General features: G+C 35.1%; 12 protein-coding genes and 2 non-coding genes across 16 annotated transcripts; 8 read left to right on the top strand and 6 right to left on the bottom strand.

Annotated features, from left to right (window-relative positions):
- The first annotated feature begins 9,103 nt into the window (after positions 1-9,103).
- On the top strand, positions 9,104-9,794 carry LOC146137030 (uncharacterized). Its single transcript, XM_083395887.1, has one exon. The coding sequence runs from the start codon at positions 9,151-9,153 to the stop codon at positions 9,571-9,573; it is 423 nt and encodes a 140-aa protein (XP_083252013.1). The 5' UTR covers positions 9,104-9,150; the 3' UTR covers positions 9,574-9,794.
- Positions 9,795-10,912: 1,118 nt separating this feature from the next.
- Positions 10,913-17,328, bottom strand: LOC146137029 (retinol dehydrogenase 14-like). The gene is made up of 7 exons (XM_083395125.1): positions 17,116-17,328; positions 16,079-16,227; positions 15,242-15,374; positions 14,725-14,834; positions 14,046-14,214; positions 13,513-13,732; positions 10,913-11,786 (listed from the first exon to the last, which is right to left on the bottom strand). The coding sequence occupies exons 1-7, from the start codon at positions 17,129-17,131 to the stop codon at positions 11,642-11,644; spliced, it is 942 nt and encodes a 313-aa protein (XP_083251251.1). The 5' UTR covers positions 17,132-17,328; the 3' UTR covers positions 10,913-11,641.
- Positions 17,329-19,144: 1,816 nt separating this feature from the next.
- On the bottom strand, positions 19,145-21,358 carry LOC146137028 (chromatin accessibility complex protein 1-like). Its single transcript, XM_083395370.1, has 3 exons — positions 21,182-21,358; positions 20,364-20,484; positions 19,145-20,009 (listed from the first exon to the last, which is right to left on the bottom strand). The coding sequence occupies exons 1-3, from the start codon at positions 21,311-21,313 to the stop codon at positions 19,903-19,905; spliced, it is 360 nt and encodes a 119-aa protein (XP_083251496.1). The 5' UTR covers positions 21,314-21,358; the 3' UTR covers positions 19,145-19,902.
- A 78-nt stretch (positions 21,359-21,436) lies between these two features.
- LOC146137027 (transcriptional adapter 1-like) lies at positions 21,437-22,754 on the bottom strand. The gene has a single exon (XM_083395368.1). The coding sequence runs from the start codon at positions 22,700-22,702 to the stop codon at positions 21,746-21,748; it is 957 nt and encodes a 318-aa protein (XP_083251494.1). The 5' UTR covers positions 22,703-22,754; the 3' UTR covers positions 21,437-21,745.
- Positions 22,755-31,786: 9,032 nt separating this feature from the next.
- LOC146137026 (sialate O-acetylesterase-like) lies at positions 31,787-37,053 on the bottom strand. Its single transcript, XM_083395931.1, has 8 exons — positions 36,874-37,053; positions 36,323-36,657; positions 35,838-35,976; positions 34,838-35,012; positions 34,413-34,555; positions 33,962-34,095; positions 33,051-33,392; positions 31,787-32,462 (listed from the first exon to the last, which is right to left on the bottom strand). The coding sequence occupies exons 1-8, from the start codon at positions 36,923-36,925 to the stop codon at positions 32,211-32,213; spliced, it is 1,572 nt and encodes a 523-aa protein (XP_083252057.1). The 5' UTR covers positions 36,926-37,053; the 3' UTR covers positions 31,787-32,210.
- A 3,829-nt stretch (positions 37,054-40,882) lies between these two features.
- LOC146137025 (glycine amidinotransferase, mitochondrial-like) lies at positions 40,883-48,835 on the top strand. Its single transcript, XM_083395932.1, has 8 exons — positions 40,883-41,001; positions 41,527-41,722; positions 42,436-42,626; positions 43,401-43,538; positions 45,282-45,446; positions 47,334-47,397; positions 48,233-48,349; positions 48,684-48,835. The coding sequence occupies exons 2-8, from the start codon at positions 41,578-41,580 to the stop codon at positions 48,791-48,793; spliced, it is 930 nt and encodes a 309-aa protein (XP_083252058.1). The 5' UTR covers positions 40,883-41,001; positions 41,527-41,577; the 3' UTR covers positions 48,794-48,835.
- Positions 48,836-52,051: 3,216 nt separating this feature from the next.
- Positions 52,052-69,531, top strand: LOC146137024 (cell division cycle protein 27 homolog). Its single transcript, XM_083396321.1, has 19 exons — positions 52,052-52,173; positions 53,248-53,323; positions 53,833-53,980; positions 54,453-54,763; positions 55,297-55,421; positions 56,168-56,240; positions 56,735-56,811; positions 57,673-57,821; positions 59,611-59,725; positions 60,747-60,944; positions 61,487-61,571; positions 63,327-63,464; positions 64,041-64,213; positions 64,349-64,501; positions 65,247-65,455; positions 66,000-66,112; positions 67,295-67,503; positions 67,998-68,187; positions 69,434-69,531. The coding sequence occupies exons 1-19, from the start codon at positions 52,138-52,140 to the stop codon at positions 69,529-69,531; spliced, it is 2,676 nt and encodes an 891-aa protein (XP_083252447.1). The 5' UTR covers positions 52,052-52,137.
- Positions 69,532-72,207: 2,676 nt separating this feature from the next.
- LOC146137023 (cytochrome P450 2U1-like) lies at positions 72,208-79,091 on the bottom strand. Its single transcript, XM_083395654.1, has 7 exons — positions 79,047-79,091; positions 77,757-77,869; positions 76,271-76,386; positions 74,943-75,058; positions 73,793-73,937; positions 73,102-73,259; positions 72,208-72,528 (listed from the first exon to the last, which is right to left on the bottom strand). Exons 1-7 carry the CDS (start codon positions 79,074-79,076, stop codon positions 72,217-72,219), a joined length of 990 nt encoding a protein of 329 aa, XP_083251780.1. The 5' UTR covers positions 79,077-79,091; the 3' UTR covers positions 72,208-72,216.
- Positions 79,092-82,334: 3,243 nt separating this feature from the next.
- On the bottom strand, positions 82,335-93,245 carry LOC146137022 (transmembrane protein 272-like). 2 transcript variants are annotated; one of them, XM_083395727.1, is made up of 4 exons: positions 93,029-93,245; positions 85,193-85,252; positions 84,403-84,618; positions 82,335-82,987 (listed from the first exon to the last, which is right to left on the bottom strand). In XM_083395727.1, exons 1-4 carry the CDS (start codon positions 93,216-93,218, stop codon positions 82,734-82,736), a joined length of 720 nt encoding a protein of 239 aa, XP_083251853.1. In that variant the 5' UTR covers positions 93,219-93,245; the 3' UTR covers positions 82,335-82,733. The 2 variants fall into 2 exon arrangements, with proteins under 2 accessions (XP_083251853.1, XP_083251854.1); XM_083395728.1 differs by lacking the exons at positions 82,335-82,987; positions 84,403-84,618; positions 85,193-85,252 and adding exons at positions 89,584-90,109; positions 91,192-91,407.
- An 11,299-nt stretch (positions 93,246-104,544) lies between these two features.
- Positions 104,545-107,296, top strand: LOC146137021 (uncharacterized). The gene has a single exon (XM_083395525.1). The coding sequence runs from the start codon at positions 104,578-104,580 to the stop codon at positions 105,910-105,912; it is 1,335 nt and encodes a 444-aa protein (XP_083251651.1). The 5' UTR covers positions 104,545-104,577; the 3' UTR covers positions 105,913-107,296.
- Positions 107,297-111,622: 4,326 nt separating this feature from the next.
- On the top strand, positions 111,623-115,238 carry LOC146137020 (prostamide/prostaglandin F synthase-like). The gene is made up of 5 exons (XM_083396381.1): positions 111,623-111,908; positions 113,085-113,289; positions 113,361-113,552; positions 114,402-114,526; positions 115,037-115,238. Exons 1-5 carry the CDS (start codon positions 111,849-111,851, stop codon positions 115,061-115,063), a joined length of 609 nt encoding a protein of 202 aa, XP_083252507.1. The 5' UTR covers positions 111,623-111,848; the 3' UTR covers positions 115,064-115,238.
- Positions 115,239-118,741: 3,503 nt separating this feature from the next.
- Positions 118,742-128,242, top strand: LOC146137019 (cytochrome P450 2U1-like). Of its 2 annotated transcripts, XM_083396379.1 has the most exons (9): positions 118,742-118,842; positions 120,270-120,418; positions 120,925-121,027; positions 121,680-121,792; positions 123,830-123,945; positions 124,824-124,939; positions 125,777-125,921; positions 126,654-126,811; positions 127,588-128,242. In XM_083396379.1, the coding sequence occupies exons 3-9, from the start codon at positions 120,998-121,000 to the stop codon at positions 127,897-127,899; spliced, it is 990 nt and encodes a 329-aa protein (XP_083252505.1). In that variant the 5' UTR covers positions 118,742-118,842; positions 120,270-120,418; positions 120,925-120,997; the 3' UTR covers positions 127,900-128,242. The 2 variants fall into 2 exon arrangements, with proteins under 2 accessions (XP_083252505.1, XP_083252506.1); XM_083396380.1 differs by lacking the exons at positions 118,742-118,842; positions 124,824-124,939; positions 125,777-125,921; positions 126,654-126,811; positions 127,588-128,242 and adding an exon at positions 118,868-119,319 and having other exon boundaries at positions 123,830-124,801.
- Positions 128,243-128,415: 173 nt separating this feature from the next.
- On the top strand, positions 128,416-128,550 carry LOC146137018 (U4 spliceosomal RNA). The gene has a single exon (XR_014501643.1). It is a non-coding gene; the product is annotated as a U4 spliceosomal RNA (small nuclear RNA).
- A 209-nt stretch (positions 128,551-128,759) lies between these two features.
- Positions 128,760-128,874, top strand: LOC146137017 (U5 spliceosomal RNA). The gene has a single exon (XR_014501641.1). It is a non-coding gene; the product is annotated as a U5 spliceosomal RNA (small nuclear RNA).
- Positions 128,875-142,974: the final 14,100 nt, after the last annotated feature.

Raw genomic sequence — 142,974 nt, 5'->3', positions numbered from 1 at the left:
GTTTTTTTTTTAAAGTCTGATTGCTGGCTAGCTTAGGTTGCTTTAAGTAATGTGTAAAAATTTCAGATCGATATCTTGTTTACTTCCGGAGATATTACGCAAATGATTTCTAGCTGCGTACTTCCCTTTGGTGTCAGGGTCGGACTCGGGACTCAACGAAATCAAATTAAACATTTGACCGGAGTCGGACTTGGGTTTATTTTTTTAATATATTGTCTATAAAAAACGTGTACCACATTATAGACCATTCTAAAACTTGTGTTAAAGGGATCAAAACATTGACAAAACATTAAATGTTCTGTGCCAAAGTGTTATTTGTTGCTGCGCTGGCTGCCACTTTAATGGAAAGGGGAGTTAGTCAACGTTCGATTTGCACATTCTCGCCAAACAGAAGAAACGCAATACTTCACATTATCAGCGACACCACTAGGCTGGATCATCTAATGAAAAGGGTATAGTTTAAGTTTTGATAACAAATATTTTGTAGTATATTGCAAAGCTATTAACTCAAGATGATAAAAGCTCGTATCGAAACGTCTTAATAATTAAGATGATGTCGCACTACTCTTGGCTTTGAAATTTATTATCAAGCTACATTACAGATCCGTGCATTGTGTACCCAATATATTTTATACTTTTAACAAGTTTTAAAGACAAATATTTTTACACGGTTAATTTATACCTTTGAACAATCAAATTGTCTTAATGAATGTTCAATTTGTCACGTAGAATATAGACATCTTCATTTGTTAAATTTGACACTGCTTGCTTTATTTCAGTTGTTTCACGCAAATCCCCACTGTAGTTTCAACATACATGTTCCTGTAAGTATAACAAGCTTCTTGTATTTAAAAAGCAAGTAAGAAACACATTAGTTATAATAACAGCTAATAAACACAATAAACCTTACAGAAGTAGGTACCATTTTGAAGGTTTGGAATAACTCTTTATTCATTTTCAACAGAATAAGGCACTCATTCTAACTTCTCACTATGTTGAAAATGAATAAAGGGTTAGCGGTTTTCGAAACCTTCAAAATGGTGGTTACTTCTGTATGGGCTTTAATATTCTTACTACGTCTTACTAAAACCTCCAACCATTAGCTCTAAACATTGCTATAGCTATATTTCATTTAAAGTTAAGCAGTTAGCATATAGTAGCTTAAATATAGATATAGGAGTTTCATATGTTTGCCTATGTATTCCCTAAGCTCTTATATTTTAGAATCAAAAGTTGTTGGATGTGTCAGATGAGGGTTTGACGGATTTCATGATCTTAACAAGTAAGTATATCTTTTTCTCCCCTTAAAGTCCAGTACAAAATATATACTACTTGTACGTTATTACATTATTTGAGAATATAACCATTTACTATATAGTTAAATGATAATGAATTGCTCTATATTATGTATATACAAATTTATAAACAAAACTTTTCAGCTGACGCAATATTGGATGCGATTTTGCGCATACCAAAGAACTGTTATCAACAGCCAAATGCCTATCGATCATCAGCAATTTTAAACAAATTGCATGAAAAAGCTAAGCAGATCAAGTACCTTAAGATGGCAATTTTGAAGGTAGGTTTAGTAAATGGCGGTGTTTTAAACAAATCATTTTGAAATGACTCAAGTCCCAGTCAAGTCATAACTAGGGCAAGTCAATTTCAAGATAGGTCCTTGTCATAAAAATTAAGCGTTAATCTATTAAAATTGATAAACTAGTGCGACTATGAGCAGTAACTTAACTAAAAAATAACACATAACCCAACAATGCCAAGCAAATTGTTATATGTACAAAACTTACGACAAATAACTCAATTTTGTAATAAAAAAATGCCCAATGAAAATGCTTCGTTTTGACCAAAGTTATTGTCTAAAAAAATTGATTCAATCAAAGTCGTTTGAAAACAGTAAAAAAGTCAAGTCATTGACTGCGAAAACTCTTGTTACTTAAGTCAAGTCATTGACTTAATTAATTACAACACTGCTAAAATAGCTAACCGGAATGACTGAAACGTCAATATTTTCTTGCAATTTTGTCATTCATGTATCTTTTCGTCATTTATTTTAGTCCTTATTAAAAAGCAAACTTTTTTTTAAGTGTAAAGGACGGAGAATGGTATTGGCCCAATCGAAACATCACGTTTGTGCCCGGGATGCAACGAAATTTGTAAAACGTTTCGCAAGGCTCCAGCTCCACAACAGAGGTCGAACAAGAAAGCTAATAGAAGACCTAAGAAAAATGTTCTTTGCAAGGCCAATGGTATCGTGTAAGAGTGGCATTTAGTTTCCAGTAAATCGAATAGACGGCAAATGATGAAACTTAATTGTAACCAAGTTATTTGTTCAAATTACTAAAGTCAAGCCAAGTCATTTTGAAAACAGTGACTTAAGTGAACGTCAGGCATTGATTTAATGCAATGTATGGTTCCTTTTTATGGATCCTAGGCGTTGGTGTTTCTTTACGTTGCCTAGAGCAATCTATCAACGAAAAATGTGATTTTCCAAGTATGTGATTTCTTGTAAACAAGCCAATAAATAGAATCAGAAACCAAAATTTCTTGCGTTAATATATAGGTCTTAGGTTTTTGCATTACTGCAGACACTTTGTGTGCATCATTTGAACGCTTTTTGATCAAAAGCAAAAATTTCTATTAATTAAAATTGTTAAGTCTAATTTACTGCTGCAAGCGATTTTAATCTTCAGGTAAAAGTTACTTTGAAACTCAAAACAGCATTTTTACAGGCCTTGGGCTTTATGACAGACTTTAGACAACGTTTAAAGGAAGGAAAGTCCTTTTCTAAAGATAATGTAAATAAAGTCAAGTTGGTTTGTTATATAGGAAGGCGACCGTTTCAACGTTGAGCTTTAGTGTTTTATGTGAAGCTGATAAACTGTTACCTATATCATGGCTGCGGAGTCGGACTCGGGACTCGAGTAAGACCACGTAAAACTCTGACTCCGACGTGCGCATGCGTAGTACCAAATTTCACAGCTAAAATGGCCGCCAACTGTGATTGTAAAGGTGGAATAGCATATGGTGTATATTATCCAACTATTTAGTGAATGAATTAGACGACACCCCTATAAGTGGATTGCTGAATATCCGCGTTATTTTAGTTACGTAAATTGGCGGTATACACGCTGTAGAGTCCGGGACGGACTCGGGACTCGACGAAATCGCACACTTGACCGGAGTCAGACTCGGGTTTATTTTTTCGCCGCGACCCAAATACTGAGTCGACTTTGGCGGCTCAAAAATCTTTCTTAACTTTTTATAGGGGAGCAAAACATAAGACAAATTAGCACAAATAAGTTAAAATTTATTTAATATGAGACACGTATTGGTGGGCTTTCCGCAATGTGTGTTGGAGAAATCTTTCTCAGGACACAGGCTGTTGAGTCAGGGCCTGGCTCAGGATTCGACAAAATCGCACATTTGGTTGGAGTCGGACTCGGGTTATTTTTACCGACTCAGCAGCCCTTGGCGTATATTCTGTGCCAACCGACAACGTGCATTTATTTGCAACTGTCTGTGGTTAAAGGGCGGATTGCAAAACATACTTGTTATAGAGTAGACTCTTTCGAACTTTACGTTTGCATCGGCAAAACAAACATATGCCGACACGTTTTATCAGCTCCTCCCATCACCACAAACAGCAAGTTATACAATGACTTACATTTTAGGCGGTCAGATCCTATCGCTTTATCTCCTTTTTGATCAAACGTTTATATAAAAAAAATGAACCTAGCAATGTGCTCCCTTTAAACATAAAATGCTCTTTTAATTTGTTTTACGGAAACCATATAAACTTTACACTGTCTGAATAAATTTCTTTTTTAAACACTGTTTGGCAAAATAAGTTAAATAAAAATATAAAATTTTGGTATAAAACGTGCAAAATAATTTATAGTGACATGTAAAGTCGTCAAGCGTTGACTAACAAATAAAATATAAGATAATTGTAATAAATGATTTGACCACGAATTGGTTAAAATGCTGAGCTGTGATAAATACACGTTTCTCGAAAATTTATACTTAAGACACCCGGTGATGTCGAGCGAACTCGTGTGCAAATATGCAGCTGAAATGCAGTCCATAATCGCGCTTCTCGGGAAAAATTTGGTTTATATTCGCAAAACTTTTAATTTTAAGAAAAGGAGTTAAAAAAGCTTAACACTTTGCTTTGTGTACTGTTGAGAACACCTTAACCAATTTTTCGTCAAAAGTTATATTTTTAACCGCTTCTAATTTCATCAACTCCGTGCTTTGCTTAACCGCCATCAACCGCTTCTATTTACAAGTCAGTACGTAATATTTGTTAAATCTGAAATTTCAGCATTTCACTTTTAAATCGTTGCATAGTCTTTACGTTAGTTAAAATAGATAAAATGGTGAATCTTAATGGAATTGAAAATAATGGCAGGAAGTTTCTGCTTGTCGATCACTGATCGCTGGCGTTGTTAAAGAATTAAAACTCAAAGGTTATACTTGGTCAGCGTTAACTTTACGAAGTACGTATTTTACTGGCGCGATGGTTGGGGAAATATAATTGGGACTAAACAAAAATATATTAATTATATTATTAGTGTTTTTTATTTGGTGACACAGAAAACGAAAATGGTTAACCACAAAAAACCTTAGTTAAAAATAAGCTGAAGTGTGTCGATCATTAAGTCGTCCTATCCAAATGTTAATGGTTGGTGGGCTTTTAATCTCTCTCAATCTTGTTATTTCGAACAACATGACGGGCATTTGTGGAAAAGCTGTTACACAAAGAGCTCAATTGTGTTTAGAAAGATATAATCTTCGAACTTTCGACCTTCTTAGAAACATTTAGACACAGTTAAGCATCTCTTTGTGGCCTTCTCGGATAAACACAGAAATTTGTTTCATAAGAGTGGGGACAAAAATAGGAATCTAAAGTTGTGAATGAATCAGAGATTAAAGATGCATTTCGGGCAAAACGCATTCCTTCAAACTCGTTTTAAATAACTGACTTTGATTACGACAGGAACGTCTAAATGATATATGCCAGAAACATATATAATTCGATCGTAATGATTGGCAACCCAGCGGCTTATAAACTTGCAAAAACAGCGTGGACGGTTTCTTCCATTTACAGTCTTGGTCATTAACATGCCGCAACGCTAATTAAGTCGGTTTCGCCTTCCAGAGGCGCCCGCAGAAAATTTCCCAGGGGGGGCTATTAATATTTTCACAAAGTTTAACCTCACATACGATTTAAAATCAGTAGTATTTTATATATAAATTAATGTTACTTTAGAAGTTATACAAATTGCACTTAAAAACAATAGAAATAATCGCAGAAAAATTCCAAAGGTTTTGAAATTCCAGAGGGAGGCAATTAAGCTTTAATAATTGCTTTTTTCCAAAGATACCTGTTGCGGTGGCATTAAAATAAAGACATGCCAAAAAATTAACCATTTTCAGCAACAGATTCGCGAAAAGATTGCATCACTTATTACAAATGTCTTTATTTTTGTAAATTCTGTTTTCAAACGGAAGTTTAAGTCCATAATAGCTGCCATGTCAGCATCCTTTAGATTTTCGATAATAAAATTATATTGTGGCCCCGCAGGGCAAGATCTGTGCTAATTTTCCATTCCACGAAACTGGTATCTGCTAATCTCGCAAGTTGCGTTTTTACGGTCAGATGTTATCTCTACGCAAAACAGAAAGATTAGAAACTTGTATACCTTAGTGAAACCCTGTTTGGCATTTCGAAAATGTCATAGGAAATGTGCAAAGATTGCGCAACCCTGCATTGCGCACTTTGCAGCCTACAAGGCAATGGTTAGCCTACATAAGGAATTTTAAATTAAATTATTATCAAACGTTGCTTTCGGGCAAAAAAGTTTAAAGGTTTCAGCAAATAATTGTTGTAAGTTTCATTTATGTACGTAGGGCGCGATTATTATTGAAATTAAGGTAAAAATCAACCATTGACTAAAGCACAGGTTATATTGCTGACACCTTAATTACTGCTTTTCATTGCTTGCACGAACATTTTTAAATATAATGCATCGCAGTATCTTTACATAGTTTATTTGTGCAACGTAGCCTATATACATTATATATATATATATTATATACCAGTCCAGCATCGATAGGCCCACAGTAGCCTGAGTGTTTTAGTTGCATTATTCCGCACTATTTAGCATCTTCATTTGAGTTGTCCATTTACCATTTTCGACTTGCCACGCCTCCCAAGTTGCTTGGGTCATGAGTTTAAGTCAAATGACGTCAAAAATTTACGTCACAATACAAATAGACTTTTTGCTGATTTTGGTCAAAAAATGTGAAAGTAAAATTGGGGTCTTTATGCATTCAGTGCAAAAACGTTTTATTTTTATTTAAACGGTTTTCTTTGAAAAATTGATTAGGCTACTTCTTAAATATACACTTATATTTCAATTAGGCCTTTATGGACCCATTAAAACAGTATACGGACCCCTAAGGAGTCCATGGACCCCAGTTTAAGTACCCCTGGTCTAACCAATAAACAATTTATCAAAAATGTTGATCAATGACAAACAACAATTGCATAAGTTTGAACGATTAACTAAAATGTGTAACATTCTATTGTGTTGTTTAGTAAGCAAAAAAAGCATTGTTTGGAGAAAATTTTATTAATGGTAATTTTAGCAAAACAAAACGTTCGAAGCAGTAGTTGTTTCCAGTTGATTTTAAATTTTAATTAAGGTGATTTTAAGAAAATAATGTCAATTTGGATTTACCGGTAATTGGTATTAACTTAATCAAGCTGCATTTACGTCGACAAGCAACAATTTTGACGTGAACAAATACAATTTTTCGATTGTACGAGAAAATTAATCAATAACAGTTGTACACCCATTTTAAATGGACAATAAAATATAAATACTGTTTGCTTATAACTGAGTCAGATTAATTACATTCGTTTCTCATTAAACTAACGTGCCCATACCGACAAGTAGGCTCTATACGCCAGACTAAAGTTAAAAAACACAGTATCAGGAGCCGTAAAACACATCTATTTGTTCGAAATATCATTTCATTCTTCTAATAAGAGTAGGCCTAGTTCTAAGTAACCCTCAGTCTAGTCGTAAGATAAGATTTGAACTTAATTACCTGTATTATGCGGTGTAGGCCTACCGGTACTTTAAATGTCTTATCTTTTTTTCTTAAAACCTGATTCAATCAGGAATTACCCATAGCATTGCCTAATCAACTGGAATATGAAATCTTTTCCCATGATAAATTGGGAAAACATTATAAGACCTACAAGGCAAGAATATCTAAGGCAGAAAAATCTATAACACCATAGCATTAAACCAGCGACACAATAAAGTCAATAGTAGCTTTATATCCACGACAGCACAAGATCTAAATCGTCTGAATAATACCCTGTCGAAAACAGTCTCAAAGTCTTGTGGCTGGAGTGATATTTTACCAATTGTATGATGCAATGTTGCGATACAGAGCCGTTTCTAATGATGAGGCTACCATCTATTTATTCAAGAATCTAGATTATAACGCCTAGCTAACAGTAAAAAGTTGAATAAGTAAGAACGTGTTAGCTTTATGCAAATAGGAATTATTTTTAGCGTTATAACCTGAAACTGTGGCCAACATTTTTTTGTTTCAAATACGAGATTCAGTAAAGGTAGTCGGACCGTTTGACTCTTCCGGTTCAGGTTCGGTTCGGGTTCAAGGATTTTCTCAGAATATCGGTTTAGTTCCGTTTTCGGTTCGGATCAATTCAAAAGTTCCGGTTCAACTTCGATTCAACTAAATTTAGTAAAAAAAACGGTTTATAAGGTTCCTGTTCGGATACAATATGAGTTGCGGTAAACCAATGATACTAGTATCATTGGGTAAACCTAAAAATGTGGGTCAATAAAAGTAAAAAAAACATGCTCGGTGAAGGATAATAATTGGTTTAGTCTCGGTTCGGCTCCTCGAAATCTTACAAAAAGAGTTCCAGGTTTGGGTTCGACGCCCTAAGATTTACTTTAAAATTATACGAAATAATCCATTTTTAAGCTCTGAATTGTTTGAAAAAATACATTTTTATACGTAAAATCAAATATATTGTAATCCATTCTGTATATTGTGTATATATTTATATTAAATTGTTTTATTTTATCTGAGGCATAACTAGCTCTCTCTTTCGAATCAAACTTAATACCAATTATCATTCCTTAAAAAAATAAATCCATAAAAATCAAATAGGGGAAGTTTTCCCGCCTAGCATATTATGCTTAGTTACGAGCAACAACAACAACAAATAATTTTTAGAAAGTTGGGAAAAGTTTTGATACAGTAGGAGTTTTATTTAGCAGAAAAGTTTTGGATGTTAAATCAAAACCACGTTTCGGCGCTGGTCTAGAAAACAAAATTTAAGTTAGGGTGCGAGTTAGTTTTTAGGTGTGGATGGGTCAAGTATTATTATATTCATTATTTAATAATAATACTTGACCCACCCTAACCCAAATAATGTGCGTTGTGATAGGATTCTAGACCAGCGCCGAAAAAAACAATAATTTTGTGTCCTGGGGTTTTAGACTTTTGGGGTGTGGGTTCGCGATTCAGGTTGGTCAAGTATTCTGATAATATATTTTCTCTCATATTTATTTCCCATGTAATTTTAATTTTAACAACTCATCTCATTAACTGTAAAAAAAGGTGGGATTCTTGAAAAATGCCAAACTTTGTTTACTTGGACGTTTAAGGTTTCGCAAGATACATTACAGTAAAGCTAGAAGTTTTGTTTCTAATAGAATGAAATTTATCTGCCTCGACTTTTATTCCACGTGATCCTGTTAGATAATTACGTATTTTTTTGTATCTACTGTACAAATTGTTTAATAAATTATTTGGCCCTGGTCTATAATCCTAACGACGCACATTATTTGGGTTAGGGTGGATCAAATATTATTATTAAATAATGAATACTTGACCCACCCAAACCCATCAAACGCTAACTCGCACCCTAACCCAAATATTGTGCGTTGGTTTAATAATTGTGGTACGATTCTATACCAGCGCCAATTATTGATATACCCTACTACACTTTTGTTTGTAGAAGGTAAAATTCGCATACTGTGATTTAACACTAAAGCTACATTTCTTGTAAACACAATGGAAGGACAAACTAATTTCATTGATCAATCAGAAACAAACGCAACAACGAGACTAAAACCTGAAGGAATGGTAAACTCTTCAGGCGATGCTCAACAGCAACTGAATTTAGATGAATCAAAGCCAATACAGCTGCAAGAAGAGGTAATGGCCAAGGTTCAGAATATTATGGAAGACTTGCAGCTGAAACGCGAGACCGATAAACAACTAGTGGAAGAATTTCGAGTGAGAATGTCGTCAATGGTGAATCAGGTCTGTGACGGACTCGAACAACGACTGGTCGTCCAATATGAGGAGACAAACCAAAAGCTGGAAACCAAACTCCACTGTTTAAATGAAATATTGGAACGGGTTTGTGGACTTGAAGGCGAAATGATTGAATTCCGAAATGCGATTGGAGTTTTGTTTCAGGATGTTGCATAGAAATTACTTCTAAAGGACAATTAAAAAGAACTGATTTATAAATAAATTTGACAGGTTATTACATGCAGTTTTCGAAATAAATTAACCTATTCTGTTGTAAAAGGTTTGGCTGCTGTCAGGCAAGAAGCATATCAGTGTTCTTATGACCAATATTTTTTGTTGTTTATGAAATTGCAGTTTTTATTTTTATATTTTTTATCTTTGTTTTATTTTTTTCTTAGTTTTTGTTTGGCAAATAAAAGTTATATATATTGTATGTGTATTCTTTATTTAGACAATACTCAATGAAAAGCATTCATTGTTTTTAAAACAAATATAATGCTCCATACAGTTATATCTATACATAAAAACATATGTGCAAGAAATATTTTTAGTGGAAGAACGACAAAAAACTTAATTAATTACAAACAAATCCTGAAAAATTTAATACTAATTACTGACATTAGATAAGAAAGAATAAATATGTCAACACAATAATAATAACAGAAGTTGCCAGAGATCTAAAGGTCACAAAGAAAATTTTATTCAATATAGATTGATATAGGTGTTCTTAAATACAGTACTTCATTGAAGTTTCAGATTGGCACCAACAACAGTAATTAATAAGACAGATTACCATCTGGTGCCTGATATACTAAAAGGCGATTATGTAGCATGTCATAATTAGATTGACTATTTAAACCAGGGAGAACCTTCCCAGGCAACTTTTTTAAGCCATTATATGGTGTATTACACCTTTAAAACAAGTGCGTGTTTTGGCTGGGCAGTGGGCACATACTTTATATGTGGTTTATATGAAGCCTTGCAGCTGTGGAGTCATTGGCCCCCATTACATAAACTTTTAATAATTATAGTCTATATAGATCAATATTTCTTAACTGCGACTCCAAGAGCCACATTCGGCTCTCAACTATCATTTTAGAGGCTTCGATTATAAAAGTGTGTTTGAGAGAAAAATTTTGTTTTGTGAGGCAACGTTATTACGTAACTGACATCATCCCATAGAATTTGCAATGGCCCTTCTTCAAACCAAAAATTTGGATCCCCTATTGATATAGATGAAAACCAATATAGTGAGCACAAGCAATGTGTAATTAATTTGTGTGCCTAATTTGTCATTTCACCTAAATTGGGGTTTAGCTAATAAACACAATTTTTTGCGCATTTAGGATTTAGCCATGGTATTTTTCATAGTGTCTCACCAATTTGTAATCAAGAAATACTGAGTTTATTTTAGATGATACTCATTTATTGCCTAAGTGAGAAGTAAGACACACAGGTAGATGCATGCAAGTTATATATTTGGAAAAATCAAAGATTGTAAATATGTTCAGCATGAAATACGGTTGCAATATAAAATATGAATATTACTATTGAGCTATCCAATTTTCTTTTAGGTAAAAAGTATAGTAAACAGCTTGTCATTTGAGTGGTAACAATACCAACCAACAGATAAAATAATGTGTATATACAAGTTATACATAAACGAATGTTAGACTTTAATATTGTTAGCATTAAACATACTGCAAATGTAAATGTCATTATCTTTAAAGGTGGAGGTGAATCATAATAATAAACAAATATTGACAAGTTACATATTTTCTTAGTTAAATACAACTATATCAAACAAGAAACAATCGAATAAATACATTATATGCCCAATATAATTTATGTATCGGCTAAGCAAATTTGCTATATGTCTACAAAACAAAACATTTGCTATTAAAATACTATAGTAGCAAAACAAAGTTAAAACACTTTTTGTTTATGAACAACATAGATATAAAAATAAGGAAATCATATCTTCAGAATGTAATAATGTTCTGTGCTTAACGCATTTATATGTAACATTTAAACACATGTTAAGCCACAGCAAAACAAAAAAAAAATTTTAAGCAGGATAATGATGAATTAAGCTATGTATGAAAAATATTATATTCAAATTTAGACAATATTTAGGAAGCTGGGAGTATAACAAGAAACACAACACTTAATCGGTATTGATTTAATAATAACACTGACTTGTTATTTGCAATATATCCTTATTAGGCTTTAATAAATCAACAATTTAAAGAACTGGAGCTGAATCCTGTTCTTTGTCTGCATCTTTTTCCAGAGCTCTTTGGCACAATTCCTCTGAAATTTGCCACAACTTTTTTCCATTCTCGGCATTTGAAGCTTTGGGTAAAACCTCTTCTTCAGCACAGTCACTTCTGTGTTGGCAAAATAAACAATGTTTTTCTCAGAGCCTTTATTTTGTTAATTTTCTTGGATGTTGGTATTGCTTCGTTTTTTATCATATCAGCATAACAAGAACAATTATAGTAAATGGCAGTAAAATATATATACACACACAAATCAGGAAGAAAAACTGAGAATGTATATGCACAAGATAAAAAATTAAACTTGAAAAGCGAATTGAGATAACCAGGGCTGCAGAGTTGCAATTGAGTAAGGCCACATAAAACTTTGCGCATGCTATTAAATGCACAAGTTCAAATCCTTCTATTGGTCACACTCCCAAGTTCAAGATAACTATTTATTCAAAATAATTTACAATATAAAATAATCTACAATTTAAAATAATTTACAAATTTAAACTAAACACTCTTTAAACCTATTGAAGCACTTCAAAGTTTATTTTTCTCGGCATGACTTGTTATAATCCATAACTTTAAAGATAGTGGCTCTATAATAATACGTATAAATACATTTCATTTTCTTGGTACAAATATTTACGTATTTTTTTAAAGAATTATGACACCAAAATTGCATAAAACAAACTTTTGCAAAAAAGCAAAACCAAGCCATACTATTCAACAGTGTTGTAAACAAGTCATTTTGAAATAACTTAAGTCCAAGTCAAGTCTTTTGTAAAAATAACAAGTCAAGTCCCAGTCCAAGTCGTTATGAGAGCAAGTGAATTTCAAGTCATGTCATTGACATAAAAGTAAATTGTTAAAACTATTAAAATTGGTAAACTCGTCCGATTACAAGCAAAAATTTAACTAAAAAAACACACAAACACAATATACAGCAATAAGAGTGTTTTATGTGCAAAGCTTGAGATAAATTTAAATGAAAAACACTTAATTTACTCCCAAGTTATTTGACAAAAGGACAGAAGTCCAAGTCAAGTCATTTGTCCAAAACACTTAAGTCAAGTCAAGTCATTTTGGTCAAAGGACTTAAGTCAAGTCAAGTCATTTGAAAACAGTGACTTAAGTGCACTTAAGTCAAGTCAATGACTTAAGTCATTACAACACTGCTATTCAATTACTTGCAGCACACATATTAGAAACCCAGTACTTTATTCACACGCAATCGAAAATTATTGCAAGAGAAAGGCAAGTGAGCAACTTCAAAATGGCCACAAAGTCACAAAACTCACAGTAACTTACACACCACCACACTGCTTCTATTTTTTTTTAATGATATTTCCAATTGTAGAAGTCTGACGTTGCCAATGTTACCATCAGCAAATAGAACAAAAAAAACAAACTAGATGATTGTTAGATTAGTGCTCTTCAACCGGTGTGTACAATGCACAAAAATATGCAGGGAGTGAATCAGTACGAAAAGGTATACAAGAGGGCATCACAAACTTTTAATGAACCATTAATATTTGACTTTCAGGATATAAGAAAAAAATGTAGGTTTAGTACTCACAAGCAGGCTGAAGCCATAATCGAACTCTCATTGACAGTTTTTTAAAACTTCAGCAGCTACGCTCAGTTTAATTAACATGATTATATAGATTTGCATATATTTCATATCTCTTTTTACCTCAGTTTACCTTTTAAGTAAACAGGGTGCATGCGTTCGTCACAACAATTATAAGGGTTCACCAAACCAAAACAGGTTGAAGAGCACTGTGTTAGATATCAGACAAAAAAATAACGCGAACATTCTTGTTTAAATCTTAGATCTAGAGTAAACCTGAAATATTTTCCGGTAACTCCTTCCAGTTGTGGTGAAACTGCACAGTGGATAGAAGCCTGTGCCCCTCGCGCTGGAGTCTTAAAAAGTGCCAGAGCAATGGGAAATGTCACTGACATTACGGCGCGTCTGTACAGTGGCACATGTGGGCCTCGCATGTGCCTTCCGAGGTTCGATTTCACCATTCCAGGATGCAGTGCATTGCATGTGACACCAGTACCTACACAACATGCGTAATGCAAACACAATGGACCCAAGTTTGTAACAAGTTGGACATGTTAAACCTAAAATGTTTTATTATATATCAACAGAGCAAATGTAAGTTGATATTGTAACTACTTCAGAATTTAATACTATTGAAAATACACCTGCTTATTTCTAACAATGCACAAAAATATATCAGGAAAGGCTATTTTTTTAAAACTTGGTGCCTTCCTAACAAAAAAAGCATTACACAAAGCACCCTTTATTTAGAATAGGTGACCCAAATAATATAATAAAATACACTTAAAATATAATTGTAAATTTGATACCGTCAAGTCTTCTACTGAGCTCCTGGGCAAATAAGGTATTTGCAAGTTTGCTGTCAAAATAAACAGGAAATGGCTGGTAGTCTTTCTCATTCATCAAGTCATCCCATTTCATGGTTCCTCGCTTGTAGCCCGACGATGACACCACAACTATTCGACTTGGAGCACTTTTCTTCAATGAAAATATTTAAAAAATGTTGCAGATTTTACTAAGTAGAAATATTTGGTCTTAAATTGCTAGATTTTAAGTTATATATTTTATTTACCTAACATAAAAGTTAAGTCTATATCAGTGATTTCCAAACTTTTTTGGCCCTCGGCACACTAAACAAACTTAACTATTTCGCACAATTTTGACAGAATAACAATAGAGTAATCTCACAATAGCTCTTAACACATGACAAACTATATGTAGATGTCTCAAATTTATTAATTCGTAATGAATACTGCGTATTTAAGTCTAAAGTGCTTGCTTGTATGCCTTTTAGTTAACACAGTTTGGGAATCACTGGGCTATATATTAGATATCTGTTTTAATGTGGAAAATAAGGACTTTAAGTATTAGCCCAGTACTTCTGCAACGTTGTAAAACTCCATTTTTTTATGTTTGAAAGTAACTCAAATTTAAGTGATAAAATGAAATTAGTTTTTTAACAGGAAATCTACAAGAGAATAAACCCACCTTAATTAGGTCTAATAATAAATTAGTTAGCAAAAAATGTCCCATGTGGTTAACACCAAAATGTGTTTCGAAGCCGTCTTCAGTTTTTCCTTGTGGGCAGTACATAACACCTGTTAAGACATTTTATTGGTGTTAAAATAAAAAAAATGAAGTGTTTGGCTGACTTACTAATCGATAGTGGAAAATAATAAGCACATTTTGTGTCAAGCAAGAATCTTGTGTCAGCTAAACAATTTAAGCTGTATACCAGGGGTGTCCAACATGTGTTTTTTTCATATGTAACTAAATGTTTTTTATATTATTTGTGAAAGAGAAAAAAAAAACCTTGGCATGGGAAGAAAAATAAAAATTGGCACAACTGCATGTTTGAATTGTACACCCCTGCTTTATACAGAAATGGAGCAAAAATCCATGCCAAGTACTCTTTAAAGCTTCTATATATTGACTGTCAGCATTTAAATTTTTCACTTGAAAATTGACAAAAAGTTAAATAAGAACAAACTTAGTAACGTTTTACCTGCATTGTTGATAAGGATATTTAATTTATCTTCATTTTTTAAAAAGTTTTCTGCAAATTCCTGAACTGATTTTAAAGATGACAGGTCCAGTTTTGAAACACAAATATCTGCTTCGGGGAATTCTTTTATTATCTACAAAAACAACACCTTAACTCTGTGAATCAATAAATATTATTAGCAAAAAACATAAAAATAGAATCCAGCATACTTGTTTTAGAAAATAACAAATATAATATTTTTTGAAATTCATTTTAAAATTACATCAAAAACTCAACAAAATGCTTATTGATATATATATGTAACTATATTTTAAACTTTTGGTTAAAGAACAAAAATTTTTAGAAGAGACGTATGCTATTTAGTGATCTTTAGTAGGTGGAGAAATGTTATATACAATAAAACAGGCGCATGCAACAAGAACAATTAATGGTATTAAAATCAGTAAAATTATCCGATTCTAAGGGATATTATGTTAGCAAACATCACAAAAGTAATAAGGCAAATCATTCTACCAGCAATATTCAGGATAAAATCAAGCAAATTACAAAAAAAACAATATTTAATGAAAATACCCAAGTCCAAGTCAAGTCACTTTTCTTTATGGAGTCAAATTAAGTCATTTCAATATGGTAACTAAACTAATATTATTGGAGAACACAGATGTGCATCTCAAGAAAAAAGCTAGCCAGCACACAAAATTGCTGAAGAAATTTTAATGGCGAAATAAACATATTTGTCAAACATTTTTTCAAAAAAAAACATTTGGCATTTTTTTGTGCTGGCTAGCTTCTGGTCATTTCAAGCAGTTAAAACAAGCGGTTTAAACAAACACATACATTTTCTTTTCCCTGTTGTGCGCTCTCTAAATCCCTGCAGGCCATTACCAAACGAGCACCCCTTGCTGCCAGGTCTTTAGTAGTTTCATAGCCGATTCCACTGTTGGCCCCAGTAATGAGAACCACTTTGCCATCAAGCCGCACATTTTCTAACATGGAAACATGAAGGGCAAAAGTAATGGGCCTTTGTTAAGTGAAGGCCCAAAAAACCCTACATGTTATACCATCAGGGATCAGTCTGTATACTGTGACAAGTGCAGACAGGATTTTTTTTAGGAAATTTGCGTGCATACCTGAATTAGCCAGTCTGGAAAGTATGGCAGTTCTCGACAAAATCTCACCGGTGTACGGGCGAAAAAATCAGGGTGACCAGGTGAAACTACAGTCAAAATTGTGCATCTCAGGGGCACTTTTAAATTTCAGAGCACACTTTATCATTTTGCTATGCATTCTGTATTGCAAAGAACGCACTGTTAACGTATGTCGCACACTCACTTTACATATTTGGGGTGCAGTTCAGATTTTTTTCAGGGCAAACTTTAAAAATGTTGAAAAAAACTCGCGGATGCACTTGCCATACTTTCCACAGCGGTGAATTAGTCAAATGAACACCTCGTTTTTAAAAATAGACTTGAGTTGTGGTGGGCTGTGCAAAAACCTTGATTTCACACTTTTGTGAGTTACCTGAAAAGTTACTGCACACCAGAGATGTTAGTAAAAACACTAAGAAGTGCGAAACAGATCTGGGCCAAATTGTTGCTATTGTAGTTATTATAAATATCTGGCATATCTATTGCAGGATTTAGGTAAAAACAATTTTGGCATAAATTTAACACGGACACAATTTACGGAAATCACTCAGGAAGTACAACTATTATCAGTTTTAGCTTTTAGGTTTGTTGGGTAAAATATTTATTGATATTTAATATTAATGACATATATATCGATAATAATAACAGAGTTCAAGTCTAACACTTGGTGTATAGAAACAAGAATGTATGTTTCAAATGTACAGGTATTTTTGTATATTTACTTACTGTCAATGTTGTTCATTTCAGAACTTTGTGTGTAAAAATTGTTCAGCAAACTTCACCGTTTTGAGACTAAAGTCTTTAAAAGTTCAGCCCATATGGCACTTAACTGTAGAGGTAGCAAATAACTTTCCCCTAAAAATAAACTTATTAAGTTGTACCTATTGTATTGACATACTCCAACGTTTAGTTTAATAAACGGTTTTTACAATGCTTTTTGGGCGCTCGTCTAGAATCCTACCACAACGAACATTATTTGGGTTAGGGTGCCGGTTAGCGTTTGGGTGAGTCCAGTAATAGTGTTAAACAATATTACTTGACCTACCCACACCCAAACACTAACCGACACCCTAACCCACATATTATGCATTGCTTAATAATTATTTCAACGTTGTGGTAGGATTCTAGACCAGCGCCGCTTTTTGGCATAAAACTAACCGTAAAATAGTTCGACATCTGCAAAACTTACAGCGAGCTGCTCTGCAAAACCTGTTTGAAAGTTCGGCACTTGTCTAGAAGTCTACCACAACAAACATTATTTGGGTTAGGGTAGGTTAAGCAATGTTGTTAATATTATACTTGACCCATCCTTTCCCAAACACAAAGCAAAAAAAAAAGGGGGAGGGGGTTAACCTTGTTGCACAGTTAATGTTCTGTTTCAATCTTGTTTATTGTAACGTTACAGTGAACCAATCAGCAAAAATACGAACAGGGGTGCAGCGAACTATTTATAACTAATGTTGCGAAACACTGCCCTAGCCAATGCCAGAATTTTTTTTAATGTGAGAAACGCAATGCAAGAGGTAACTTGTAAACATGACAGCGCCAACCGTTTTGAATTATTAACAACCCAATTACGTTCGTGTGAACTGTTGTGTGGTTTACAAAGTTGGTTGGATATTTATGTCCATTGCAGATGTTGCAGTTGCCAAGCAAAATTTGTACGCGCAATTAAGAGAGATAAAAAGTGTTGTTTTTAAATCATCGCTGCCTAACGAAATTTGTAAACGCGCTTCCAATAAATAGCGATAAAAGTGTTATTTTTGAATGATCCCTGCTAGTGCTTAACAAAATTTGTAAACATGTTACAAGAGAAGAGTCTGACGAAAGAAAAAGGAAAAAGGGCAAGTTAGATAGTGGCTCCTAGTGGGGAAATTGTTAAGGATGAATGGCTGGAGTCCATTTCGGTTTAGTAATTAACGGCATGATAACGATGAAAACAGTACTTTTAAATGGCTTGACCCAAATATATCATAAGGCAAATCACCTGAATTTATGTAATTTTACGGTAAACTTCTTAGCAATTTGTTTCCTCGCCATATTATGCGTTTGCATCGCTTTCTAGCTGTAATTTTGCTCAGTTTTGATTTACTGAAACAAAAATATATTATTTGGCAAGCGTTTTAGCTTTGCATGAAGACATTTATAAATGAATTGATTAGAATACTGCTGACTTCGGCTCTGTACTGTTTTAACGGCATGTAGGTTGTTCTTTTGATTTGGGACAAAATTTGTTGAGAAATTTTCGTACAGGTTTAAGATTAGTAGGGCAAATATTGTCTAAATCGGCAATTCCTAATCAACACCTACAAGTCAAGACTACCAGTAAAAATATTTAAACCGTTCGGTGCAACCCACGTTCTACAACAGCGACTAAATAAAAAAAACATCGTTTTTTCCCATAAAAGCGTAGCCTAGTCCCTTTAGTGCGCGTAACTCTACCAGAGACTAGCCAGGGTATTTTGCGGCCGGCGGAAAAGTATAAAATTGGCGCTCCTTCTCCATGTTTAATCAAATTTTCTATTACAGTAACTGTATAACTTTAAACTGTATAACAATTCGAATTTTAATAGAAGTTCTAATAAAAGTAGAAGTGGCCTCATTTTGGAGCACCCGCACCTTGGCGCCCAGGGACATATGTACCCCACCGTCCCCCCTTAGCTACGGCTCTACTCTACCTTATGCTTTTTCGATGCTCTTGTGTTCGCCTGCATTTGCTGTCATCAGAATCAAGATATTTGTAATTTGGATGCAGACAAACTTTATAATGCGAGACGTTGCGTCAAATATCACGGCAAATGTAACATAAAAAGGTGAATTGAACATACGCTAACCAAAGTTTAGCTTTCGGCACTTCAACGTAAAAAATATATACAGATAAAGGCCCATTTACACTACAGCTGCACTGAGCTGAGCAAAGCGTAATTTGCATTTAAATTCTATTGTTTCGAGCTTTTCACGTTTCGCTAAACTCCAGGCCCGTTCCTGCGATTTCACGCGAATTAACAATCCCGAATCCCGGGAATTTTTGTATAATCCCGGTTATTCGGCAACATAGCAAAACTTGTCGTTTTTGACTAATATACGGAAAAAAATATAACCAAACCTATTAAAGTCGTTGCCTTAGTTGCTTTATTGGCGTTACCCGCGGAAACTTGGTTTAATTTATTTTACCAATAAAAATGGCTCCTGCCTGCTAACTAGAATCAAATAAGGGTGCAGCCTTTACTACGAGAAGGTCTTGTAAGATTACACAAGTAGTACAACAGAACATAAATGAGCCTAATGAAATGTTTGAAGCTAAAATAAAATTATTTTAAACATCATAATGACGTCATTAGGCAAAACTTCCCAAAAATTTTCATTTTTTAATTCCGTTTCTCGGAAGTGAAAAAATCCGTGGAAAAGAGGCACCCTGGGGTGGTAGGGTCCGTAAAGTTCAAGGAAATCGATTCCTATTTGAATAGCGCTGCTTTGCTTGGCTGAAACGACAGTAGGCGCCAGCTGGTCAAGTCAGTCGCCTGAGCCTTCTTCATCGGAGGTATCGTCATCGCCGCTTTGCGTCTGCGCGTTTTTGAGCTTCCAAAACTCCCGAACGGTGATTTTGTGCGGAATCACCTCTGAAAGACCAATTTAGTCATTGAACAAATATGCTGCTGCTACCAGGCATAGTATAATATAAAAAATAAGTTCTTCTGGTATATATTTGTTACTGTCTTACTAAGCCGAAACGTTGGTTTAACAAATATGTACCAGAAGAACTTATTTCTATATTAGTCATTGAACACCAGCTGTAATTCCCTTTTATATAGGTTCTACAAAGTTACTGAAATAAGCATAGTTTAGTGTTAAATCAATATAAGTAAAAAGTCTGTTTGTACAAAAATGTACGGCAAGGGTAAATACAAAAAATTTTACACTAAATATCCAACTTTAGTAAATCAACCCGTTTATTAAAGTTAATAATAAATTACCTTGCAGAAATCCAAAAATATCATCATTGTTAACCACATCAGCTAAATTTTTGTAATCAATAACAGATCTGTTCCCAGAAGTTCTGTAAGCTTTTTTTGACAGGTAACAAACAAACAACTCCTGTAATAAAGAGAAAAAAATATTTCCTGTAATAATAATAAAACGTTAAAAGGAATAACAAATGAATTGCAGTTTATGCAATTTTAAAAATCCAATTTTTTTAAATTATTGTTTACATTACACTTTCCCAAAAAAAGCAAACCGTTTAGCACAACGACGAGATATATGCATTTTAATTCATTCATACCAAGTTTTCAATTTTTATTTTATGGATTTTTGCAATAATTCTTAATTACATATAATCCCGTAACTTAAAAAAAAAGAATTTGCACAAAATAAATTGTTTATGTTAAAATATGTATAGCTTAAAAATAACCGTCAAAGCAAATGAGGTCAAATAAATAGGCATCACCTTAATTCCATATGAAAAATTTACGCAATTCTACCATCTTTAATTATATGCATCGAAATGTCTCTATTATTAAGATGTCGATTTTACTAAACATATTTGACTTTGACATTCATTTACATGCTACATTATAGATCTGTGCATAGTGCACCTAATTAATTTATATATATATATGTTAGGGCTACCATATTTTCAGCACCCAAAAAGAGGGCATTGTTTTGTCAGCAAGTAAAACGAAAGTAAAATTGTTACATTTGAGAATTACCTGTCGAAGGACCATTCACTTTTCTTAAGAAAAAGGGACGTATGATAGGCCTAACATATATATATATATATTAAGAAATATACCGTTGCTTTGGCCATAGCATAAAGTGCATCTGGGCCAATGTGATCAACATCTGGAGAGCTCTTCATGATTATTTTTATTCGAGCCAACGGCAATCCAGTGCCACCTGTTTTAGGGGGAGATTGCATTTCCATGCCGAAGATTAGTAAACTAGTATCCTAAGGAAAAACGGTTTAGCAATTAGACATCAAGAAATGATTGCACAACTTCAGCCCTACCCGACGGTTAAAACTGCCAAGCTGAGCCCACATGATTTATTGTATGTATATATATATATATATATACCAAGTCAAACATTCTAAACATGTGTATGATTTAAATCAGAATAACTCATTACTTGTAATGTTTAGTAAAAAAACCATTAACAATGACCACCATATTTAGATTAAAATATTGATGTTGGCCTTTGTGGGAAATCGTTTTTAAACAAATTAACAATGATGCAATTAAAACAGATTTGTTTTGAATATTCAGTCAAAACAGGATCATGATGTATACATATACGTAAACATTTATATCCAGAAATTTAATAATCTTATTTTAAAATGTTTAGGTAATATAATGTATCAGTGGGTTGTCTTAATTTGTTTTAAAATTTGGTCATTTTTTAAATCGTTAGTGTCAGGATGCCATAAGCTTACAATAATTCTTTCAATAATAAATGCCAAAACACTGTGTGGTAAAGAGATAGAGTATTGTTTTGACGTGAAAACACGCATTAAACTAAACAAATTAACTGGAGTTTTGTGACTTGGAGTGCTAGGCACAGATCTTGCAATGTTCTGAACTAATTCATGTTCAGTTTCCTCAAAAGTAACCCTCGACAAATTGTTAACTCCCTGCTCTTTTGTAAGCAAATAAGGATTAGGGGCTTCCATTCCCATAGAGTATTTTACTTTTCCATCATGTACTTTGTACGCAGATCTGTGAGAAAACACAACTGTCAATATGTTTTTCAAAAAAACTTTAACGCTGTCGGTCATTATGCTTATAGCTTCATCTGAAACATCATCAAGGCCCATTTCCCATCCTATAACCGACACCAATCCAATCATTTCGGCTTCTGTCGGTATTTCCAGCATGGTGGCACAAGTCCTAACAGGTTCTTGAATATTAGCCTGTGAGGCATTTTTCGTCTTGGAAGCAATGTCCATATGCACAACAGGTGGCAAGTTCGACGTAACACTAGTCGGAACAAAACGGTGGTCAAATTTCCTTTTGACAGCCTGTATCTTTTTGCTTCTCTTTGCCTTGTTGGCAGCGTGAATCGACTGACTGTCTTTGGAAGTTGCGGACCCGGTCATATGACATTTGGTTAAAACAGCAAGCAAGAACATGTTGTGCAAGTGCACTTCTTCCTTTGGCAAAAGTTTTCTAGACTGTGAGTCGAAATCCTCTTTAGAAATGCGATGCTTAAACCAGCCTTTCATGTTCTCCCAATAGGCCTTGGTATTTTCACCAAGGGCTTGCTCCAATTTGATTTTAGCAGACATAAGTTGTTCTCGAGGTTCAATGCTTGTCATTTTTAAGTAAAACCCCACTACCTTATATTATGTAATAACAAGATATATGCTGCATTGCAAAAATTATATATACTAATTATGTGATAAAAGATGCTATAGTAGAAAACACAGATATTTGTTTTAAAATTCTGTACCCTTTCTGTAACATCCAAATCTCTACTCATATAAATATAAACCCTGATTGAAATACTATTTATTGCCAACCAAAATGCCAAGGAGTTTGGGCTTTTTTTCCAGGGTTTAAATAATAATTATATCAATGCACAATAATAGAGTTACGAAACAAATACGGTTTACAGTTTTTTAAAGAAATCAAAAGCCCATATTGTTTCTTTTTAACCCGGCACAACACAACATTTTCTATTTCTTGCACGACCGGCAGCAAAACACAGTTGCTCACCCCTAGATTTACAAAAAATGAGTAAAAAGTACAAAAAAGCGGCGTCAAGGTTCAACAGCTTTGGTTTGGACACAAAATGACGTTTAAAGTAAAAGGTTTGATGTTAGGATTTTAAATTCGATGTTTTGCATTGCTAACTTTCTGTTTCTATTCTTTTGCCCGAGCCTTAAATCCATCCCCGTGTGTATCTGAATAATTACTTTTTATAAAATCTCATTGAACAACAACATCCCTTCGGAAGAAAGCTTACTTCAATAAATCTAACCTTTTAAAACTACTGCAGTCGGCGACCCAACCAAATCAAACGACGACCGCATTATGGTTAGCTAACAAATCTGTTGACAGTGGTCTTCAACCTTTTTAATAAGCGACGCCAATTTAAGTAGAATGAAATCAGAATTAACATTGCGACCCCATTTTTGTTCTCATAAATAATACCATAGAATACTAATTACATAGAAGCAGGGAGTCGAACCGTTTGACTTTTCCGGTTCAGGTTCGGTTCGGGTTCAAGGATTTTTTCGGAATCCGGTTCAGTTCCGGTTTCGGTTCGGAGTAATTTAAAAGTTCCGGTTCAGCTCCGGTTCAACCATCATTATTTCAAAACCGGTTCATAAAGTTCCGGTTCAGATACAATATAATTTGCGTTAAATCTCAAAATGTGGGTCGATAAATGTAGAGAATAATCTTTGCATTGTAAGTCATTTAATCGAAGTTCCGTGACTTATTAAAAAAAACAGCAACTCAATATTGAAATATCTAAAAAAAAAAAAATGAACGATTTTTTTTTTCAATATTCATATTTTCTTCATAAAATTTCGAACATGGCGTAACTTGACTCTGTAAAATAGGAGTTGTGACGTCATGCTGGAGCGAACCGCTTTTGTTTACAGGTTCGGATTTGGTTAAGGTTCAGGTTTTTTTAAATTATTCGGTTCAGTTCCGGTTCGGCTCCTTAAAATCTCATAAAAACCGGTTCAGGTTCGGTTACGGTTCGGAAAAAATTGACCCAAAACCGGTTCATAAAGTTCCGGTTCGGTTCCGGTTCGACTCCCTGCATAGAAGGCTCACTGCCTCATTTGCATACTGTTCCGCATGAATGACACTTACTTCGGTCGTGATTGTAAACAAGCTTTGGCATCAAAATCGTTGTATTGTGTATTGCATTTTCATCACTGACGTTCAGAACTAATTTTATCTACTAATTAAGATCAAATTAGGCTTTTACCATCGTAAAGGCCTCTCCATACAACTACGGTATAGTCGCGGTCACCTACTCCTGTGCGGTAACGAATCTGGGAACACACAATAAGACCTAAAAAGCAATAAGGCTTTAATTCATCAAAAGAAGTCCTGAATTCATCGGAATAAGGCAAAATTCATCGAAAGAGGGCCTAATGGCCAAAACAACGCCCGGACCTGTGGGTAGAGTTTATCATTAACCCTAACTCTTACTCTAACTTAAAAATGTGCGCACTGTACATTTTTAACTTAAAAATGTGCGCTTAAAAATACCTTAAAAATGTGCGCAATGTACATTTTTAATTGGTGCTCAATGCATCACGTCCCTCTTTAAATCTGAATTAAGTTTACATTTTAGAACAAATATAGTCGCAATATTTTCGCGCTTTGCGCAAATGTGAAAAAAAGTGCGCACATTTTTGAAGGCAGTTCAAAATGTGCGCACATTGTGAAAAAAGTGCGTCCATTTTTTAAGGCAGTTTAAAATGTGCGCACATTTTTTGCACATTTGCGCAAAGCGCGAAAATATTGCGACTATATTTGTTCTAAAATGTAAACTTAATTCAGATTTAAAGAGGGACGTGATGCATTGAGCACCAATTAAAAATGTACATTGCTAGATATATTAGAGTAGGTTAGGTTGACAAAAAATGTGAAACGGTATATTTCAGGATTTATAAAACCGTCGGTATCTCGTTCATAGTTAAAAGGCGAAATAATTTCGACCAAAGTGCAAAAAGTGATATATATTAGGTTAAGTTTGTTTAACTGAAACAGTGCAGAGGACACTGTTTTGTATGATAAGTGCGCGTGGAACATACGAGAAAGACAGAAGTGATTTGCGTGAAGCGCGAAAATAATTTCCGTTTTAAAATTTAAAACAGGCTACAAATCAAATTTGACGTGGTCATGACTAAATACGTCCCTGGCAAGAGTGTTTACGATACAACTAAATATGTAGAAACTCGCGCTTGTTTTTGAACGTATTTTAAGGAAAATAAGCCGCGGGCCGGATTAAACTGCTTGGCGGGCCGCATGCTTCCAAGGTCTGCTATAGAAGCTCTCAAAATATATAAATTGTACTAAAACAGCAGAAATATGGTAAAAAATGGCGACCCCAGAAAAATTTTAGGCGACCCCATTTGGGGTCGCGACCCACATGTTGGCGACCACTGGGTTAAAAAACCCGGTTTAGCAACACCATTAAAAGCGAACGATCTACACATTTTGTGCCGTTTTTGACGCTTCGTTAATCCACTTTACCATATTACTAGCGTTGAGACGAAGAAATTCCTTTAATAATTACACTGGGTCAAGTAACGATACTGCCCTATTTGGCATCGGCCGTTTTAAACAGGCGTCCTTGTTTGAACAGTGTTTTGGCACCGGATTGCTTGGCCCTGTTTGGGGCTATTGGTTGGTAATGGGTAGGCTACATTGGGTTATATAATTGGTATATATAGGGTTTAAATTATTAGGGGAGATGCTGCTGTACTTAGGGTTTGGACTTCAGGATAAATTGTAAAGGCCTAATTATGCCCATTTTGGTCTTATTTGGCCGGGTTTTTGATTTATTCCGATTTATACGTTTCTACGACTATTAATAGGTACGGTGGTATTATAGCCCTATTTTGATCATATTCCTAACTGTGCTTTATTCCGACGTTGGTGCGGTGTAGAAGTCAGACTGTAGAAGTCAAAGTCGGAAATCGAATAAGATTATGTAAGAATAACCGAAATCCGAGTTCAAACTGCGCATGAGCAGTATGAAATTTTTAACAGAGAATGCAGCAAGCAAGCGGCAAATTATAAAATTGAAGTAGCTTGTGGTGTAATTTTCATTCACGTATTGTAGGTAGATCAGTTATATAACATCTTAATGAGTAGTTGATTGTATATCCACCGTACTTTGATGACGAAAACGGCTTGCCTACTGGCTATAAAATTAGAGCCGAAAAGCGGACTCGACGAAATCGACAACTTTGGTCACGGGGTTTTGTCTTAGAACTTGACTTTTTTGTTTTGGACCGAGTTGGCCAGCTCTGTTTTGCCAGTATCTGTTTTATTGCACCGGTTCGCCCGTTAACAATGTGGGTGAATGTCTTTTATTTTCAAACGTCATGTTATGACGTAAGTTTACAACATCTCTAAAACACATTTTTAAACAAAAATTCAACACACACTAGCCTACCATTTTAAAATGCTTGCCTTTTTTTAAATTAGACAATGAAATAAGAGCCTATATACTTCTTAAATAAAACAAAAAACAGAAATAGTACAGTGTATTTACAAACATGATAACAAAGTTACAAAACCACTTTTTCTGGTTCAAAACAAAATCTTTTATAGGCGATGGATTAAGAACTTTTTGTCTAAAAATAAATTAACCGGAGATTTTTTCTTCAATTTCCAACTTTTTATAGTAGACTGTCCAATATCGATGTGGTTCAGTGATTTTCACGAAAAACTTCTTTCCATCTGTTTCATCTCGGTAACTGTCGTAGTCCAGTCGGTATATTTCCTTGTAAGCAAGTTTGCGTAGAATGCGGTCGATGTAAATATTTGACGATGAGGACCAACGGCGTCACATTCAAGTTGAATTGCCTTTTTCTCAGTCATTTCTGCCAGTTTTGTAGCAAGGCCATTACCGTGACAATCCTGTCGAACACAAACTGTTCCGAATTCTAAGATTTTGTCTTCATTTGTGCCCAGCCATGCTTTATCAGTGAAGGCGTAAAATCGATACATTCGCTTGAAATCTTCTGGCACCTTGTCAATATTAACACGCGGTACTTTTTGTCGTATCTTGTTGATGCAGAGCGCCACAAGTTTCAAAGACGGCAGTTCACGAAATCCGTAAGATGCGTTTAGTTTGAGGACGTTTTCAACATCTCCAAGATAATATCGGTATAGCTCTTCACAATAGCCACGATTCATTCCAGCGGATATAAAGAACGGAGCGCCAAAATGATTTTCAAAGACGAATTCCAAGATTTCTTGAGTATCTTTCGCTTTCAATTCAACCAAAACAAAGTTGTCCTTTTGATTTGTGGTCATTTTTTTAAATGAGTAGCTTAGAAACACATATGCATTCGTTATTATTTTTTTATAAATGTCCTAATATGATTAATTTGTACGGTATAGTACGTACACATTTAAGTCTAAAATGCTTGCGTGTATGCCTATTGTTATACAAATACTCTACTTCCCGAAATTAGGAAAAGTTTCGCGGCACATTTGGCAATCTCTCGAGCAGACTTGGACAACTAGATAATTCTAGTTTTCTAATTCAATGAATTATAGCAAAATGCGGCTAATTCTAATTCTAATCTAATTCGGATTTTTCCCAAACTACTACTTTGTCCAACGGCATTTTTAGTGACTCATTTAAAACACAGAATTTCAATTAAAACTCTTTAGTTGGAACGACTTGTATGTAATTTTTACAGTCTAAATAGTATAAAAAGGCTTAAAAATTAGCACACGCATATTTACCATTCACATTCTTATAAGAATAAATTGTGATTAAATTAAATTGGTTGTAAAAACTAAGTGTGATTCTAGTTCAAATTCTAGTTGAAATTTGTTTTTTTAGGAATTCGGTAATTCTAATTCTAACCTAATTTGAAAAAACTTATAACAATCTAATTCTAATTCTAATCTAATTTTAAAAAGCTAAAATAAATCTAGTTGTCCAAGTATGCTCTCGAGGCAAGCAGTTTGGGAATCACTGATTTAAGCTATCTATACCTTTTTACCTGCCTGTATAGCTGCAAATGCGTTGGTATAAATAGCGTGTTTTTCGTTTTCTGTTTAACATTTCCAGAACATCATGCGTTTACCTTGAGGTTGAGAATCACTAAAACCAGGGCCGGATTAACATAGTGGTAGATGTAGCAGCTGCTACGGGCCCCGCGCTTCGGTGAGCAAAACGTTTTTCTTGCAAAACAGAACATATAGTTGGTAAGTAATTTTTGGCTTGCAAACTGGAATTGCATAGGATATAGAATATTATATTTGCAAGATTGAATTACTAGTCCCAAGTTATTTTCCTGCTATTCCCCCATTTTAAAATCCTTCGTGAAGGGATTTTATTGCTTAAAATGTCGTTTTTGTTTGTCACTAACTGAACCAGGGTTTTCTGGGAAAAATGTTTAAGACTGTGTGCAGAAAATTTGGTTTGAGTGACATACATAACCCATCTATATAATAAGCTAAGCAGATCATCAACACCGAACGGAAAAGAATGCAGTTTGCATTTTTTTTAACAGTCACTAAATTCCAGCCAAGCGCGTAATTCCACCTTTTTACAACATGCATCTTTTGGAATTTTACTAATATTTTGTTCCGTCAAGATTCAGTTCATTTTGCTTAGCTTAGTAGTGAAAATTTTTTGTCGAAAAATGCTAAACATAGAACTCCACTTTTTTATTTCTCGAGCAAGAAAATTTAAGAGGCGTAACGTTAGTGATATCAGCCATTTACGGTTTTCTTATAGGCTTATAGTCTCTTAGTAATGCATTATAGTCTCTTAGTAATGCTCTTAGTTGGTAGCACGGCTGTTGTAGCAAAAACGACCATCTACTGTAGGTTGTCTAAGTTGTATTTCCGTTATGTATTAATACCACATCAATCTCAACCAAGTTGTTTTATTTTAATCCTAATACAAGCAGTTCTGACGTTTCTTCACGCAACTACAGTAAGGCTGTTTAAATCTGTCTGTAAAGCAGAATTGGTTTGAACTTTCGTTTTGTTCTTGATTTTTACTTCTATAGTGCTACGAGAACTTGTTTAAACAACATTGTATAACTACTCAGCTCGGATGCTAAATTATGGAAATTAACGCTATTATTATAAAAAGCGGTAATAAATGATCTTTTCTATATGTTGTATAGCAGTAAAATGATATAGAATGGTGTGTGAGTCACATTATATTGGATTATATCACAGTGCGCAATTTGCCTATATTAAAAATACAGCAATATATTGCAAAAATTAAAATGCGAACATTTCAAAAACCTGATGTGCTAGAAAAAAAATGAGGGCAACAGCGCCGAAAACACATTAAGAATCATTTGATCACGTCTCTGTTTAAAATTTGCTGTTGACCAGTGTTTCTGCTGGATGCAACTACCTTGACCAAGTGCTGTCACAAACACAATAATGTGCCCGCTACTTAGGTAATACTTCGACGCTTTTCAGCCTTCATACCTTGAAGTGTTAACTATTAGTTTCGGTTTCAGCTTGGTTTCCCAGTCGCACAACAAACACTCGTGTTTACGTCGCAACTTTTTCTATCGAACGCTCTTCTTTTAGTAGTCATTATTCCGGTTTATGCTTTTTTTTTTTTGGCGGAATGCAAAGCGGAGAACACTTGTTAACTGTTAACAAGTGTTTGTTAATCTGGCACTGACTAAATCATCAATTTTGTTAAATTTCAACCAACAAATACATTTTAAATGTCTACAGAGCTGTATTTTCAAATGATTATACTGATGATTCATCTAAAAATTTTATGACTACCGGTACTTCATTCAGTGTCAAACCGTGCCCTATAATTCACCAGTAGCCTACTTAGCAGAAAACAATCGTTTTTTATTGTGCGTTTAATCTATTTTAGTACATAGCGATTTTTTTTATATTATCCTATAGTCCTAAATATTTCGCGCAAAATGATAAAAAATAAAATTTCACAAGGTATAGCTTTTTGAAATTTTCTGAGAGGTGTGAGGTATTAACCGTTTCCTATATGCTATTTATTTGCTGATAACGAAACGCAATATAAAGCGTTTAATAGACCAGAGGGTTAATAAGTTCGTAACGTTTTTGCGGTGCTTTGACACGAATCTACGTTTTTTTGGCAATTAGGTGACATAAGCTAAGTGTTTTACGGGCTCGAATAGCTTGTAAGTCAGTGGTCGGCGAACTGTGTGCCGCGGCCGCAGAGCCATTTTTAATGTGTCACGAGTCACTTTTGAATATTTTAGTGTTATCATAGAGTTGTGGGCCGCGTAATAGCCGTACATTAATTTGCGTAATAGCCGTACATTAATTTGCGTTTATAGCCGTACATTCATTTGCATTTCATTGGTTCTAAATGTACATGTGGCTTAGAATTTTTATATTGTCTCAGCGTGGTTCAGACTCATCGTGCCAAATGTGGTCCTGAGCAGGCTACCTGTCGAACTATATTTTATTTTGCAACTTTAACTATAATTATGTAAAGGCAAGATTTTTCGCGCTTTGCGCGTATATTCTTCGTTTTATTGTATGTTTTACACCAGTCAACCTATGAGTCGCGAAACAAAATTGGGCCGCTGTTTGATTTGGTTGGGTCGCTGACCGCAGTAGTTCACATGTTTATACTAATTGAGATTGGTTCTGAGCAAGATTTCTCAAGTAGGAAAATTAAGGAAGCAAACACAAAAAATGTTATAATAATAAATTCTTTATGCTAATGCCTAGTTTTTGCTCTATAAAAGGAGCTATTTTTCAGTTTGCTTACAAGAAAAATATTGGGCCTGGTTGTCATACTTACACTTAATATTTGGGTCGCCGCAAAAAAAGGTTGAGAAACACTGTCTTACACTATGGCATGAAAATGTTTTGGGCACAAATACCCCGAATCCGCCAATGTTTTCGTAGTGGTTTCACGTAGTGGGCCTTCAATAGCTCTCAAAAGATGACTTTGGGCCGCGACAAAAAGAGTTTGCCGACCAGTAAATTAAAGTAACGAGCCACTTTCCCAAATTGACGAACAAATCTTCGTCGAAATACCAACCGAGCTACACAGACTCAGAGGGGAGTAAGTCGATAAACAACCATAGCACCATTGTCTGCTGCATTCCGTTAATACAAGACGTATAGTGGGTCTTCAATAGCTCTGAGAACAGTACTTTGAGCCGCGACAAAACAAGTTTGTCGATCACTGTTGTAAGTTGTTCAATGACAAAGGCCGTTGTTATAGTTATAATGTTTTGCCAGCTATTGATAACTTGGATTGTTGTTCGCAGCTAACCTCGCTTTAAGCAATTCAAAACAAAATGGCAGTAATGTATAGCCACACACCTTATTTAAAAATTACTTTTTTTTTAGTAGAGCTATAAATAACAAAACAACCAAAAAATTCAACTGGTCCGACATAGTAGGCAAAGCATTACTTAATAAAAATTACGGCGCATTAATATTATGTACTAGTTAGAGTAACCGTGACTTTTTAAAAGTGTTTAAAATCTGAACAACCTTATTAAGGCGGGCTACTGGGCTGTGAAACTACGGGTAATCTACATCAAGTGTAAAAATGATCCCAAAGTATGATTTAAATAGTAAATATGGTTTCTTAGTAAGCTCGCTAGACTTATGTTTATAACACAACACGCACGCATTGTCTAGTTATAACAAAATTTAATAAAATAAGTTCATTAAAATTTCAAGGACCACGACGTGTAATTTAAAACAATACCGAAAATTATGGAAACCCGTTGGACAGTGGCCGTAAATGTTTAAATTGACGCCTTACAAACATACATCGCTATTGAAATGTGCAGGATTCCAATCTGAATGTTCAACACAAGAATTTGGCTACAAATCTATATCATATTATTGCTACTGCCATTGGTGAGCATAAAGATCAACATTAGACCTGACAAACATAAAAACATACACACAAAATATATCATATGTGAAAAAATGCATAAAATCAAAGTATCACAGTCACTGCGCTGAATTGTATAGTATCTATAATAAAATTATGACAATCATAAAGGTTAAAAACTACAAAAGATCTAAAACCGTACAGAAAAGCATAGTAACAACGCTATAGGGCTAGTTATGCTTTCTCGCCGTAATTTGTTCAGTAAAACAAGTTTATAGCTGGGTTATGGGCGCCACAAACGGTGGAGCAGGCAAACTGAGGTCGTTGTACACAGAGCACTTCTTGTACTTGCAAGGTTCCAGCTGCCAAGCGTACCTCACAAAGCTCGGCAGGCCACCTTTGGCGACACACACCTTAGCATCAAGCGTTAATGTTTGAAGGGTGTGCGAGACAATTTTAACTGCCATCCAATCTGCAGAATGTTCCGGTTCGTATAAGTCGCATTTGGAAAAACTGCAACAAACCTATGTGCAAAGATAACTATTAGAAATAAACACGTCTATTACAATTACTTCATATCAGCGGTTCTCAAATATGGGGTCCGTGCAGCAGTTAAGAGGGTCCGCATAGTCTAAGTTTTTAAACATTAGGCTTTAGCGAATGTTTTTTAATATTATACTATGTTTTAAATATTATCTGTCATCAATATTAGTCCTTTTCTATACTTTACTATTCGATATTATAGCGTGTTTTATGATGTCTCTTGTGACGTCATAATTTACTACGTAAAACAACCCGTCTGTGATTGGATGAATTATACGATAACCCTATAAGTAGATTGCTGAATATCCACGTTATTCTAGTTATGTAAATTAAAGGCTGTAGAGTCAGGGCTGGACTCAAAATCGCGTATTTGACCGGAGTCAGACTCGGACTCGGGTTTATTGTTTGGTCGGAGTCGGACTTTTAACCGACTCCGCAGCCCTGCTTCTTATAGATTTAGAATTAATTTAATAAAACAACACACCCCATGATCATATACGAATTTGCAAGCCACTGATCGAACCCAGGATGTTTAGACCTCAAAACAGCATACTTCGAGCCTATTTTACCCTGAAGTTGTTTTCATCTGTCACAAGAATCACTTGGTTGTCCGGGTAGCGTATCTCCACATTCCCACTATTGTGGCGAACAGCAGACACAATAACTGGCCCATCGGGTTGTACGTGCATTCCGTATGCTACTTTAAGGCCCCCGAGTGCAAGCCTAGCCCCAACATCTTCTTTGTATCGTGGGTGAATGGCCCCAAATGGGGACGCGTCGTCACACAGGTCCATAGCAACCGCCATGAAAGTGTTTGGCATGTGGCTGTTTGGAACGAAGCCGTAGTCTGCAGTCTGGTGCCAGCGGATTTTCGGAAAACCACCATCATCGGAAATGTCATCAGTCGCCAACTGTAAAATGAATGTCACTGTAGATCAGTAATTCACAAACAAGTGTGTCTCAATATATATTTTAAGTAGAGATCGACCGATATCACTTTTTTGAACCGATACCGATAACCGATTTTTTACAATTTTGTCACCCGGTACCCGATACCAATACCGATTTTTTTATTGGGAAATGTTCAAAACTTATTGAAAAATAATATCCAAATATAACGTTTAAGTTTATATACCTTTATTAATTACAAATTATTAAACTATTATTTTGCATATTAACTTGGTGTTATGTTAAAACCCAAATGTTTTTGATCCAAAAATGGGTAAGTTATTTGTTGTACAGGAAAAATTACATCATATTTACGAACAACAATGTCGGATAAAGTAATTTTTTTTTCTAATTTGAAGTGATTAAAATAATTTTAGGTGTGTAAAAAAAAAAAAAAAAAACTAAAAAAAACTATAAACAGCCAAACATAGCAACCAGTCTGGAATTTCTAACTTAACTTTTGAAACAATTTTACATCTTTGAAAATGCACTTGTAAAAAAGTTAAGTTTTAGCATATTAAAGGTTACCTACCTGTACAAATCCAAATGGAAAGAGGGGCTCAGTTTGCCCATGAGTTTTCTCGAACCAAGACTTCCGCCAATCGTTAATCATTGATGGAAACGAACATGCATATTTGTCCGCATGATAATGCGTGTTTGCCTCACCTGTATGACAAACCAACTGTTGCAGGAGTGGTTTTATACAATTGTCAATGACAAAAGACATAAACTTGTATAATCTTCAGTTAATGCGACATTAAATGAAGATGATACAAGCTTGTATCAAAACATCTGAATAATCAGGATGATGTCGATCTACTCAACATTTTTGGCTTTGCAATTTATTATCAAAATAGTCTAAAGTATTTAAAAACTGTTATGTAAGTTACTTGGATGTTCTATACAGCTCGCTTTTCCATGGTAAAAGACACTAAACACAAATATTACAGCAAGAAAATATAATTTTTGCACAAACTATTTACCTTGATACCAAATAGCTCCTTTAATTGTCATTTTCAACATTGGGTGAATCATAGCATTCCATAGAACGCTGTTATTCTTAGGGACTACAAAATCATTTTCTTTAACTGGGTTGCTGCTGGGAGGATTCCAAGGTATGTAGTCACTTTAAATAAGAATCATTTAAATAGTCATAAAAATCTTTAAAAAAGGCAACTCAAAATTTTGCTTAAACCTACTGTTGTTAAAAAGTTATGTTGGTTGGCACTGGTCTGTTAGTTAAGTATTCTCAACTGATAAATTGCATAACTAAACCAGAAGATACAAAGGTAAAAAAAATAAACTAGAAGATACAAACTTAGAACATTTAAAACAGTTACAGATTATAGTGATAACAAATAAAAAGTTTCATTTTTTTAAGACATCAAATCAACTGACATATACCAACTTTTCTGATAGTCCACATTTTTCAAGAGCTCTTGCTGAAGACCAGGTTTCTACAGGAGTTCCGCCCCAATCGGAAGCAATAAGACCAATTGGTACTTTTAGGGCATCATAGAGCTTACGACCAAAGAGCCAACAAACAGCAGAGAAATATTTATCGTTCGGTCCACCAATTGATTCTGTAAAAGTGTAAGATAAAATAGGTACTACGTAATAAGAATATCAAGGCCCACACAGAAGTAGGTATCATTTTGAACTCCAACAGATGTTGAAAATGAATAAAGAGTTATTAGAAACTTTCAAAATCCTACCTACTTTTGTATGGGCCTTGATATTTTTATTACGTCTTACTACAACCTCCAACCGTTATGCTCCAAAAAATAGGTGCTGTGGGGCTACTTTAAAAACTTGTGCCCAAAGAAAACATATTCACAAAATGTATGAAGTTGTATTTATAATATAATAAAGACAGGAACTAAATTAAACGCAAACTTAAAAGTGCTTTTTTATGACATGAGGACATATTTTTTTAATCAATCGTGACTTGATTTAACAATATAAAGTATGCTGCCAAACTGCCATCAACTTACTTCCACACATAATAAACAAGATATTAATAAATAAATAATTAATATGCTTGTAATGGTAAATTGCGTCATAACTTAAATCGAAGTAAGGCTTTGAGTAACATGAACTTATAGGTCTGGTTATTTGCATGTAAGTGTTGCCCTACAAAACTTAAGCAAACTCAATCAAATAACATTGAGTTTGTTAAGTCTTTAACTTAATTCAATTAGTAATATATCAAAGCCCATACAAAAGTAGGTATCAATTTAAACGTTTTGAATAGCTCTTTAAAGAGCTTTAAAATGCTACCTACTTCTGTATGGGCTTTGATATTCTCATTATGTCTTACTACAACCTCCAACCATTATGCTTTAAATTTAATTCAATACACTGCAGGTAACTCACATTCAAGTAAAAAAAGTTTTTAAAGCTCTTACCTTTGGAGGCAACAGACCAGGGTTGCTCAATGGACACAAAATCTTCAAGGGCAACGTTTGATTGGACAAGAGCAGGTGTCATGACCCTGACATTTGGGTAATTATCTGCTGCTTTAAGTTCAGCAGAGCTGTTAAACATCTAAAGTGTGTGCCAGGAAGATTAATTTTATTTTGCAAACAGAAATGAAAACAATTTAAAAAAATAGAATTGCAAAAATACCCAATTTTCTTACTTTTCGATCAGAAGTAAAGCATTTAAGCTCTAACAATTTACTAAATTTTCAGTTTCATAGCTAGGGAGGCTTGTTATACCTATATATTTGTATATATATATATTTGCTAAGGACAACACTGTTATTTCAAACACTTAATATTTAGTGCATAGTGCTATTAGTAATAAAGAAATTAAATATTGCAAGGCCAATTGAAGCAAAAGCATTGAATAAAAAGCTTGATTGGTAACAAATGTCAGATGTCATACTTACCATGGAAACAGTAAATTGCATGTTGCTTTGGCCAGAGCAAACCCAAACATCACCAAAAACAACATTTTTCAGCAAAATCCAGTTTAGTCGGCCGTAGTTGTCTTGCACTCCTTGTATCTGAGTGCTGCCCCCATGTGGGTAAGGTCTAAGTGTCACTGACCAAATCCCTCTTTTATCGGGTGATGCTATTACTTTTGTGGAGTAAACATCTTGAATTATTGAAATGTTGACAGTGGCTCCAACTGTTCCATAGCCCCAAATCACGGCACGGTTTGGCTCCCTTTGTAAAACCATATTGTTCTGGTAATATGATGCAAAACCGAATTCGCCATTGCCTAACAAAAAAGGTTTAAGTTAAAACATTAAATTAGATAAATATTCAGTATGCTAAACTGAATGAAACCATCAACAACCATATATTAAGGGATACCATGCTCCATGAAATACTATAATGCATATTAGCAAAGCATAGACAAAAATCAAATAAACACAAAGAAACAACCTTACGACAATTCCTGTAAAATTATAAGGTTGGATAAAACAAAACTTACATTCAACTTGTTGCAAAATAAAGACTGTGCAAAGGAGAGCAACAGATTTCATTTTTATTCCTAATACGAAATCCTCCACAGGTCAGTAACTTTCAAATTAGTAAACAATTTAAAAAACACCTCACGTTTATTAAGGATAACTTATAATGACTTGCAGTCACTTAACTTTGGAGATTTTAACAGTTTAGAATATTTGATGGCACTCGTCTAGAATACTACCACAGTTTTTAAATCAACGCATAATATTTGGGTTAGGGTGAGAGTTAGCGTTTGGGTGATGGTGGGTAAAGTATTATTATATTTATTTAATAAAATTGCATAACCCAACCTAACCCAAATATTGAGCAGCATTGTGGTAGATTCTAGAACAGCGTCTGTTTGTTTAACAATAACTTAACTTGATACTAAAATTTATGTGAACTTATAAAAAGACGCACCCCCCAAAAAAAATGTGGACATTGTGCACCAAATGTGCAGCTGATAGTTAATACAGTGCAGTAAATCTGCACCAAATGTACGCGGATGTGCTCCTAATGTCTTGCACTTAACCTGCAGGCTTCATGTAATTTTGTGCACCTGGTTGAAAAAGGTCACTTTAACGGCCAAAAATAATTACCCTTGTGGCTAGTGAGTTGTATAAATTATTACATAGTATTTTGCTGTCCAAAGTGCACAATATAAATGCAGCATAAGTTTCACGGGGATTCCCCAAAATACTAGGTTTACTTAAGAGATTATTTATGATAACAAACTGTGACGTAACCAACTGTTGTACTTCGACAGCGTTTCGCTCTAGTGCACAATAATAAAAACATCAAATGGCCTTGAATTGCATGTTGATTAGCTAAAATTTTAGTGCAACTAGCTTATAGATATTGAGGTGCGAAATTTCTGATACCGCCGGTAAGTTAACAGTTATTGATAGATTGAAATCGCTCTTCTGGTGTAAACGAAGTATAAACCGACGTTTCGGCAGCAGATACCAGATGACCTCAGGGTTAATAATTAAAACGACATTGTGTTAACCAGCTTATATACTAAGAAGTGAAAAAATAAAAAAAACATAGATTAAAATTATTAAATCTAGACGCAAACAAGGTACACGACACTAACAGACTGAAAGCAATCATCGGACCTGGCGTATGCTTACAGCTCCTCTTCATTTATGCATTCACCGGTTGTGATTCAACGTCAAAGATATTTGTTATCGGGAAGAAAAAGGTTTAAGAACTTAGTGAAAGGTAAGCCACTAATTAAAGAATGTACAAATTGCTTCATTCTCCCCAAATCAGACAGATCACATCATGTTTGTTTAATCCAGTGTTTCTCAACCTGTTATAGCTTGATGCACCCCTCAGAAATCATAACTAGTTTATGGTACACTTTAAATATTTTCCCAGTAAATCACAACTAGAACAACACACATCAACTCTACACAGCGGTAGGAAGGTATGATTGGTTTTATTTCACTCTAATCTTACACACAAAGTTGTAAGAGTTGACCAAAAATCGAATTCTTGAAATTTCATAAATATTTCTCGGCACCCTTGGTCATTAGAAATCCGCGGCACCCCGGTTGAGAACCACTAGTTTAACCCGTTTGAGCTGTTCACAGTTCACACTTAGCCTAATACCGGCGACAGTTAAAGTTAAAGCCGATTGCATTAACATTCGTACGTATTTCCTGGAGAATTATGTTCATTTATGTTGCAAAACGGATGACAGCAAAACCGTTGACCACCCTTTAATGTATGGTAGCAACTATGATTTGATGAGCAATTATAATTATCTAAAATGTTTATCATACGTTTGTAGTAGCTCATCGTCAGGTTTCTATGGGCCTACTTCTTTTTTAGCCCATAAGGCGGTAAGTCGTTGTTTGCTTTAGTTTTGATGATTTGAGCCTCCTATCTGACATAGTGTTGGCTACACCTGAATTATAAAAGAACAGACATAGGCCTATCTAAACATATATAATATGTGTACCGGTATACTATATGGATTAACTGGCGTTATCAAGACTTTAGAGTTTCACTATTTTTTATATATAAACAGTATATTATTATTTAGCAACACAAACTTTTTAACATTTCCCACATAATGCAGGCCACTTCCGTTATGAACGGAATGTGCTCAACTGTTTATGATTCATACAAAACGGCCTTAAATATTTGTATTGTGGCGTTAACACACATCCACAGAAAAATCATATGCTTAGCCGACCGGAATAGTCTGAAGCTGTTGTAATAAAAAACGTATTAAAAACAGCTGACCTTTTTGTCTTTTAAAAGTTATATAAAAGTGCATAGCATGCGTCACTATTAGTCTCAAACATGACTTAATTCAGGTCAAAAATTTAATTTACTTGAATATTCTTAACTTAGTCTATTTATTTGTCTTGTCATTGCGTTGTTGGTAATTTAAAAAAGTATTGCTTTAAGTATGCGTTTAGCTTTTTTATCTACAGGTAATTTACTAGGTTTGGTATGTTCTCGAATCGCACTGACACTTGTACTAAAGAACTTACTAAAACTTAGAAAAAAAATCATTTAGGAAATTTTTAGCTTGTTTACAAATGTTGCCCTAAATGTGAATTCAAAGATAACGCTGATCATTAATGCTCTCCAAATGAGTTTTCTGGAGGTTTAGTGCAGGCTTTCTCAACTGTTTTGGCAGGCTTACTATGGGGTGCGCGGGCTAGTCTTTGTGGAACCACAAGAATACAAGTATTTATTTAGCCAGTTAGAATCTAATTTTTTTCGTTATTAGTTTCAAATTCTTCTTTGCTACGCTTTCCACTTTATGTTCTTAAACATGAACAGGCAGCAACGAAACAGTAAACGCCGTGAACCACTGTTCGTTTAGAAAACGGTTTTTAGATAACTTGATAACTATAAACAAACCTTGAGCGCTTTTAAAAAGGTAAACTTAAAATTTTGACACTTAACGTAAAAAGGTTATCAGTAGATCTTAGCTGTTCGACTGGTACCAATATTTTCATAAATTGCCAAGCGGGTCACACGATATGTATGCCAACAACTAGCTTTTTTGAAACTAAACACGTTTTCGCGCCATATTTATTTTCGTTTTATTGTGATATTGTATATGACGCCGTGAATGTCAAACGAAACAAAAGCAATCGCATATTTTTTTAAATGCAAAAATAATCCAAGCCCGCCCTGATTAATAGCTGCTATAAAAATGTTGCAAAACTACACGTTTCAATAACAAAAGCATCCCTTAAAATCTATTACAGCTCGCCAAGACCTTTCTTCGGCATATATGAGACTAGGATTGCCGACCCCTGATTTAGAACAAAGGATAAGATATACACAACTTGTAAAAATAATTTTGTATAGATCAATAGGTCATTTCTAAAATTTATTTAGAAATCGAAATTTTTGTTTGATCTATAATGCACACTCTAATTAGAATTTTTAGGCCGCTGTCAAGAATTTATACCGAGGTGAGTTACTTACAACTATATTGGGTGGTACAGGTAAATATTTATAACAAAATTTCGCTAGTTTTTAAAGTTTTTTTTTGTCTTAGAGCAGGTCTTGTTATTCTAAAAAAGGCATTACTGCAGCTAAGAAAAACTTCGCGAAATCAACCATCGTACCGTCAAAGGTATTTTGCACTTAAATCACTGTTTTCAAATGACTTAACTTGACTTAAGTATTTTGGACAAATGACTTGACTTTGGCCATTTTGTCAAATAACTTAGGATTAAATTAAGTGTTTTTCATTAAAATTTATCTTGAGTTTTGCAACGAGTGTACCAATTTTAATAGTTTACCAGTTTATTTTTATGTCAATGACAAGACTTGAAATTGACTTGCTCTCATAATGACTTGACTTGGACTGGGAGTAATTTCAAAATAACTTGTTTACAACACTGCCACTTACCTGTCGACTGCATTTCTGTTAACCTCCTCGTGCAGTCAGTTTAGAAAATAACAAGCACTAGAATTGGTTTTGCCAAACAAGTAACATTTTTACACACAGGTTGAGACTGGTGACGGAACACCCGTCGTTTGCTGCCACAACGAATGGGACCCGCTCGAGGAAGTTATTGTGGGAAGGCCGGACAACGCCTGTATACCCGAACTTACCCTTGAGTTGAAGGTAGATTTTGTTGGTGGCCTGTAACAATTTTGTAAATTTTCTTCTCTGTTTGTCGCTCTCTGTTTTTTGAAAATTCTGTAATGTCACCGACTGCGTTGTTTTCTTTGTCTCGTGCTACTTTGTTGAATTACATTCTGTTCGGAAATCCTGATTTATTTTTTTAATTTTTCTCTGAATCTCTCACTTTATTTAACGCTGTGCTTGACTGTTTGTTAGCTTCTCGTAGATCTTGATGTAAATTCTTTCCATTGTCCAATATTTAGTCATTACGTGTTGTTCCTTAAAACCGTTTGTTACTTGTTGTATTTGGTGTCACGACAAAAGGTTTCTTCAGTCGTAAGATTGCCACCTGATTATCGCTAAAAATATATAAAAAAAACTTTTTTATAAATCACCCTAAAATGAAATTTCAACTAATTGTATTTTTATTACTTGTTCTGTCTCAGGCCTAAGTAATAAACGTGGTTCGTAAAGGCGAAGTTAAGCAAGGTAAACACAAATATGGATATTTTATTTAATTTTTAGGCTGCTGTTAGCCAAGCGGAATGGCCGTTCTTCGAGAAGAACGCTAAAAATATGGTAGATAAGCAGCACTTGCAAAAAGCCAGCGAGCAAATCGAGGAGATGTGCAGAATCTTGCAACACGAAGGGGTCAAGGTTCGTAGACCTGACGTCATAGACTGGACACGGGAGTTTAAAACGCCCGACTTCAAGTCAACAGGTAAGCCAAAAAACAAAACGTGCCATAACCTGAACCAGCAAACAGAACACGACATGACCGAGGATGTGAGTTTATACTTTAACTCACAAAAATTGTTTTTCTAGCCTGCCCTTGACAAAAACCATTGTTGTAAACAAGCCATTTTGAAATGACTCAAGTCGCCGTCAAGTCATTTGAAAAATAACTTGAGTCTAAGTCAGGTGTTTTGCAAAAATAACAAGTCAAGTACCAGTCTAAGTCATTATGAGAGCAAGTCAATTTCAAGTCATATCATTGACTTGAAATCATTTTACAACACAAACGCAATATACAGCAATAACAATGTTTAATGTGCAAAACTTGAGATAAATTTTAACGAAAAACACTGAATTTAATCCCAGTTATTTGACAAAATGACATTTTGACAAAGAAGTCCAAGTCAAGTCATTTGTTCGATTGACTGAAGTCAAGTCAAGTCATTTGAAAAGAATTACTTAAGTGCAATGAAGTCAAGTCAATGACTTAAGTCATTACAGCTAGTAATGTGCATCTTAGATTTCATTCTTTCATTCACGACTAAACGTGCGTATTATTCACTAATTGCCCAAACCTCCAAGCGTCAGAAGAAAAGCAATAAACCAAATGCTTTAATTAAAAAGGTTTTGCGAGTCGAGGTATAGTTTTTATTGTGTCAAATAATTTGTATTTTTATCCACAATGCTTTCATTTAAAAGGTTTATGCGCTGCGATGCCGCGCGACATTTTAATGGTGATTGGTGAAGAGATTATCGAATCACCGATGGCTTGGAGAAGCAAATTCTTCGAGTACCGAGCCTACAGGTCGCTGTGTAAGGAATACTTCAAGAAAGGAGCCAAGTGGACCACAGCCCCCAAACCCCAGATGTTGGATGAGCTATACGATGAGGTTTGTAATAAAATGTTTTTTTTTTCAATTATAAAGGCGTTCTTCTGACAAATAAGTATTCAGCGCCGACGCTTCGACTACCTATACGGGTAATCTTCTTCAGGGCAAAAGACTAGTAACTTTATAGAAGGGTATATATTTCACTCACTTTATATTTACCCTTCTAAAAAGTTGCAATTTAAGGCCCTGAAGAAGATTACCCGTATAGGTAATTGAAACGTCGGCGCTGAATACATATTTGTCAGGAGAACCCCTTTAACATTGATTAAATGCCTGGCAGCAACAGTATATTGAAAATGTATTTCATTATAAGTAACGGAAGACCTAAAAAGTATTTTTGCTATTCCAAATACGACAAAAATAGAAAATAAGAAGACTGAATTTAGAAAAGCATTAACATGCGCAATAACACCAATGTGGAAAAAAAATTTTGACTCATGGCTAACAGTTGTCAAACCCATTATCAGCTTATTGCAGTTATATTTAGGCGAGAATTTCTTTTAAACTGTTAAAAAATGTCGTGCTGCATTTTTAGATGTTTACTCTAAAATACTTGGGTACACTATGTACGGATCTGTAATGTAGCTTGATAGTAAATTATAAAGCCAAAACGGTCTAGTCGATCAAATTCATCTTGAATATAAGACGTTTCGATACGAGCTTGTATCATCTTCAGTTACTTTAAAATAATTAATTAAATACTCTAAAATAATTAAGTTTTTTTCCAAGAAGGTACCATAGTGAGCTAGTGTTCACATCTTTTGGTTTCAACAGAACTACCCGATCAATGATATGAAAGAGCGAGCTCGTTTGGCAAAACAGGGGAAGTTCATTTTGACAGAGTTTGAACCGGTTTTTGACGCAGCAGAGTTTATTCGTTGTGGAAGAGATCTATTTGTGCAAACCAGCCAGGTAAAACTTAAATGCACGATTTGTCCGGGTGAGCCATTTTACAAGGCTTTTAGTTATTCTTTTACTGGTGTTTTGTCCAAACTCAGTGGTTCTTAACCGGGGTACCGCGGCACCCTGGTGTGCCACTAATAACGGCCAAGGGTGCCGCGACATATTTGGGAATCTTTAAGAATATGATTTTTACTCAACTCTTCCAACGTTTTGTGTACTGATTAGAGTGTAATAAATCCAATTATAACTTCCTACGTTGTGTAGAGTTGATGTGTGTTGTTCCAGTTCCGTTTATTGTAACATTCTAGTGAATTACCTACGGAAAAAATCTTATGGGGGTGCCGCAATCTATTTATTAATTCTGAGGGGTGCCGCTAGCCATAAAAGGTTGAGAACCACTGGCGTAACTCGATAATGTCGTATTATAGTCTGACACAGCATAAGACACAATACATGTGCCTTATTTTATCTTTTTGCGTAAAGTCCCATGAAAATGGTTAAAATTCTATAAAAAATGCCAGGATGTGTAGGGTGAAACGTTTTGTGCTCTATTAAGGGCCATTTGTTTGTTACCAACAGGCAAAGCTTTGAAAACAAATATTTTCGAAAATGTTTAAAAAGCTTTCTCGTTTTATATAATACGACACAACAATTTATGCAATACTTACACCTAGGGCTGCGGAGTCGGTTAAAAATAACCCGAGTCCGACTCCGGCCAAAAAAAATAACCCGAGTCCGCCTCTGGTCAAATGTGCGATTTCGTCGAGTACCGGGTCCGGCTCTGACTTCACAACCTGTGTTTCACCAGTTTACGTAACTAAAATAACTTCCACTTAAAATCCACTTATAGGGATATGGTAAAAATTTTCATTTACTCACAATAGACGGTTAGAAAATATCACCATATGCTATTCCACTTTAACAATTTCCAGTTGGCGGCCATATACAGTTCAAAAATTTGGTACTGCGCATGCGCATTTCGGACCCAGGATTCGGGTAATTTAGGTGGTCTTACTCGAATCCCGAGTCCGGCAAAACAAACCGACTCCCCGAGTCCCGAGTTCGACTCCGACTCCGCAGCCCTGATTATAAATGGCTTACATACTTATATATGGCTTTACGCAGCCTACTTGTAAATGGCTTACATACTTATATGTGGCTTTACGCAGCCTACTTGTAAATGGCTTACATACTTATATGTGGCTTTACGCAGCCTACTTGTAAATGGCTTACATACTTATATGTGGCTTTACGCAGCCTACTTGTAAATGGCTTACATACTTATATGTGGCTTTACGCAGCCTACTTGTAAATGGCTTACATACTTATATGTGGCTTTACGCAGCCTACTTGTAAATGGCTTACATACTTATATGTGGCTTTACGCAGCCTACTTGTAAATGGCTTACATACTTATATGTGGCTTTACGCAGCCTACTTGTAAATGGCTTACATACTTATATGTGGCTTTACGCAGCCTACTTGTAAATGGCTTACATACTTATATGTGGCTTTACGCAGCCTACTTGTAAATGGCTTACATACTTATATGTGGCTTTACGCAGCCTACTTGTAAATGGCTTACATACTTATATGTGGCTTTACGCAGCCTACTTGTAAATGGCTTACATACTTATAAACAGGACTGCGGCGTCGGTTAAAAATTACCGACTCCGACCCCTGCAATTAAAAATAACCGAGTCCCGAGTCCGACTCCGCAGCCCTGCTCTAAAGATCCTTATCTCTGACCAGGTGGCCAATATGCTGGGAATACAATGGATGGCTCGCCACCTTGGTCCAGAGTACAAGATACATCTGCTCTATTTCGACCTATCCAGCGCCATGCATATCGACGCTACTTTTTATCCAGTATCACCAGGGCTGGTGATTGTGAACCCTGACAGACCCTGTTTACAGGTGGGCCACGTTTTGTTTGGAACTGATTTCTGGTGGTTTTGCCTTTTAAAGTTTGATTTCGCATATTTTACCTAAAAATATATTTATTTCTGTGTATATACCAGTGGAAACCACTGAACCAGGTTCGTCGAACATCAAGTGTTCGATCGAACCCTGGTTAAGAAACAGTGATATATACCATTATGGACCATAGGAACCTCAAAATAACATCTACAGGGACTTACCACTTCTAATTGTAATAGTCCACAGGTTTTTTTTTTTATATTTGTTGAACTTTCTGCTTCAAATCACAAGCAAGAAGTAATCAAGGTCCCCAGAACTGCATTTTGACCGATTTAACTACTTAAATGTATTGTTTTTTTAATAACACTGAAGTTTTCTAAATGTCTTAGCCCTTTTTGGTAAATTCGGTTTAACCAAAAGCGCAGTGCGTCTCATCGCACCCTCGAAATGAAAGTTTTAGGAAATATAACGAATCAAGCGCGTTTTTTCGCTTGTCGCGCGAATATCTAACATGTTTATAATGTACGATTCGTGTTAAAAGTTACACCTCTACAACCAACAACTTTAACAAAATAAACGAACCGCGTAGTGGTTGCTCCTTTATGACGTCACGTTATGGCGTCATCTCCTAATTTTTCTTATGGCGCTCCCTAAACGAATATCATGGATCCATACCCAGTGTTGCAATGACTTAAGTCATTGATTTGATGTAAGTCACTCTTTTAAAAGGATTTGACTTGACCTAAGTTCATTGACCAAAAAGACTTGAATTAATTAAGTCTTTTGGACAAATGATTTGACTTGGACTTAAGTCATTTTGTATAACTTTTGAGTAAATTAAGTACTTTCATATAACTCACCTCAAGTTTGCACATTAAACACTTTTAGTGCTGTATATTGCGTTCGTGTTATTTTTTAATTGTCCCTTATAATATTTGGATGAATTTAACAATTGTAATAGGTCAATAGTTTACTTTTATGTCAATGACATGACTTGAAATTGACTTGCCTTCATAATGACATGACTTGAAATTGACTTTCCTTCATTATGACATGACTTGAAATTAACTTGCCTTCATATTGACATGACTTGAAATTGACTTTCCTTCATTATGACATGACTTGAAATTAACTTGCCTTCATATTGACATGACTTGAAATTGACTTGCCTTCATATTAACATTACTTGAAATTGACTTGCCTTCATAATGACATGACTGGAAATTGACTTGCCTTCATAACGACTTGACTGGAAATTGACTTGCCTTCATAATGACTTGACTTGGGCAACCGATTACTTGGACTGGGACTTGACTTGTTATTTTTGCAAAAGACTTGACTTTGGAATTCATTTCAAAACGACTTGTTTACAACACTATCCGCACCTGGTCGTAAGTATTCCGTTAAATTAAAATAACACAATGATACCTTAGAAAGGGTAAGATGGTGCAGTATGTCAGTATTTTAACCCTGTCCAGCAGGGCTGCGGAGTCGGTTAAAAAAAAAATAAAAAAATAATAATAATAAACCCGAGTCCGACTCCCGAGTCCCGAGACCGGCCCGGACTCTACAGCCTGTATTTTACCAATTTACGTAACTAAAATAATGTGGATATTCAGCAATCTACTTATAGGGGTGTCGTATACTTCATTCACTCAAAATAATATTTCACCATATGCTATTTCGCCTTTACAATTTCCATTTCCATTTGACGGCCGTTTCAGTTTTTAAATTTGGTACTGCGCATTTCGGACTCGGGACTCGGGTAGTTTTGCAACGTCTTACTCTAGTCCCGAGTCCAGAGTCCGACTCCTCAGCCATGCTGTCCAGTAACTAAAGCATCCACCTATACTTGTTTTAACTGATAATCTCAAATATTGACAGAGTCAGCTGTTCAAAGACGCCGGTTGGAAGTTGGTGGAAGCACCTAGACCTGTAATGTCTCCTGGTAAGTTTGAACAATTCGCACCCTAAAGTGAACATTTGTATAAAAAAAAAAAATGAAACGTGAAAAGTTTTACAAGTTTAATTAAATCTGATTGGTATTTTAAAGCGTTTATCAAGTTCAATCTTGAGAACAGATCAATAGATAAAAATTGCCCTTTTGGTGTAAATGAAGTATAAAGCGACGTTTCGGCAGCAGATACCAGCTGACCTCCTCAGGTTTAATAATTAAAAAGATAGAGCGTTGGCGACTTATATACTGAGTAGTATAAAATAAAAAGACTATAGAGGCTTTAATATTGCCTGTCATTTGCATAATACCAGCTTTGAAAGCAAGTCATTCCAAAACAAAATGTTACAGTATTACATTTTTTAAAGTTAAACGATCATGAGCGACAATTTGAATAGCAAACAAAGCGAAGCAAAAAAATTTTTTACAAGCAGATATTTTCATCTTCAACACAAAATTAGAGAATTTTTCATCTTTAACACAAAATTAGAGAATTTTTCATCTTTAATACAAATTATCTAAAAATAAATATTAAGTCCAAGTCAAGTCATTGGTCCGAAAGACTATATTAAAGCCACGTCATTTAGGCCAAAGCAATAGTCCCAGTCAAGCCATTTAAAATATACGACATAATTAGATTAATTTTTTAACACTATACATAATATACTTTGGTACACTATGCATCCTCATTAACTGAAGATGATACAAGCTCGTATCGAAACGTCTTAATCAAGATGATGTCGATCTACTCGACCTTTTGGCTTTGCAATTTATTATCAAGCTTCTACATAATATCATCCCGCAAACAAGCCTACCATGTTTTGTACAGACCATCCGATGTGGTTTTGTTCGAAATGGATCAGCATGAACGTTCTCATGCTAGATGAAAAGAGGGCCATGGTAGCAAAAGAAGAAGTTCCTACTCAAAAAATGTTTCAAAAACTAGGTAAATAGCCAACCAGCAGTGTTGTAAACAAGTCATTTTGAAATGACTGAAGTCTAAGTCAAGTCATTTTGAAATGACTGAAGTCTAAGTACAGTCATTTGTAAAATAACTTAAGTCTAAGTCAAGTCATTTATGAAATAACTTAAGTCTAAGTCAAGTCGTTTGTGAAATAACTTAAGTCTAAGTCAAGTCATATGTCTAAATCAAGTCATATACGAAACTATACTGGTTCTGTTAGTTTAATCTGCATAAAAGATAAGTTAGAAATAAAAACACTTTTCTGAATCGAAAGAAACGCTGACTCCGTTTGTTTTTCAACGATTTGCATTTCCAGGAATAACGCCGATTCCCGTGGACATCTCGATGGCGAGTTCGTTAGGGGGAGGATTTCATTGCTGGACATGTGACGTCAGAAGAAAAGGCACTTTACAGTCCTATTTCTAGTTGATAGGCTACATCAGTGGTTCTCAACCGGGGTGCCGCGGCACCCTTGGGTACCATTTTTAATGGCCTAGGGTGCCGAGAGATATTTGAGAGTCTTTAGAAATCTGTTTTTTGCTCAACTCTTACAACTTTTTATGTAAGATTGGATTGAAATAAATCCAATTAAAAATTGCTATGTGTAGAGTTAATGTGTGTTGTTCCTTTTTGTTTATTGTGACATTCTAGTGATTTACCTACAGACAAATCTTGTAGGTTTGCCGCAATCTATTTATAATTTCTGAGGGGTGTCGCTAGCCATAAAAGGTTGAGAACCACTGGATTACGTCATGCCTTTTAAGAGTGACGATTATTAGCGCCAAAAACTAGACGTTTTTGTTATTTATATATTTGAAATTGCTTCGAGGTATAAGTGTCCGAAAAAAATGTTTAAAGTTCATCACATTACAAAAACAAGTTTTTCGAATAAAAAAAACAAAACAAGTTTTTCGAATGAAACAAGATAATTGTATTAGTATATCTCGCATTTTAGACACAAAAATATTTTAACAGAAATAGCTAAACGTTTAAAACGACCAACATAATATCGTATTGTATGATTAAAAAATATAAGTGGACCCATAATTACGGCTCGTCTTAGTTAAATAGACAAAAAATTGCCAAGAAGACAGAACAAAACATTGTACAAAAACTGGAAGAGTCTTATAAAATATTTAGAAAGTACAGTAGAGATCAGACCAATTTTGTTAAACGTAAAAGTCGAAGCAAAAATGTCATTGAAAAAATATTAACCTACTGTATGTAAACATTGTAAATTTACATGCATCAAGAATTTACAAACAAATCAAAACTAATCGAAGAAACCCATTAGTTTACTGACCTATAAATTGACGTATATGTCAACAAGAAACGACATATTTTATAGTTTTAATGAACAAGAAACGATCGTTTTTTTTTCGGAAAAAAACCCATTAAACTATTGGAACTATTTTTTGACGTCCAATGCGTAACGCCAATATTTTGGGCCAATTTACACCAAATAATGAATATTCTCGTCACGCTTATGGTCACCAACATGCATTTAGATCAAACTTTAACACAAGATCGAAGGATACCCTACCAATGGTTAGGGCTACTGAAGGTTTCTTGTCTTCGCGCTAGAGTATGGAAGTCAGAAGCTTTAAAAAAATTTCACAGTAATGTTTTCCCAATAAGTGAAGCCACAATATTGTTCAAAGATAACAAAAAGGGGTAAAAAATTATACTTGTGCTGTCGCACGAATAAAAATAAAGCAGGGAATTGCAGTACGAAAGATTTTTTTTAATTGCGTGAATATAGTTTAACTCAGCGAAAGAAGAATAGCAGAATTGGAGTATCTAATATTTGGCAAGGACACCTTTTGAAATCAAACAAAACAACGCATTGACATAAACTTCTTTCCACGCGAAAGGGCTTACCTCAGCTAGCACATGGGATTAACTGGTAAAATAAGAACAAAGCATATAGGGGTTTCTCTCTTCCCTCGCTGTAGCCTACAGAAGAGGGTTCGCTCTTTCTGGTGATCTGTTTATCATTAAGGGAAGACCCAGCACGAGGCCAACTACAAAATTATAAATTCGGGCCAAACGCCGAATTATTGTGGTATGATTCTGGACTTGCGCACGTCAATGCAATTTCGTATGCTAGGCGGCCGTAAGGTTTTCGGGCACAATTGCCCCCAATGAATCGACCCTTTAAAAAAGGGATGAATTTACTAGGCACTCATAAATACGTTTTGGCAATAGAGAAAGGCTCTCCCAAGACTCTACCGGAGTTTTTGTGCTGCCACTTATTGACAAGTAGCCTATTTTATAATATAGGGTTTGTTGTTAGTTCCGCTAGACGTCGCACCATGCATATAGTGTTTTCTCTTTTCTCGCTGTACAGAAGAGGGTTGGCTTTTTTGGAGGTGTGTTCATTATAAGGGTTGACTCAGCACAAAGGGCAACTACACAATTCTAAATTCGGCAAAATGCAAACATAAAGCTAACGAACATGAACCTGCAATAAATTACGCCAGGTGTCGCCACTTGCAAGATAATACATTATACACCCCTATGCAAATTTATGGAGAAATCACTTTCACCTTTCGGGAAAATGTGACCAGCTTAAACAGCTTTACTGTGTAAAAAGAGTTGTATGATTCTAGACCAGCACCTTTTTGAAAATTGCTATTTGACCGAATTGCTCTTTTACACATGTACCAAAACGTGAATATTTATTGATTTGGAATGGGGCTGGGAATAGCGTTTTTGTGCGGGTAACACTAATTTACGGAATGATGAATGGTCGGAATGGTCGGAACGCTCACAGTATTATTATTAAATGTAATAACACTTGACCCACCTTCACCCAAACGCTAACCCCCAACCTAACCTAAATATTGTCCTTTGGTTTAATAATTGTTTTAACGGGGTAACACTTAAATTAGTGAGCGTTCCGACCATTCATCATTCCGTAAATGAGTATTAACCTTTTTGTGCTGGTGTTAGTCAGTAAATGTTAGATTTAGTTTTTGCAGTTTTGCATAATTTCAATGATTTTTTTCTAAAATCGATTTAAATTACTTTGTTAACCGGGTAAATAGCCTCATAAGGTCCCCATAGGCCAGGGGTCGGAAACCTTTTCAGCTTGATGCGCCATAAAAGCCAAATATTCGTTGTTGTATTTCCACGAGAGCATATAATACTTGAAAAATAGAAATTGAAACAGGACCCTTCATTTTGTTCTCATTTAAAAAACATCACATACTAAGCACGAAAAAGTCAATTTGCAAAGTTTGTACAACTTTAATTACTGAGTTTCATTGAAAAAATCAGAGACTTTCGGATATAAAGAGATTCCATCAAACGGGATAACAGTCCCGAAAATACAAATAGAATTCACACAAATTGCCGAAAAAATTTACTTCCATATGTGTGTTGAAAACAAAAATATAAGTTAGAAAAGCGACCATAACTGCATGGAGATTTAGTCAAATCATGCTGAGAAATGATAATTTAGATTTATTTGCAGGTAAGATTCTTTCATCAAAAGAACCATATGGCGTCACAAAAAGAGACATATATGGGATGAAGATGCAACCCATAGGTTCCAGACCCCTGCTATAGGCTATTAACCTGAAACGCTGCTTGCACAGCTGTTAGTGTTTATATGTTGCTTTAAACTACTTTAGTGTTCCCATTGAATAGTCTCTTCCAATTTTTTTGCTTTATTTTCATAAGGTCTCATTAACTGAGTAGTATATTCATATTACTGTACTGCCAATCTTTGGAAAGCATTGGATATATCAAACGTGCTCAACGTTATGACTGTTATTCAAGATTCGTCTTGCCCAATCAAAGTATTTTTTTGCTCTTTATTTGTATAAATATTGGATTTAATGGATAACATTTTTTAATTCTGTCTTCATTGTGTGGCAGCTGCACTACTGATATTATTTGAAAGCAATTTGTTTACACCAGGGGTGTCCAACATGAGGCACGCGTGCAAAATGTGGCACGCCACCGAATATAAAATGGTATGCAAGCCCCCAAAAAACACAGCCAATTGTCAAAAAAGCTAAATTTGTTATACAGCCAATTGTCATTGTTTATTCACAATACAAAACAATCCCAGCAATTACGACAACAAACAATTACTTCTGATGTTATAACATTATACTGTTTTTATTTTTTGTATAAAAGCGCATATTAGAAAAAAAATAGTTGCTAAACTATGGCACGGGAAGAAGTTATAAGATAAAAATTGGCACGTCGGCATGTTGTGAGTTGGACACCCCTGGTTTACACAGTTAAATTAGCAAATTGCATAGTTTAATTTCGAGAAAATGGTTTGTACAAGGCGCATGAGTGTTATATACCCTGATGAAGACAACCTGTATAGGACGTCGAAATGGAAATAAAAATTACATTTGCTAGAAGAGCTCTACAAACTTGATATTATGCCTGGCAGCAATAGCTTATATAAATAAGTTTAGCTAAGAGACACAAACTTTAGTTTAAATAAATTTAACTAATTCACCTCTCTATACCAGGGATAGCAAACATGTCTATTTCAAGTGAACTGTTGATCGCCACATTTCACCTGGTTGTCTAATATGTGTTACTTCATTACAGTAGCTGTCGCACACAAGCGGAACATTAAAATGACCAATTGTTGTCTGGACAAGCCTAATAAAGCGTTCTTTGACATAACAAATTAACCTCCATCGCTGGCCTGAAAAAATATATTTCAGTCGATTTCAATTTAAAGTTGGCCACACCTGCTCTATACCAACCCATTCTAATAGAAATCGCTGCAAATTAATATGTTATTATATTTAATTTTACTGTATGGATTTGTTTTAAATATTGATAAAAATTAATTAACCCAAAGTAATGTTTCACTTTATTAATTTGCAAACCTTTAAACTCAGAATGCAATTTGGAGTTTTTTGAATCATTATGCATATGGAGATGCCTTGTTTCTTGCTGAAAGGCTTTATGCAGAAGGTAATTTATAATTAAATCCTTATTATATGTACATGTTATCGATTCTGCTATTCTATAATACAAACATACATTTTTGCCTTGCCGCATATGGTGATCGTATTCACATATTTTTACCACTTGGTGTATGCCTTGGAACATTGCATGCACAATCAGTTTCAATTATTTTCATGTCTATATTAGTAAGTGGCACAGAAAAATTCTCTGCATTCTTTCTTAATACTAGAAATAGTCTGATTGTAGTTTAATGAAATAATACAGTGCCGAGGTTTATTTAATTATTGTGAGAAATTAGTTTGAATTTCAACTTTCACGTTGTTATTAAAAGCCATGTCATTTGCTAGTTGACACTTGGTAAATATATGGCTGAAAGCGTATAACCTTTTGTTTGGGTAAATAAATGGTAGTATATATTCAAGTTATTTAGTGGTATATTTGTATGAATAATTAATGTATGGGAGCTTGTAGTATGGGAGATGTCACTAAAAATTAAAATTTTACAAAACATGTAGTTGGTTCAGATGAAGCTCTCTTTTTGCTCGCTACTGCTTACTACAGGCTTGGAAAGCCAAAAATTGTTCAAGTCTTGTTCAAGAAACATGGAGCTAAATTACCAGAGTGCAAACTACTTTATGCACAGGCTTGCTTTGATGAGGCAAAGTGAGTATTAATATACATTGATATTTTTGATTGAATTATTTACCTCTAGAATAAGCTGAAACACTTTAGGTAGTAAAGAATCTCCCGCAGATAATAAAATGTAAAAGAAAGATTCTTGTTTTGGGATCATATAATCTTAAACTGTTTATAAAAAAAGGTAAAACATAAAACCCTCTGTGCAACAGAATCTAACAAATAGACATACTATAATATACCCACAAGGATATATTACTTTATAAAATGAATAGTAGAAAATTTAAATTGGAGCTTCCAAGTTAAAATGCCGTTTAAATAAAATTAAATTTGCTCAAATTACTTACTATTAGTGGATGATTTGAATGAAAGTTTTCTGCCATTAGAATTGTTTCACTACAATTACTCATCATTTTTCAGCATGATTTATTTTAAAATTTTCGCCTAAAATGATGTAGTGCATTTGATTTATGGTCGAATACGTGTTGCAACTTTGTAGGTACGCCAAAGCGGAGCAGGTGCTCATAGGCTGTCCTATGAAGTTCAAAAATATCAACATTATGCTGAGCGAGGTGTCAAACGAGTATGCTGAGTCAGGTTGCTTTGCCTTATCCCTGTTGGGACGAATGTACCAGCAAACTGAAAGGCCAGAACTCGCAGAGACTTGCTTCCTATCTAGTTTAAAAGCAAACCCCTTTTTGTGGAGCTCGTTTGAAAAGCTTTGCGAAAGTGGGAAGCGGCCTAATCCTGAGGAACATTTTTGTGCGCCACCGCAGATGAATGAAAGCAGAACTTTGCATTCTTTTAACAGTAAGTGCAGTAGATGAGCTGTTCAAAATGAAATTTTAGTGAATTTTTTTGTTACTTTAACTAGCATATTGTGATGTTCTACATCTTACTTGGTACTGTGACATTTCTAAAGTCAGTGGTAGTCTCGTTAGTTAGTTGATATATATGTGGAAGTAAAATCATTTCCAAACATGGTTGTCTTTGCACAGTTTATGTCAATTCCAAGTCAAGTTATTGAAATAAAATGAAACATAAACTTCTAAACTTAAAAAAAAAAAATTAATATGAACAATTCTAAAACTAACAAAAAAGAAACATTTTTATAGCAAGCAGATTGTTTTGTTTGAATAATTTGTAATGAAAAAACGAATTCTATAATAAAATATTTTATAAAAAGAATAAAAAAATAATCAACCAGTCTTTTGATTAAATAAAAGTTGTATATAAAAAAGTCATTTGTTAATGACTTGAATCAAACCAAGTCATTTCGCTCAAAAAGGGCACTTGGGTCAAGTTATTGGCTCATTTTTACAAGACATATTAATGTTGTGTAGGCACTTTGCACCAAACACCACCTTTTGTGATGCCCACTCGAAAGAAGAGCAGCAAGGTGCTCACCCCAAGTCATCATTGCTCAAACACTGAAGGAGCAGATGCAACAACTCCACACACTGCACAGGTTTTTAAACTCACTACATGCATAGGTCTTATAATTTTAGTTTGAAAATATGCTTTCAATTCTGCAAAGAAATATCATTTTTGCAAATATGATTATTTTCTTATATTTTCTCTTTGAAGGTTTTAAAATTTTGATAAATTTTGGTTGAGTCAGATTTCAACTTATTTACATTACGGCAAAATTATATACTTTATATTTAACTTAGTGTTTTCCTTACATCAACAAAGGTTGCTGACAGTTCTTGGTTTAATTAATAATTTAGTTGCTTTGAAGACATTTTAATTGTCACCTTGCCATAAAATTTTTATTAGATTAACCAGTTAACCTAAATGTATTTACAAAACAGCAGTGATTATCACCAAGCCAGCTGCATTTAAAACATTAGCTTAAATAAAGCAACAGATAGAACTTAGCTTATAATTAAAAAATATATGGCCTCCTATAATTAAAAAAATATTGCCTTTCTTAACTGAAGTTATTACATATAGTACAATAATAAATTACCCAAGCACAGAACTTGAAAAACTATAAATGTTACATGTAACAGTAAATATTTTACATACAAACAAAGTGCTTATTAATTTCATTTTTTGTTTGTAAAGTATAAGTTTAACAGTAGCTACTTGTAAGACACGTTTCCTAAAAGTCGTGTGGCAAAATTCTCCAATGTAAATGTGTTAATATTTATGCATTACAGGCTTACTGTGCATTGGCTGTAAGCTGACACACTTTGTTATTGTTTCCAGGTGGTCGACATTAATCAGCAGATTACACCTCCGACTTGCGCTGCAACTATGACAACACCATCCAACACAGATGGTATGGTCCAAAATTTCTAAAACCCTTCACCGAAAAAAGAATTAAGAATAAATTGAAATTATTACTTGTAATTTATTCAAATCATTAAAATACCACGATTAGTTAGAGTGATAGAAAAATTTCTGTCATTATGTCCTTATAGTTGGCATTAAGTGAAATATAGTCGCTTGAGATAAAAAAAATTGTAAAATTGAAAATATTTTATGTGATTTGACATAATCAGAATGAAAAATTACACTTCTGTTGCTAAAAACAAAAGTTAGGCAGACAAATTAGCTAAAATGTGTTTTTTACCCCACCTAACTATACCTTTTATTTATCCTACAAAAAAGAATTTCACCTTTTAGTAATAGTATAAAATTGTATTGAATTGAAATCTAGAGGTAAAATTTCCAAGTTTTTGCCACTTTTACCCTTTATGTGTGTTGTGCGCATGCTTCAATGCAGGTTGTGGTTTGCTTGTGAAACAAACTCTCTAAAGCTTATGTTTATAGTGAATCGCGGTACTTGCCACAACACCTCACTCTGCAAAGAAGCAATGATGGACCAAAGCAGCATTGACTTTTACAGGGTAATGTTACATACAGGTTGAAATTCAAGCAGAATTTTATAAAAAATACCACTTATACTTGATATTTCATTTTGTTTAGGTTCGTGAATTTTTATTTAAATCGGTGTATGCCTATCTAAAAAGATCCTAAAACGCTACAAAAAATGACTAACTATTTTTTGAACGACATTCTAGGGTCCAAAAAGCCTGTTTTACAATATTATAATTGTGTAATTACTACCTTTTTCTTTAAAAAAAAATTTTAAAACACAAATTTCCTTTATCTTGGCATTAAATTGATTTGACATTTCTAGAAATATAAATGTATTTTTTTGTTTTAATTAGATACAACCCCAGTATCATATGAATGCCCGTTTATGTCAGTTGATACGACAATCTAATGTTTTCCGCCATTTAGTATTTTAATTTCTTATAACAATATGTGGTCTAACAAAACACTTTGTTGAAGGTATAAGCTTTGCGTACACTATACACGGGTCTAATGTAGCTTGATACTGAATCTTAAAGCCAAAAAGGTCCAGTGGATCGACGTCATCTTGATTTGGCCGTTTAGATACAAGCTTGTATCATATTCAGTTACTGTGTGCAACCCTGAACTGAACGTTGACACCTTATCAACACCCGCTGTACCTGTTCAACACCTGAAGGTGCTAAATAACAACTCAGAACTCAGACTAATAACAATTGCGTCCAACCTTTTATAAGTGATACTTTGGTTTACTTCTCAGTCACATTAACTGAAGATGATACAAGTTCGTATCAAAACGTCTTAATCAAGATGATCTCGATCTACTCGACCTTTTTGGCAATTTTTTTTTTTTGAATTTATTATCAAGCTATAAGTTTTGTTTTCTTCAACAGTCTACGCCCTCTGAGACTTGGAATAGCTCCGTAGATTCGTACACTGGAGTCCGCGGCATGTCAAGCGAACGGAGACCTAACAGAACACAGGGACAAATTTCAAAAAACCTGCTCAATGCCCAGGCCACGTTAAGTCCTTTAACTCCAAGGTATTCACTTTCATGAATTAGATAGTGTTTTTTTATATTCAGTTTGCATAGACGTCTGACTTCTTGCACTAAAATTCCAAGCAAAACAGCATGGTACTTATTTCATAACTGAAAAACAATTGGTTTAAATTCTATTCTTAGTTTTGCTTTGTAATCAAATGTTTAAAGTCCTTTACCCCCAAAGTATTCTCGTTTATGGATACATAGGCGCCGAAATTTCAAATTTCCAGGGCGTTATTTTCGAGTCAGTGCAAAAATTGCTTATTAATTACATAAAAATAGATTTCGTGTTATAACTGAAACAAACCTTTTCGCCTTCTTGAACTTTCTATAGCATCTTTAGGCTAAAAACGTTTTCAATAAAATAGGCAAATTGTCATATTAATTGCAATTCTGTATAATTTAACACATTGGTGAAGTAAAACTGTGCTACAGATATTAAATAGAGAAATCAGGTGGCACTGTATAAAGACAAATTGTATTTGATTCTCGACAAGCTTTCGCACAACCGTGCTTCATCAGGTCAAAGTAGAAATGAAAACAATTAAAATGCACGTAAAAGCACAGGCGCAAGTAAAAGGCGATAAGAATGGTGACGTCTAACATATCCACAGGCACATACTCGCAAAAGCGTGTTACTGACGCAAAAACAATTATGCTACGATGCCTGCGCTTCAAGGCACGATGGGTGTAGTACAGCCTCCTATGAGGTGTAGTGTGACATAAAGCCCAAATCCCGATTGAGCCCCACATTTATGGCATCGAACTTTTTAATTATGTTTTGTTCGACTGTGAGCCTCGCTTGGGTGCCGTTACTTACTTTTTTGATCACCGAAACTCTAAGGTCTTTTACACTGTGTGATCCTTGGTTAAAATGTTCGCCGACCGGTTTCTCCATATGTCCATGCCTTATGTCACTTTTATGTCCATTCATGCGCTTTTCTGGTTCGATGCCATAAATGTGGGGCTCAATCGGGATTTGGGCTTTATGTCACACTACACCTCATAGGAGGCTGTACTACACCCATCGTGCCTTGAAGCGCAGGCATCGTAGCATAATTGTTTTTGCGTCAGTAACACGCTTTTGCGAGTATGTGCCTGTGGATATGTTAGACGTCACCATTCTTATCGCCTTTTACTTGCGCCTGTGCTTTTACGTGCATTTTAATTGTTTTCATTTCTACTTTGACCTGATGAAGCACGGTTGTGCGAAAGCTTGTCGAGAATCAAATACAATTTGTCTTTATACAGTGCCACCTGATTTCTCTATTTAGAATTAGGACAAATACGGCCATATACAAAGATTACAGATATTAAAGTGATTGATAACTTGGCCAAATTGCACGGCGTTTTGACGCCCTGTGGAAATCCAGGGCGTCTGAAAACGCTCTGCACCCACGTTCGGCGCCTATGTATGGATTAGATAATGTTTTTTTTTATATTCAGTTTGCATAGACGTCTGACTTCTTGTACTAAACTGCCAAGCAAAACAGCATGGTACTTATTTCACAACTGAAAAGTGGATTGTTTAAATTCTTCACTTAGTTTTGCTTTGTAATCAACTGTTTAAATTTGATAACCTTGTTAACTGCACAGTGCAATGTTTTCCGGTAGTCTATAAAACCATTTCATATTCAATTTGTATATGGTTGTACTTTTTTGAAACCTATATTTTCAAGAATTACTGCAGAAGAGTTTTTTTTTAAATATGTCATAATATATATTTATTTATATACCAGATATAATCTATTTTTTGTTGTCCTAAAATGTTGCAAATCTATCTTTAAAGCTTCGGTGTCATGCCACTTATTGAAACCCCAAGCCCGACCTGGGACAGACCCAAATCAATGGTTACCCCAACCGACATGGCCCCGCCTCCTGTTGAGCGAAAACCTGTGAAAAGGGTGAGTAATAATGCATCTTGAAAACACATTACTTTAATTTAAAAAAAGTCAGGTTAAAAACAACCTGAGTCCGACTTCGGTCAAAAAAATACACCTGAGTCCGACTTCGGTCAAAAAAATACACCTGAGTCCGACTTCGGTCAAAAAAATACACCTGAGTCCGACTTCAAATGTGAAATCTTCTCGAGCCCGACTCTACGGTGTCAAATAATTCATCCACCCACAATACATGGTTTGAAAGATATTCAACCATATATTGTGTTCCACTTTAACAAATTACAGATTGCGGCCATATCAGTTTCAAAATTTCGTACTGCTTCGGATTCGGAACTCCGTTTGTTTTACGTGGTCTTACTCGAGTCCCAAATCCGACTCCAGCAAAATAACTCCGTCTAGTCCCGAGTCCGACTCCGCGGCCCGGATCCAAACATATATTTAAATGAAATAAACATATAAATGTTGTTTCACAAACTGAAATATATATAAATATGTTTGCTAGTTGTAAATAATTGCATGAATTAGCAGGACATTTCATTTACAATTACTGTATGGTATTTAACTTTGAATAAGTATGTCACTCTACTTGATGTGGATATATTTAAAACTGGTCCTAAAAATGTATTGCTTAGTATGTAGAATTGTAGTTTGACCCATGTTTAAAAGTAAACATACGTTTTGTTAAAAAAAATGCTTGCTAGGAAAAACTTAAAGGTTAATCAACGTACTGCCAGTTTAGCTAATGAGTTTTGTTTGGTTTAAAGGCCCGTTTACAGTACAGCTGCGCTGAGCTGAGCTGGGCGTAAAATTTCTCCAAAACGTAACGTTTTTCTACAGCTGCACTTGGCCTGAGTTTAGCAAAGCGTGAAACGCTTGCCACAATAGAATTGAAATGCGAATTACGCTCTGCTATGTTCAGTGCAGCTGTAGTGTAAACGGGCCTTTAGTTAAAATGCCATTAAAACGAACACATTTTGTTCTTTAGATTTCAATAATCCAATTTTATAGCTTAGCATGTTTTCAGATGGTCACCCGCCTATCTCGTAAAGTGGGCGATTCCACAGCCACCACTGGAAAGCTGCTGTTTTCATCTGAGAACAGCAGAGCCCCAGATACGACCCCCTCCTCAACCTCACCCACTACCCAGGACTCAACCCAAGGGTCGGTGCCCCCTAACCGAAGGTCAACACGTACCTACACCCACTCAAACAACTCGGTTAAGGTTTGTGAACAGGATGAACTGTTTAAAATAAAACTAATTTAGCATGTTTTTCCTCTTGTGTAAAATATATACAGGGTGGTTCAAAAGTAGGCTTAAAGTTATTCCACAGCGTTGGCTTGGAAGAAGAGGTAGCATTGAATGGCCAGCATGCTCACCTGACCTGACACCAATGGATTTCTTTTAGGGGGTGTTGTAAAGAACAAGGTGTATGAGAAGAACCGCAAAAACAATAAATTTACTTTTAGACCCAACCCTTCTTTTTATGCTGTAAGCCTGCTTTTGGCCCACTCTGTAATCGCATTGTTTATGATTACAAATAATTTTTAATATGATTTGCACAAAATCTAAGGTGGTAAGTTAAAAAAAATGACTTTACAAAAGAATAATTACATTGTTATTTTTATGTTGTTTTGTACTAGCAATTAAAATTTGTACAACCATTTATTAAACATAATTTATTAAACTAATAATTACTTGAAAGAATATTTTATTTCAAAACTATTCTTTGTTCTCTCGTATGTTAAGCGTGTAATTATTTGCAGGAAAATGCAAAGAAGACCTTCAAACCAAAACCAAGTCAGCCAAAAGATCTTCTAAAGCGCAATGCAAGATTTAGAACTGGAAAATGTAAGAACCGGCTATTTTTCTTCATATTTTAAATCATTTTCTTCAGTTTTCGGTTTAACGTCACTTTTGCTCTTATAAAAGAACGGAGCATCCCATACGATTTGATACGGGTCAAAATTTACTCTAATATTTAAGTCAGTATATAAACGACTCATAGTACATAATCGGCTTTTCTGAATTCGCTGATCTTTTTCCGGAAATATTTATGTCCAGGCCGGATATAGATGTTGCCTTGTCCCTTATAACACGTAGGATGCCCCATACTTCAAATTTTGTTCTAAAGATACCCTATACATATAGATACCACATACCCGCAATACTATATGGTTATTGGGCAAAAAGTTAAGTTTAAATCTGCACGAATAATGTTTTGGGTAAATTTAATTTTAACAATGACTCATAGCTGTATGTTTTTTGGATCCCGTAAAACTCAACAGATTTTTGAAAACCCGGACCCCAATATAACAACAACAAAGATACAGTATAACACAGCTCCCCTTACTTTTTTTAAGAATACCGCTTTGGATTACGCAATTTAATGTTTTAGGCTGATAGGATTATAATGGGTAGCAACGTTTATTAGTTACAATTATATTAAACATGTGCTAAGTCGCGTTATTTCCAGAACTTTTACTTGACCACTTGTTTATTTATTAAAAAAGTCAGTTATTTGTTTTTTAACTTCTAATATTTAAAAATACATACTTTATAGGTTTCTGCGAAATATTAACTGTCGTTAAGAGTTTGTGAATAATTTATTACTAAAACGGTTTACGTTAGCTTTCAGGCAGTTAGAAGTCCAGGGCAACAGATTAAGTTGAGTTATGCAGGTTGTTCAAAACAAGAAATTAGCAAGAATTAGATTGTTCTTGGATAGATTAAATAAATAGGGTTAATTGGAAACTTCTCAATTCAATACACTAATTGCTTACTGAAAAAAATGTTAATTAGTTTTCACTTAAAGATACAATTATGTCATGACTCATGACATAAACTATGGTTTTTATTTGCAAAGAAAAAAAATTGCCTATTTTTTCACGCAGTAAAGGAAAATGTTATAAAAGTGTATTATCCGTAAGGACAATTTCGCAGCACTAACAATTTTTTGGTTCGTCCAACAAATTGGTTCACTGTTTTTTTTCATTCACAGGCCTATACGTTTTTTTACTCACCAATTTTTTAGAAATCCGTGTCATAGTTGGACCTCATATACTAGAGCAGCGGTTTCCAAACTGGGATCCGTACAGCAGTTTCAGAGGGCCCGCAAGGAGTAATCTTTAAGTTTTTCAACAATAGGCTTCAGCGAATGGTTTTAAACATTAGATCATGCTTGAAACATGATTAGGCTTTAGTTATGCTTTATTATTCGATCAAATAGCGTGTTTTATGATGTCTATTGTGACATTGTGCTGTACTAGCCGACAATTAAAGTAAGACGGTCTAAAACGGCTTTTCGATATGCGCTTTATTGTCATTACGCCATGCAGTTGAAACAGTTTTTTTTACGTGTTCTAATTATTTTTTGTCAATTGGTTTGCAATAACCGCCGTGTTTGACAACTTTTCTTTGGAACATTTGCGCACAAGATCGAACGCTAACCTCCATTTTCGTACAGTGTTGATTTATGACATGACTTTGCGACTTACTTTTGCTTTCGGTAAACAAGTAATTTCACTTTCATCCCTTCGGTGCACTTTGTTTTTCAAAAACCTAAAACATCATTTTCTTAGTATAGTTTTTGTTTCTTGGACGCAGTAATAGACGACGTAGCTATGAAGGACCTTTCAGACGAAATCAGCAAAGTGGAGACGCCGCCTCCGTGCGAAAAGTTAAAGGCGACCCCGTCTTCACTGCATACAACGCACTACCTCTCTGCACAGAAGGCCTCTATTGGTCAGTCCAAATTTTGCTCATCTTTGGTTTTTATTTTGCAAGGAAAAAATGCTTTGTTTTTAAACAATTTAACGCCCATTTTTTCACACACAGTAAAGGAAAATGTTATAAAAGTGTGTTAAACGACTATTTTCGCGGCACACCATTTTCGCGGCAAACACGTTGCTTTAAGGTTTCGATTCCCTAAACTCGTGGTGGTCCGGTTTCGAATCTTCTTCCAATGTAGTCTTAAAATAACACTGTAAAACAGTGTTTTCACGAAACCAATCTATGTGACTTGACTTTTCTTGCTGATTGTTTTACCCATCTAAATACTGGCTTACATGTTTACAATGAAAAGGTTCAAGCTAGAACTCTGCTTGAACATAGCAATCTGTAACTTAGCTTTTTTTGCAGACTGTTTAACCAATCTAAAAACTCTGAATTGAAGCTCTAGGGCAAGGGTTACCGTAAAAATTAAAGCATGTCCAATATGTTTACTATTTGTATTTAGTGGATCATTATGTTGTCAGGTTTGGCTCTGGTGGATCATAGCAGAAATCATTTGAACACCACTGTCCTATATTGTTTTTACAGACGGCCTTATGTCCCTGCTCCGTGATATGGGTCACGCTCTGTTGGCTGTGTGCCAGTACGACTGCAGGAAATCAGTGGAGTGTGTCGAGGGACTTCCCCCGCACCAGCGCGCCACCTCATGGCCACTTCGCATTCTGGCGAGGGCCTACTTCGAGATGACCGAATACAAAAAGGTACGGGCTACCGGCCGCTGTGGGTGGTTATAACGTGTAAGACTGGAGGCACATATGTGTGTTCATGTTTCATTATTTAAGGGCGCTAACGCTTTTTGCCAGCGAAAATATAAAGCAACTTCCTTTTGGTTGCAGGCCGCCGAAGTGTTCGAAGAGTTGCGCTCCAATCATCCTGAACACGTGACTGGCCTTGCACTCTACAGCACCACCTTGTGGCACCTGCACGACAGCATAGCGCTATCCACGCTGGCGCACGACCTCACAAAACTCGACCCAATGTCGCCCGCAGTAAGTACTCAATGTTGCTCGTATAGATTGAACAGAGCAGCGTCTATTTGTGACATGCTGCCACTTTGTTGGCAAGGTTTGGAGTAAAAGACGATTTTTTTATTTCGTTGGTGTTGTTGAATTAGTGTGGAACGGGATTTAAGTTTTTGCCGAGTTATTATTATTATTAGTGCTAGAAATACTGGTTTAAACCATGGTTTTAGGATTTCTATGCTCAAAAATGTTAACAAGCTTTTTTGAGAAACAAATCTCTTATTTTTCTCAAATGCTTTCTATTTTTAGCTCACTTAAAAACTAATTGTTCTTCAATGAAAGGTGTCTTGTAAGTTTATTGCATTTTCTCTGTGATATGACTAGAGATCTTTCCGATATTTTTGTACGAAAAAATCATTTGATTTTTTCCTGTACAACATATAACTTAAACTTTTTTTAATAAAGAAATTGGGTTTTAGCATCACGCCAAGTTAATATGCAAAATAATAGTTTAAGAAAGTTAAAAAAGGTATATAAACTAAACGTTATGTGGATTTTATTTTTAATTAGTTCAAGTTTTGAACATTTATATCAAAATCGGTATCGCTAGACAAAATTTTTAAATATCGGATATCGGTCCAAAAAAGTGATATCGGTCGATCTCCACAGTTAATCCACGAGTAACTTCTGTGTCAAAAAAATAAATAAATGAATAAAAAAATCCGATAACAAACAGCCGACCAATCCCCTTTTTCCTTGTGTGTGTTTTCAGACCTGGTGCGCTGTGGGCAACTGTTTCTCTCTGCGCCACGACACAGAAACGGCCGTAAAGTTCTTCACCCGAGCCGTCCAGATCGCACCGCGTTACGCATACGCGCATACTCTGCTAGGACACGAGTTCGCATACAGTGATGATAATGAACGCGCAATGGCCTGCTACCGCCGAGCTATACACTGCGACCACCGACACTACAACGCCTGGTGAGTCGGGCCGCCTATAGTTACGTTTTTGCTGTGTTTTATGCGTGTATTCTATTTTATGTTTCGGTGAGGAATGAGCAATGTGTGAAAATTGCATTTTTTAGTCGTTATTCTTATATTTAAATGTATATATTTGTTTTTTTACTGGTTTTAAAGTTTTCTACTGCATAAAATAAGAAATTATATTACTTCTTGATAAGAATATCAAAGCCCATACAACAGTACGAAGAATTTTGAACGTTTCGAATAACTCTTGATGTTAAAAATGAATAAAGAGTTATTCGAAACGTTCAAAATGATACCTGCTTCTGTATGGGCTTTGATATTCTAATTACGTCGTACTACAACCTCCAACCATTATGCTCCAAAATATTACTTCTTATTGTTAAAATAATGATTTCGTGTGAGTTTTGCACGAAACATGAAAATGTGAAAACTTGTTATCGCTTGTACACTTTTACGTGCAATAGATATTGACTGATTGGTTTGGTTTTGTTAAGCCTAAATTGAAGACTAACAAGCGGCACTCGTATTTCCTGACTAGGTACGGCATAGGCTCGATATATTACAAGCAGGAAAGCTTCTCCTTGGCCGAAATCCACTTCAAGAAAGCGCTATCCATCAACACGCGAAGCTCAGTGCTGCTCTGCCATCTTGGTAAGTCAGCATATGGTTATATAAGTGGTTCTCAACCTTTTATGGCTTGCAGCACCCCTCAGAAGTAATGAATAGATTGCGGCACCCCTACAAGATTCTTCCGTACATAAATACTATAGAATTTCACAATAAACGGAACTAAAACGACACACATCAACTCTGCACAGCGTAGGAAGTTTTAATTGGATTTATTCCACTATAATCTTGCACGGAAAGTTGTAAGAGTTGAGCAAAAATCAGATTCCTAAAGATTTTTAAATATCGCTCGGCACCCCTGGGCATTAGAAATGGCACCCCGGTTGAGAACCACTGGGTTATAGCATCCATGTAGTGATTGTAGTGTATTAATAGAATTAGCTACTTGCGGGGGAATTCACCAAACCTAAACCGAATTAGAGCTCAGTCCTTTAGTATTTAGTATGTTTTTTTTGTTAATGCGATATCCGTGCAGCTCGAAAACGTCCATGCCAATCCAATTGAAGAAGTTTCTTATTACTTTACAATTTGTCGCAAACAAGCACCAAAAATTACGAAGAAGTGCTAAGAAAAATTTCCATCACACATAGTGTTGCATACATATAAGTTATTCTATTTTATAAAATATACACATATATATACACAAACAAAACAACCAACGTAAAGTGCTCTTTTTTCACGACTCTCTTTTTTTCGCAAACCGAAAATAAAATAAAATTTGAGCGCAGACTGGGCAGTTTGAAATGCCTAACTCTGTTTTTTGAACATGCTTTCTTCTGTGCACTTCGAAAATCAATTCCAAATGTAACAAAATTTAAAACAGAAGCATACTTCAAATTAAACCGTTGTTAACTCGTTTTTAAAACTCTTTTCTGAAACCATGAAGTGAAAATCAACAGGCTTCCACCATTTTTTTTACATAAATATTACGTTGTTCTACATCGTAAAATCTTATTTTTGCGTTTCTGCATGTTTGACATCTGGCATATACTCTAGATCAGGGGTGAAAAAAAACATATTTGTTTGACATTTGGCTGAATAACAATTTTAGTATTTTTGGGCGGATTGCGTGCCATTCTTTATTAGGTCGCGTGCCACATTTGGCATGTGTGCCTCATGTTGAACACCCCTGCTATATAGTTACTTAAATAGAACCGTAGTTCTGCTGAGATTCTTCATTCAAACAGATTCTTATTCCATTGGCAGGAATAGTGCAGCACGCCCAGAAACGCTCTAGCGCCGCCCTAGCGTCGCTCACTAGCGCCCTCTCGTTGGAGCCACGTAACCCTCTGTGCAAGTTCCACAAGGCGAGCATCCTTTTCGCCACAGATCGAACCAACGAAGCACTGGAAGAGCTGCTGCAACTTAAGCTTATCATTCCAAAGGAAAGCCTCGTCTACTTTCTGCTTGGAAAGGTATTTTTTTGTTTAGGGCAGGGTTGGACAACTGGATTTATTTTAGCTTTTTAAAATTAGATTAGAATTAAAATTAGAGCATTTTAGTTTTTCCAAATTAGATTACAAGAGTATGTTCCAGTGTTGTAATGACTTCAGTCATTGACTTGACTTAAGCACTTAAGTCACTGTTTTCGAATGACTGGAGTTGACTTGACTTAAGTATTATGGACAAATGACTGGACTTGGATAGTTTACTTTTATGTTAATGACATGATTTGAAATTGACTTGCTCTCATAATGGCTTGACAGAGACTTGACTCGGGCAACCGATCTTGGACTTCACTTGTTATATATATTGATGCTATTTTTTGCAAAATACTTGACTTGGACTTGGTTAGTTTTCAAATGACTTGACTGGGACTTAAGTAATTTCAAAATGGCTTGTTTACAAAACTGGTGTGTGCTGCAAGGCTTGGATTGAAGCGAGGGTCCTACTGTGCTTTTCCCGGCAGGTGTACAAAGTGCTGGGCGAGAACCATCTTGCCATCATGAACTTTTCGTGGGCGCTTGACCTCGACCCTAAGGGCATCAACAACCACATCAAGGAGGCCATCGACAAGCAGCAGAAGCTGGAAGAAGGAAACATGTTTGACGACGGTGAGCAAGACGAGGACGACGAAGATGCTGAGATCAACATGGAAGGTATAACGCAAGGGTTCTAAAAGTGAGCCACTTGACTCAATTTGTTCAGAAAATTTGTTCCAGGGAGGAATTGGGGAGGAAAATGGATAAAAATGAAGTTATTTAAATCGGTTAAATAAACCACTTATTTGTATAAGTGGTATTTAAAAAGTCTGTTAGCCCATAATCTAGGTCTATTGTTTATCCATAGTTACAGCCATTTAATAGGAAATATACACAAATGTAGGCATTTTTACGGTATAAAATGATAACCTAACATCATACGTTCAAACAAACTCAACTTTCAGACGATTAGCGCATCCAAATTACATCGAAGTAACAAATAAAAAAGGTTGAAAACCTTGTGTTTTTTCTGGAGAGGAATTAATTATGTTTGGCCCTTCAAGGGACGAATTTGAAAAAAAACATTGGGGATCACTGGTATAACGCTTCGTTAGAGATTAGAGCAGTGGTTCCGGCGAATAATTTGTAAAAAGACTGCCTTAGATAGACTAAAATATGGGTTTACCGGTAATATTGGCCGATATTATCGGTATCGATAAAGATTAACATGGAAAGGTATAACGCAGTGGTTCCAAACTCTTTGGCTCGCGGCACACTAAATAAATCTTAGCTGTTTCGCGGCACACTTTAAACAGAACAACAATAGAGTAATTTTACAATCGCCCTTAACACATGACAAACTATATGTAGATGTCTCAAATTTATTAATTTGTAATGAATACAATGCAATGTCGTCTTATTCTCTTTCATCAGTTTTTTAAGCTCCGTACACTTAAGATAGTTATTCCAAAATGCACATTTGATATTACTAGTGCCGCCGACCAAGGTAATTAGGCTTACAATTGGGAAATGTATTCTCTTTAGGAAAACACCTAAATGTCCATTTGTTCAAATTTTATGCTGAATATTTATTATACAAGATCAGTTTTAAATTGGTAATCCTATATAATATATTTAAATATAGCTAGAAGGAAAAAAAATCCTGATTTCCAAAAAAAATTCCTGATTTCCAAGATAAAAACAAAAAACTCGAAGTTGTGTTGTCAAAGCACGATTATTTGCAAATTTATTGCATCATAATCAGGCAGAAAAGCCTAATTTCCTTCGTCGGCGGCAATAATTTAGTAGTATCATTTGTGAAAATGCTAAAAATGCTGTTCATAGGGATTACTTAGGTGTTAAGGATCTTGCTTTGTATTTTGAACCTTTACGAATGCGAACTTTCCAATTCGATTGTCACCAGATGGCACCCGCGAGCTCACCCATTCCACAGATGGACAAGATGACGTCACAAGCGGTCAGGAGGGCCAGACCATCCCCGACAGCGACGAGAGTTTGTGACGTCACAGTCGTGGTGTTTGTGACGTAGTGAAGTGACGTCCAGTTAAAGTCTCGTACATTTTTATATCGTTGTATCAATCCAAAGAAACATTACAAAAAGCGACAAGCGATTGTTCTCTTGAATTTGTGTGGATTGTTCATGTTGGATTTTTTTGTTAAAGGCCCGTTTACACTACAGCTGAGCTGGGCGTAAAATTGTTTAGACTACAGCTGCACTGAGCCAAGCCTAATGACAATAAATTTAGACAGAGGAGTTTACAACTCAACTGCATAAAACAAAAGTAGGCCACAGAAAATTGGCGCGTAGCGTTCTGTATTAAAGTAAAAAAGTCAAATATCAAAGTAAAGCATGTCCCACTCATGGGACTCTTTGAGGAGAAAAACTATACGGCCATTACAGGTTTAATGAAACCTGCACATTGCACACACATATGTGTGTTTACAACTGAAATCTAGCCCTTCTGAAGCTGCTTTTTGACCAACAATTACGGCTTTAGCCAACGAAGACTCGACAAATCTGTCGATCAATGATGCAAGCAAGGCAGGCTAGAAAACAGGTTTTCAACAAAATGTGAATAAGAATTATAAGCAAGCCAAAGATGCTACAAGATTGCAAAGTAGGACATCATATTACCAGCCAATGACATCATATTACCAGCCAACAGAACAATACATCGCGTTATCCCCATTATTAATCATCAATACGCGTAGGCCTACAACGATTGTTGCAAACAGCCGATCTTTGCTCAGTAGTGCATTATAGCCATTCTAGATGTATGCAGAGAATCATTAACTAAATTATTTTAGTTGTTGGTTTATAAAGATTTCTTTTAAAACTACTTCACATAATTATATGTGTTTGCCTTGTTTTTCTCAAAATCCGGCTTACTTATCAGCAAGGTAAGGTTTTGCAAATTGTAAGGGCATTTCAAGCCTACCAAGAGCTGTGTGAGTTAAAACAAAAGTCAAGTCAAGTCATTTAAAACTAGTTACTTAGTGCACTTCAGCGTAAAGTCAATGACTCAATTCTTCCAACACTGCTAGAAGCTTTTATGCATAACTTGCAAGCCTTTGCTGTTATAATGTAATAATGGCTTTTGCAGCTTCTAGCTCGTTTTGAAAAAATGTGGTAATCCCAGTTTTGTCGCAAATTCCGTAGCGAGTTTAAACAAAAATACAGAAGTAACTTCTTCAGTTGCGTAAAAAATATTTTCTTGTTCAACAAATTTTAGGTTCTGTTCATAAATTGTATATAATGTATATAAATGGTTTGGGTCAAAAAACAATATAAAACCGTTAACTTCTTCAGCTACAGTAAACCATGCAGCTACACTTAATTTTGTCGACTTATAGTGTCATTTCGTTGTTGACAAATAGACACTTTGGTCTCCTTTCATACAATGTCGTGAGTCTTCTTAACACGCTTGGTTTACTAGATTTTGAATGCACCGTCCACCTTTTTTTGAAAGAGTATAAACAGTCACTCTTCCACAGATGTCTTCGATACTGTTTCCAGTAACGGTACTGTACCTAATCTGGCTGCGGTCCATGCGGTACTGCTGTGCCATAAAAGTCAATTGGAAATCACGTCGTGATTATATTCTTTATTTCAAATACAAAAACGAAAGTTGTTCAATATATTTTACCTTTGAAAGTGTGACGTTTGTAAGAGTTATAAATAGATCAAAAGTTTACCCAAGATAGTTAAATCATTTTCCATTTCAACCGTGATCAGCTGATTTTTCACGTTTGTTGTGTAGCAATGATTTTATGTTATTGTGCAATTGCAATAAACTTTGTACGCGAAAAAAACTACAAAGCAACCTGCATTCGCTCTGTAGGGATGGCAAAAATATTATAGCGATTTCTTAGTACTGAGTAATTGTAGGATTCGCACAACGCATATAGCATCCGTTCACGCATTTCTTCGAATTGTGTAGCGCAGGGTCTGTGTAACGAAACTAAATATTTCAGAGTCACCGAGTTCTGTCCCTTCTGGTTTGGTTGAGAAGTCAAAATTTGGAAAACTGGCTAGGAGACCTTTCAACATCATCAATGATCTTTAGCAGTTAATCTTAATTATTTGAAAATTTCAAAATCCCTTGAAGGTGGGTTAGCCTACAATTGTGTGACAGGTCTGAACAACTCAAAATGTGCAAGGATCGCATATTAGATTTCCATGATAATTTATAGCCAAGATAACGTTACCAAGGCATTTAATTACGTCATAAAAAAAGTAATCTTAAAAACACCTATATATTTTTGAGCAAGGTCGCAAAATCTGCAGCGGAAATCCAGTGTAAAGGAAATATGCCATTCTTTGGTTTAAACTTGCAAAACTTTATATCGAAAAGTGGCGCATTACGCAAACAAACGTTATTCGCATATTGTTCAAAGTCAAGACATGTTTATTCTAATTATACTAAAATTGCACGGACAAAAAATATAAATAAACGGAAAAATTCCATCTTCCTCTAACTCTGAATTATGTTCACCATCAAGGAAGATACCCGCGTTTGCAAGTAAAGAATCTTACGAAATAACAAAATGCTCTTTTTTCATTTGCAGTAATATTAGCTTTATTGCATTGAAAGTTGCGTTAGTTGATCAACATTAAACTGGGTTAGCAAACGAACTGTTACTGTAATTTTAATTACAATGCAGGTGCTTGGCTTAATAACGCAATTAGCGTTCTTTCATAATCATTGCGTAGTGGTTTGGTGAGTAGGCGGGTCCTACTGTCCCTTCCATTTTCAGAGAGGGTCCGTCAGGATTAGGATGAATGCTGAACCTCTGCAAGATTCCAACTACAAACAAGAACACTTCCATCCGCGCTAGATTTTCTCCCAAGCAATTCCGTGGACCTATTGAGAAGGGGATAATCCTGTCCGACTTGACGAACTTCCCGTTTTCGTCCAAGTGTCTGCTTGGCTGGAAATGCCTTGGGTTTGGCCAGATCTTAGAGTCGTTATGCACATTCCACAGATTCGGTAAAACCTGCATTTGTTATAATCTTTAAAATACGCTTACCACTTCAAAGATATACACAAAGCTCTCAATTAACGTTGCTTTTACGTTAAACAGCTATAGTAGGAATTACTTTGTAACACATTGAAATTTCAAGAGCGAAGATGTTTAGATGAAACATACATACATGATTTACCCAGTTGTAATTATAATGATTTTGTTTTACGGATGGCTAAAATTATGTCGAACAACGAGTATTGATTGCGAATTTATTTTGTCCAGGATGTTTATGCAAGCAAAATAATGGTGAAGAGTATTACAGCCCTAAGACATACAACAAAAAGGGCAACATTTTATGCTCCACAAAATACACGAAAACCCAGAGCTATATCAACGGGTCGTGCAGAATTTTAGGAAAACCGGAACATGAATTTTTGGCAAAAAACTAAATAAAAGGCAAAAAAAAAATTGTGCCAAAAGCTCACGTCTAGCCTACCTGTCGTAGGCCTATGCACAGGAGGTTTTTTTAGCATAGCTTCTCCTAGGAAGGCAATTGCATGATTTTGAAGGGCATAGTATACGCAGTACACCAGTTCCACTTACCTGGGTATCTTTTGGTATGAGATATCCCATAAACATTGTATCTTCGGTTGTGCTTCTTGAAACTCCAATGGGAGTCATCGTTTCTATCCGATAGATCTCCTGGATCATTGCTTTAGTGTACGGCAAATCGGCATCGTATCGTACTTTACCAGTCTTTCCTTATTAAAACATCAAACATGGAGTTCACGTTGGAAGTGACACTTTCGTTATCGACACATTGGTTACACGATATGACGCTATGTTAGCAAAGTGAATTAGCGCAAGTATTCATTGGGTTGAGATCTGCGACATCTCGTAAATTAACAAAAGTGCTGCTAGGTTGTTACAATATTAAAAAACTATATTTTTTATTCGAATAAAGTCTAGCATAATTTCAAATAGTATACAGAATAGTTGCGAATCACCCCTAAAAACTAACAATCAGCAAAAAAAGGCTCAATACATTAGTCCAAATTAAGGATAAACGACAATTTTAAGTAAAAACCAAGTAAGAACTGAACCGAATTCAATAAACCGTGGAATAGTTAGCAACAAAGACAACACGTACCCAAAAACGCCATATCACAATAACTTGCCCTTTCTGCCAAGTCAAAGAATTTTAATAAAATTTTGCCGGAAGAATTATATTCATAAAACAATGACTGACAGCAACAGCATATTCAAAGTCTAAATACTATTTTTTTGTCTTTACCTATCACATTGTCAATTTCCTCATGAACCTTCCGCTGAATTTCTGGGAACTTGATCATATAAAGAAGCGCCCAACGTACGGTACTAGAGGATGTTTCGGTACCCGCCGACAACAGGTCTTTCAGATATATGCGCAGCTGTTTCTTCTGCAAAAATAAACCAAGTATAGTTGTAAATTTTCATCAGAGGTGCAAAAAAGGCTGGTAACTGTTTTTACTCGCCAGATTGTTTGATTGTAGTGGAAAACAAGTTTTGCACCAAGATAATAAAACAATTGGTTTTAAAGCAGTTTTTTACAATTCATTTGTCACTGGGTTTCAAGTTGGAAATAATAAAAATAGTGGGTGGTAGCCAGACAATGGCGAATAAATGGATTTTTGTCAGAACCTTAAAATAAGTTTTTTGAGGTTTCTCGTTACCGTACTATTGAGTAATCTGACTTTTTACGTTGCAAAATTTAAGGTATAAGTACTCGTTGTCGTAACCTTTATACGAAGAATATACGCCATGAAAACGTATTACTGTCCCCCGCCAACTTTAAAGCGGTTTATATTGGACCATTAAATTAAAATGGTATTTCGCTGCCAGTGGGTATAGTCAAATGTTGCAAAACATCTTAAGTTCGTCTCGATTAGTTTATTGTTGTGCCGAATAGCCATACCTATCTTTGAGTGCTGTTTGGCACGCTGGACATTTTGTTTTGGCAATAAGGTATAGTAACTAATATTTGCCATACGAAGTTACCAGAAATATATTTATCGTTTGGAAGCGTTTTTCTGTTTATAAATGTTTTTGTTTTAGGTTATAACTAGCGTCTATTATTTTTAGTTAGATTTTTGTTAGACTTGTCAAAAAAGGCAAAATTTGCACGTCATGTCAAAATTGGTCAACATTATTTTCATGAAAATCAATTAAGTGTGTAAAAATACACATAAATCGTTGAGTATTGTTAAAATTAATGTATTTCTCATAGGTCAAAATTTTGTCAAAAAATATATTTTCAGGTCAAAATTTCAACTATTCAGGTCAATTTTTTTTAGGTAAAAAAATAATCGCCCTAGAGTTAGACTTTATATCGAAATAACAACATAGTATTTGCGATCTCGTCAACCACTGTGAACTGTACAAGCATCAAACGTAGGTAATCTCACGTTTTCAAAGGACGCGGCCTTTTTCTTATGCTCGATGAGAAATCTGTCGATGAGGTCATTAGGGTGATCTTCGTCCAATTCCTTTTCGTTCTCCGCAATAAAACCGTCGAACAAAGCTAAATGCATTACAGTATGGGACAGTGGTTCTTAACATTTGTAACCTGTCGACCCCCTACGTTATTCTGCAAGCTTCCGTCGAACCCCAAATTTTGTGTTAATATTCATTTCTTCCTCCTAGCAGCTGAAACCGGGCGTAAAACTTGCTTAGGTTAAATTCGCCAAACTTTCAATTTATAACGTTACACGACACAGACCAAAAAAGTTACCATTGGAATAGACCAGGGGTGGCCAACACGTGGCTCGCGACGCGAATGCGACATTTTAATCGGTTTTATGCGGCTCGTCCGTTCATATTGTATTTCATATTTTTTTAAGACTGTAAGCCAACTTCGGTTAAGTCACCAACTTATTTTGTCATTAACCTTTGCAAGCCTGCCATTGAAGAATGTTATAACTGACCCGCTAAGTATACCATCACAGACATGACAGTAAAGCCTTGTAAATTTCTTATTTTCATTTAGATAACATTAACTTTCAAAAAAAGAAATCTGGTTGTGCAAAACTAGAGCATCTGTGCATGCCAATAAGAAAGGCGTTTTTTTAGTTATTTCTTCCAGTGTGCAATGTGTGGCTCCATGCGGTTAACACAGCGGAAATGTGACTCTTAGTCGCTGACTGGTTGGCCACCCCTGCTATTGACTATAAATGTAATAAAGCGGCCAGAAGGTCAGCATTAGACAAATCATTTCGATGCAGTTTTTGCTTGTTGGGAGAAAATACAATTCATGCTACCCATTGTTTTTAATTGGAAAAGTTGAAATTCAATGTTATATTCGTACTTCAAACCAAACTTTAATAAAAAAAACACTGCAGAATAACTGGTGAGATCAGTAGTGAATCACGTGTATAATTTTGTTTCATTTGAATATCGATTGCTACAAATGCAAATTAACAGTTTCTACAGTTTAAAACTGGCCAACGCTAAGTTTTGAAAGATAGTGTCACTAGACCAAGGAAGACTGGAGTTTTTTAATTTGTAATGAATAATGGTGAGTCTAATTGGGCTGTTTGTAAAAATTCAAGTGTTACATTAGCAGCAGAAAGAGTTAATACCGATATAAACAGTTTTTACTCATATTTTTAACCTATGAGTTTTCCTTGTTAACACACGCGTCAGTGGAGCAGTGATCGACTGGCCAAAACCTGCCACCGATGGTTTTGGATTCTATAAAGATACACCCTAATGCCGATATAAAGAGGATACATACCATCTGCCCATGATATTTCTTTTTTCATCTTTTTCAAGGCATGCCTATAAGTAGGAAAATAGCGCACCCAGGGAGCTACTGTGAGTAAAATGTAGAAGAGTCCATCGTTGCGAAACCTGGCCATGAAAGTATTTATTACAGCAGAGATTTATGGCTGGTTATGTTAGGTTGGATTGCAATTTGGACGCAACAAGAAGGGCCACAACTTGAACAGACTTAGAATTACATTGACCACTTTTTTCTAAAGATAAAAATACAGACTATACCGAAACTTAATAGGGATACTCAATATTTCTAACAAAGAGTAATGCGGTCTGGTCTGATATCGAATCAGGGTTGCCAGGTTGGCCTTTTACGGCCAAAAGTAGAAGTTTGGCTTTTTAGAATACGCTTAACCGCTGATTTTTTTGTGGAGGTGGGGGGGGGGGGCATTTCTGGCATTGTATAGTTAAATTAGCAATACACATACTTGTGGAGAAAATTATTCATTTATTTTGATAAAAATATTTTTTTTAATTTGTGCGCAGGATAGATGTTATATATGGCTTGTGCTAGAATTTTTGTGCTAGAGAGTAGCGGCTAGCGGCATAACTTATAAAGATATTACACTTTAAAGTACCACGAGGTCACTAAAAGAACACACATTGAACGACCAGATTAGAACATTTGGCCTGTTGCTGATGTAGAACAAATTTTAAGTAACTTTAAAACAGTCACGCAATTTTAACCTAAATAAACGCCCCTCTTCAGCATTAAAAAAAAACTTGTCCCTTTTTCTTGCATATTTGGCTGCTTTTTGCAAAAGTTTGGCCTTTTCTAATTTTTGCATCTGGTCACCCTGTAACTAATTACGTAAATATTATGCTTAAACAAACAACAAAAATAAAACACAAGATACTATATACAGGGTGGGCCAAAAGTAGGTTTACAGTTATTAAACTTTGTTAGGTAGCATTAAATGTCCACCACGCTCACCTGACCTGACACCAATGGATTTCTTTTTTGGGGGGATGTTGTAAGAACAAGGTGTATGAGAAGAACCCCAAAACAATAAATTTACTTTGAGACCCAAACCCTACTTTTTATAACTGTAAGCCTACTTTTGGCCCACTCTGTATATAGTATCATTGGTTGAACGGTGAAACCAAATCGTGTAAAGGTAATTTTTCCAATGTTATGATGACATTTGTTTTAGCTTCAAGACGCTTAGCTACCTCAAGTTGGTTTGCTTTTTTTTAAATAATTTACCGTTTAAGGTAGAAAGCACCAGTGCTGTAATGACTTAATTATATACGGCTTATTATTGCTGAAACTTACATTACCGTAATTATTTATCGTTTTTGGTTTGAAATAATTTGGCTTTTTGAAACTTTTGCAAATGGCTTTTTCGTTGAATAATTTACCCCCTGGTATATACTATGATTGGCTTAGGTGAGTTTTGCCCTACTCGTTGCGAGTTAGGAGAGTTTTGTGGATCAATTCTTACACTTGTACAACATGTGAAACGTATGTGCGCAAATCTTCAGCACCTTCATCCGTGCATCTTCGTCGCATTGTGATGCTGTTGATCACGTTCGACACGTATTCCGTCAACGGCTTCTAAAATCCAACACACATTTTGTTTATGGCAAAACTCTACCAGAACGCACAAGAGTTTGATAAATCACAAATGTAATCAAAGTAAAGCGTAGCAATCATTTTGCAACACAGCGGAAATGTGACTCTTAGTCGCTGACTGGTTGGCCACCCCTGCTATTGACTATAAATGTAATAAAGTATTCCGTCAACGGCTTCTAAAATCCAACACACATTTTGTTTATGGCAAAACTCTACCAGAACGCACAAGAGTTTGATAAATCACAAATGTAATCAAAGTAAAGCGTAGCAATCATTTTGCAGGCCTTAAGCCAGACTTGGACAGCTAGATAATTCTAGTTTTCTAATTCATTGAACTAGAGCAAAATGCGTCTAATTCTAATTCTAATCTAATTTGTGAATTGCTTGTGCGCTCTAATTCTAATTCTAATCTAATTCAGGTTTTACCGAAAAATGCTACTTTGTCCAGTGGCATTTTTAGTCTCTCAGTTCACACACAGAATTTCAATTTAATTGTTTTTGTTCGACTTCTATGTAATTTTTACAGTTTAAAAAGCATAAAAAACGAAAAAAAATTAGCACGCAGATATTTACCAGTCACTTTCTTATAAGAATTAACTGCGATTAAATTAAATTAGTTGCAAATAATTAAATGTGATTTTAGTTCAAATTGTAGTTGAAATGAGGTTTTTAAGAATTCGGTAATTAATGTTCGTCTAATTTGAGAAAACTAAAATGCTCTACATTTAATTCAAATCTAATTTTAAAAAGCTAAAATAAATCTAGTTGTCCAAGTCTTCCTTAAGCACTATTAACTATTGGTGTTTTACTTTACCTCTGCTAATAAGGTCAAAAAATTAAAACAGTAGTGATTTGTTTAAAGAAAAGATTGTTGAATTTCTCATATCTTATCAAGAAAATTACATAAAATACAAAGTAAAGAAGAAAACCCCAAAATTTGCTCTAGTTAGTTTAAAACCCATCTTTCGTCCTAAAACCATGTGTTCAGTATATTGGAGCGACTTTGTTAATTTTTGAAAAAAAAGTGAAAAAAGAAAAACGTAGAGCATCGTAATTTGTTTGGTGCAGCTTAACTTTCAAACATGACAATGCATGGCTGCGGTCGTGATTGTGTGTTTGCCAACTGCAATCAGCACCCCGGAAATAATTTAAGCCCTGCCTCGAGAACGAAGGGTTGTTCATTTTTCATCTTGATAATTTCACAGAGCTGTTCTACTTCGTCCAAAACCCTGGTTTCCAAACTCTTGCCGTGTAGATTGGTGCTTTAACGTGAATATATGTGAAAAAAGATCGAAGTGGTTTTGCAAAAAGTTCTAGTATATTTTTACGAAATATTACTTTTGACTTTTTAAACAAACCTACTGCTTGATAACTTTTTCTTCTGACAGGCGATACTTAAAGTACGTTAAACTAGTGCTTCCCAACCAGCGGGTCGCGAGCATTTCTAAATGTTACAGTTTTCTATTAGATCGCAAAATTATTGCACTATTTACGTAACATTTATGCAACAATATCACAAATACGTAACGATTAGATGTGTCGTGTCGCATTCTCTATTTCAGTACGTATATCAGTAGTAAAGATGCAGTTTTGTGTAATTTTATTTGTTTGGTCATATCTCATTGTGGGTCGCATAATAAAACTTGCATTAAAAGTGAGTTGTGAACTGAAAAAGGTTGGGAAGCACTGCATTAAACTATTTTTCCTTGAAAGGTAATGGTAGAAAAATTTTAATTTTTAATTACAGATTGAACCAATTGTTTACCCCGTCAATGCCTTAAGTCCAAATCTTCTCTGTGGATGCCAATTTTTTTGATTGTTTTGTAGGAGAATTCCATAGCCGCCTTCCGTAACAAGACGAATGAAAAACGTTTGAGGTCGTCCGTTGAATTGGGCACTTTGATTAACGAAAGCCTGTATAAATTCATGTGAATTGTTTTAATAATAAAAACAATGAGTTAACAGAATGTAAGATGCACACACAAATGTGTACAACATCTGTGGTGTAAACCTTTTTGTTAACAGAATGTATGATTCTTAAAATCTTACTCTAATGATGTCAACAAACATGTTTTGTGCAAATCCGCCAATAACTATGAATTACTGAAAACACCTGCTAGAGCAGGAAAATGTATATGTTGAGGTGTTGTCCCACTTTTCCAGTAAAAAATTTAGCTTTTTCTGGCGTTGCTTGAACTTTGCATTTGAACACTTTTGACAATTCGGATAAGAAAAAAATTATCAATGGGCGCTAGTTTAATAGTAGCACAGTTCTTATATCAAACTTTATTTGAACCATGTATTATTGTATTTAGGACTTTTTAATACAAATTTGCTGTGTTTGTGTGGGTCTGTTATAACCGCAGTTACCTTATTCCTGCTGTATTGTATTAAATGCGATCTTCTTATGTCTGCTTACATCTGTTGTATCTACTGTCTTCGTCAGAGACAGGCTTTTTTCTTGTCTAGGCTGACATGCCCTACGGCTTACAGCAGTGATTCCCCAAATGTGTGCTTTGAGGGATGGCAAAGTTTGCCGCAAAACTTTTCATAATTTTGGAAATGCAGTATTTTGCATAACCAATAGGGACATACACACAAGCATTTTAGACTTAAATACGCACTATCCATTACAATTTAATCATATTTTGAGTTTGTCGTGTGTTAAGGGCAATTGTAAAATGACTCTATTGTTGTTCTGTTAAAAGTTGTCGCGAAATATTTAAGATATTTTTAGCGCGCCGCGAGCCAAAAACAGTTTGGAATCACTGATTTACGGCGTCTTTACGAAGTTAATATCCCGAAGGAACATTATTGCCTCATATTTTGGTGAATACAAATTTCTCTATTTTTTGGCCTACAGGCTTTTTGCACAGTTTCTTGGCAGACATTGGCGAAAAAATGCTGTTACTGATTAACTGAGTTACACGCACAGATGTTTATTTACCTGTTCGATTGCTTCGTAGCTGTTCAAAACGACTGTGTGCTGTGGACCTAGTTTCACATACATCACGGGGCCGTATTTCTTGGACCACTCGCTAAATTGAATCTCCGGGTGACCGCCCAAGAACGGAAGGCAACCAAACAAAGGGAAATTGAAGGGGCCCGGCGGTAAATTTGAACGGCGCCGAAAGAAGGCCAGATGTAGAATTAAGCCCGTAATTACCCCGATCAAAACATAGCTAAAATTGATTTGCTCGACAAGTGAGCCAATTAAGGACATTTTGCCACTTTTTAGTTATACTTGATAAACTGGTCACACTATATCCTAAACAATATAAAATATTTTTGTTAAATTCCTTGATCTGACATTTTATCTATGATCTGTTTTAATAATCTATAAATTTGAAATGGACAAAAAGTATAGACTTTAGTGTTGTAGCCTACTTGTTTTAAATAACAGATAACTGTTCAGCAAGTTTAGATGCAAAGAGTTTATACTAAAAGCTCTAATCCAGTAAAGAAATTCAACAATATTTCCTGTCCTGTTCTACAGAAACAGTCATTACCTTTCTTATCGTACTAAACAGCGATTTGATTATTCGAGAGATTCACTGGTGTTTGCTTGGCTACTGCGAACACAATACTGAACGCTCTATTTTAGGGGCGGGCAACATACGGCGCGCGATGCGATTCGCAGACAGTTTCCGGTGTTACATGATAATGTGGCCCGCGGCAACAGTCTGCCGCAGTCCCCCACTACTTGCTTACTACTTTAAATCACAGTGGTTGTTAGTTATTCTTTAGTTCTTTGTTTTGGATAAAATTAGAGGACCCAGCCATGAGATCGAAATAAGAACAACATCAACTATAAATAACACATAGCTTGGAATAAAACCGAAATAGGACTGACACCTATTAGTCCGAATAAGTCATAAACCCGTCGGAATAAAATTCCAAAACCACCCCTAAATGCATCACTAATTCCCCTAATAATTTCAACCCTAACCCGCCAATACCATAAAACAGGGCCAGAAAATCATGTGCCAAAACCGCGGCTCCCTACAAACTAAGGCACCCAAAGTTTGACACTAAAACGGCCGATGCCATACCAATGTCCCCCGATCGTCCGATCGTCCCATACCACCTCCTTACAGTTTCAGGCGTTATTTAGACCTAATTCCAACAGGTTTATTTCCAATATTTTTAAATGTTTCACATCATTCTGAAAGCGTGTTCTAACTTTTTGTTATAACAGACAAACACGTATAGTCTACTATAGTATGTTGCCTATGGTAACGGCCTTGTATATTTCAACAGACCACCGTAGGCTACTATCTCAACTCCACTATATCGAAACTAAAACAAACTGTCATTGCATTTTAAAGCGTATACTGTCAGGTCGCTTATAGTTTTTTTGTACTTTCACATAATTCAGCATAGTTCGCTTTCAATAAAAGAGCTTACAGCGCAGTAAAAACACGTGTTGCCAGTAAGGAGTGCATTGTTGACTGGTTTGCAGTAGAGTTTGGCTACGACTAACGCTGCAGTAAAAGCGAATGCGTTGGGGATTCCCTCGCCAGTTAACGAGCAGGATGCATGGGAAAGGAAATACGCAAAAACGTTTACAGACTTTTTGAATGCGCACGGAAAACAAACACAGTAAATAACAAATACAGACTCTGGCTCCTTTACCTCAACTTACTTAGAATAGTTTATTTGAGTTTGATAGCTACATTAACTTGTTATATTAATATAAAACAACATAAAATCAGTGGATTAGTTGCTAGAAGAAGATCGACTTTAAACACAGCTTATACAGGGTATAGGCCTATATACACATAAGTAAAGCAAATATTATTTTATAGAGGTATAGGGTAAAACATTAAAATAGCCGCGCGACTTCTTAATCCAAGGGTTCTATCGGAATATTTTCATCAACGGGTTTAGGTGCGCTTTCTTTTGCGTCGTTTGATACATTTGCCACGCCTTTGCACAGAAAGCAACAAAGGGTACAACAGCAGCACAGGGCAAGCGCAGCAAATATGTAAGTGCAGGTCATCACCCAGAAAGCGAAGTAGTAGGTCGAGTGGTCGCAATAATTGTCCAGGGTTGGGTTTGACGTTTGGGGTGCGTAGATTCTGTACACCCAGACGTTACCTAAAACAACAAGGTATAATCTCGATAAGGTGCCATTTGCGTTCCCTGAAAGAAAACATTTACACTATTTTTTTGTTTTTGTGTGTTTTTTCCCTCACGACAATTGGTATTCCTAGACTGTCTACCATTCAAATAAGCCTGCTAACCATTCCCAACTTCTGATAAGATCGGGTGCTTTCAATGAAGTAGGCCTACTTAGTTTTTAATCATTAGCCTTTTTCCATTATAAAACGAGTTTTAAAATATGCTTATCTGACTAAAAACCCGTTATAGGAAGAATTGTATATTTGACTGACTCAATCCGTTATCATTGTAGGTCGGGGTCACTGCAGGATCAAGTTTCGAGTGACAAAATTGTGATTTAAAGAGGCCCGTTTATTTCTGACATTTAAATGATAAAACATGTTAGGCGCAAAATACATTTTCTAAGTTTTTAAAACATTTATTACAATGTACCATGGTACACATGTCGCTTTCTCAATTGACTCAAAACAGACTAAAATATACTACACTGTATAGCCAAATGAGCTTGGATATCACAGTACGTGGTTTAAAAAATATACAAAATACAATTGGAAAGCGCCCATTGCTACATGTAGTTTTATTAACAACAAGCATGTTTAAAAAAACCTGATAGTTAGTTTATGCAAGCCAGATCCTTCATAAAAAATAATTGGCGTCATCGATATGGCTCGTAAGCCATAGATTGCCGACCGCTGCTATACGGCACAAGTTTATTGCTTTATTTACTTGTTAATTTTTTAATGCTTGGATATAGTGATTACCTCTAATTTACTTGTTTCAATGGAAAAGTACTTCAGAATTTTAGCTTCAGATCGTCATAATCGAACACGCACTTAGAAACGAGCCACTAAACGGCAGTAGTATAGGTCAGGGGTCGGGAACCTTTTTAGCTAAGGGAGCCATAAAAGCCAAACATTCTTGGTTGTATTTCCAAGAGAGCCATCTAATATTTCTTTAACATCTAGCTATGACTTGCCGGGCCGGAATAACAGTTTCAAAATACAATCGAAACTTTGCGACTATGGGCCTTAAAAAATGAAATATAACGTTAGGAAAGCGGTCGTGGCCGCGTGCATTTTTATTTGAGATTATGCTGAGGAATAATAGCTTAGATTTATCTGCGGGCAATATTCTTTCGTTAAAAGAGCCAAACGGCGTCACAAAAAGAGCCATAAATGGCTCGCGAGCCATAGGTTTCCGACCCCTGGTATAGGTAAACCCGAGCAATTACAAATCTGAAATTATTCTTTGGAGCATAATAGAGTTCAAAATGATACCTACTTCTGTACGGGCTTTGATATTCGTCTAAAGTTTGATCTATTGCATATAAAACGTTTTGTCCCAAGGTCGACATAAAAATCAGTAATTGTACACATAAGGCTCTCTCTAACCTGCGATAAACCAAGCGAAATTGAAGCAGCTGAGAATCCCCGTGTTGGATTTCATTTCAGTGGTGTTTTTTCCGTCCTCATTTTTGTCCTTTCTGCATTTCTTCCGGAGGCTGTCGATTATTGATGCTAATTGAAGAAGAGCTGACACAGAACCTGCTACCACCATCCAAATGGGAATGAACCGTTCCACGGGACAATTGTTTAGATTTAAAGCTCCTGTAAATGAGTAATTATTACCAGTAACATTTAATTTTATATTGTGTTTCATTGATGTAGTACAACATCATACATTCAATACCAGGTAATAAAAATATCAAAACCTATACAGAAGTAGGTAGCATTTTGAACGTTTCGAATAACTCTTTATTCATTTTCAAGAATAAGAGTTATTCGAAAAAAATGATACTTACTTCTGTATGGGCTTTGATATTATTATTACGTCTTAATACAACCTTCAAACATTATGCTCTATTAAATACCAGGTGTTTTGGATAAACGTAATATCGTGTGTTTTATACAAAATACGTCTTTAATATGGTTAAAATGACAAAAGTCACTTTGAAACGTCTAAACGCCATGTAACCATAGGTTATTGAATCATGAATAGCGTGGTAATAATGTAGAATAGGAGAGAACTTTGCCAAATAACAGACACTTGTTATCGGTATACGCTCTGATCCAATAATGTAGGACAACACTGATGGAGGTTTTGTATTTATGTGGTGATTGTAGCACAGAATTAAATATATGGTACACCATGATAAATAAAACTCTAAAAATTAGTTCTCACCCACTACAATCATAGCGACAGGTATTGCCAACAGAATCACATTTCCGATAGTGAAGCCGACTGCAAAAACAAATTTTTTCCATTAAAACATTATCCATGATAACAAGCTGGGATGCGGAGTAGGGAAAGGGAAGTAAAGAAACGATTTTTCAGTTTATTATCTTTTTTTTCAATATTGTCGGTTGATACTAGCGTTTTTTTTGCCACGCTTAACATAATAACAGATAAATATGGATGAGGTTTCTCTAATACTTTTTTTATAATAAACATGTTATACAGAATTAAATCATTAAAACCATTAAGGGTTTGAAGATGCGTTAACACGTTAAATTTGTTAGACTTAAAATATACAACCCTATAGCTTACAAGTAAATCAGTTTCCAAGCACGACAAAAATCGAAAACTAATTTTCGGGAATGTACGACATCTATAGATTAAAACAAAAAAACGTGCCAAATAGGCGCGGTATTTGAACTATGATCCCTTTGCGCCACTCCAGTGTTTCTTGCGCAAACTGATCTCAAATTACAACAGCCTACAGCGCCCACAACAAAGCCCTTCTACCCTGATACTCTCATTTGTACGCACGGCGATTTATCGCGCTGTAAAGAAAACGCTGACCAGTGGGCATATCAAATTTCTAGGTTGGGGTTTATCGTTTTATTATTTTCACTCCTAAAATTAAGCAAGTAATTTGGGACAAAAATATACAGTTTAATATTAAACGTTTCATGTTGCTCTTTGCATTTGTAGAGGACCCAGCGCCGGTATGTGTTATTCACTGTGTTCGTCGTGCGTGGGCTAAAAGTCTGCTAAAGTCGTTCTGGCGTATTTCCTTTCCCTGCATCCTGCTCGTTAACTGGCGAAAAGCGAATTCTACTGAATAATGTGAATGTACACTAAATCTATAAGCGACCTGACAGTATATGCACTTTAAAATGCAATGGCAGTTTGTTAGGTTTCGATATAGTGGAGTTAAGATAGTACGGTGGTCATGTCCACCTGTTGAAATATACACATCTTTTTGACCTTACTTGTGTCTGTGACAATTTTACAGCTGCTTGAAGCGAAATCTTTCTTGGTTTCTGACGTCATCTGCGCTTTTTTGATTTGAGCGATAACGCTGAGATATTTCGGTGGAAGGTCGCCCAAGTTTCCTTGTCCATAAGCAGGAGGCCCGCTTTCTAAGTTTACAGAATCATGTACTGTCGATTTCGAAGCCATTCTTTTATTTACTCGTTTACACCCTTTAACGTTATTGACGCAACTGTATGAAATATAGGTATATATATGTTAATGCAAGATATAGAAAGACCTGAAACGAACAGGATATTAAGTATGCGTAATAATCCTTCCTGAATTGAAAAAATGTCAGTTTTAAATTCATTCTACTCTCAATTTTACTTTAACTATTCCGATCTTCAACATATTCCAGCTATTAAATACATAACGTACAAATTCTTATGCTGCTATGTCGGCCAGAAACTTAGGATCAAACCTCGTGACAGTAAATATGACAAACCTGTCTCGTGACTCGTGACTGTAAAACATGATTCCTTGTCATTTTACTCATATTACATTGCTCTGTGGAAAATTCATTTTCTGCTGTTGGCGTATTTCGCCTAGTCGGCAAAGTGGTATAAATAATTTACTTAACCAGGCAAAACCTACTGATAACACCGACTTCCAGTGTGCTTTGTTAAAAATCATCTTGACCACTCAGGTCTCTTTTCCCAAAGCACCGTAGAAGTAAAACGGCGAACACGAAAAGAGAGTTATGCCGCCAGCGACCGCGCCCTTCACGCATTGTCCAACGAAGCACATAAAAATCCACTGTGAACAATCAGCTGGTTCTCATCACAGTCCGATAAAGCAGTGCTTCTTAAAGTGTTTTAGTTTTGTTCACCCCTAGCATCCGTCTCCAGATTTCATTCACCCTTGTCTCATGATATGATAAAACTATTTTGTCTTTATATAACAGCACAAAATGACTTAGGTTGTTTCGAAGTCAAGTTTTACCATTGCAAATAATCTACAATTTCTCGAGTCCGGAGATATAAAGCTACAAAAGCACAAAACACAGTCACAAAGTTTAGCAAAACAATGGAGTATCATCCATATCTAAAGGTTCACCCTTATTCACCCCTTTTGGTTGGTTAACCACTGCAATAATTTTATTCACCCTGGGGTGAACCATTCACCTGATTAAGAAACACTCCGATAAAGGCACAGGTTTGTTAAATCTGTATAAATGTCTCTTTCCTGAAGGTGATCGCTGTTTGTGACAACATTGGCTCTTAGTTATTATTGCGGACAGAACCATATTTGGACTACCGCATTTTTTTTAACTTTCTATACAGGCTTAACAGTTTTGAAAGAGGACAGTTTGCCACAATGGATTATTCGTCCCATTGTTAACCTTATGATTTAAACTACTAATCTAAACAGGTTATTTACAAGTACATGTACGGATGAAATACCCTAACTAAAAACGTAAAGTATTTACGTTGGTGCGTTGTTTTTACTATTACGTTGTTGTGCTGTTTTTAATACAACTGCTTAGTTATTTTACTGCGTTTACTACCCTGGTCCTAACGTATTACTTGTTCAATATTTTAAGAACAATATTACGAGAACACTATATACGGATCTGTTCATAAGTTTAATGGTGAAGTATCACTGATTATGGCATTAGTATTTACCGAAACGTTTGAAAATAAAGCATGTCGCTTTTAACGTCTATTTGGGCCGTTATTTCCACCATTAATATTACGAGAGTAGACAGAATTTTTTTAGATTTATTAAGCATTTCCTCTGCAGGCAAAGCTTGTTGGAATAATTTATCTCTTCAGAGAAAGAGCCACTTGAATAAATTTTTCCATTATTTGTTATGTTTTAAAATATCTCGCAGTATAACAAGCAGTAATACCAGTTGAAACGCATAGTAGACCTTCTACCCCGATATATGAGCACTCTCGCAGTATATTTCAACAATTGGAAGTCACTTTTATTTCCAATTCTATCGTTTCTAAGCAACAATTTAACAGGCTGTTAATGGAAGTTGGCACGTCCATACCTTAATACAGGGGTTCTTAAACTTTTTTTACCGCGGACCCCTAAAATTTTTTTTGCTTCGCATGGAACGGTGAAGGCAAGCAATTTTTATATATAATGTCATAAATTTACGTCATAATACAAACAGACTTCAGAAATTTGCTGTTCCTGTCCTAAATATGTGAAATAAAAAAAGTCTAAATGTATTCAGTACAAAAGCGTTTTATTTTTAATATAGCCTACTTTTTTTTGAAAAATTGATTGCCTGAATATACGCTTATAGTTAACAAGGCCTTCATGGACCCCCTAAGACTAGTCCACGTACCCCCAAGGGGTCCATGGACCCCAGTTTGAGAACCCCTGCCTTAATGTTTACTAACTGTTATCAAACTGTGAGTTGGCAATGCTTCCCAGCCAGTGGGTCGCGAAGCATTTTTGAATGTTACAGTTTTTTTATTAAACGGATAATTGCAGCATTATGATTACGTAACAATTGTGCAACAACATCACAAATACGTAACAATTAGATGTGTTGTGTCGCAATAACTATTTAAGTAGGCCACGTACGTCAGTAGTAAAGATGCAGGTTTCATGTAACTTTATTTGTCGGTCGTATCTCATTGTAAGTCGTAAAATGAAACTTGCATGAAAAGTTGGTCGCGAACTGAAAAAGGTCGTTGCTAATATCAAAAAATACAAAAACGTAAGCCTAAGGTCTGACAATGTGGAAACAACCTGATGAGTAGGTTGTTTATTATTTTTTGACCTAAAGATTAAAACATTTTGACCTGACAAATTTTAATTTTGACAAATTTTGACCTAAAAATAATTTATTTTGACAAAATTTTGACCTGTTAGAAATAAATTGATTTAAATAACCTAGGCGTCGTTATTCACACGTTTTTATACCGTATATTGGTCTAATGAAGATGTAATACGGTTAAATGACTTTGAACATAAATCAAAACTAATTTTTTTGATAAAATTAAACGATAAATTTTAAAAAATGAACGACAAATTTCAAAAAGCTGACTATAGTTTTTTCTTTAATTTTGTAGACGATTTATGTGCATTTTTATTTGATTTTGACTTGAAAAAATTTGACAAATTTTGACCTAACTTGTAAATTTTGACAAAATTTTGACTTTTTTTGACAAGTCAAAAAATAATCGCCCTACTAATGAGTAAATATGAGTAAAATTAAATTGCGTTTTAAATGGTAGCCTACTTACAAGACGAAAATTAAACTTTAAACGAAATAGTTATGATATTGACCGGTGCTTTTTAACAACGCCAAGAGCAATGAGTTAAAACATGTTATATTCTTTTAAAGAGAAAACTGCAATGGTACAGTGGTCGAATTCCCCTTTGACATCGCCTACCAAAAGCTCCAGACATAAACGAAAGGAATAGGTTCCTCGACATAGAAACGCGAAGTAGCGACAAATTTCAAATTTAGTTTTGTTAATTTTATAGGTATCCAATAATATACTATTCCATAATGTTCATTTTTTGTAAAATCGCAAATATATTCCAACAACCCAAAGGTTTAAGAGAGATATCACAAGCAAGATAAAGTTCCACTTGATCGACAGCCTATTACAAATTACTGATCCAAAGGTTTCGCTGACAGATTTTCATCCACGGGAGATATGTCCGCCAAATCCTTTGCTGCTGCAGCTGAGCCAACGCCTTTACACAGAAAGCAACAAAGGGTACAACAGCAGCACAGGGCAAGCGCAGCAAATATGTAAGTGCAGGTCATCACCCAGAAAGCGAAGTAGTAGGTCGAGTGGTCGCAATAATTGTCCAGGGTTGGGTTGGACGTTTGGGGTGCGTAGATTCTGTACACCCAGACGTTACCTAAAACAACAAGGTATATTCTCTATAAGCATTTCATCATGAAAGTCAAATGCTTTAATTGAATTGCGCAACCAGTTAAGTTGCATATACATTTAAACTTTTTTTAAATTAACGATGGCGTAAGCGTTTGAGGATAATAAAAACATTTACGTTTAGGACTACTGTTGTTGTATTTATTTATATCCCTTCTGCGACAATATAGCGTACAAAAATGTGACCATCTTACATGAAATATGCTGAAGTTCGCGGCTAAGGAGGTGAATCATTCATATAATACTATAAGTTCCAAATACAGATTAAGAAAGATGGGCCCTTTGCCCTTTAGTTGTTCCATATCCAGGCAGCCACGACGGCCTTACAAGGCTGCATTAAACAGCACCTTATAATAGATAAATTGGTTGTAACATGCAATTTTTATAAGTTGGCAAGTTTTCATGATGATTGAAATCGTTTCAACAACGCACAACTTATTTTGTAAGAAAATCAATTTAAATAATATTGTTTATTAGGTTTGGGACGTTTTTGTTTTAACGAAACGCCAATTTGTGTTTTCTCATTTTTTCTTATTATACACATTATCTGATAAATCTCCTTTTATAACAATACGAGGAATGTGGCGCAAACCATTTAGCATTGTATAAAAGAAGCGAAGAGCTTATATTTGCGTATTATGCCTACTCCGCGTAGCATTAATTCATTACTACAATTACATTAAAAAGCAGTGCTTCCCAGCCAGTGGGTCGCGAAGCATTTCTAAATGTTATATTTTCTATTAGTTCGGGAAATTTATTGTATTATCATTACGAAACATTTATGCAACAATATCACAAATACGTAACAATCAGATGTGTCGTGTCGCAATAACTATTTCATTACGTACGCCAGTAGTAAAGATGCAGGTTTTATGTAACTTTATTCGTTTGGTCATATCTTATGGTGGGTCGCTCAGTAAAACTTGCATTAAAAGTGGCTCGCGGACTTAAAAATGTTGAGAAGCACTGGATTAAAGTTTTCAGCCTTGAAAAAATCGTAAAAATTATTTCAATTCCTCTGGTGTTAGAATTATAAAACAAAACTGAAACCTGCAATAAACCAAGCAAAGTTGAAGCAACTCAAGATGCCGGTGTGTGGTTTCAACTGATTGGCTGTTTTGTCTTCTTCCTCTTCCTTATTCCCGCACTTCTTTCGGATGTTGTCGATGATTGATGCCAGTTGAATAAGAGCGGACACGGAACCCGCCACCACCATCCAAATAGGAACGAAGCGTTCCACCGGACAATTGTTTAAATTCAAAGCCCCTAGAAAGAAGCAAATATTTAGCAGTGTTGTCAACAATACATTTTAAAATGACTTAAGTCCCAGTTAAGTCATTTGTAAAATAACTTAAGTCCAAGTCAAGTCTTTTCAAAAAAAATAACAAGTCAAGTCCCAGTCAAGTCATAATTAGAGCAGGTCAACTTCAAGTCACGTCCTTGTCGTAAAAAAAATAATACGATAAACTATTTTAATCTTAAAACTCGTACGATTATGAGAAATAACTAAAAAATAAAAAAAAACGTAACATGTAGCAAGCCAATTGTTTATGTGCAAAAATTTGAATAAATAGCTCAATTTAAAAAGACTTATAGAAAACATTTCATTTCAACTCAAGTCATTTGCCCAAAAGACTTAAGTCAAGTTAAGTCATTTTGCCTAAATTACTTAAATCAAGTTAATTTATTTGAAAACAGTGACTTAAGGGCACTTAAGTCAAGACAAATCATTACAACACTCATAATTAGTATATGCTAAATGTCAGTGTAGCAAACATTTAGTTTTCCAGGAACCTATTAATCCAACCTGGGTAACGTACGACCAACGGCCCGACGATTTAATCTAGCCGTTGCCTCATAATGCTTAGAATTTCAACAATACAAACCCTTTACGTTTCTATGTTAACTTAAGAATGCAATATTAAAAATTAAATTTTGACAACAGGGGCCCTTAAATACTTTTTGACGTAAAATCCCTTCTATAGTTGCTTGTCAAACTGTGTGTTACTTTTTAAACATTTTGAAAGGTAATGGGCTACAAAAACAATAACTTGAAAGGTAAAGATATGTTCTGCGTTGCTATTTAATAAACATATAAAAGATATTAAAAACGTTTATTTTTTTAAAAAGCCACAAGGAATTTAAAACTATATTGTCTAAATTAAAACTAGAACATGAAGTGCCTCATACCTACTGCAATCATGGCGACAGGAATGACCAACAAGACAGCATTGGCGATCGTAAAACAAACTGCGGGGACAAAAATAGATTATTTATGGACATTTGACAGGTATTAGTTAACACATTTAATTCTGGGGCGAAATATTTACTTATGCTTCGTGTAAAGATTAGCTAATAATAATGAGGAATGTTGACCTCTTTTTTTGAAAGTAGCAATGGTTTTGAAATTGTTTTCATTTTGTTTTTAGTGTTATTTTAACTCTTAAAGCATAAGTGTGTTTAAAATGTCTTGATTTTTAAATGAACTTGTATCCTGATTCCCAACAGCATATACACAATGGCCACGAGGAACACTTGTTGCAGAGCACTGTTCTGTCATTCCACTGCAGTGCTTCTCAACCGGGGTGTCGCGGCACCCTTGGGAGCCATTTCTAATGCTCAAGGGTGTCGAGAGATATTTGTGAATCTTGAAGAATCTGATTTTTGCTCAACTTTACAACTTTCCGTGTAAGATTAGAGTGGAATAAATCTAATTGAAACTTCCTACGTTGTGTAGAGTTAATGTGTATTGTTCCAGCTCCGTTTATTGTGAAATTCTATAGTAATTTACGTACGGAAGAATCTTGTAGGGATGCCGCAATGTGTTTATTATTGCTGAGGAACTGCAAGCCATAAGTTGTTGATAACCACTGTTTTATCGCCTTACTTGTGTCTGTGACAATTTTGCAGCTGCTCGACGCGAAATCTTTCTTTGTTTCTGACGTCATCTGCGCTTTTTTGATCTGAGCGATAACGCTGAGATATTTCGGTGGAAGGTCGCCCAAGTTTCCTTGTCCATAAGCAGGAGGCCCGCTTTCTAAGTTTACAGAATCATGTTCTGTCAGTTTTGAAGACATCGTGATTCGTAACTTCGCTACTTTTTACAGAAGACCTTTTAAGGTAAAGTAACATTTTAACAAATATATATATTTGAGAAGAAAATTAGTGCAGTTCTGAGCAAAACGGTTTAAAAAACTTTTTTAAGAAACAAAAAGTGTGACTTTTAGAAACCGTGGACAACGCTATAGTTGGACCTTTAGGAACCCCGATACGCTACAAATGAAAATATTGACTAAATAATCACAAAAAAACAAAAGAAAACAAGAAATTAAATTTATTAATACCAACAATAGATTTTCTGATAAACAGAAGGCCCACAAAACCACTGAGAAAACAAGAGTTTATTCACGATTTTATTTGGGTGCGCATGATCATTTTAAAAAAGACTTCACAAAGTTACGTCTTAAAGCAATTAATCTTAAAAAATGTGTTGTTGTTGAGCAAATTCGCGCGAATATGCAGCTGAAACCCAGCATGTTTTAAATTGGCCATTTAAAGTTATTTAATGCATGAAAAGTGATTTAAACTGAAAAAATACCAACATAAAAGTTTAACAAATATAACAGAAATTGTCCTTTGTAAACCCAGTAAGTCACGCGGTGCAACGTCCCATTAGTAAACTGTTGCTACCAAGCATAGTAATACAAATCAAAAAACAGCTCCTCTGGTAATTTTAATTCTTTACCAACGTTTCGGCAACCTATGCAAGTCGCCTTCGTCGGGGTGAATAACACTGAACGTTCGTTCGTAGTACGGGGAGCTGTTTTTTGATTTGTATGCAATTAGTAGGCATAGTTTTTTGGGCATGATAAATAAAAAAGTTCGCAAAAGCACAATAAAATTGTGTTTACATAGTTAAACCAATTCGGATGTTCAATGCCTGCGCTGGTGGACCTATGAATGATGCTAAAATAACCCAAAATTAAACTCTTCGCTACACCGGTTTTAAATAAAGCAACAATTGTACGGTACGGCTGTCACGCAACTTGTATAAACAAAATAGCCCGCGGCCCACTCAAAATGGTTTAAAGTCCCACATTTGGGCTGCGACTCACAGTTTGTCAACAACTGACTTAATATATAAATTATAATTATATTAACGCTGAATGAATTTGCCTGTGGCTTCAACATCGCTTAAACCTGTTTTAAGGAACAATTTATATAACACAAGCAGTAATAGAAAAATGTGACCGCCTAAATGTTAAGATCGCTGCGATGGCTTGGCCTCGACACTCCATCCGAAATCCAACAATTTTCTCCTTTCAAGCGGTAAAGAAGAAGGCAGGTACAAAAGAAAGGTGACCGCATAGCGACCGCACCCTGAACGCATTGTCCATCGAACCTAACGACGTACGTTCAACGTTGGTTGATCGATGGGCTGTCTCAGCAGACTAAGGTGGGTTTTAGGTAAAGTTGACACAACGTACATTTTTTGGTGAAATCAACACATTTTCAAGCGAATTTTAGCAAACTGAGGCGGGTTTTAGATAAAGTTGACAAAACGTACATTTTTTTGGTAAATTCACTACATTTTCTACCAAAAGTCCGCAGTCAATCTTGTCTACAAATATCTACTAAAATTATTTGTAATTTGTTTTTTTACGACAAAGACGTGATGATCAAACCCTTAGGTATTTTTGGTTTATCTAAGTTAAAGTGGCTGAGCTTGACTTACCGGCAACACGTAAATTATTCGTAAAGAGGTCGCCTCTTATATCAGGTTATCTGTAGCTTGTGAAACCTTGCCCGGTTAAGTCAGTAACGTTCCATCACCTGGACCAACAGTCTAACCAAAACTAAAAGGGCTAAATCAATTCAACCGTACAAACGAATGTGGTCAATGGCTTCTTTATCGCTTGGTGCAAGCCTTAAGCTAAAAAGAATTACTTATGATCTACGTTTAAGTAAAAGGGTAGATCTAGGTAAAGGGGTTGATTAAACATGAGTGACAGACGACAAATTACTAGAAATGCGTAGCGTCATCACCATCCTAGAAAGCAAATAGGAGACTCAATACAAAAGTGCAAATCCATTTTGGGTTGCCTGTGAGGGTCGCTTTGAATGACAAGAATTTATACGCCTGTGCACATTGGAATTTGGCATTACCTGCGCGATGCGTGGGAATTATGATAACTTTCCGGGGAGTTTGGTCCGTAGACCAGGAGTACTCAAATTGTTTTACCGCGGACCCCTAATTTTCTTTTAGCTTCGCGTGGACCACGTTAGGCCAGGAATTTTAAGGAATGACGTCATAAATTCAATACAAATAGACTTCAGAAAGCTGCTGATTTTGGTCCAAGAAGTGTAAAAGAGAAATATGGTCTAAATACACTCAATTTAAAATCGTTTTATTTTTCATTAAACTCTTTTCTTTGGAAAATTGATTACTTCTCATCATACACTGACATTCCAATGTGGCCTTCATGGACCCCCTAAAACTAGTTCGGACCCCCAAGGGGTTCATGGACCCCAGTTAAAGAACCCCTGCTTTAGACTTAATTTGGCACGTATGGAGTGCGGAAGCAAAAACGAACTAAACTTGTGTTGTAATATGATTGGGAAAATTTAATCAAATTACCTCCCGAAAGTTGAAGCAAAACATATTCGGTCACGTAATTTTATTTTTTTTATTTTTGACTACAACAGAGGAAAAATCATTGCTGGACTTATTGCGTTTTGCGGATCCGGCCCTGCCGCCTCTTTTCCAAACTGGGCACAAGGCAATGCCTTATAAATGTTTGCTTATTAACAAAACAAAAGCTTCGCGAGCAACCTGTAGGCCTTTAACTTTCTGTTAGTTTGCGTTATGTGGAATCTCCAAAGCAAAAAGGCGCCTTTTACACTATCGAACTCTCAACAATCAAAGTTTATAAATAAATGAATTTTGTCGCATTTTACGCAAATACTGTCTTACAAACATGACATAACATGAAGAGCATAGCCAAACCAAACAATTAAACTTTTAGCACTGGGTAATGTAACTCACAATTTTGTTTTGCCAAAAATCGTCTTGATACTAAACGAGGAAAAAGCGCTTCATAACTAATCGTCCAACCTATAGTCACACAGCACTACGGCGATTAAAATATGTGTAGTTGCTACGGGTAAGTAGGCTCTGGCTCTTAAGGCGTGAGCTGCCTAAGTCTCTTACACGTTCTTTGAAGGTATCTGGCTGCAAGGAGCAGGCCGCTAGAATACCTGTCCTCAACTTCTTGAACTCTAGATAGAGACACCTAACTCAGTCGGTATTGCTTGTTGAGTATATATTCACAAATCTCAGTACACCCATTAACGTAACACGGTGACTCAAGCCGTTAGTATAAAAGCTGTGGTAAATCGCATTAAGCAGAATCAATCACGAAACGGCGATAACGCTCGGTTAGGGTGCTGGTCACACCTCAGTGGACACTGGTCACGTGCAGTGACGTCAAATTAGGCAACGCAGAGTGATAATGCCTGACAAATGCTACAGAGACATACTCGTTTATTTATAATTATTCAAATTTATCTGGTTATATCCTGATTAAATTTGCTTCGGCGCAACATAAAACTAGACGAAAAAACATAAAGTATCGGTACAAAAACTTTTTTTGACACTGAGAAAACTCTACCAAGCAGCCTAAAAAGGTCCTAATTCCTAAAAGTTAAATTCAATTAATGCATAAAACAATTTGTGTATGGCACAGTTTGGTAGGGCTAACAATAAACATTAATCTAAACCTAAAACACTGCATTTAAAAAAATAAATAATGCATCTCAAAATGTTGCGAATGTATACAGCATCCGTGTGCTCGTTTCATGCGTTATTTTTCTTTGTCCTTTTTGTCAATAAAGCCTTTCGGATGAATTATACAAGGGATAATATGTAATTCTAACTCAAATGTCAGGGTCAATAGATACATGTGGGACGCCTTGCGATTTTCTGCTACATTCTGTACAACATCAACTATTAGGTGTGTATGTTGTACTGACAGATTCGAAAGCCAACATAACATGTTAAACCCTAGGCTATTTAAGTTATCATCTTTTTTCAATAGTTGATATTGTCTTTTCAATAGTAAATACTGGAAATCAGTTTATCCAGATATTAGAATAAGGCATTAGTAAAATGATCAATAAAAATTACATTGATAATTTAAGCATATTTTAAACAAAATGTCGACACGGCTTATAATAGCGATGATATATTTTTAAATGACCGGGCCTACAGTTTTAAGCTAGCTTAGGCCAGCGGTGTATATTACAATCTTAATAAAAAGTTTTTTGTAGATTTTTTTTCGTAGTTTATTAAATTAAAAAAAATGTCGGCTAAAAAGTATAGCTTTAGAACTGATTTCGGTCTGATTGTGCTACAATCCAAATGAAAATTTTTTTATAGTTTTTAAATTCATTTTTGTCATTTTTGTTGCGTCACATACAAAAAATAGCATGACGCTAATAAACCAGAACCCAACAAAAAAGATTTTTTTGATCAAACTTTGTTTCAAGAAAGGCAGAAAGCGCGAACATTTTCTGTTTATTGGTTTTAAATAAACAAAGCTTTTAATTTAGAGGGCGACGTGATGCCAGTTGATCTCATAATTAAAGGTATGATTCAATATAATGATGTCCAATAAATTGGTTTTGGCAAATATGCTGAGGGCCATTGAGAAGGCATGTTTATCATAAACCACGTATAAAAGTTCGGGCATAAAATCCTGTGGAGTGCTTTTCCCATAAAACTTTAATGTACACAGTATTCAGTTACAATAAAATCGCAGTATTTCAAAGAGCGAAAATATTACATTAGAATTTTGACAGAATGTCAGACCACGCCGCACGAGCCTATAATCACATAGAAAATGCGTAATAAGAATACTTTAGTTATAGAGCATAATGGTTGGAGGTTGTAGTTAGACGTAATAAGAATATCAAAGCCCATACAGAAGTAGATATCATTTTGAACGTTTCGAATAACATGTGTTGAAAATGAATAAAGAGTTATTCGAAACGTTCAAAATGATACCTACTTCTGTATGGGCTTTGATATTCTTATTAGGAATACTTTAGTTCAAAGTGGTCAAACTATATTTTGTCGCGGGTCATTAGAAGCAATTAATTAAATAGCCGCCAAAGTTGTAGGTACGAACAGGTTTTAGTTTGGTGTCAGTGGAATCATGGGCGTCATATTATAAGAATTAGCACAAACATGGGTCCACGAATTAGCATATTGCAAGTGATAGTTGAATTGCCCCCCAAAAAGGTTGCGACTAAATAATTCGGCCTAAATGGCATTTTGTAGACAGTTCGAGGCCATACAGCGCTAGGCCAGACACAAATAAATATGAAAATACGGCGATTCTTGTTGCAATGTGAGATGGGGCGATGAGATCACTGGTGTTTAGATTATTCTATCACTAGCCTATCAAAAAATAAGATCGCGTGTCAATATTTGTTAACACATTAATTATAAATAGTTTGTAGATTTATAGTTTGTAGATTTTTGATTAAAAGTTCTGTGGATTTTATGAAGTTTCAGAATTGTTTATTTTAACGATGAACATTACAACAAGGCAATCTTTTACCAACAACACCAATTTGGCCAATGAAAACTATATTTTCAGTCCTGAATGGATTTTCATTGAGACAATCTGTCTATTTTTCGGTGTCGTTTCCATTTACCTATTTCTATCTTTCATCGTTTATGAGACAAAGTCCCGTCAAATAAGCTTCGGACGAAGAAGAACAAATCAGTCGGGAAAAATCAAAATGCTAATGTCGGTAACAACACCTGTGGCTTCACTATTGGTCTGTGGAGGATTCGCTTGTACTCAGTTTGCCATGTTTCCCATGTTGATTGGTACCATCAATCCTTGTACAGCGTTTCGAACCATTGGTGTGTGGTGCATCAATGTAGGCCAAGCTGCTGTCTATCTGATGCTCTGGTTAAGGATCAAACTGTTCTACTCGCATCGAATTATGCGAACACTTCAGAATCAACTTACGAGATGGGTTAACTATGTGATACTAATCGTCCTGACTCTGGCCGCTGTTCAACAAGCTGTACTGTTTACGGTTTCTGCTAAGGTTAAAGCTCTTTCGCCAGGTATCTGCATTCACGTGTATGTTAGCCCCATTACGATGCCTATAGTTATCTCCCTATCTGTATCTAGCGTTCTTTGTATCGTTACACTTGGCGTGTTGCTAGTAAGTCCACTATGGATAAACAAGAGCCACCTAAGTGACCAAAATCTTGCCAGTATTAAAAATGTTTTTATACGAGTTGTGGTAGTGACAACACTGTGCATAATCACCTATATAATTGCCCCGGTAGTTGTATACATCTTCGCTTTTAAAAATGTAGTAACGCCACATGTTATCTATTGCGCTATGCTTCTAATCAATATCGTATTAGTTACGTGTTCTTTTGCTGACTGGAAAAGTCGCTTTATCCCTTTCTGTATTCCACCCAGCTTAAATGTAAGTATAAGAAGCAGTTCTGAAATTCGTCCCTGCAACGCCGAAGAGAGGAGATCATCTGTAGTGACAATCACGCGAAGTGATTTTGAAATTACTCGTCTCTAAGCTAAATTTACAGCCGGCGTTATTCTTTCCGAAACACAATTAAAAATGTTATACTCATCAATTGCCCACCTAAACCTTTCGGTGCCATTGGTAGATTTTTTCGCAAAGTGGTATAATTTTAATTTTCTCATCTTTGCTAATAAAGCTATTTTTATTAAATTATTTAAATTGGACAATTCCTTTTTAATGACTTCGTTAAAATGCTTTTAAATAAATTTCAGTCGGTTCTTGTAAACTGGTTCTTATTTTATTAGTGTCTAAAAAACGGTTTCAACAAACAATCTGGCTTACATAAACAGACTGTTAATCGACAGCAATACCTGTGATATAAATCAGTGTTTCTTAAACTAATAAATCAGGGGTGTCCAACATGAGGCACGCGTGCCACATTTGGCACACAACCCCACAAAAATACAGCCAATTGTCAAAAAAGATAAATTTGTTAAACAGCCAAATTGTCATCGTTTATTCATAATACAACGACCGAATAATGACAGTAGCACAGAAAGAATAATTCAACCTCAATTTTTATAACTGTCTAATTAGATTTTTCCGTAACTATACTGATATTATGATTTTAAATGTTCTTTTTTATGATATGTTGTTTTTGAATAATATGCCAAGATTGTAAATTTCAACTTACGTGATTCTATAAATTGATGTTTTAATATAGGACTATAGTTTCTATAGTTTCGCGGATATAAAATCGCACATCAATTTTCATAAACATACTAAAAAATGTGTAAAGAAAACAAGGTATGTCTGACCCGTTTTGTTGAAATCCGATCAGCCAGGATGCGCAGTGCGTCTTATCGCTTCATCGAAAATAGAAATTTGGCAAAACTGATACTATATACGTAGTGAGAATATCAAAGCCATACAGAAGTAGATGCCATTTTGAGCGTTTCGAATATCTCTTTTTTCATTTTCAACATTTGAAACTAAAACTATATATGAAAACTATCTACAAAGGCTTTTTTCACGCAGCACGCCATTGTCTTATTCTTTTAATATAAAAATACATCATGTTTTGACACACCTTTATGACGTCAATTCTCAGTTTTTTTAAGGCTCTTGATCTGGAGCTGGCCAAACGCAACCGCGGTAAATTTATCAGGGATTTCGCATTTCTAAATATGACAACCCTTGCCTTTGGCCCCTTTCCAAAACTATGTATAATTTTTTATTTTCGGCTAAAAGTTAGTCAGTCTGACTCACGACCGAATATTTTATCAGGGTATTTTTTTACAGAGAGACAAAATACTTTCGGGAACCTTTTCTATCTGTAACCGACCAATACCTTTTGTAAAAGCTACCCTGGTAAATCCACAGTATTGTAATGACTCAAGTTATTGGCTTGACTTAAGTGCACTTAAGTTACTGTTTTCAAATGACTTGACTTGAGTCAAGTCCTTTGACCAAAATGACTTGACTTGACTTAAGTCTTTTGGACCAATGAGTTGACTTGGACTTAAGTCATTTTGTCGAAAAACTTGGGATTAAATTAAGTGTTTTTCACTAAAATTTATCTCAAGTTTTGCACATTAAACACTTTTATTGCTATACGTTATTTTTAGTTAAATTTTCGCTTATAATCGGACACATTTGAGTAGTTTAACAGTTTAATTTTATTCAATAATATGACTTGAAATTAATTTGACTTGGACTTAAGTTATTTTTCAAATATCTTGACTGGGACTTAAGTTATTTTAAAATGACTTTTTTACAACACTGTAAAACCACAACTAGATGCTGAACTCCAATAACGGAAGTAATTTATTATCAGCAATATCCTGTACAGCTGGTTTGTCGAGTTATTAATCCTTTATTTAGGTTTAATGAATTACTGCTATTTAAATAAGAACAGGATTTAATACTGCTGATAAATTTAGACATTAAAAATTTGCAGAGTTTTAACACAACGCTTGCAATTCGACACCACAAGTATGAACTTAATTTTAGTATTAATAAGAATACAGGGATATACTTCGTGAAAGAACGTAATAGGGCATGTCACGTTATGTCTGTACGGTAGCCTATAACTTTTTACCGATCGTTTTGTCTCGTGGTTTTTGAGTTTTTACTTACGACGCTTTTGAAAAACGTTGGTGTTCGGCGCGCACAGCTTTGGGAATTAGGGTATGGGCCAAAAAAGTATTTTTTACCTAATGTTGTGCAATACACGAATTTCATCAAAAACAACCAAGAAAAAATGTAATCAATTGCTATCTGTATGCTGTAGGCCTACTGTGGCCTGTGTGAAGAAGTAGCGGAAAAACTTTGGACAAATATTACCGTGTAAAATGTGAAAAAACATTTTCAATAGTTTTTCATGACGTTTGAAATTCGTACATTTTAAAGATGTTTAATCAGTTACGACTATTTCGTAAAAAGTCAGTTTAGTTGAATAAATGCATTATTTTTACAACAAATATAACAAGGCAGTGGCGTTGATAAAATTAAACAACCTTTGTTACGGTTGACCGCGGGTCATTTTGTTATGGACCCTTTTACTTTAGCATCATGCATCTCCGCTCCATTTCTGTAATTATTTAACATGATTTGTGGAGGAGATGCAGTTTAGTTACGGCTTATTGATTATTATGCATAAAACCAGCTGAATAATGAAAAAATTACCTCGCATTCCATCACCGGTAATTTTTTGCATAAAATATATCGTCAAAATTCTGCAGATATTTCAAAAAGTTGTTCTACTTCTAGTTTATAAATTTGCTGACAGATGATTTGTTAAATGAAACTGAAACGCAATCAGGATTCTGCATTATGACAAATTAGGATTTTTTTCCCGCTTGTCTAGAATCGTACCACAATTCTTAAATCAACACACATTATTTGGGTTAGGGTGCAAGTTATCGTTTGGGTGAGTGTGGGTCAAGTATTATTATGTTCATAATTTAATAAAAGTGCGTAACCCACCCCTAACCCACACACCAACCCAAATAATGTTCTGTGTGGTAGGATTCTAGACCACCGCCTTTTATTTAAAACAATTCAGGTTATTTTTTAAAAACATATTACTATGCTAGATATCAGAGGGGGGATACAGAATATTTTATTTATAAAGACCATGCAGCCACCATAAGTGCATCTATAGCCATCCATACTGTAAAGCAGAGTGGTCCAAGGTAATTGACAGCATCACGGGCCGCAATATTTCTTGCATATTCTTGGCGGGCCACACGCTATATGCGTACTAGGGGTGACTGTATCAATGATTTTTGTTTAATCGGGGCATAAAATGTTCAAAAAATACGTCATAAAGCATCGTCAAAGACTTATAGGCTCCAGAAACTTGTATCAAGTGTTATAAGACTTGAAAAAATGGTGCGCGCGTAGCGCGAAAAATTTTTGTATTTAACAAAACTTTTAATTTAGAAGACTGCGTTTTATAAGCGCAGATTGTTAGCGGAAACCGTATGTATCCTACTACAATTTTAACAGAGATGTTGCATTCTAAACAATAAAAATTACAAAAGATGTTATCGTTTCGCACAAAAAGGTTTTACCCAGATCAATTTGGCTGAAATTGCAACTTGAAAAGGGTTGGAGCATTAGCCTAAAGTCACAGTGAAAACTTCTCTATTTCTTTTAACCCTTAAGGTCCGCATTACAATAATTCAACAGTGCTTTGCAGGCCACGAAAAATGATGTCCACATGTGGCCTGCGGGCCTGGGTTTGGACCACCCTGCTGTAAACGTAAGGCTATTAACCTGGATACTAAAAAAACACCTCCTGAAGCCATTTACCTGGCTAACAAAGTATTTTAAAAAAAAGATTTTGGAAAAAAAATAAAAGAGTGGTTCGGCCGAATATTCACTTTCTACTGTAAAACAGATATGAATTTATTAACAACAATAGTTTTCGTATTTTAAAACTATGTCTCCTTGTCTTTCAATTTTAGAAAGTTGCATTTGACCAAATTAAATAATCTAATCTAAGAAGGTTAAAACATTAACCCACTATCAAAGGATGAGGCATGGTAAGTGCACCAGCGAGTTTTTTCAACAATCAATGTTGGAAAATTTTGCTTCTGCAGGGCATAAATCACTTTTAAACTCATTCGCAATAGTAGCCTTATATTGCATGAAAAAACATAGTAATTTGTTCAGTTCCAAGTTTCATGGATCAAATGAAACAAAAACTTAGCCATGCTTACAGTTTTTGTTAAGTATTTTTGCTGCCTGGTAAATTTTAGCAGGGCTTATAAACATGTCCGACCCAGAGACTTCAAAGTATCTAATTAGTGCCCAACCTGCGCAAAAAAATCAAACATGTATTCATATACATTTTTATTACATGCATAAAAAGTTTTTCAATCCTTGTAATATGTAAAGCACAAGACATAAAGCATAAAACCGTAAGCCAGATCAGATTAGAAACTTTGGCGTTGGTCTAGAATTCTACCACATTTTCGTTTGGGTGGTGATATTGCTAACATTATGTGGCTTAGGTTGCGAATTTGCGTTCGGTTGGGACAATTATTGTTATTATATTTGTTCCCCCATATTTTTTTATTTATTGCAATTTCAGTTTTAACAACTCGCTTCGTAAACTGTAAAAATAAAGTGATAGGAGTGTAGACCAGCGCTGAAACTTTAAAGATTGCAAGGGAGATGTTTTTATCATCCCAAAATTGCGCTTACTGTGATTAAGATACTGCAAAATATCCTAGACCCACTGTGTATATTTTAAAACCAGGATACTGTAGTTCACTTTTAAATTATTTGTTTGCTTTGTTTTATAGATGGTGAACCATAACAAGTACAAATAAAAAAAGTCTGAAATAAAAAATGTCTTCTGGGTTCGGGGAGATTATATTTACCTCCACAATTCAAACTGGATTTACAACAGCGGCAAACTACACAATGGCAGGCACAATGCAGTTTGCCATGGATAACACACTGCTGCTCTGTATTATTCTGGTTGTGTGCGCTTTTATCCTCGTTCTGCTATTGTGCACAGTAGTATTCTTTTGTTTGAGGTGGGTGATGAATAGAAAGAGGAGGAAGGCAAAAGGAACTTCATTGACAAATACCTTTTTAATTTCAAAGTCCACTTCAATAACTGGCTTGAATGACGATAGTGCCCATGTTAAGAAACCCCTTCAAACTAAAGTTAATCTTGAGGAAAATTGTGAGTATGTTGATTTGGATGATGATCAACAGACCAATCTAGTTCCTGCCCACAATGTTCATCACATCAAGCAAAAGTTACTTACTAGTACGCCAACAGTCAAAACGGAAGCTGATATATTAAGAGGAAGTCCTGGTGCTTTAATGACATCACCACAATCAACCATTTGTGAACACGACACTTCAAAACAGAATGCTACTCAAACCAAAAGTGTTCTTTCCTACAGTGGTGTTAAGACTAGCTGTGTTGAGGAAATTCCACAGGTAAATAACTTGACCGGGGAGTGTCAAACACCAAATTACAACAACAACCAGTCCCAATTTTCTGATGGTGCAACTTTATGGGAAACTGGAAATAATGCATTAACGCCAAGCGGAAATCTTAGTCCCACTTCAAACCTGTTTTATGGCACTGCTAACTCCAATATTTTTACAGAAGATGTAAATCGTGATAATGTGGCTATCCCATATAATAACCATGAAGAGACTTTTGCAGAAAGTCAATCATTGCTTCAACCCGACACTCTGAATTTCTTGCAGTCCCCGAACCCCGCTGAAAGTCCAAATGGTGTATCAACATCCTTACCTTTAGATGCGTTTGGACACCCGCGCGCCTGGTTTGTACCATTAGATGGATTGTACCATGAACCGCTCAGACATTCTTTTATTGATGTTTCCAGTCGAGATATGGAAGATTTTAAGCTTGATTACCCCAAAAAGGAATGTGCCAAGTTTCGTAAAACATTTGCAAACAAATCTCTTTCCCCAACCACGTCACCAGAAAATGAAAATGACTTTCAACCTGTGTTCGGTGATAAAGAGGATACCAGTGGTAACTGGAGGGATAGCGGAGTTCCAATTTCACATATAAATGTCAGAAGTTCAAATTCTTCGGAATCCGAAAGTAAAAAGGCAAGTGCTTGGGAACAGAGGGAACATAGGCCAGTTTTGTTTCTAGAAAATCAGGAAGAAACTTTGGCAGGTGACTCATAAATAAAATTGCTCTGTTTGTGCAAATTAAATTGAACTTAAACTTGTTTATGGCAATGCTAGTAATAAACCATCTTGTACTTAATGTAAAAATCCCTCTAAGTGGCATGTGTATAAACATTGTTACCAAGCTCAACTGCCAATTAGTGCCAGATTGTGTGCTGTGTTACCTAAGTGGTGCTAATCTTCTTAGTTTGGTATTTCAAATAAGCTTAGGTGTGATTAAATATAACCTTTCATGTATAAATATAACCTGTTATTTGAAGTATGTTGAAATCATGTTGGACATATATGTGTTTGATCTTCCCAGTTTTTATGACTATATTTTTCTTGTTTCTCTAATTATATTGTATCCTAATTTGCATTAAATTGTATATAGATATTAATTCGTTTGTGGCCATCCACTTTGTGCTAACCGTTATTCATTACCTGCAGTAAATAGTAGTGTTTCTGGGCCTTGTAGCCACAACACTGTCATATAGTGCATTATTGAAAATAAAATCTGCAAAAAGATTTTACCTTGTTCATAAGTTTAATATTATTTTTCACTTCTTGTCTTTTAAATTAAATGATCATGTTTATGTGTTAAATGGTCTACATTGTTTTCAAGCTTTCATTTTTCAGTTGCTTGGATCTAAGATTCCCTGCCAAACGTTATTCTATGCTTCTTTTTGTATGTCGCAATTACATGCTTTTGCAAAAGTGCAGCAGTTCTTCAACAAAGTATCTTTTCTTGCCACGTTTTTTTTTATTCCTGTGATAATGATATTATCAATAATAAATACTGTCTGAATTTTTCACACACTCTTCCAAATGCCACAAGACACTAGTTTGTGACACACTTGTATTGTCTTCAGTTTTTATCTCATTTTATAATCCTGCAATAACAAAGAGATTGTGGTGCTAAGTTTATGGGGATAATTATCAATATTTTTTAATTGTATTAACCGAGCATAAAGTCTTGACCGAATTGTTTTGCGATTAAAGGTCCGTACCATTGTAATATTTTTTTTTAAGCCGTACTATGTAGTAATGCGATGAAGTCGTTTAGTCACAAGTAATGACCAGATTGTATTTGTGCAAATTCATGTTATATCCTGCTTTGTTATATGATTGAAATCACTGTAGGGAACCGAGTTGTGTGTCATACTGTAAATTTGCCAAGGTACTATTGTTCTGGATTGGAATGCACACACTTGTTTTGTTTCTTTAAATTTCCCGATTTATGTACTGCTGAACATTTTAAAACATGCGCACTTTAAGGAAGTGTTAAAAACAATGAATGTTGAATTGTCGATCATGCTTTCCTTCAAAAAACATTTTACGATTTTTTTTTATTTTCTTCTTCAGTTTCTTTTATTGCATGTATCACCTACCTTCGCTAAATACAAACACAAAAAAATGAATTTGTCTCTCGTACCAAATGAATTTGTCTCTCGTACCAACTAAATTGTAGTACTAGTCAGACAAGTGAACACTGGACGCCCATAACCGCACAAGTGACAGATTTGCTGAATACCCAAGGGATCTTGTGCCAGCACATTGCTTCTAACAATCACTCAGGCTCGGATCGTTTTTCAAATCTTGTTAAAATCCAGTGTAACAATATTGTTGTACCCTGCATTTTGTCTCGCTTTTCACGAAGAAATGGGAACTGGTAAAGTGTTTTGTGTCCCCAAATTAAATTTAAGTTCTAAACCGTTCTAAATCATTGCTGAAAAAACGTTCTATTTTAGGGATTTACAAAATAAAAACAGACAAGAAATGACGATTTCAGTAAAAATTTTTTATTTAGGACGTTTTTTCTATAATAGGGCCCACGCTACGGTGTACCAAAACACAATAAAATATATTTGCTAGAGACTATTTGTATTTTACAGTCTCAGGTGTTCAGTTGAAAGGGCAATTTAGGTATATGTCAAGGTTCCGACCTTTACCCGTGATAAACAATCATCAATTGATGTCCAATATTGGAAGAAACTTGTTAAAACACCAGCATTCAGATTCCAGACTGTCGACACAAGAGCATTATAATTAGATTAGACGGAACAATAGTCAAATCTAACTCCCTATGGACATAAAGACAGAGAAAAGAGTAATACACAATCACGGCCGCCGCTTATGACGACTGGTCCGCCAAACTTGTGTATGTGATTATGCGTAGCAACATATACGTATTTTTTGTAAATTTTTAATAATCTCACAAGCAAACAGGCTTTATTTGTTCGTAACCTATGGTCACCAAGTTATCAGTTTCTCTATATTGAAAAATCTATTTGCGGAAGGGTTTATAAGCCTTGGTGGGATTTAAGTTACACGCCTAAACTTGACGTCATAAATAACCTAAGAACAACACAATTGTTAGCTTTAATGCAAATTATTTAATTGAAAAAATTTTTAGGCTAACGAAGATCACCCATTTTAAAGTTCAAACACTTCTGTACTTTAATTATATGTTTCCGGCTTCGCAATTTTAACTTTTTGACAAATAGTTTCAATCACAAAATTTAATTTACGCATTATGCACGCTTTTGACTTGGCTGCAAGCATTCTGCGGACTGCAGCCATAAGACCGAGATAAGAACAACACCAACGTCAAAATAAAACAAATATTGAATTAAGGGCAAAATACCGTAGGACTAATACATAATGGTATTAGTACGGTACCGTCTAAATCGGAATAATCCTAAATCCGTCGGGATAAGACCTAAAAGGTCAGAATCAGGCTTAAACAACACTTTACCTAACCCCAAACCCCACCCCTAAGTGCATCACTAACTCCCCTAATAATTTCAACACTAACCCGTTTTCTAACACCCATTACCCACCAATAACACCAAACAGGACCAAAAATCCGGTCCCAGAATAGCGGCGCCCTGACGGCCCCGGCCAGACTACAGGGCGTCCAAACGTCGTCACCAAAACGGCCTATGACCGATGGCCCCCGATCGTCCCATACCTTCTACCCACAGGTTCTGGCGTTATATTGGCCATTTTGGCCTTCTTCCAATGAATTTAGGACTTATTACGATGAATTTAACACTAATTCTGATGAATTCAGGCCTTATTTCGATGAATTTAGGCCTTATTCCGAAAAATGTAGGCTTTATTCCGAAAGCTTTAGGTCTTATTTAGACGATTTTGGTATTATGCTTATACTGGATATTACTGCGTATTTGGATGTATTATGTTGTTGGTCTGAATACAGGGTGCGCCAGAAAAACCTACCACATTTCAAATTGTCACTGTACCAAAGCTGTAGCAGTCTGACAGGAGGTTGAATTGAAATTTTGCAGCAGAGGACTTACCATTCGTGTTTCAGGTTTTAGCTTTTATAAGTAAATAGTAATTTGGGCAAATTTTTAAAATTGAGTATCTGTATTTAAAATTGCCTGGACTGGCGAACACCGCGCATTTATTATGGAAGATTTCGTTAGAAATGGAAAATATGTGACTCGAGGGCGCCACTTACAGAATGTAATCTTTTAAACGTAAATACATCAAATTGCAACCTTGTGACTTCAAGATGAGAAAATAAATGTTTTGATTGCTTATTAATTTTGTCTCTGTTTCCTAGTTTAAAATGCGGAAGGTTTTTCTGCCGCACCCTTCGCCAATCCAGGCCATTTTACATAAAGATACAAAATTTTAAAAAATTGCACAAAACATTATTTACTTATAAACACAAAAAAAAACCTGAAACACGAATGGTAAGTCCTCTGCTGCAAAATTTCAACTCAACTTCCTGTCAGACTGCTACAGCTTTGGTACAGTGACAAATTGAAATGTGGTAGGTTTTTCTGGCGCACCCTGTAGGCCTACTATGGTTTTATAGATTTTTGTGCTTTAGGTATTGTTGCTTTTTAGGTCTTATCCTGTGTTCCCTATTCTTCGAGATTAAATATATTTATTTGTTGGTACCAAACATTGGCCTACTCTACATGGGTGGTATTGCTAACTGATTTCCGTGTATATACTTAATGAAAGAATTAAAACATAGGAATAACCAACCCTAAAATTATATTGTTTGCTATTCGAACGACCTAAACACAAAAATCGTTCGGGTTCGGCAATTCTGCATCCTATTTAACCTATGTTTTGCTACTCTAATTATGGGGGTGTACCCCTCACAATCAGAGTAGCCTATCGCGTTAAGTTAAAGGAAATGGTCATTGTGGAAAAGCATTTTTTTTTTTCGATTCGCGTAATATTCTTTTAAGCTCAGTAGGCCTAATGTAGTCGATGATTTAACAAATATTGTGGCAAATATTATATCCCCAAAATGCAATGTTGTGTACGTGTATTGTGTATATTTGAAACTGAACGATTAAATAGCCAACAATTGACAAATCACGTCACACTTATTTTACGCAACAAAAATCCGTCAAATATATCGACCGGAAACCGTGAACAAACGCAATATCTCAAATTGTAGCAGCAATTGTTTGAGTTGCGTGATATTCAAGCATATAGGAACGTACTATACTGCGTCCAACGTAGGAAAAATACCTTTTGAAAATGAAAGTTGCTTACTGTTTAAACCGCTGCATAAGTGCGATATCTGCCTACATTTTGCGGGGTTAGACATGCTGCAAGAAGGTATTCATTATAAGGTGGTAGGTTGAAAACAATCAATTTTAGTTTAATCAACCGATTTTTGCTTTAAGTATCTTAGGCTAAACAAGAGTTAGTGCGAGTTTACTGGGCGCCGCACTCACCGCAGCCAGACACATTAATCGTCAGGTGGAAGATTTAGCACTGCAAGGTGGCGCATAATCTTTTTATATATTGCCCCTACAAACGATCCCTTACACCCACTATGTTACACTTTTTCGCAATGCTATCCTCTGTGCGAACTTCCGAGAAATATTCGGCTATAAAAAGAGGAAGTAGCCTATATGGCAATACACAAAAGTAAATGGTCGTTAGCTGCCTAAAAGCTTTGCTATTGTAATATGTTTTCCTTGTGCTTTTTCGTCATTTTACTTATTAATAAAAAATAATTAAAAATAAACGATCCTAACCCACCACCGACTGAACACCAGATTAAATGTGTATATTTCAACAGGTGGGACATGACCACCGTGCCACCTGTACTCCACTAAATCGAAACTAAACAAACTGTCATTTTCAAAGTGCATACTGTCAGGTCGTTTATTGTACTTTCACATAATTCAGCATAGTTCGCTTTCAAAAAAATAGCTTACAGTGCAGTAAAAACATGTGTTGCCGGTAAGGGTTGCTTCGTTAACTGTCTTTCAGTAGAATTGGGATACAGCTAACATTGCAGTAAAAGCGAATGCGTTGACGCCAGTTAACGAGCAGGATGCAGGGAAAGGAAGTACGCAAGAACGTTTACAGACCCTTAGCACACGCACAACTAGCACAGTATATAACACATATAGACGCTGGGTCCTCTACAAACGGTTTCTTTAACTTTTTGTTTGCTTAGGATTTCTATGGACTGCCTCAGAAACTAAATGTTACGCTCGGACTGTTTCCAAAATGATTATATAACTTCAAAATGTAAACAAACCAACTGACAGTAAAACTACGAATGACTGCGTGAGCACGGGCGCAATTTTTGTCGTTCTTACATAACTAGTTGCATGACGCCTACAAAAATTTAAGGCGCTGGTCTAGAATCCTACCACAACACACATTATTTGGTTTAGGGTGCGGGATAGTGTTTTGCGTTAGGGTGGTGGGTTAAGTATTATTGTCAAAAAATGAATATAATAATACTTGACCCATCCACACCCAAACGCTAACTCGCGCCCTAACCCAAATTTTGTGCGTTCTTTTAATAATTGTGGTAAGATTTTAGACCAGCGCCAAATTAAAAAATGCTTGTGTTGCAGTTTATGTGAACTTGTCAATATTTTATTGTTGCAGTATAATTTGTTACTGAGCTACCTGACAGCTGACACTTCAAAAAAATGGCATCATTGCTTAAAAAAATTGCCAACTATCAATTAACTAAAGTGCCAACAAATGAGGTAAAGAGAACTTGTTTTTAAATTTTCATATATTTATTTTTTGGTTTACATTAAAGGTGGTTGTCTTGTAGTTTAAGTCGTAAAAGAAATCAGCGAGAAAGCTTAATAATTAGTTGCTAATAATATGGCTCAATAGTAATATTTTTGAAATATTTTTTTCTAAAAGTGTGATTGCCACAGCCAACACAAGTTGTGTGTGAAAGTTTTAGATTCCTAACATGAGTATTAAATGCCCTTTGGGGACTAATCAAAAGGTTATATACAAACTTAAGCAGCTATGGATTTTTGATTGAATGTTAGAATATATCCCGATTGATATTGACTACAACCTAAGGCTCATTTTGAAGAGTATGTCTTGTAGTTTATATCATGAAAAATTTAGCAAGAAAGCTTAGAAATACTGTGTTAATATGGCTGAATATTGATATCCATTTTTATTTTTCGATAAAATTGCGATTTCTGGATTGTTAAAGCCAATACTAGAACTGTACTAAAATGTCAGCTTATTAGCGACAAAACTTTGAACATATTGCCCTAAAACAATCTCGGCGCACCAAGTTCACCAAGGTGTCAAACTGTGACAAAATTTGTAGTGGTTATTTTATTTATCAGCCCATCTGGAAAGTATGGCAGATCTTGCTGAGATCTCACGGATGCACGGCTAAAAAAATTAGGGGACTGGATGCAACTAAGGTTAAACGTGCACCCCGCCATAATAATATATAGAAAAACCAGGTACATCAAGAAAATCCCTTGTAAAATGCAGTCAGCTGCGAAAAATCGCTTAAACACGCAAAACTTTCATTGTGCTAACGGTTTTCAGTATATTACTCCATTTTAGCTGTGCAAATTTTACAAATGTTATTACAGTCGCGCAATTTGAAGATCCGCGCAAAATCCAAAGTTTCCCACCTGGTGGTGTATATTAATTTTCTAGGGGTGCATCTCTAATATGTGGAAACGAAATCAAGGGTGCACTTGCCATACTTTCCACAGTGGTTCATTGGTCATCAACCCATGGCTCCTTGTTATATTTACCTTAATATTTTGGTTCACATTGCTCTACTTTTTTTTGACACAAAACCACAAACTTAATACCTGAAAAAATTCTCTAAAATATATACATTTTTGTTATTTGATTTTGGCACTAACGTGTTTTGTAATCTATTTCTTAAGGTTGTTAAAGTCGAATCACTTTGGCAAGATGGCGATGTTGTTGTTTACTTTCTTAGACGCTTTGGTTGTCCAGTCTGTCGATGGATTTCAAAAAACATGAGTAACCTAAAACCTATTCTAGATGAAAATAATGTTAAGCTGGTCGGTGTCGGCCCCGAACAAAATGGTGCCATGCAGTTTTACAATGATAAGATATTTGCAGGAGGTCAGTTAGTTTTCCGAATTAATAAATATATCAACATTTATTCATAGTTATCAACTCAATATGTTATTCAGACATTTATGTTGATGACACCAAGCAGTGTTACAAGGAACTTGGCTATGGCTCAATATCATTGGTAGGAGCTCTTGGCACAGCATTTGACAAAGCGTCGAAAGATTTGGCTGCCAAAGCAAAAGCTGAAAAACTTGGTGGAAATTTCAAAGGGGACTGGTACCAGTTGGGTGGAGTTCTCATCATTAAAAAAGGTAAATTTTATAACGCACTTAAAAGGTTTGCATATTTTAAAAGCTAAAATGTAATAACGCACTTGAGTAAAGTTAGACAAAATATCCAGCATTGCCCAGGTTTAAAAGGGTATTTTACTGGTTTCATCTTAAGCTTAATATTTCTTTAAAAAATGTTTGGGACTACTGGCACAAGCGTAATCCCGGTGACATAAGGCAATGTTGGTTAGAGATTGTGTGGTTAGACAAAAAGTAAGAAAATCTTTTCCATCTTGAGTCACTATAACATTTTATGTTACCATCCTGGGCTAATTTTGTTTGCAGAAAGTCTTTGTGTTATAAAGCAGTGGTTCTCAAACGCCGGTCCGCGAACCCGTGCCGGTCTGTGTCAACTTTCTGCCGGCCCGCCAAATATATTACAATTTTATATCTCAATTGCAAAATTCAAGATGTTAAACTAAAGGCTTATCCATCAAATTTAGAACTTCACCAGCTCCGTAATTTGCAGCATTGTGACATAACATAGAGGTAATGGTCTACTTTGGACTTCATTGTACGTCACAATGCTGCAAGTGTTTTCGCCAACTGTTTAAAACTAATCTACAACTCGTTTAAGTCTTAAACTTTAAGACCAGTTGTATGGGAAAGCTAAGATGTGTTTTAGTTGCATACTGTTGCGTAATTCAATTTTTGGTTAATTTTGATTTTTGAAGTTCCACCGGTCCGCAAAATTTGTTTTGAAATTTTACCAGTCCGTATGCTAAAAAGGTTGAGAACCACTGTTATGAAGGTTATTTTTGTAATTGTTTCGATAATTAAAGCCGTTTTTCATTTTTCTGATTAAATCAACACATTTTAAACTATTTTAAGGTGGTGAAGAAATTTTGAAAAGTTTCGTTCAATCTAAACCGAGTGACTATATGGAAAATAAAGCAATTCTTGAGGCCCTGAATATTGATGCAAAGCTTGCAGAAAAAGTGGATGGTCCAGATTCTGTAAGTTGTGGTTAATCTTGAATAATTAATTATTTAAACACCATATGTGCATTTGATTTCATTTATAATTAAATTAGCCTTTTATTTTGGTTAATAAAATTTTTAAAACACATTTAAACATAAATGGTGTTTTACACATATGTATATATATTTTAGCAATTTTGAATAAATTGTCACAGTACCTAAATAGCCATAAATTGCTTGAGATTTTGTATTTAAACTTTAAACCGAATTTGGATATCCACAAAAGTCACAATTTTGTCAGTAATGTATTTTGAGCTTGATAATAAATTGCAAAGCCGAACATCATCTTGATTATTACGACGTTTCGATACGTGCTTGTATCATCTTCAGTTACTCTATTACTCGACCATTTTGGCTTTGCAATTTATTATCAAGCTACATTACAGATCCGTGCATTGTGTACCCAAGTTTATCTGAATTTATTTTTAGATTTAGAAAAACAAATTTGCCCAAATACTTGTTTATATATGTTTTTTTTTTTTTTAGTGCAATTCTGAAGCATGTGGAATCTGACAGGAAACGAAATAAATTATCAGTCCTGACAGCTGGTTGGCTCTGGCCTGATCATTCGCCGGAAAAATTATCAACAAATATACAATCACTAAAGCTTTGTATTGTGGCAACTAAATGTGTATGTTATCTAAAAGGACACTTGTACGGCCAAGTAAAAAATGTTATTAAAATTTTGGCCTCCTGTAGAATGAGTAATTTAGTATTTATGTTATATGAATGTGTGATGTAATATTCTGCTGTTATATAAGAACAAAATTAATAAGTGTTACACTTTTAAATGACATTAATATATTGATATGTAAATAAAATATGCACAATTATTTTAGCCGTTCTTTTATTTCCAAAGTGTTTTTGTACATTTCCAGTGTAATGTTATTTTTTGACCAATAAAATATGAAAGTTTTGATGTATGAAGTACTACATCAGTGTCTTGGTATTTGTGTTTGATGTTTTTCTGCCAACGGGTGAAACGCAAATTAGTTATTTTTTTGGCGCTTATGCAAAGCGAAATAGTTGGTTGATATTTCCAAAGAAAAATAACTATGCCCAAGAAAAAGGCGCTACGTATTGAAGAAAAGTGTTGAGTAAACCGGTTGCAATGTAAATTAAGTTAAACCAAATAAGCAAAGACCTTAAATATGATCGAATTGGGAATTACGACCGAAATAAATGTTTAACACTTATGTCCAATTTAAAGAGATACCCGGCTATCTGAAAAAGCGAAGTTCCAGCTGCCTTGTGGTGTTATTTAATTCTGCCGGCAAGCGTCTGTGTACATTGCTCTAATAAAGATGTGTAACTTGTAGGCCTACATTTCAAATGTTTTCAGATATAATTCAAAATAAATTTAACTCCAGTTTTGTTTCATTCATATTTTGCCTACTACAATTGGTAATCCTGGGCAGTAGATCATCCAATGGTTACAAAGGGCCGCATGATATACAATGTTTTGGTAAAATGTTATATATAGCAGGGGTTGGCAACCATTTATGCCATGAGGACCGATTTGAAACGGAAATTGTGTCGCGGACCAGCCAATTGTTCAGTAAAGGAAATTTAATAACACATTTTTCAATGCGAACTTTAAGCTTGTTATGTCGCAAATAAATGCTCCCATTTAGGAATTATTGAACTCAATGAAGCCCGCGGGTGGCATCCGGTCCGCCAAGCAATTAAAACCAGTGGCGGCTCATTTAGGTCTACGGTTTTTCTTAAATTACAATTGTATACCGTTATTACCTGTTGCGCCCCCTGAAAACGTGTGTGCCGCGACTTGTGCACTGGGGCCTGGCCCCTGACCCCGTTCAGTTGCCCAGCAGGACGCAACCGAGTGAGTTCTCATTGGTTTGCAAAGGTTTCTGGTCAGATATGCTACCTGTCAAAACCACAACTAGAATACCAATCAAAAGTATATTGTTACAATGTGAAGTAAAAGGTTGTCAAATAGCATTAATGAACGTATATTTGTTTCAAAGTTACTGTGACAGACACGGCCTATTGCCGCCGCTGTCGGCTCAACACTGCGCCAAAGACTGCACCAAAGACGCCCGCGAAGCCGCTAGGAAACGACATGAATATAGCCAATACGTAGGAAGGAAAGAACACGAAAGTTACGTCATATTTGGCCAATAAGACTGGCCGGCACTTTGTAAATATGGCTAGGCCCTCTTTTAAGATTACAGCGGCCATACTAAGGCCAATATGCAACGGGAGTAAGACGCCAGCTTGTTTGGCTTGTTTTGCAGAGTGTGAGAACACTGCCAACAAGGCTGACTGTTATAGATTACGAGATTAAAGCTTAATTGTCAAGTTTGAAACGAGGCGAGCGAACGCACGAAAACTCACAATACGGAAAACATTACATCTTGAAATATTATATTATGCAACCAATAATACATTTGATTATGCGAAAGCTAGAACGCGCTAATCTTAAACCCTATTTATTAATTCGTAATATAACTTAATGAACTCGAAGATTTGGCTAATGGCAATTAATTAATTTAGGTGTTTAATGTGTTAGTGAACACGTAACACTTGTCCCCCGTCCAAAATTAACTTCGCCCAAAAATGCATTTCAACATGTTGCGTTAATATGCGGTATTGACTCTTGAATTGTTAACATAAAGAAGCAACACTTTGTATTATATATAGCCTAATAATGTATTTCATATCCCTTTATTGACCAGGCCCTAGCCAACTCGACACTTTCTATAGTTACGTAATACAAAAACAAAAAATAAAATAATGGCAATATGAAAACGTACGAACCAGCGACCGACAACTGAAAAGTATACAATAGACATTCGTGCAAGGCTTGCCAGATTTTTTGACAACATTTTTTTTAAATGTGGCTTTTTTCCAACGTGGATGATCCTTCGTGTCTGGTTATTTGAAGTTTCTACGACTTATAGTTTTACTGCAAATCTCTGGACAAAAATCGGTCTGAAACAAACAAACAAACAAACAAACAAACAAAAAACATAAAATAAATCGAGCAAAAACAAGAAATGTCCCGAAGCTAGTTTTTCGGCCCATATAATGAGACAAGAAACAACTGCCTTGTAAGTGCTACTTGGCGAACTTTACACCACGTGATAAGTGCAAATTTTGCTTGTTCAAGTTAGTAGACCGTAGCGCGAGAAGAAGTAGAGCGTTCAGTATTGTGTTTGCAGTCGCCAAGCAAACGCTACTGAATCTCTCGAATAATCAAATCGCTGTTTAGTACGATAAGAAAGGTAATGACTGTTTCTGTAGAACAGGACAGGAAATATTGTTGAATTTCTTTACTGGATTAGAGCTTTTAGTATAAACTCTTTGCATCAAAATTTGCTGAACAGTTATATTTCAACAGGCGATACATGACCACCGTGCTATCTGAACTCCACTAAATTGAAACCTAACAAACTGTCATAGCATTTCAAAGTGCATACTGTCAGGTCGCTTATAGATTTATTGTACATTCACATAATTCAGCATAGCTCGCTTTTAATTAAATGGCTTACAGCGCAGTAAAAACGGGTCTCGCAAGTAAGGCATGCATCTTGACTGTATTGCTTTGAATTAAGCAGCCGCGTGACAATATACAGCACAAGAGCGACTGCGATGGGGATTAATTGAGTCGAAAAGCCGGCTGGATTTGCCAGAACGGCCAGGAAAGGAAATGAGTATCGAGGTGAAATATTTAACACTTTACCAGTCGAACCTGCTATAATTACTAGCACAAACAGACATGCGTCGTTTCTCTGCAAGGATTTCTATGGACTGCCGCAGAAAGTAAATGTTACGCTCGGGTTGTTTCCAAAATGATTATATAACTTCAAAATGTAAACAAACCTACTGACAGTAAAACTACTGAATGACTGCGCGAGCACAAGCGCAATTTTTGTCGTTCTTACATAACTGACTGCATAACTCATTGACGCCTACAAAAATTTAAGGCGCTGGTCTAGAATCCTACCACGGCGCACATTATTTGGTTTAGGGTGCGGGTTAGTGTTTTGGGTTAGGGTGGGTTAAGTAATATTATTAAATAATGAAAATAATAATAATAATACTTGACCAACCCACACCCAAACACTAACTCGCACCCTAAACCAAATATTGTGCGTTCATGATTTAATAATTGTGGTAGGATTCTAGACTAGCGCCAAATTAAAAAATACTTGTGTTGCAGTTTATGTCAACACTAGGCTATATGGAACAAGAGTGACTGCGATGGTGATTAACTAAGTCGAAATGCCGGCTTGATTTGCCAGAACGGCCAGGAAAGGAGTATCGAGGTGAAATATTTAACACTTTACCAGGCGAATACGTTATAATTACCTCTGTTTTTCAGGTTGTTATTTAAAACCATTTCAAATTTATAGATTATTAAAACAGATTATAAATCGAATGTCAGATTAAGGAATTTAACAAAAATATTTTATATTGTTTAAGATATAGTGTGACCAGTTTATCAAGTATAACGAAAAAGTGGCAAAATGTCCTTAATTGGCTCACTTGTCGAGCAAATCAATTTTAGCTATGTTTTGATTGGGGTAATTTCGGGCTTAATTCTACATCTGGCCTTCTTTCGGCGCCGTTCAAATTTACCGCCCGGCCCCTTCAATTTTCCTTTGTTTGGTTGCCTTCCGTTCTTGGGCGGTCACCCGGAGATTCAATTTAGCGAGTGGTCCAAGAAATACGGCCCCGTGATGTATGTGAAACTAGGTCCACAGCACACAGTTGTTTTGAACAGCTACGGAGCAATCGAACAGGTAAATAAACATCTGTGCGTGTAACTCAGTTAATCAGTAACAGCATTTTTTCGCCAATGTCTGCCAAGAAACGGTGCAAAATGTTGAGCACGTAGGCCAGTGGTTCTCAAACGTTTTTGGCTCGCGGCACACTAAAAAAATCTAAAATATTTCGCAAACTTTTAACAGAATAACCATAGAGTAATTTTACAATGGCCTTTAACACACAACAAACTATATGTAAATGTCTCAATTAATTAATTTGTGATGGATAGTGTGTATTTAAGCCTAAAATGCTTGCATGTATGCCTATTGGTAATACAAATACTCTATTTTCCAAAATTACAAAAAGTTTCACTGCACACTTGATAATCTCTCGAAGCACACAGTTTGGGAATCAGTTTTGTAGGTCGTAGGGCATTTTAGCCTAGAGGAGAGACAGAGCCGGTCTCTGACGAAGACAGTAAATACAAAAGATGTAAGCAGACATAAGAAGAAGGCGATTAATACAACACAGCAAGAATAAGATATCTGCGGTTTTAAACACCTACACCAATACAGCAAATTTCTGAGTCCTAAAGACAATAAAACATGGGTTAAATAAAGTTTGATGTAAGAATTGTGCTATCATTAAACTAGCGTCCATTGATAATTTTTTTATTATCCAAATTGTCAAAAGTGTTCAAATGCAAAGTTCAAACAACGCTCAGAAAAAAACTAAAGCTTTTACTGAAAAAACACCTCAACATATACATTTTTCTATTGGTGGATTTGCACAAAACATGTTTGTTGACATCATTAGAGTAAGATTTGCGAAATCAAATTTAATAAGAATGATATGTTATGTTAACAAAAAAGCGACTTCAGAAGAGTTACACACAGATGTTGTACACGTTTGGCGTTTGTTTGTGCATCTTACATTCTGTTTACTCATTTGTTAAATATTAACACAATTACATCAATTTATACAGGCTTTCGTTAATCAAAGTGCCCAATTCAACGGACGACCTCAAACCTTTTTCATTCGTCTTGTTACGGAAGGCGGCTATGGAATTGTCCTACAAAACAATCAAAAAATTTGGCATCCACAGAGAAGATTTGGACTTAAGGCATTGACGGGGTAAGTAATTAGTTGAATCTGTAATTAAAAATTAAAATTTTTCTTACATTACACTTTAAGGAAAAATAGTTTTGATTAATGCAGTGCTTACAAACCTTTGTCAGTTCCCACTTTTAATGCAAGTTTTATTATGCGACCAACAATGAGACATGACCAAACAAAAAAAATTACATAAAACCTGAATGTTTACTTCTGGCGTACGTACTGAAATAGGTGATGCGACATAACACATCTAATTGTTACGTATTTGTTACATAGTTATATAAATGTAATGATAAAGAAATAAATTTTCGATCTAATAAAAAAACTGAAACATTTATAAATGCTTCGCGACCCGCTGGTTGGGAAGCACTAGTTTAATGCACTCCAAGTATCACCTGTCAGAAGAAAAAGTTATCAAGCAGTATATTGGTTTTAAAAGTCAAAAGTGATGTTTCTTGAAAATAATATGCTAGTACTTTTCGCAACATGACTTCACTCTTTTTTTACATATATTCACGTTGAAGCACCAATCTGCACGGCAAGAGTTTGGAAAGCAGGGTTTTGGACGAAGTCGAACTGCTCTGTGAAATTATCAAGATGAAAAATGAACAACCCTTCGTTCTCGAGGCAGGGCTTAAATTATTTCCGGGGTGCTGATTGCAGTTGGCAAACACACAATCACGACCGCAGCCATGCATTGTCATGTTTGAAAGTTAAGCTGCACCAAACATATCACGATGCACGTTTTTCTTATTTACGAAGTCGTTCCAATAAACTGAACACGCGGTTTTAGGACGAAAGATGGTTTCTAAACTAACTAGGACAAATTTTGGGGCTTTTGTTCTTTAAATACCAATAGCCAATAGCACTTAAGGCGGTGGTTCGCACCCCTCAGAAATAATAAATATATTAATTATTTTTAATAAATATGTTTTTTTACATGATTTTTCCGTAGGTAAATCACTAGAAAGTCACAATAAACAGAACTTGAACTAGGCACATCACTTCTACACAACGTAGGAAGTTAAAAAATGGCTTTATTCTATACTAACCTTACACAAAAAGTTGTAAGAGCTGAGCAAATATCAGATTCTTAAATCTCTCGGAACCTCTGGGCAGTAGAAATGGTGACCCAGGTCTCCGCCCTCCGTTTAAGAACTACTGGCTTAAGGCCTGCAAAATGATTGTTACGCTTTACTTTGATTACCTTTGTGATTTATCAAACTCTTGTGCGTTCTGGTAGAGTTTTGCCATAAACAAAATGTGTGTTGCATTTTAGAAGCCGTTGACGGAATACATGTCGAACGTGATCAACAGCATCACAATGCGACGAAGATGCACAGATGAAGGTGCTGAAGATTTGCGCACATACGTTTCACATGTCGTACAAGGGTAAGAGCCCAAAACTCACCTAACTCGGAACATGTATCGGTATATACCAGGGGTGGGCAAATGTATTCAATGGAAGAGCTATTTGCAGAAAATACAAGTAACAGTAAGCCTCAAAATTATTTCAATACAAAAGTGGTTAATATTGTAAGTTCAGCAATAATAACAGAATTGTAATACAACAAAACGGTAATAATTAACACAATATTAATAACGGTAGTAACAAATAACACGCACAATATTTATCAATATCAGTCTTTTGTTTAATTTGCTAATCTCTGAAACCTTAGCAATGAAATTGCGTTGACTTGCTGTTAACTAACTCTTCAGATTCTATGTCTAATGTTACGTCATAATCGAAATGCTGGTCTAAATAATGAAAAGTGAAAGCGAGAAACGTCCATAGACGGTACACTTGGTAGCCGTTACAGTTTTTTTGGGTATTTTGCGATTTGACTAGAAGAGCCACAAAAACATCCCGGCGAGCCGCAGTTTGCCCACCCCTAGTTTATACTATGATTGGCATCTGGTGTCATTGCAATAGGCCAGGGGTTCCCAACCTTTTTACGATCTCGTACCACTTTGGCTCTGTAGTGTCACGCGTACCATTTCTTGCAGAAAAATAATTTGATCGAATCATATTTTTAGCTTACAACTAGCATTATTCAACGCTATTTGTAGCTTAAGCTATAAAACAGTAGATTATATCTTTCAAGAACAAACATTTGACATAATTAACGCCCAAAGTACCAGCGTTGTTCGCTTTACAAAGCAACTGTGCTCCTTGTCGACAATTGCATGGCCTGTATTTTGAAGATGGCATTGTTTCGAAACAACAGGATTAGTTACGTAACAATAAGAATGGGCTTCAAGGAAATTTTTTTTGTGTAAAAAAACAGAAAACAAAATATAAAGTTGAATGCAGGGTTTTGTGACAAAAAACAGTACCAAAACAACTTGAGGTAGCTAAGCGTCTTGAAGCTAAAGCAATTGTTATCATAACCTTTGAAAAATTACCTTTACACGATTTGGTTTCACCGTTCAACCAATGATACTGTATACAGAGTGGGCCAAAAGTAGGCTTACAGTTATAAAAAGTAGGGTTTGGGTCTAAAAGTAAATTTATTGTTTTGGGTTCTTCTCATACACCTTGTTCTTTACAACCCCCCAAAAGAAATCCATTGGTGTCAGGTCAGGTGAGCGTGGTGGCCATTTAATGCTATCCAAAAAAAGAAATGACTGTAAGCCTACTTTGGCCCATTCTGTATATAGTATCATTTGGCTTGTTCAAGCATAGTATTGACGTAATTTGATAGAGGTGGGTGACCAGATGCAAATTAGAAAAAGCCAAACTTTCGCAAAAACAGGCCAAATAGGCGACAAAAAGGCCCAAGTTGTTTTTTATTGCTGAAGAGGGGCGTTTATTTAGGTTAAAATTGCGTGCCTGTTTTAAAGTTACTTAAACATTTGTTCTACATCTAATGCAGCAACAGGCCAAATGTTCTAATCTGGTCGTTCAATGTGCGTTCTTTTAGTGACCTGGTGGTACTTTAAAGTGTAATATCTTTATAAGTTATGCCGCTAGTCGCTACTCTCTAGCACAAAAATTCTAGCACAAACCATATATAACATCTATCCTGCGCACAAATTAAAAAAAATATTATTATTAGAATAAAAGATGAATTTTCGCTACAAGTATGTGTATTGCTAATTTAACTATACATTGCCAGAAAGGGCCAAAAAAAAATCAAAAAAAAAATCAGCGGCCAAGCGTATTCTAAAAAGCCAAACTTCTACTTTTGGCCGTAAAAGGCCAACCTGGCAACCCTGATTCGATATCAGACCAGACCGCATTACTCTTTGTTAGAAATATTGAGTATCCCTATTAAGTTTCGGTATAGTCTGTCTTTGTAAATAAAAGTGGTCAATGTAATTCTAAGTCTGTTCAAGCTGTGGCCCTTCTTGTTGCGTCCAATTTGCAATCAAACCTAACATAACCAGCCATAAATCGCTGCTGTAATAAATACTTTTCATGGCCAGGTTTCGCAACGATGGACTCTTCTACATTTTACTCACAGTAGCTCCCTGGGTGCGTCATTTTCCTACTTTCAGTCATGCCATGAAAAAGATGAAAAAGCAAATGGCATGGTCAGACGGTATGTATCCTCTTTATATCGGCATTACCTCTTTTTTCTGCTAATGTAACACTTTATTTTTTACAAACAACCTAAGTAGACTCAGCATTAAAGTAAAAAACTCCAGTCATCCTTGGGCTAGTTGCACTATCTGTCAAAACTTAGCGTTGGCCAGTTTTAAACTGTAGAAATTGGTAATTTGCATTTGTGGCAATCGATATTCAAGTGAAATAATTTTTTAAAAGTGGTTCTCTACCGATATCACCAGTCACAATGTTCTTTTTATAAAGGTTTGGTTTGTAGTACGAATATAACATTGAATTTAAAACTTTTCCATTTCAAAAGTATGGATAGCCGAAATTGTATTTTCTCCCACCAAGCATAAAACTACATCACAATTATTTGTTGTCTAATGCTGACCTTCTGGCTGCATTATTACATAGTCTATAGCAGGGGTGGCCAACCACTGAGTGACCGGGCGTCAAATTTCTGCTGTGTTAACCACACAGAGCCACACATTGATTACACACGGAAAGAAATAACTGCAATAAACGCATTTTCTTACTGACATGCACAGATACTCTAAATTTGCTCAACCAGATTTTCTTTTTGAATGTTAATGTTACCTGAATTAAAATTAGAAATTTACAAGACTTTACTGTCATGTCTGTGATAGTATAAAGCGGGTCAGTTGACATTCTTCAAAGGCAGTCTGCAAAGGTCAGTGACAAAGTAAGTTGGCGACTTAACCGAAGTTGACTTAAAATAAAATATGAAATTCATTATGAACGGACGAGCCGCATAAAACCGGTTAAAAAGTCACTTGCGCCTCGCGAGCCACGTGCTGGCAACCCCTGGTACCGTCAGCAGCGTTTTCTCCTATACTGTAATGCATTTAGCATTGTTCGATGGTTTTATTGCGGAGAACGAAAAGGAATTGGACGAAGATCACCCAAACGACCTCATCGACAGATTTCTCATCGAGCATAAGAAAAAGGCCGCGTCCTTTGAAAACGTGAGATTTCCTACGTTTAATTCTTGTACAGTTCATTGGTGCGTTATATAGTGGTTGACGAAATTGCAAATAATATCAAGTTTGTAGAGCTCTTCTGGCAAATGTAATTTTTTTTAACTTGATATTATGCCTGGAAGCAATAGCTTATATATATTGCAAATAATATGTTTTGTTTTCGTTATAACCTAAAACGAAAAAACATTCATAAACAGAAAAACGTTTCCAAATGATAAATATATTTCTCGAAACTTCATATTGCAAAAATTAGTTACTATACTTTAATGCCAAAATGTCACGCGAACTGAACAGCACTGAAAGATAGATGACTTTTTCGGAACAATAACAAAAACTACTCGAGACGAAGTTGAAATGTTTTGCAACATTTGACTATACCCAGTGGCAGCAAAATACCATTTTAATTTAATGGTCCACATATAAACCGCTTTAAAGTTGACGGGGGACAGCAATACGTTTTCATGGCGTATATTCTTCGTATAAAGGTTACGACAACGAGTGCTTGCCTTACCTTTGGCCACTTTAAATGGCAGATTACTCAATAATAACGACAAACCTCAAAATATTCCAGTGCCTGATTTAAAGCTTCTGATAAAAATCTATTGATCCGCCATTGTCTGGCGTAACACACACTATTATTATTTCCAAGTTGAAACCCATCGAAAATATGAATTGTAAAAAACTGCCTTAAAACGAGTTATTTTATTATCTTGGTTCAAAACTTGTTTTTCACTGCAATCAAACAATCGCGATTTTTAATACAGTAACCAGTCTTTTTCGCACCGCTGATGAAAATTTAAAACTAATTTTGGTTTTTTTTAGAAGAAACAGCTGCGCATATATCTGAAAGACCTGTTGTCGGCAGGCACCGAAACATCCTCTAGTACCGTACGTTGGGCGCTTCTTTATATGATCAAGTTCCCGGAAATTCAGCGGAAGGTTCATGAGGAAATTGACAATGTGATAGGTAAAGACTAAAAAAACACAATATTATTTAGACTTTTAATCTTTGAATATGCTGTTGCCGCCAGGTATTGTTTCAATTGTTCTTCCGTCAAAATTTTATTAAAATTCTTTAACTTTACAGATAGGGTAAGTTATTGTGATATGGCGTTTTTTGGGTAAGTGTTGCTAGCTAGTTCGCCGTTTATTGAATTGGATTCACTTCGTTTTTAGTTTAAATGGTCGTTTATCCTTAACTTGGACTAATGTACTGAGCATTTTTTGCTGATTATTAGTTTTTGGTGGTGATTCGCAATTATTCTGTATATTATTTGAAACTATGCTAGACTATATTCAAATAAAAAATATATTTTTTTAATATTGTAACAACCTAGCAGCATTTTTTTTTAATTTGCGAGATGTTGCCGATCTCAAACCATTAAATACTTGGCTAATCCGCTTTCCTACTAATTGAATCAACAGTAAGTGGATAAGCTGGTGAAATATACAAAAATATTGTGATGCTGTAAGAGTCTCAGCGCAACTCAGTAAACTTTTTCAAGGATTATGAAGTCTTGCCATAGCAACCATGCAAAGCCCCTACATTAAGTTGTAATCATGTGGCACAGAAATATAATTGTTGTAAACTAAAATGCATAGCACCAATACGTGTATGTAACATAGCGTATTATCGTGTAACCGGTGATGACGAAAGTGTCACTTACAACGTGAACTCAATGTTTGATTTTTTGATCAGGAAAGACTGGTAAAGTACGATACGATGCCGATTTGCCGTTCACTAAAGCAATGATCCAGGAGATCTATCGGATAGAAACGATGACTCCCATTGGAGTCTCAAGAAGCACAACCGAAGACACAATGTTTATGGGATATCTCATACCGAAAGATACCCAGGCAAGTGGAACTGGTGTACTTCGTATGCTATGCCCTTCAAAATTATGCAATTGCCTAGGAAAAGCTATGTGCCAAAAAACTATCTGCCATGCATAGGCCTACGATAGGTAGGCTAGACGTGAGATTTTTGGCTGAAAAATTCTAAATTCTACATGTTGATGTTACGGTATTCCTAAAATTACGCATGTTAAAATATTCCTAAAATTCCGCATGTTATATTATTCCTTAAATTCCGCATGTTACGTTATTCCTAACATTTTGCAAGACATTTTGGAAGAGTATAGTGTAACTACACAATATCTCTCCGGTTAAGGATAGTGACACCGCGCTTGACCCCCTCAGAAAATATAGTAGAACAGAGCACTGTTACCCCTAATCAAAATATACATCAACCGCACACTTGTCTAGTTTTTCGTGTATTTTGTAGATCATAAATGCTGCCGCCTTTTGTTGTAGGTATTAGGGCAGCAATTCTTTTCACCATTGCTCTAGTTTAATCAACAATCTTCAAAAAATAAAAAAAATAAAAAATAAATTCGCAACTTGAAGCACTGGTTCGTTGTTCGACATAATTTTAGCCATCCGTAAAACAAAATCATTATAATAAAAACTAGGTAATCATGTATTTTTTTCGTCTAAACATCTTCGCAGTTAAAATTTCAATGTGTTATAAAGTAATTCGTAATATATAGCTGCTTTAACGTAAAGCAACTAAAGTGAGAGCTTTCTATATATTTGAAGTGGTAAGCGTATTTTAAAGATTATTACAAATGCAGGTTTTACCGAATCTGTGGAATGTGCATAACGACCCTAAGATCTGGCCAAACCCAAGGCATTTCCAGCCAAGCAGACACCTGGACGAAAACGGGAAGTTCGTCAAGTCGGACAAGATTATCCCCTTCTCAATAGGTCCACGAAATTGCTTGGGAGAAAATCTAGCGCGGATGGAAGTGTTCTTGTTTGTAGTTGGAATCTTGCAGAGGTTCAGCATTCATCCTAATCCCGACGGACCCTCTCTGAAAATGGAAGGCTCAGTAGGACCTGCCTACTCTCCAAACCACTACGCAATGGTTATGAAAGAACGCTAATTGCGTTACTAAGCCGAAGCACCTGAATTGTAATTAAAAATTACAGTTAACAGTTCGTTTTCTAACCAAAGTTAATCTTGATCAACTAACGCAACTTTCAATGCAATAAAGCTAATATTGCTGTAAATAAAAAAAGAGATTTTGTTATTTCATGAGGTTATTTACTTGCAAACGCGGGTATCTTCCTTGATGGTGAACATAATTCAAAGTTCCTTTAGAAATGCGCGCACTTGTTAAAAGGTGCTTTTTTCACTGGCATATGATAAATTTGAAGTTGAAGAGTTTCGAAAGAAGAATCGGAAGAAAAGTTGAAAGTGTTTGGCGAACAGCTAAGGAAGGGTTCAAGGAGAGTCAAGTTTGAGAAATAGTTTTAAGAAGAGTTACAGAAAAAGTTTGCATAAAGGTTGAAAGTAGAGTTAAAGAATGGAAAATGGAAGCATAGTTGTGGGAAGAGTTAGAGGAGACCTCAAAATATTCCCACCTTACCTACTGCACTACCCCGAACTACATGTTGTTGACTTTGTGCAGTGGCGATATCGTAGCAGATGAGGTTTATCCGAGGCGAGATTGTTGCCAGTTGAAAATCATACCCAATACCCGCCCGATCGCTCAATCAGCTTTAGCGGCAATATTTGATTGGTTTTAAGAAATCGTTATCGAAAAAAAATCACATTCACAATCATATATAAAAAAAACGCTTTCTGCTGTACTAGTTTATTTAATGTTTTTCTTCTAAAGTTTTTCAGACTAAATTTAGATTTAATAGCAAAATTGTCTTCTATGGCATCCCAAGAGTTGCCTGGCACAGCAATTCTTAGTCGCAGTAACGTACGTCATCAACATAAAATGCTAAAACCTCGTTACTCTGGTCTCATTTCAAAACGTGTAAATGCGCATTTTACTAAAGATTTCGTGAAGTGGGACATTGCAATGAGTCTTTAATTATTTTTTGCATCTGCAGACGAGTTCTGCAGTTATATCGAAAATAAATTTGTTTCTTAGTTGAAGTTTAGATGATTTTAAAAATATCCAATTTTCGTACGGAATTAACCGGATTTTTCGACAAAAACCGGTTAGAACCGCCCTAAACTGGTTTAATCAACAATTTGGGTCAATTCAAAGCAAAAAAGTATTTCGCTAAAATTTGAAAATTTGGCAAGGCAATAGCCTTTGTGTTTTTTTCAATTTTTGACGATTTTTAAAATATCCAATTTTCGTAGGGAATTAACCGGATTTTGTGACAAAAACCGGTTAGAACCGCCTTAAACTGGTTCAATCAAGAATTTCGGTCAATTTAAAGCAAAACATTTTTGGGTAAAATTTGAAAATTTGGCAAGGCTATAGCCTTGGTGTTTTTTTCAATATTTGACGATTTTATAAATATCCAATTTTCGTAGGGAATTAACCGGATTTTTCGACAAAAACCGGTTAGAACAGCCTTAAACTGGTTTAATCAAGAATTTGGGTCAATTTAAAGCAAAAAAGTATTTCGCTAATATTTGAAAATTTGGCAAGGCTACAGCCTTGGTGTTTTTTAATTTTTGACGATTTAAAAAATACCCAATTTTCGTAAGGAATCAACTGGGTTTTTCGACAAAAACCGGTTAGAACCACCTTAAATTGGTTTAATTAAGAATTTGGGTCAATTTAAAGCAAAAGAGTTTTTCAGTAAAATTTGAAAATGTGGCAAGCCAATAGCCTTGGTGTTTTTTTAATTTTTGACGATTTTTAAAATATCCAATTTTCGTAGGGAATTAACCGGATTTTTCGACAAAAACCGGTTAGAACCGCCTTAAACTGGTTTAATCAAGAATTTGGGTCAATTTAAAGCAAAAGAGTTTTTCAGTAAAATTTGAAAATGTGGCAAGGCTATAGCCTTGGTGTTTTTTCAATTTTTGACGATTTTTAAAATATCCAATTTTCGTAGGGAATTAACCGGATTTTTCGACAAAAACCGGTTAGAACCGCCTTAAACTGGTTTAATCAAGAATTTGGGTCAATTTAAAGCAAAAGAGTTTTTCAGTAAAATTTGAAAATGTGGCAAGGCTATAGCCTTGGTGTTTTTTCAATTTTTGACGATTTCTAAAATATCCAATTTTCGTAGGGAATTAACCGGATTTTTCGACGAAAACCGGTTAGAACCGCCTTAAACTGGTTTAATCAAAAATTTGAGTCAATTTAAAGCAAAAAAGTATTTCGCTAATATTTGAAAATTTGGCAAGGCGATAGCCTTGGTGTTTTTTCAATTTTTGACGATTTTAAAAATATCCAATTTTCGTACGGAATTAACCGGATTTTTCGACAAAAACCGGTTAGAACCGCCTTACACTGGTTTAATCAAGAATTTGGGTCAATTTAAAGCAAAAAAGTTTTTCAGTAAAATTTGAAAATGTGGCAAGGCTACAGCCTTGGTGTTTTTTCAATTTTTGACGATTTTTAAAATATCCAATTTTCGTAATGAATTAACCGGATTTTTCGACAAAAACCGGTTAGAACCGCCTTACACTGGTTTAATCAAGAATTTGGGTCAATTTAAAGCAAAAAATTTTTCGGTAAAATTTGAAAATGTGGCAAGGCTATAGCCTTGGTGTTTTTCAATTTTTGACGATATTAAAAATATCCAATTTTCGTAGGGAATTAACCGGATTTTTCGACGAAAACCGGTTAGAACCGCCTGAAACTGGTTTAATCAAGAATTTGGGTCAATTTTAAGCAAAAGAGATTTTCGGAAAAATTTGACAATTTGGCAAGGCTATAGCGTGGTGTTTTTTCAATTTTTGACGATTTTAAAAATATCCACTTTTCGTAGGGAATTAACCGGATTTTTCGACGAAAACCGGTTAGAACCGCTTTAAACTGGTTTAATCAAGAATTTGGGTCAATTTAAAGCAAAAAAGTTTTTCGATAAAATTTGAAAATTTGGCAAGGCTATAGCCTTGGTGTTTTTTCAATTTTTGACAATTTAAAAAATATCCAATTTTCGTACGGAATTAACCGGATTTTAGGACAAAACCCGGTAAGAACCACCTTAAATTGGTTCAATTAAGAATTTGGGTCAATTTAAAGCAAAAGAGTTTTTCAGTAAAATTTGAAAATGTGGCAAGGCTATAGCCTTGGTGTTTTTTCAATTTTTGATGGTTTTTAAAATATCCAATTTTCGTAGGGAATTAACCGGATTTTTCGACAAAAACCGGTTAGAACCGCCTTAAACCGGTTTAATCAAGAATTTGGGTCAATTTAAAGCAAAAAAGTATTTCGCTAATATTTGAAAATTTGGCAAGGCTATAGCCTTGGTGTTTTTTCAATTTTTGATGGTTTTTAAAATATCCAATTTACGTGGGGAATGGACCGGATTTTTTGACAAAAACCGGTTAGAACCGCCTTAAACTGGTATAAAAAAGAATTTGGGTCAATTTAAAGCAAAAGAGTTTTTCAGTAAAATTTGAAAATGTGGCAAGGCTATAGCCTTGGTGTTTTTTCAATTTTTGGCGATTTTATAAATATCCAATTTTCGTAGGGAATTAAACGGATTTTTCGACAAAAACCGGTTAGAACCGCCTTAAACTGGTTTAATCAAGAATTTGGGTCAATTTAAAGCAAAAAAGTATTTCGCTAATATTTGAAAGTTTGGCAAGGCTATAGCCTTGGTGTTGTTTTCAATTTTTGGCGATTTTATAAATATCAAATTTTCGTAGGGAATTAATCGGATTTTTCGACAAAAACCGGTTAGAACCGCCTTAAACTGGTTTAATTAAGAATTTGGGTCAATTTAAAGCAAAAGAGTTTTTCAGTAAAATTTGAAAATGTGGCAAGGCTATAGCCTTGGTGTTTTTTCAATTTTTGATGGTTTTTAAAATATCCAATTTTCGTAGGGAATTAACCGGATTTTTCGACAAAAACCGGTTAGAACCGCCTTAAACTGGTTTAATCAAGAATTTGGGTCAATTTAAAGCAAAAAAGTTTTTCGATAAAAATTGAAAATGTGGCAAGGCTATAGCCTTGGTGTTTTTTCAATTTTTGATGATTTTAAAAATATCAAATTTTCGTAGGGAATTAACCGGATTTTTTGACAAAAACCGGTTAGAACCGCCTTAAACTGGTTTAATCAAGAATTTGGGTCAATTTAAAGCAAAAAAGCATTTCGCTAATATTTGAAAGTTTGGCAAGGCTATAGCCTTGGTGTTGTTTTCAATTTTTGGCGATTTTATAAATATCCAATTTTCGTAGGGAATTAATCGGATTTTAGGACAAAAACCGGTAAGAACCACCTTAAATTGGTTTAATTAAGAATTTGGGTCAATTTAAAGCAAAAGAGTTTTTCAGTAAAATTTGAAAATGTGGCAAGGCTATAGCCTTGGTGTTTTTTTAATTTTTGACGATTTTTAAAATATCCAATTTTCGTAGGGAATTAACCGGATTTTTCGACAAAAACCGGTTAGAACCGCCTTAAACTGGTTTAATCAAGAATTTGGGTCAATTTAAAGCAAAAGAGTTTTTCAGTAAAATTTGAAAATGTGGCAAGGCTATAGCCTTGGTGTTTTTTCAATTTTTGACGATTTTTAAAATATCCAATTTTCGTAGGGAATTAACCGGATTTTTCGACAAAAACCGGTTAGAACCGCCTTAAACTGGTTTAATCAAGAATTTGGGTCAATTTAAAGCAAAAGAGTTTTTCAGTAAAATTTGAAAATGTGGCAAGGCTATAGCCTTGGTGTTTTTTCAATTTTTGACGATTTCTAAAATATCCAATTTTCGTAGGGAATTAACCGGATTTTTCGACAAAAACCGGTTAGAACCGCCTTAAACTGGTTTAATCAAAAATTTGAGTCAATTTAAAGCAAAAAAGTATTTCGCTAATATTTGAAAATATGGCAAGGCGATAGCCTTGGTGTTTTTTCAATTTTTGACGATTTTAAAAATATCCAATTTTCGTACGGAATTAACCGGATTTTTCGACAAAAACCGGTTAGAACCGCCTTACACTGGTTTAATCAAGAATTTGGGTCAATTTAAAGCAAAAAAGTTTTTCAGTAAAATTTGAAAATGTGGCAAGGCTACAGCCTTGGTGTTTTTTCAATTTTTGACGATTTTTAAAATATCCAATTTTCGTAATGAATTAACCGGATTTTTCGACAAAAACCGGTTAGAACCGCCTTACACTGGTTTAATCAAGAATTTGGGTCAATTTAAAGCAAAAAATTTTTCGGTAAAATTTGAAAATTTGGCAAGGCATATAGCCTTGGTGTTTTTCAATTTTTGACGATATTAAAAATATCCAATTTTCGTAGGGAATTAACCGGATTTTTCGACGAAAACCGGTTAGAACCGCCTGAAACTGGTTTAATCAAGAATTTGGGTCAATTTAAAGCAAAAGAGATTTTCGGAAAAATTTGACAATTTGGCAAGGCTATAGCGTGGTGTTTTTTCAATTTTTGACGATTTTTAAAATATCCACTTTTCGTAGGGAATTAACCGGATTTTTCGACGAAAACCGGTTAGAACCGCTTTAAACTGGTTTAATCAAGAATTTGGGTCAATTTAAAGCAAAAAAGTTTTTCGATAAAATTTGAAAATTTGGCAAGGCTATAGCCTTGGTGTTTTTTCAATTTTTGACAATTTAAAAAATATCCAATTTTCGTACGGAATTAACCGGATTTTAGGACAAAAACCGGTAAGAACCACCTTAAATTGGTTCAATTAAGAATTTGGGTCAATTTAAAGCAAAAGAGTTTTTCAGTAAAATTTGAAAATGTGGCAAGGCTATAGCCTTGGTGTTTTTTCAATTTTTGATGGTTTTTAAAATATCCAATTTTCGTAGGGAATTAACCGGATTTTTCGACAAAAACCGGTTAGAACCGCCTTAAACCGGTTTAATCAAGATTTTGGGTCAATTGAAAGCAAAAAAGTATTTCGCTGATATTTGAAAATTTGGCAAGGCTATAGCCTTGGTGTTTTTTCAATTTTTGATGGTTTTTAAAATATCCAATTTACGTGGGGAATGGACCGGATTTTTTGACAAAAACCGGTTAGAACCGCCTTAAACTGGTATAAAAAAGAATTTGGGTCAATTTAAAGCAAAAGAGTTTTTCAGTAAAATTTGAAAATGTGGCAAGGCTATAGCCTTGGTGTTTTTTCAATTTTTGGCGATTTTATAAATATCCAATTTTCGTAGGGAATTAAACGGATTTTTCGACAAAAACCGGTTAGAACCGCCTTAAACTGGTTTAATCAAGAATTTGGGTCAATTTAAAGCAAAAAAGCATTTCGCTAATATTTGAAAGTTTGGCAAGGCTATAGCCTTGGTGTTGTTTTCAATTTTTGGCGATTTTATAAACATCCAATTTTCGTAGGGAATTAATCGGATTTTAGGACAAAAAACGGTAAGAACCACCTTAAATTGGTTCAATTAAGAATTTGGGTCAATTTAAAGCAAAAGAGTTTTTCAGTAAAATTTGAAAATGTGGCAAGGCTATTTATAGCCTTGGTGTTTTTTCAATTTTTGATGATTTTAAAAATATCAAATTTTCGTAGAGAATTAACCGGATTTTTTGACAAAAACCGGTTAGAACCGCCTTAAACTGGTTTAATCAAGAATTTGGGTCAATTTAAAGCAAAAAAGCATTTCGCTAATATTTGAAAGTTTGGCAAGGCTATAGCCTTGGTGTTGTTTTCAATTTTTGGCGATTTTATAAATATCCAATTTTCGTAGGGAATTAATCGGATTTTAGGACAAAAACCGGTAAGAACCACCTTAAATTGGTTCAATTAAGAATTTGGGTCAATTTAAAGCAAAAGAGTTTTTCAGTAAAATTTGAAAATGTGGCAAGGCTATAGCCTTGGTGTTGTTTTCAATTTTTGGCGATTTTATAAATATCCAATTTTCGTACGGAATTAACCGGATTTTAGGACAAAAACCGGTAAGAACCACCTTAAATTGGTTCAATTAAGAATTTGGGTCAATTTAAAGCAAAAGAGTTTTTCAGTAAAATTTGAAAATGTGGCAAGGCTATAGCCTTGGTGTTGTTTTCAATTTTTGGCGATTTTCAAAATATCCAATTTACGTGGGGAATGGACCGGATTTTTTGACAAAAACCGGTTAGAACCGCCTTAAACTGGTATAAAAAAGAATTTGGGTCAATTTAAAGCAAAAGAGTTTTTCAGTAAAATTTGAAAATGTGGCAAGGCTATAGCCTTGGTGTTTTTTCAATTTTTGGCGATTTTATAAATATCCAATTTTCGTAGGGAATTAAACGGATTTTTCGACAAAAACCGGTTAGAACCGCCTTAAACTGGTTTAATCAAGAATTTGGGTCAATTTAAAGCAAAAAAGTATTTCGCTAATATTTGAAAGTTTGGCAAGGCTATAGCCTTGGTGTTGTTTTCAATTTTTGGCGATTTTATAAATATCCAATTTTCGTAGGGAATTAATCGGATTTTTCGACAAAAACCGGTTAGAACCGCCTTAAACTGGTTTAATTAAGAATTTGGGTCAATTTAAAGCAAAAGAGTTTTTCAGTAAAATTTGAAAATGTGGCAAGGCTATAGCCTTGGTGTTTTTTCAATTTTTGATGGTTTTTAAAATATCCAATTTTCGTAGGGAATTAACCGGATTTTTCGACAAAAACCGGTTAGAACCGCCTTAAACTGGTTTAATCAAGAATTTGGGTCAATTTAAAGCAAAAAAGTTTTTCGATAAAAATTGAAAATGTGGCAAGGCTATAGCCTTGGTGTTTTTTCAATTTTTGATGATTTTAAAAATATCAAATTTTCGTAGGGAATTAACCGGACTTTTTGACAAAAACCGGTTAGAACCGCCTTAAACTGGTTTAATCAAGAATTTGGGTCAATTTAAAGCAAAAAAGCATTTCGCTAATATTTGAAAGTTTGGCAAGGCTATAGCCTTGGTGTTGTTTTCAATTTTGGGCGATTTTATAAATATCCAATTTTCGTAGGGAATTAATCGGATATTTCGACAAAAACCGGTTAGAACCGCCTTAAACTGGTTTAATCAAGAATTTGGGTCAATTTAAAGCAAAAGAGTTTTTCAGTAAAATTTGAAAATGTGGCAAGCCAATAGCCTTGGTGTTTTTTTAATTTTTGACGATTTTTAAAATATCCAATTTTCGTAGGGAATTAACCGGATTTTTCGACGAAAACCGGTTAGAACCGCCTTAAACTGGTTTAATCAAAAATTTGAGTCAATTTAAAGCAAAAAAGTATTTCGCTAATATTTGAAAATTTGGCAAGGCTATAGCCTTGGTGTTTTTTCAATTTTTGACGATTTTCAAAATATCCAATTTTCGCATGGAATTAACCGGATTTTTAGACGAAAACCGGTTAGAACCACCTTAAACTGGTTTAATCAAGAATTTGGGTCAATTTAAAGCAAAAAAGTTTTTCGATAAAATTTGAAAATTTGGCAAGGCATAGCCTTGGTGTTTTTTCAATTTTTGGCGATTTTATAAATATCCAATTTTCGTAGGGAATTAAACGGATTTTTCGACAAAAACCGGTTAGAACCGCCTTAAACTGGTTTAATCAAGAATTTGGGTCAATTTAAAGCAAAAAAGCATTTCGCTAATATTTGAAAGTTTGGCAAGGCTATAGCCTTGGTGTTGTTTTCAATTTTTGGCGATTTTATAAACATCCAATTTTCGTAGGGAATTAATCGGATTTTAGGACAAAAAACGGTAAGAACCACCTTAAATTGGTTCAATTAAGAATTTGGGTCAATTTAAAGCAAAAGAGTTTTTCAGTAAAATTTGAAAATGTGGCAAGGCTATAGCCTTGGTGTTTTTTCAATTTTTGATGATTTTAAAAATATCAAATTTTCGTAGGGAATTAACCGGATTTTTTGACAAAAACCGGTTAGAACCGCCTTAAACTGGTTTAATCAAGAATTTGGGTCAATTTAAAGCAAAAAAGCATTTCGCTAATATTTGAAAGTTTGGCAAGGCTATAGCCTTGGTGTTGTTTTCAATTTTTGGCGATTTTATAAATATCCAATTTTCGTAGGGAATTAATCGGATTTTAGGACAAAAACCGGTAAGAACCACCTTAAATTGGTTCAATTAAGAATTTGGGTCAATTTAAAGCAAAAGAGTTTTTCAGTAAAATTTGAAAATGTGGCAAGGCTATAGCCTTGGTGTTGTTTTCAATTTTTGGCGATTTTATAAATATCCAATTTTCGTACGGAATTAACCGGATTTTAGGACAAAAACCGGTAAGAACCACCTTAAATTGGTTCAATTAAGAATTTGGGTCAATTTAAAGCAAAAGAGTTTTTCAGTAAAATTTGAAAATGTGGCAAGGCTATAGCCTTGGTGTTGTTTTCAATTTTTGGCGATTTTCAAAATATCCAATTTACGTGGGGAATGGACCGGATTTTTTGACAAAAACCGGTTAGAACCGCCTTAAACTGGTATAAAAAAGAATTTGGGTCAATTTAAAGCAAAAGAGTTTTTCAGTAAAATTTGAAAATGTGGCAAGGCTATAGCCTTGGTGTTTTTTCAATTTTTGGCGATTTTATAAATATCCAATTTTCGTAGGGAATTAAACGGATTTTTCGACAAAAACCGGTTAGAACCGCCTTAAACTGGTTTAATCAAGAATTTGGGTCAATTTAAAGCAAAAAAGTATTTCGCTAATATTTGAAAGTTTGGCAAGGCTATAGCCTTGGTGTTGTTTTCAATTTTTGGCGATTTTATAAATATCCAATTTTCGTAGGGAATTAATCGGATTTTTCGACAAAAACCGGTTAGAACCGCCTTAAACTGGTTTAATTAAGAATTTGGGTCAATTTAAAGCAAAAGAGTTTTTCAGTAAAATTTGAAAATGTGGCAAGGCTATAGCCTTGGTGTTTTTTCAATTTTTGATGGTTTTTAAAATATCCAATTTTCGTAGGGAATTAACCGGATTTTTCGACAAAAACCGGTTAGAACCGCCTTAAACTGGTTTAATCAAGAATTTGGGTCAATTTAAAGCAAAAAAGTTTTTCGATAAAAATTGAAAATGTGGCAAGGCTATAGCCTTGGTGTTTTTTCAATTTTTGATGATTTTAAAAATATCAAATTTTCGTAGGGAATTAACCGGACTTTTTGACAAAAACCGGTTAGAACCGCCTTAAACTGGTTTAATCAAGAATTTGGGTCAATTTAAAGCAAAAAAGCATTTCGCTAATATTTGAAAGTTTGGCAAGGCTATAGCCTTGGTGTTGTTTTCAATTTTTGGCGATTTTATAAATATCCAATTTTCGTAGGGAATTAATCGGATATTTCGACAAAAACCGGTTAGAACCGCCTTAAACTGGTTTAATCAAGAATTTGGGTCAATTTAAAGCAAAAGAGTTTTTCAGTAAAATTTGAAAATGTGGCAAGCCAATAGCCTTGGTGTTTTTTTAATTTTTGACGATTTTTAAAATATCCAATTTTCGTAGGGAATTAACCGGATTTTTCGACGAAAACCGGTTAGAACCGCCTTAAACTGGTTTAATCAAAAATTTGAGTCAATTTAAAGCAAAAAAGTATTTCGCTAATATTTGAAAATTTGGCAAGGCTATAGCCTTGGTGTTTTTTCAATTTTTGACGATTTTCAAAATATCCAATTTTCGCATGGAATTAACCGGATTTTTAGACGAAAACCGGTTAGAACCACCTTAAACTGGTTTAATCAAGAATTTGGGTCAATTTAAAGCAAAAAAGTTTTTCGATAAAATTTGAAAATTTGGCAAGGCATAGCCTTGGTGTTTTTTCAATTTTTGACGATTTCTAAAATATCCAATTTTCGTAGGGAATTAACCGGATTTTTCGACAAAATCCGGTTAGAACCGCCTTACACTGGTTTAATCAAGAATTTGGGTCAATTTAAAGCAAAAAATTTTTCGGTAAAATTTGAAAATTTGGCAAGGCATATAGCCTTGGTGTTTTTTCAATTTTTGACGATATTAAAAATATCCAATTTTCGTAGGGAATTAACCGGATTTTTCGGCGAAAATCGGTTAGAACCGCCTGAAACTGGTTTAATCAAGAATTTGGGTCAATTTAAAGCAAAAGAGATTTTCGGAAAAATTTGACAATTTGGCAAGGCTATAGCGTGGTGTTTTTTCAATTTTTGACGATTTTTAAAATATCCACTTTTCGTAGGGAATTAACCGGATTTTTCGACGAAAACCGGTTAGAACCGCTTTAAACTGGTTTAATCAAGAATTTGGGCAAATTTAAAGCAAAAAAGTTTTTCGTAAAATTTGAAAATTTGGCAAGGCTATATAGTCTTGGCGTTTTTTCAATTTTTGACGATTTTAAAAATATCGAATTTTCGCAGGGAATAAACCGGATTTTTCGACGAAAACCGGTTAGAACCGCCTCAAACTGGTTTAATCAAGAATTTGGGTCAATTTAAAGCAAAAAAGTTTTTCGGTAAAATTTGAAAATGTGGCAAGGCTATATATAGCCTTGGTGTTTTTTCAATTTTTGACGATTTTAAAAATATCCAATTTTCGTACGGAATTAACCGGATTTTTCGACGAAAACCGGTTAGAACCGCCTTAAACTGGTTTAATCAAGAATTTGGGTCAATTTAAAGCAAAAGAGTTTTTCGATTAGCCTTGGTGTTTTTTCAATTTTTGACGATTTTAAAAATATCGAATTTTCGCAGGGAATTAACCGGATTTTTCGACGAAAACCGGTATGAACCGCCTCAAACTGGTTTAATCAAGAATTTGGGTCAATTTAAAGCAAAAAAGTTTTTCGATAAAATTTGAAAATGTGGCAAGGCTATAGCCTTGGTGTTGTTTTCAATTTTTGGCGATTTTCAAAATATCCAATTTACGTGGGGAATGGACCGGATTTTTTGACAAAAACCGGTTAGAACCGCCTTAAACTGGTATAAAAAAGAATTTGGGTCAATTTAAAGCAAAAGAGTTTTTCAGTAAAATTTGAAAATGTGGCAAGGCTATAGCCTTGGTGTTTTTTCAATTTTTGGCGATTTTATAAATATCCAATTTTCGTAGGGAATTAAACGGATTTTTCGACAAAAACCGGTTAGAACCGCCTTAAACTGGTTTAATCAAGAATTTGGGTCAATTTAAAGCAAAAAAGTATTTCGCTAATATTTGAAAGTTTGGCAAGGCTATAGCCTTGGTGTTGTTTTCAATTTTTGGCGATTTTATAAATATCCAATTTTCGTAGGGAATTAATCGGATTTTTCGACAAAAACCGGTTAGAACCGCCTTAAACCGGTTTAATTAAGAATTTGGGTCAATTTAAAGCAAAAGAGTTTTTCAGTAAAATTTGAAAATGTGGCAAGGCTATAGCCTTGGTGTTTTTTCAATTTTTGATGATTTTAAAAATATCAAATTTTCGTAGGGAATTAACCGGACTTTTTGACAAAAACCGGTTAGAACCGCCTTAAACTGGTTTAATCAAGAATTTGGGTCAATTTAAAGCAAAAAAGCATTTCGCTAATATTTGAAAGTTTGGCAAGGCTATAGCCTTGGTGTTGTTTTCAATTTTTGGCGATTTTATAAATATCCAATTTTCGTACGGAATTAACCGGATTTTTCGACGAAAACCGGTTAGAACCGCCTTAAACTGGTTTAATTAAGAATTTGGGTCAATTTAAAGCAAAAGAGTTTTTCAGTAAAATTTGAAAATGTGGCAAGGCTATAGCCTTGGTGTTTTTTCAATTTTTGATGGTTTTTAAAATATCCAATTTTCGTAGGGAATTAACCGGATTTTTCGACAAAAACCGGTTAGAACCGCCTTAAACTGGTTTAATCAAGAATTTGGGTCAATTTAAAGCAAAAAAGTTTTTCGATAAAAATTGAAAATGTGGCAAGGCTATAGCCTTGGTGTTTTTTCAATTTTTGATGATTTTAAAAATATCAAATTTTCGTAGGGAATTAACCGGATTTTTTGACAAAAACCGGTTAGAACCGCCTTAAACTGGTTTAATCAAGAATTTGGGTCAATTTAAAGCAAAAAAGCATTTCGCTAATATTTGAAAGTTTGGCAAGGCTATAGCCTTGGTGTTGTTTTCAATTTTTGGCGATTTTATAAATATCCAATTTTCGTAGGGAATTAATCGGATTTTAGGACAAAAACCGGTAAGAACCACCTTAAATTGGTTTAATTAAGAATTTGGGTCAATTTAAAGCAAAAGAGTTTTTCAGTAAAATTTGAAAATGTGGCAAGGCTATAGCCTTGGTGTTTTTTCAATTTTTGACGATTTAAAAAATACCCAATTTTCGTAAGGAATCAACTGGGTTTTTCGACAAAAACCGGTTAGAACCACCTTAAATTGGTTTAATTAAGAATTTGGGTCAATTTAAAGCAAAAGAGTTTTTCAGTAAAATTTGAAAATGTGGCAAGCCAATAGCCTTGGTGTTTTTTTAATTTTTGACGATTTTTAAAATATCCAATTTTCGTAGGGAATTAACCGGATTTTTCGACAAAAACCGGTTAGAACCGCCTTAAACTGGTTTAATCAAGAATTTGGGTCAATTTAAAGCAAAAGAGTTTTTCAGTAAAATTTGAAAATGTGGCAAGGCTATAGCCTTGGTGTTTTTTCAATTTTTGACGATTTTTAAAATATCCAATTTTCGTAGGGAATTAACCGGATTTTTCGACAAAACCGGTTAGAACCGCCTTAAACTGGTTTAATCAAGAATTTGGGTCAATTTAAAGCAAAAGAGTTTTTCAGTAAAATTTGAAAATGTGGCAAGGCTATAGCCTTGGTGTTTTTTCAATTTTTGACGATTTCTAAAATATCCAATTTTCGTAGGGAATTAACCGGATTTTTCGACGAAAACCGGTTAGAACCGCCTTAAACTGGTTTAATCAAAAATTTGAGTCAATTTAAAGCAAAAAAGTATTTCGCTAATATTTGAAAATATGGCAAGGCGATAGCCTTGGTGTTTTTTCAATTTTTGACGATTTTAAAAATATCCAATTTTCGTACGGAATTAACCGGATTTTTCGACAAAAACCGGTTAGAACCGCCTTACACTGGTTTAATCAAGAATTTGGGTCAATTTAAAGCAAAAAAGTTTTTCAGTAAAATTTGAAAATGTGGCAAGGCTACACAGCCTTGGTGTTTTTTCAATTTTTGACGATTTTTAAAATATCCCATTTTCGTAATGAATTAACCGGATTTTTCGACAAAAACCGGTTAGAACCGCCTTACACTGGTTTAATCAAGAATTTGGGTCAATTTAAAGCAAAAAATTTTTCGGTAAAATTTGAAAATTTGGCAAGGCATATAGCCTTGGTGTTTTTCAATTTTTGACGATATTAAAAATATCCAATTTTCGTAGGGAATTAACCGGATTTTTCGACGAAAACCGGTTAGAACCGCCTGAAACTGGTTTAATCAAGAATTTGGGTCAATTTAAAGCAAAAGAGATTTTCGGAAAAATTTGACAATTTGGCAAGGCTATAGCGTGGTGTTTTTTCAATTTTTGACGATTTTTAAAATATCCACTTTTCGTAGGGAATTAACCGGATTTTTCGACGAAAACCGGTTAGAACCGCTTTAAACTGGTTTAATCAAGAATTTGGGTCAATTTAAAGCAAAAAAGTTTTTCGATAAAATTTGAAAATTTGGCAAGGCTATAGCCTTGGTGTTTTTTCAATTTTTGACAATTTAAAAAATATCCAATTTTCGTACGGAATTAACCGGATTTTAGGACAAAAACCGGTAAGAACCACCTTAAATTGGTTCAATTAAGAATTTGGGTCAATTTAAAGCAAAAGAGTTTTTCAGTAAAATTTAAAAATGTGGCAAGGCTATAGCCTTGGTGTTTTTTCAATTTTTGATGGTTTTTAAAATATCCAATTTTCGTAGGGAATTAACCGGATTTTTCGACAAAAACCGGTTAGAACCGCCTTAAACTGGTTTAATCAAGAATTTGGGTCAATTTAAAGCAAAAAAGTTTTTCGATAAAAATTGAAAATGTGGCAAGGCTATAGCCTTGGTGTTTTTTCAATTTTTGATGATTTTAAAAATATCAAATTTTCGTAGGGAATTAACCGGATTTTTTGACAAAAACCGGTTAGAACCGCCTTAAACTGGTTTAAT

This window comes from Ascidiella aspersa, chromosome 8, assembly GCF_963924565.1.
Source record: "Ascidiella aspersa chromosome 8, kaAscAspe10.2, whole genome shotgun sequence".
Classification (NCBI taxonomy): Eukaryota; Metazoa; Chordata; class Ascidiacea; order Phlebobranchia; family Ascidiidae; genus Ascidiella; species Ascidiella aspersa.
Note: the sequence above shows the minus strand (reverse complement) of the source record. Positions and strands in the feature narration are given on the sequence as shown.

Coding starts and splice junctions, on each gene's coding strand:
- LOC146137020 (XM_083396381.1), top strand. CDS start 111,849: ATGGCATCATTGCTTAAAAAAATTGCCAACTATCAATTAACTAAAGTG. Junction 113,290..113,360: donor TGATAAGATATTTGCAGGAG/GTCAGTTAGTTT, acceptor TATGTTATTCAG/ACATTTATGTTGATGACACC. Junction 114,527..115,036: donor AAGTGGATGGTCCAGATTCT/GTAAGTTGTGGT, acceptor TTTTTTTTTTAG/TGCAATTCTGAAGCATGTGG.
- LOC146137025 (XM_083395932.1), top strand. CDS start 41,578: ATGGTAGATAAGCAGCACTTGCAAAAAGCCAGCGAGCAAATCGAGGAG. Junction 41,723..42,435: donor GCCCGACTTCAAGTCAACAG/GTAAGCCAAAAA, acceptor TTCATTTAAAAG/GTTTATGCGCTGCGATGCCG. Junction 48,350..48,683: donor AAAAATGTTTCAAAAACTAG/GTAAATAGCCAA, acceptor TTGCATTTCCAG/GAATAACGCCGATTCCCGTG.
- LOC146137030 (XM_083395887.1), top strand. CDS start 9,151: ATGGAAGGACAAACTAATTTCATTGATCAATCAGAAACAAACGCAACA.
- LOC146137023 (XM_083395654.1), bottom strand. CDS start 79,076: ATGAAAAATGAACAACCCTTCGTTCTCGAG. Junction 75,059..76,270: donor AGAAATATCATGGGCAGATG/GTATGTATCCTC, acceptor TAATGCATTTAG/CTTTGTTCGACGGTTTTATT. Junction 73,260..73,792: donor GGAAATTGACAATGTGATAG/GTAAAGACAAAA, acceptor TGTTTTAATAAG/GAAAGACTGGTAAAGTACGA.
- LOC146137026 (XM_083395931.1), bottom strand. CDS start 36,925: ATGAAATCTGTTGCTCTCCTTTGCACAGTCTTTATTTTGCAACAAGTT. Junction 35,977..36,322: donor TGCAATTTACTGTTTCCATG/GTAAGTATGACA, acceptor CACACACTTTAG/ATGTTTAACAGCTCTGCTGA. Junction 32,463..33,050: donor CAGATGAAAACAACTTCAGG/GTAAAATAGGCT, acceptor CTTTGCACATAG/GTTTGTTGCAGTTTTTCCAA.
- LOC146137028 (XM_083395370.1), bottom strand. CDS start 21,313: ATGGAAATGCAATCTCCCCCTAAAACAGGTGGCACTGGATTGCCGTTG. Junction 20,485..21,181: donor ATGCTATGGCCAAAGCAACG/GTATATTTCTTA, acceptor TCTTTATTACAG/GAGTTGTTTGTTTGTTACCT. Junction 20,010..20,363: donor TATTTTTGGATTTCTGCAAG/GTAATTTATTAT, acceptor TTGGTCTTTCAG/AGGTGATTCCGCACAAAATC.
- LOC146137022 (XM_083395727.1), bottom strand. CDS start 93,218: ATGTCTTCAAAACTGACAGAACATGATTCTGTAAACTTAGAAAGCGGG. Junction 85,253..93,028: donor CAAAATTGTCACAGACACAA/GTAAGGCGATAA, acceptor TTGTTTTTGCAG/TCGGCTTCACTATCGGAAAT. Junction 84,619..85,192: donor TGTCGCTATGATTGTAGTGG/GTGAGAACTAAT, acceptor ACTCATTTACAG/GAGCTTTAAATCTAAACAAT.
- LOC146137027 (XM_083395368.1), bottom strand. CDS start 22,702: ATGACAAGCATTGAACCTCGAGAACAACTTATGTCTGCTAAAATCAAA.
- LOC146137024 (XM_083396321.1), top strand. CDS start 52,138: ATGACTGTTATTCAAGATTCGTCTTGCCCAATCAAA. Junction 53,324..53,832: donor TGAAAGGCTTTATGCAGAAG/GTAATTTATAAT, acceptor CAAAACATGTAG/TTGGTTCAGATGAAGCTCTC. Junction 67,504..67,997: donor TCTACTTTCTGCTTGGAAAG/GTATTTTTTTGT, acceptor TTTTCCCGGCAG/GTGTACAAAGTGCTGGGCGA.
- LOC146137029 (XM_083395125.1), bottom strand. Junction 14,215..14,724: donor TATTATTAGACCTAATTAAG/GTGGGTTTATTC, acceptor TTTTCATTGAAG/AAAAGTGCTCCAAGTCGAAT. Junction 13,733..14,045: donor GCTCAGTAGAAGACTTGACG/GTATCAAATTTA, acceptor CATGTTGTGTAG/GTACTGGTGTCACATGCAAT.
- LOC146137021 (XM_083395525.1), top strand. CDS start 104,578: ATGTCTTCTGGGTTCGGGGAGATTATATTTACCTCCACAATTCAAACT.
- LOC146137019 (XM_083396379.1), top strand. CDS start 120,998: ATGAAAAATGAACAACCCTTCGTTCTCGAG. Junction 121,028..121,679: donor AACAACCCTTCGTTCTCGAG/GCAGGGCTTAAA, acceptor GTTGCATTTTAG/AAGCCGTTGACGGAATACAT. Junction 125,922..126,653: donor GGAAATTGACAATGTGATAG/GTAAAGACTAAA, acceptor TTTTTTGATCAG/GAAAGACTGGTAAAGTACGA.